Source organism: Ursus arctos, unplaced genomic scaffold (assembly GCF_023065955.2).
Source record: "Ursus arctos isolate Adak ecotype North America unplaced genomic scaffold, UrsArc2.0 scaffold_25, whole genome shotgun sequence".
NCBI lineage: Eukaryota > Metazoa > Chordata > Mammalia > Carnivora > Ursidae > Ursus > Ursus arctos.
In genome coordinates this window covers 34,424,881-34,567,258 of record NW_026622930.1, presented here as the reverse complement: position 1 = coordinate 34,567,258, position 142,378 = coordinate 34,424,881, and the positions used below count along the sequence as shown (strand labels likewise).

General features: G+C 46.0%; 4 protein-coding genes across 4 annotated transcripts; 2 read left to right on the top strand and 2 right to left on the bottom strand.

Moving 5' to 3' along the window:
- The first annotated feature begins 21,525 nt into the window (after window positions 1-21,525).
- CHURC1 (churchill domain containing 1) lies at window positions 21,526-37,001 on the top strand. Its single transcript, XM_026486901.4, has 4 exons — window positions 21,526-21,651; window positions 26,475-26,610; window positions 28,033-28,103; window positions 34,572-37,001. The coding sequence occupies exons 1-4, from the start codon at window positions 21,532-21,534 to the stop codon at window positions 34,662-34,664; spliced, it is 420 nt and encodes a 139-aa protein (XP_026342686.1). The 5' UTR covers window positions 21,526-21,531; the 3' UTR covers window positions 34,665-37,001.
- Window positions 37,002-40,362: 3,361 nt separating this feature from the next.
- GPX2 (glutathione peroxidase 2) lies at window positions 40,363-43,658 on the bottom strand. Its single transcript, XM_026486902.4, has 2 exons — window positions 43,267-43,658; window positions 40,363-41,050 (listed from the first exon to the last, which is right to left on the bottom strand). Exons 1-2 carry the CDS (start codon window positions 43,486-43,488, stop codon window positions 40,700-40,702), a joined length of 573 nt encoding a protein of 190 aa, XP_026342687.1. The 5' UTR covers window positions 43,489-43,658; the 3' UTR covers window positions 40,363-40,699.
- A 2,641-nt stretch (window positions 43,659-46,299) lies between these two features.
- Window positions 46,300-68,584, bottom strand: RAB15 (RAB15, member RAS oncogene family). The gene is made up of 7 exons (XM_026486835.4): window positions 68,411-68,584; window positions 52,625-52,685; window positions 51,757-51,817; window positions 51,219-51,296; window positions 50,433-50,522; window positions 49,190-49,255; window positions 46,300-49,027 (listed from the first exon to the last, which is right to left on the bottom strand). Exons 1-7 carry the CDS (start codon window positions 68,532-68,534, stop codon window positions 48,869-48,871), a joined length of 639 nt encoding a protein of 212 aa, XP_026342620.3. The 5' UTR covers window positions 68,535-68,584; the 3' UTR covers window positions 46,300-48,868.
- A 10,307-nt stretch (window positions 68,585-78,891) lies between these two features.
- Window positions 78,892-140,457, top strand: FNTB (farnesyltransferase, CAAX box, beta). Its single transcript, XM_026486833.4, has 12 exons — window positions 78,892-79,124; window positions 92,698-92,762; window positions 103,438-103,510; window positions 105,765-105,856; window positions 113,372-113,518; window positions 113,620-113,703; window positions 118,378-118,464; window positions 124,589-124,718; window positions 127,588-127,720; window positions 133,375-133,486; window positions 134,290-134,404; window positions 139,011-140,457. Exons 1-12 carry the CDS (start codon window positions 78,981-78,983, stop codon window positions 139,140-139,142), a joined length of 1,314 nt encoding a protein of 437 aa, XP_026342618.1. The 5' UTR covers window positions 78,892-78,980; the 3' UTR covers window positions 139,143-140,457.
- The last annotated feature ends 1,921 nt before the right edge of the window (window positions 140,458-142,378 follow it).

Below are 142,378 nucleotides of genomic sequence, written 5' to 3'. Positions count from 1 at the left end.
GTCCAATATCCATCTAATAGAAGTTATACAAGGAAAGAGAAGAGAGAGTAGAGAAGATAAAAATAATGAGAAAGTAGAATAAAATTTCTCAGAATTGAAGAAAATATGAATTTTCAATTATAAAATCCTAAATTTAGAAGATGAAGACTTTTAAATATAGTTTACAGTTTAATGACAGTTTAAAGTTTATGATTTTATCTATAAAAGCCAATAATTTAAACAAAATTAAATAAAAAACTAAAAACTATAATAAACTAACTTGCTGTGCCTTGAATTAAGACTATTTTTACTGAGGGGCAGCTGGGTGGCTCAGTTGGTTAAGCGTCTGCTTTTGGCTCAGGTCATAATCCCAGGACCCTGGGATCAAGCCCCACATTGGGCTCCCTGCTCAGCCTCTCCCTCTACCTCTGCTTGCTGCTCCCCCAGCTTGTGCTTGCTCTCTCCCTCTCTCTCTCTGTCAAATACATTAATAAAATCTTTTTTAAAAAAGACTTTTACTGAATCACAGAACTGAAGTTGTTTGAAATTTAAAACTACTTTGACTTAGAAATAAACATATATATATCAGAAAGCTACTTACAAAAGGAAAAGCCAAACCAAATACACCTGAACCTACCTGATGTTCCATTCATTCAAATCCCTGCTAGCAATGGAAGAATCAAGAGCAGATGGTAACATATAGAAAACTTCAAACTAGTGCCTAAAGCTCAAAAAAACATTAGTTCCCCCCTACCCTTTCACCAAGAGATGTAGTTCATGCAACTAAGCTAAAATTTCCATTCCATTTCTGGAAACATCTAGGGGAACCATGACCTCTACAACTCCCAAAGACAAAGCAGAGGCAGGACCAATTAGAAAAGCCTTCCATTTATAATATAGAGGATGAAGGATCAAACGTCTCCTTCAGATGCCTCAAACAAAATGGTCACTGTAAGGAACCGAGAGCCTGCAGCAGGTGTGCAAATACCAAACTAGTCCACGGAAGCACTAGCCAGACTTTGGAATAAATGAGCGTCTTTCCTTCCATAGCTGTTCCTGAGCTTTTCCTCCCTTTTCAGGATTAGATTGTCTGTTACCTAAGGGATGCCAGCTTGTACAGATATAATAGCAGACTTATCTTGGGGCGTGCCTGGAGGTGCTCAATGTTCTTCTACAGTTGCACTCTAGGGCTGTATGAGTTTTCTAGGGCTTCTGTAACACTTACCACAGACTGGGTGGTCTAGACAACCGAAATTTTTGTTATCAGAATTCTGGAGGCTAGAAATCTGGGATCAAGGTGTGGGCAGGATTGTTTCTTCTGAGGCTTCTCTGGCTTGTAGATGGCCATCTTCTCCCTGTCTTTACATGGTTTCTCTTCTGTGCCTATGTCCTAATCTCTTCTTTTTAAAAAAGATTTTATTTATTTATTTTTTTGAGAGAGAGAGTACGAGCAGGGGGAGGGACACAGAGAGTGGATGAAGCAGACTCCCCACTGAGTGTGGAGCCCAATGCGGGCTCGATCCCAGGACCCCAACATCACGACCTGAGCTGAAGGCAGATGCTTAACCGACTGAGCCACCCAGGCGTCCCCTAATCTCCTCTGATAAGAACAGTATCATACTGGATTAGGCCCACTCATATGACCTCAGTTTACCTTCATTACCTCTTTAAAGGCCCTATCTCCAAATATGCTTACTTTCTGATATACTGGGGTTTAGGATATCAACATATGAATTTGGGGGGCACATAATTGAGCCCGTAACACAAGCCCCATCTTTTCTCACGGGAACTGCTTCTGTAAGCCTCCTAACTGCTCTCCCATTCTCTAGTTTCATTCTCCTTCAATTCCTCTTCCACACAGTAGCCAAAGCACACTTTCTAAAAAGGAAATCTGATCATGTCACTCCACTACTTTAAATTATCCAGTGGCTCCCCATTGCTTTCAGGATATTGTTTTAAGTTTTGCAGCACCTAACACAATTTCTGACTACAAGATGTACTTCATAAAGGCCTGATTAGTAAATAAATAAACTAATGAGCAAACAAATCATGGAAACTAAAAGAGAGCTGCAATTGTGGAGATCAACCAAAGAAGTAGGTAATTCAAAGTCCTTTCTATTTGGCTTAAAAATATGCATTTGTGGGGCACCTGGGTGGCTCAGTAGTTAAGTGTCTGCCTTCATCTCAGGGCGTGATCCCGGATCCCTGGGATCGAGTCCCACATCAGGCTCCTCCGCTGGGAGCCTGCTTCTTCCTCTCCCACTCCCCCTGCTTGTGTTCCCTCGCTCTCTGGCTGTCTCTCTCTCTGTCAAATAAATAAAATCTTTAAAAATATATATATGTATTTGTGAATTCTTTTTCAGGAGAACCAATTTCCTATTTATGTTTGAGTAAGGTTATTTAAATGAATTCACATTCCCTGAGAAATAATTGGCAATATTTGTGCCTGAATTTCACCAGCTCCTCAGTCACCTTGGCACGTTCATACCTAACTTACTGTCTACGGGTGAGAAATGGAGCCAATTAAGTAGGTTTTATGTTCACACCTACCACCAAGTTCAGCTACAGGGGAAAAGGCCTGCTGTCTTCCAATGTCTCATTCATAATGAGGCACGGCAAATACAATGGTGATTGTTCAGCATGGAATTTTGTCTCTATTTGCCTTACCTCTCAGTGTCATTTTCAGACCTCATCCTTGGAGCAAGGCCACGCTCCATTATGCCAAAGGCTTGAGGGCACAGGATTAAAAACATTGGAAGGTGGATCAAAAAGCATTACAAACAGTGACTGATGTTGTTTTGACATTAACATTCTTATCTTGAGTACTCCACAAAGTGTATAATCTGTATGTGGATAATCGAGAGTGCCTACACCTGAAGCTTTGTTCTCTTCCTTGAGATATTTATCAAGTCAGGAACTCAAGTCAAGGGGAGAAAATATAAGTTAAAAATTGAGTTGGTTAATAAAGAATGACAGCAAGAGTTACAGTTCAACCAATTAAACAATTTTTTTGTGTATGTGACGATTATTGCCAGCATAAATGGTCTTAATTGCTTTTATTTGTTAGTGAGCAGCTTCCAAATTCAAAATATTTTTTTTCATAATATTAACCAAGACCTTTGGGAAAATTTCAATAAAGTTTGGAAAGCTATTGCAATAAAAGACTTCATTACCTCTGCAAATTCATCTCATTTTCTATTCTGTGGGATATTCCTGCAGCTGCTTAACGTTTGGATATTTCTTCGATGCTTTAAAGTCTACAAGAAACTATGATTCAACTCAAACATGATTTATTTTGTAGAATAACTACTTCTTATCAAAAACATCATTTTTCCCTCATTTTCCTTTGTGTAAGGCAAATTCTATTTTTAAAGGATTACTTATCATTTTCTTTTTACCAAATGCCATATAATCATTTTTATTCAATTTCATGAAGTAAATTGCTATCATTATCCTTATTGCTAGATAAAGAAACCAAGAAACTCAGAGTTCAAGTAATTTTCCAAAAAAATCACATAGAACTCCAAATCCTTTGCTCATTAAAGAGTTGTTTATCCAGGAAGCACCGTCTCATGGTTTTTGAATTAACACATTCTCACAATATTTAATGTAGATTATCCGTTGTATAGACTAATATATTTTTTAAAGATTTTATTTATTTACTTGAGAGAGAGAGAGAGAGCAAGAGAGAGAGAGCACGAGCCAGGGAGAGAGGCAGAGGAAGAGGAAGAAGCAGACTCCCTGCTCAGCAGGGAGCCTGACATAGGACTCGATCCCAGGGCCCCAGGACCATGACCTGAGCTGAAGGCGGCCACTTAACCAACTGAGCCACCCAGGTGCCCCTGGACTAACATTTTAAGTCAATAATTAAGTCAAGAATTTAGCCCCAAATTATGCTGAGCATGTGCAAGGAGCAACTCCATGTTGCTTATTCTATTCTATCATCATCTTAATCATCAAAATACACATAATGAAGTATATACTCTGGACCTTCCATAGCAGAAACCGAAAGAAGTGAAAGCTATAAGCCCTCTTTGGAAGGGTTTCAAAGCTGTGCCTGAACATCAGTATCCCATATCTGACCCCAACCCCTGCTAAACCTTTCTCAACTCCCAGTCCTTACCTCTACCAAATATTGCCAGAAATTGATAAGTAGGAGCTTGCCCATATGATTTCAGGTACTTGAAACCACGTGGAATGTCCTCATTCCAAAGATTATATAGGAATCGGCAAACTTATTTCATAACTAACAACAAATGTTAAAATGCACATGACCCTGGGAAGAGTTCGCTTTTAAGGTACAGCCTTTTGGCTACTGGAATAAGAAAAAGTCAGTGCCGCTTAATAACATTTTAATAGCTCAGCAATTTTTTGGAAAGAAGTTAGCAGGGTGAAACAGAAAAATCAGTAGACGTAGTCAAAAGACTTAGATTCTACTCCCCCTTATCTGCTCTATGCCTCAATTTTTCTTCTGTAAAACGATAGCACTGAACCAGCTAGTCTCAAGGACTCTTTCAGCTCTTGCTCTCGATATTTTACACCTACAGTAAGAACATTCTGGAAGTTCATTATAATAATGTTCATTAAAATGAAAAATCAGAAATCAACGTCCATCAAAATGAAATTGGTTAAACCAGGTATAGTGTAGATACACATGTGCGCACACACACACACACTCACACTCACACTACATATAAATTCTTTGTAGACAGTTAAGTGATGATGTGGTTTACATTTATTTATGGGGAAAGATGCCATGACATACTGCCAAATTTTTTTTAAAAGTAGGCATCAAATAATTTCTATTTGACTAAAGAAAGCATTTTATATCAAAAAGGATACTCCTAAAAATGTTATTTCTAGATGTTGGAATTAAGAGTAATTCTTACTTCCTTCTCTATTTTTGTATAATGTTTGGATATTTTATAAGCAGAGAATATTTTCATAATAAACAACAAAGTTATTTTCAATTTGGGAAAAATACAGTAAAATGTAAATAGCAAATATTACATCCTTTCCTGTGAGCAAGTTTTGATAGACAAGAGGGCCAAGGCAAGAACAAAATAGCAGTAACCTAAAGGAAAACAATGCCTAAATATTTTCATCGACACTCAGATAATGAAATAAATACGTGGCCTGTAAGTAAAGAATTGTTCTTGTTATACAGATTGGGCTCAGCCGATCTGTTTTTCTTAGTTATCTCAGTCATCACCAGTGTTGGGAGATGGATTTGCCTGACCTGTGCTTGCTCCCTCACCAGTTTATCCCACGCCCAATGAGAAGATTTGTCAAGCCATCAGACTGGCCACTGGATCCAACTCAAAGCTAACCATTTTAGGACACGATTAATCCTATAACTTTGTGTTCTTTCATCCTGTGTTTTATTTAAGTTTCCCAATGTTGCCTAGTCAATCTTGATAATTGTCACCACTCAAGTTTGGAAACATGCAGAATTAAGTATTTGAAGATAGTTAAATCAAACCAAATAAAGAATCATACATAATTCAGCAAAGGAGGAAGAATTAAGCTTTCTAAATACAGAATGGCGAAGGACAGCTTTGACCCAAGTTGAAAATTGGTAGGAAAATAAAATGTTGCAGGAGGCTGTAAATTAAATACAGACCAACATGGTAGCTATTGTCATTCAAAAAGTGTGGGGTGTGGCTGCAACAGCCTTCAGAGATCTCAGTGTAGGATCAGATACCTGTGAGTTCCAGCAAGCTAAGCCAGGGCTGTGCTTTTCCGGAGGGAGCCTTCTGTTGACAACAAGATTACTGGTTCTATATTATTTGCTTGTCACCAATTGTATCATGCCTTATATGCTAAAATTAGTTCCCTAATTCTCAATTTGGGGGGTCATTGGCTTTTTGGGTTAACTATCCAGGAGCTAGGCACCTGGGAGAGGAACTATGCTCACACAAAGAGAATTTCTAAAGTTCCAACCCAGGCAGCTCAGGAAGTCAACTGGTGTTTGCCTGCTGGAAGTGCTGGAGGTGTTTAAACACCACAACAGGAAACTGTAAGTGGAATCGCTTTAAGTTGAGGACAGCCTATATGTAATTAGGGATAGTATTTTTTACGAATTTACTTATCATTTATTTCATTTATCATATTCTGCTTCCTGAGAGGATTTTGAGGAGGTTCTTGCATTTTATTTACAGAGCAGCTTCATGTATTAATTAGCCTTCTCTTCCCAACTAGATTGCATAATGCCTGATACTTAAAAGCATGTCTTCAGTTTCCTTTCTGTTGCTCAAGTTGTCTGGTATAATGCTGAGCAATGACAGATGGGCATACATAAAAATAATACTGAAGAGTAATGAGCAGAGGTACATAGTTACTACTGGTTAATTAGTAAAGCCGTGTTACAGATTCTAGCTCTTCTCCTGGATCCCACAAAAGACATGGCAATCATAGGGTGACCGTATGTCCCAGTTTACCTCAGGCAATCCTGGCTTACACCTGTCGTTCCAACAGAATCATTAATTCCCTTGCCCTTTCAAAAGTGTGCAAATTACACAATGACCCTATTCATCAGGCATCACTAAGGGGCCTCCTAATAAATTCCAATATACAAAAGCAATTCAGCTTTAGCAGTAAATGAAAGCTTTGTGGCAAGACAACCACAAAGTACAAAGTTAAGATTACACTATTAACTACTTGCTATTTCCTAGACTGGTTATCTCTATATAAGTTTAAGTCAACTCTGCCCTCTACTGTCTTTTCACAGTATTATGACATCATGAAGCTAGCACTGTTTCAGCTTCATTAATTGAAGCTGATTGTGTTGGTCCTGTTGATTACTTTAGAGGGCTGGTCCTCAACCTTGAGCTGCTATATTAGTTTTTAAAAATCTCCACTGCCTATGCTGTACCCCTGATCAATTAAATCAGAATCTCTGAGGATGGGACCCAAATGTCAATTTTTTAAAAAGCTCCCCAGTTGCTACCAATGTACAGCAAAGGTTGAGAACCATTGCCTAGAATGTCAGATCAAATAGCCTGTTGTGGTTCACTTAGTTTTTTTTTTTTTTTTCCATAGCCTAGATTATACTATATGCCTAATCGTATCTGGAGAAGCATTGGAAATTAGAAGAAAATGATGAGTGCATCAGGACAAATCTACATCACTACTGAAAAAATTACATTAAAAAAAAAAGCCATTCTAAGGGATGGTGTCTTCCTTGGGTATAAAAATATATTTTTAATTAACTGATGACATGGACAGTACTTACTCAGAAATGAGTCTGTTAGGCCATCAGCTTTGATGCCACAACTCAGCCCTAATTCTCTGTTGATGGAATTATGTGCTGAAGAAGCTCTAAGATAGCCAAGAAAGTTGGACCAAAAGATGGGGGCAAATAAGGTAGAGCCCATTGCATTAAACGACTGCTTCCTTTTTTGTGATTGTTCAGAGACTTGTTAATGGAGTTTATCATATGGAAAAGCACTGATGTGAAAGCTCAGGAAATCTGCTGGAGTAGAAGTTGCACTAATTAGAACATTAACTAAATTAAGTCACTGGGGGGCAATGAATCCCAAAGGGAATAACAGAGAAAGGAGAAAAATACAGAAAAACCATTAATAATCAACAATTAGCCAAGAAGAAGGCTTTTTTAAAAAGTTTTATTTATTTATTTGAGAGGGAGAGAGAGCAGGGAAAATTTTGTAGAAAATTAGCCAAGAAGAAGGCTTTTTTAAAAAGTTTTATTTATTTATTTGAGAGGGAGAGAGAGCAGGGAGAGGGGCAGAGGGAGAGAATCTCAAGCAGACCCCCCCCCACTGAGTGGGGCGACTGCTGTGGGGCTCCATCCCAGGACCCTGAGATCAAAAGTTAGACACTTAACTGAGCAACCCAGGAGTCCCAGGCTTTTAATAAGTGAAAAGTTTACTTCCCACTCCTTTTTTCTAAAGTTCACTAGGAAAAGTGACCTCATGTTTGAGACTGGCCCTGTTAAAAGAGGTCTTATTCCTCCTAAACTCTTAAACAAAACTGTGGGATCAGCCAGAGTGTTGGCATGAGAAACAAGGGGTCACTTGGGAATTTTAATAGTGAGCATCAGGGCAAAAAGCCCCTGTGAGAACAGCAGAGGCCTCCTAATACTAAAAGGAGGGGAGAGGAAGATGCATGTGACAGATGGTGATGTCCTTATACACCACATCTGGGATTACATTATTCAGTTCTTCAATCCGGCCAAAGGCAATCTCTTAGCGTAAGTGGGGACAGAGTAGAGGTTTGGAAGCAGCATCAGGAATTACTCTAAATGACTCTATCTGTGCTGGTTCTATTGTTGTGGAACATCTACTGAGACTTTTAAAAATTCCTTTGCAAGAAAAGGATGGGGACAAAGTAAAAATGTTTCCATAAATATATTGTTTAATAAGAATGCTTCTTACTCTTTTCTGGACAACAGACCCCTGTGAATATCTGATGAAGGTTATAGGCCCTCTCCCCAGGGAAAAATGAACATTTAAAAAATTTGAACTAAATTAATTAACATATAGTATATTATTAGTTTCAGAGGTAGAGTTCAGTGATTCAGCAGTCATATATTACCCGGTGCTCATTACGTCACATGTCCTCCTTAACGGAAAAAGGGACATTTTAATACATAATTTTATGTACAGTTCCATCCTAGTTTAGGAACACTAGACACAGATGGGCTACAGTACATGAAAAGGTGCTCAACAACACTGATCATCAGGGAAATGCAAATTAAAACCACAATGAGATATTACTTCACACCTGTTAGAATGGCTAGTATCAAAAAGACAAGAAATGACAAGTGTTGGCAAGGATGTGGAGAAAAAGGAATCTTTGTGCACTCTTGGTGGGAACATTAACTGGTGCGGCCACTGTGGAAAATAGTATGGAGGTTCCTCAAAAAAATAAAAATAGAAATACCATATGATCCAGTAATTCCATGTCTGGCTATCTATCTAAAGAAAATGAAAACAATAATTCAAAAAGATATGCACCCCCATGTTCATCACAGCATTACTTATAATAGCCAATATATGGAAGCAACATAAATGAATAAAGAAAATGTGGTATATATACATAATGGAATATATTCAGTCGTTAAAAAAATTGAAATCTTGCCGTTTGCAACAGCATTGATGGACCTTGAAGGTATTATGCTAAGTGAAATAAGTCAGAGACAAATACAATATGATCTCACATGCAGAACCTAAAACAAACAAACAAACAAACAAAAACAAGCTCGAAGATACAGAGAACAGATTGGTGGTTGTGGGGGGGGGGCGGGAGTGGAGGAAGGGGGAGTGAAATGGGTAAAGAGAATTAAAAGATAAAACCTTCTAGTTATAAAATAAATAAGTCATAGGAATGTAATGTACAGCTTGGTGACTATAGCTAACAATACTGTATTGCATATTTGAAAGTTGCTAAGAGAGCAGATCTTAAAAATTCTCGAAAAGAAATTATGTAACTGTATGCGGTGATAGATGTTAACTAGACTTATGGGGTGATCATTTCACAATATACACAAATATTGAACCATGTTGTATACCTGAAAATAATATAAGGTTACATGTCAACTACACTGCAATTAAAAAAAAAAAACCCTTGATTTATAAACTCTCTACAAATGGATTTTATCATTAAAATTATTATAAAACATTTATTAAGAACTTATATACACAAAACTGTTAGCATTACATACACATTAGGTTAAACAATAAAAAGTTCTTGTGTTCTAGTTACTTATAATCCAATATATAATGTCATTATAGCTATGTAAAGGACATGCAGTTGTTACATTGAAAAATGAAATCATATGTATCCTCATAGGAGGGGTAAGGGCATGTTGAGAGGTGGTGGGCAAAAGCAGAGTTATTTAAGGGTCCACAACCTCTTTTCAATATAGTCAGGGATTTTTTTTTTTAATGTATTGAATGCTCCCAGTGCAAGGTATAGTACTAGACGCTGGAGGGGATCAAAGATGAGGACCATAAGGTCTTTGTTTTCAAGTTGCTTTCACTCCAATAGGATAGAGACAGGAGAAGCACACAAATGACTAATAGAATGCAGAATTTGGCAAATGCTATATAAAAATTACAAACAAAATATTTGGGGTAAAGGGTTCAGACAGCAAGATCATATTTAACAGGATGTGAAATATGACCCTCATACCTTCTTCTACCTTTCTTTCTGTGACAATCTCCCATTGTTTTCACAGGGAAATTTCACGTGGCCACTCCAGATAGAAGGACCAAGTGACACTCTCTTTTTCATGCCTGTAAGTCAGTTTGAATATAAGGAAACGTGGAATTTAAGACAGAAAAGATAAACCGAAAGTATACTGTGGCTGGCTTTGAAAAGCTAGGGTGGGGTGCCTGTACCTAATTCAATTCACAATACGAATTTGTTGAAAGCTTTTAAGCCAGGCACAGATCGGATCAGAACTGTGCTTTAGGAAAATTAATCTGGTAGCAGTGGCTAGGATAGCTGGAGTGGAGAGAGACAGGAGACAGGCTATTACAAGTAGCCAGGGTGAGAAGTAAGAAGTAACTGGGGCCTAAACTAGAATGGTGGTCAAGGAAGTGGAAAGCAGCATGGATGTCAGGCTGGAAAATTTACAGGCCACCAAAGGATTTTTTAACTGGGTCGGGGGGAATTGGGGGATTTAGAGAACCCTCACACACACACAAAAAAAAAAAAACAAAAAAAAAAACCAAAAAACCTCCTCAGTATTTTATCCTCTTGTATCCTGAATGTCTGTGCTAGCTATAAACGCATATAGTTTCTGCCTGAACAGAAAGGGACCCAGCTACATGGAAGAGGTTAGGTTCATTTTAATCACCTATTGATCACTAACTGTTGAATCTTTTATCAGTTCTTTTTCCTATCTGTATTTTCTTCCTCCCTTGTTCTACTAAGCTTCTTGCTTGGAACGCAGAGGAAAAAATGTACTATGAGCAATTTGAAAAATCAAGATTTATTCTAAGCAAATAAAGTGCTATCTATCTACAGTCTAACACAGAACATAAATTCTTTTTTTTTTTTTTATTTAAAGATTTTATTTATTTCTGTGACAGAGAGACAGCCAGCGAGAGAGGGAACACAGCAGGGGGAGTGGGAGAGGAAGAAGCAGGCTCATAGCAGAGGAGCCCGATGTGGCACTCGATCCCGGTACGCCGGGATCACGCCCTGAGCCGAAGGCAGACGCCTTAACGACTGCGCTACCCAGGCGCCCCCAGAACATAAATTCTTTATCATATCCTTTAAAAAAGGTCTTCCTTAATCCTGGCTATTCCTTGAGTTTTCATCATATTTTTTTCCTCCCTTACTGACAAATTTCTTACAAGATCAACCCTCGTTCACTATGTCCCTTGAATCACCATCTCTCATTCCTTAACTCCTGTAACATGGAGCCCACCTCTACCACTACAAAAAAAATCATACCTTCCAAAGAACTCATGTCACCATCCAAAAACTATGAATTTTCTCAGTTTTAGTCCTCCTTGACTGCTTTCCAACATTTGGCTCTGTAGATTAACTTCTCAAGCTTAAGACTTTCTATTCCTCGGCCTTCTTGATTATACAGTTTGCCCTCTTCCACCTCTGGAATCTCTCTTCTGCTATCTTTACAAGCTGTATTCCTTCCTACTCTACAAAATGTAATTGTAACCTCAGCCGTAATCTTGGGCTATCTACTATTTATGATCTTATGATATTTATGAACATTCAGTACTCCATACAATTCCTAAATCCACATCTCTAGCCATTACTACCTGTCTTGGCTCCAACTTAATATTTCCTTTTGGACATTTCCAAATGTCTCAAATTCATCATATCTGGGGGGGAGCTCATCTATTCCCCTCAAAAGCTAACTTCTCTCAACTTCCCCACATTCATCAAAGGTACCATCACTTTCTTGGTACTCAGTTTCTAAATCCTGAGTCATTTTTGGTAGTTCCCTCTCCTTACCAGTACCACACTCTATCAATTCTGCCTTTGCAAATTCTCTCAAGTCTGTCTCTTCATATCCCCTATTACTGCACTACCGTAGACTATTATCACCCCCCTGTTGGGCATTTTCCACACTTTTAGAACGAGTTCTTCCCCTTTCTTTCCTTTTAATACACTGAACACTTTAGTTGGAAATACTAATTTTCCAAAACCATTTTGTTGTATCATTCTCTGCTCAAAACTCTTCAGTCCAATCCACTACAGGATAAAATTTAAATGTCTTACTCTGGCATTTAATAGCCTCCAATAGCTGTTCTATGCTTGCTTCTATTCTCACACAAATCCTCTACACAAATTCTCTTCTCCAGCCAAAGTGATCTTCCAGTTGCTCCCCAGATATGACATACTTAGAGCCAAAAGTTACACAATCCAAGGGGCACCATTCATAGAGAACATAACGTGAACAGTGTCCCCTGGAGATGTGCCATGACTGTCTTTATTCCCACATCCGTTGTGGTCTTTCTGTTCTTGATATACTCCTGTAGAATGCTCTCCTCCTCCTCTGCCCTCTTCTTCCTTCAAGGCCCAACTCAAGTTCTATCACCTCCATGAACTCCCCACCAACTACCCCAGTCATTAATAAAAACCTCTCTCCCCTTAATTTCTAGACCACAGGTCTGTATGTAAGTCGAACATATAATTTATCATCCAAGCTGTGATGTTTGAGAGTTCCAGGGGGCATAATTATTCTGGAACAAGAGGCATGAACTGGGACTCTCTAGGACAAGCTGGAGCATCTAATCAGCTACCTATACATTACTCATTTGACATTCAGTATGTGGTATGTGGCAGTTTTTGTTTGTTAAAGGTATGTATTTAAATGTACATGCCCCATCCTCTTGAGACAGTAAATCCTCTGACTACGAATCACGCATTCTCCCTCTTCGTTCAGCTGGTGCCTGGCCACTGTCCTACTCATAACATACACTAAAAATTATTTGTTCATCATGAAGATGTTTTTTACTGTTGTTTAGGAATGAAACTTAGGCTAGGAGTAAACCTTCAAATTTTTTCTTACACCCAATTGTCATTCTTGTAGGAAGAAAAAATCTTCTATGTCCCTAGAAAGAGATATTGTCATCCAAAAATCTCCTCAGGTTTTTGGTGGGGGCTGGGTCATACCCTCTGGCACGTGGTTCTGCCTTGCTGCCTTGTTACTTATTAATGTCCTTGTTCTCTATCTTGACAGCGTACCCTTTCCATTGCTCTGCTATGACGCCACGCAGAAGAAAGCTGACAGCCCCAACCAGAGGGTTTATGTAACTCCCAACAAAATAAAATCACATCTAAAAAAATGCTGCTGTGACTAACCTGAAATCAAATATTTGGAAGTTTTGATTTGCTTGACTTATTTTGCTTAATTAACATTTGGCCCCAGCTTAGCATTATCCCTGCTAAACTACCAGTAACCAAAGGAGAAGGAAGAAAGCCTAAAAACAGAAAAAGACAGCAGGCAGTCATGATAGCTTAGGCTCCGAAAATAAACTAGAACACAAACTGAAAAATGAAAGACACGTGGGAAAGGAAGAATTAGGACAGAATCATCTCTTGGGAGTAAATACTTAACAGAGAGCCATGCTACCAAAGAGCATCAAGTCAAAATCAAATGGGGTATGAATGGTTGTTGGAAACCTCCAGGATGGAAAACCATTCTGTTCAAACTACTGATGGGTAGGTCTCCCTAAAATTCATCCTACTGAGCCTGTGACTAGAGTTAGACAGCGTTCATCTGTTTTTACACAGAATAATACAAGGAAGTTTGCCTTTGACTACTCCTCTAAAATTTGGTTCTCAGAGAGTTCATCTGTAAACCTTTGGCCTGACGTTTTTGCTTAGACCAAGTCTCTCAGCAGTTTCTGAGCCCCTCATGACATCAGCAGTCTTTTTTGTTTGTTTTGAGATTTATTTATTTATTTATTAGAGAGAGAGAGTGCACGCGCACAAGAGAGAGAAAGAGAGAGAGAGAGAGAGCACAAGAGAGAGAAAGAGAGAGAGAGAGAGAGCACGGGTGCGCACAGGAGCAGGGGGAGGGGCAGAGGGAGAGGGAGAGAGAATCTCCAGCCGACTCCCCACTGAGCAGACAGTCCTACTCAGGGCTCCATCCCACGACCCCTGAGACCTAGACCTGAGCCAAAATCAAGAGTCAGACACTTTAACTGACTGAGCCACCCATGCACCCCCATCAACAGTCTTAATAAACACAATAACCTATCTAGAGATTTTCTAATATTCTCCAGAGTTTGATAAAGAACTCCTTAGAAAAAAATCACTCCCACACATTCCCAGAGATGCCCTTCTTCCTTCCACTTGAGATCTTTTTATACCTAGCTCTCTCTGGGACAATTGAATATACGACCTCTGAGAGTTCCCAAACCTTCCATTTGGTTCTTTATATCTTAAATAAAGTCACCATCTGCTTTGAAAGATTTAAGCCACGAATAAGCAACTAATGGTGGATGTGCCACTGAAGTGTATTTCTTATCCTCTTTGTCCGATCATTCTGCTTCCTTCTCTCTTTATCTCTTGTTCCCCCTTTCTGCTTGTGATGTTGTTTTGTTCTCTCTCCCAACTCTATCTTTCCCCAGATATATTGAGGGCCCTTGGGGGCAGCCAGGGCCAAGTGCTATTGATTTAAGCACTGATCTTCTTAGATGCATTGGTGTATATTAGATAACTTATCGAGAGTTCTTCTACTTCCGAGATTCTCCGGGGCTGCAGTTATTTACCACACCTTGATTACCACCCACTTATATCTTTATTAGATTCTCTGGACTCAATTTCATCAACATAGCTAACATTTATGGAATATTTAATACGTATATCAGATCCTGTGCTAAGTGGATTATCTCCTTCAATTCTCACAACAACTCAGTGAGGTAGGCATATTCCCATTTTGCAAATGAGGGAAAAGGCACAGAGAAGTTAAATACCTTGCCCGATATGTCACAGCTAGTAAGTGACGGAGCTGGGATGTGATTCCATATTTGTATGTCTCCATACAACCACTGTGGTGGAAAATGTGATGCTGATACATAGTAGGAAGAAGATGGAGCAATTTTTAAGTTCATCACATGATAACTGCCACCAGGGCTGGGCATAATTATGAAGTCAGCCTCCCTGACATAAGGGTCAAAACTTTACCCTTCTCATGAAAATACTGGACATTTCTTGGATCTATGCTGCCTACTCTATGCACCAGGCTTCCAAACCTGTTTCCCTGTGCCTCATGTACTTTTGTACATGCTGTACCCCTGTCTAGGGAATACCCTTCCCAATGTTCTCTAATGTCCACCAACTCTTAAAGTCTGCTGAAGTATCAACTTCTTTGGAAAATCTTTGCTGACATTGTGTCCCTCCTTTCTCCAACCTTTCCTAGGCTGACATGCCTGCCCTTTCTCTGGGCCCCAGTAGCATTCCTAAGTGTAATTATTACATTCTATTGTGATCACCGGTTTTTCTTTCCCCCAGATTATAAACTATTTGAAAGCAAGCATGGGGCAAGTACTCTAAACATTGTATGAATCGAATCAAATTGAATTCCTGAGCTTTAATATTCTCATTTTACCTCTTCATTTACATTTTGGGCACTATTTTAAATTTTGTAATGAAAGACTGTCTGATATAGGCATCTCAAGTATTAACTGAGTTGGAGAGGACTAAGAAACCGTACTGGTAGAAGAGTCATCTACCCCAAACCACTATGGATTCAATTAATCTATGAAAGAAAAAGACAAAGTAGTATATAAAACCAATTGAAGTCAGAAAGTTGTTGCTAAACTTCCAGGAATAAGGTGACAAACTGAACTCTAAGTTTACAGATCGTTTCCTGGAGAGCAATGAGGTGTTAAATTGAATATTAGGGTACTTGTTTTTGCTGAATCATCCATGCCTTAGGCAGAATCTTCCTTTTGGTGGGCACAGCATGGAGACATGACTAAGGAATAGATTATTGGTGCATAAGAAGACTATATTGAGCTTAAGACAATATTTTTAACCAAAACTCCTTCTCCTAAAAGTTTTTTTGTTTGTTTTGCTTCTCAAATATTAAAATCCTTGAAAGCAATGGCCTAGAGTGAATAGGTCATGAAAGTGGGGGGTTGGGGTAAGCTGGAAGGATGAGTGAAACTGTGTGTTCAGCTTGTATAATCAATCAAAAAGCATTCCTGAGCGTCCACTATGTGCCAGGCATAATGTTAACAGCTGGGAAGCAAGCATTATGCTAAATGAGTTTGTAGTCAAGTGGTGACTGTATTCCATAATAGGGGAAAGAATAAAGTGTTTTTAATAGGATTTCAAATAGGAAATTAATATTTGGTCTTCATGGAAGCAGTGATGTTGGAACCATGTCTGAGAGACTGAATATGATCTCAACAGGCAAAGAAAGGGCCATTTTGGGCAGAGGGAACAGCACACAAAAAGCTAAAAAGAAGACTTAAAAGAACTTGGTGAGGTTAGGGCCATAGTAGTTTGGTGAGGCTACAAACAGGTAATGTGTGATGATAAGGAAAGGTAGCAGAAGGAGGGAGGGGGAGCAGCAGGACACAAGGTGAGAGAAGTAGACTGGGGCCACTTTAAAAGGCTTTGAATACTGTAGTAAGGAACTTGGTCTTTTTCCTGAAGGCAATACGGAATCATGGAGCTTTTAGGCAGTGACATAAGGTGATTTGTTATAACCATTGCATTCTTGGCACTGTCTTCTATAATGGCTTTATAATATGCCTCAGTTCCCTCAAACCTTGGTATGTACTTTCTCATTGGTTCTCAAAGAAGATTTTGTCAAGAGAAAAAAGTACAAGGAACTGGAAGGACTGGGAACTGGGGCACCTGGGTGGCTCAGTCAGTTAAGTGTCTGCCTTCACCCCAGGTCATGATCCAGGGTCCTGGGATCAATCCCCACATGTGGCTCCCTGCTCAAGCGGGAAGTCTGCTTCTCCCTCTCCCTCTGTCCTTCCCCCCAACTCGTTCTCTCTCTTTCTCTCTCTCAAATAATAAAACCTTTAAAAAAAAAAAAAAAGGACTGGGAACTTGTAATTCGGTAGGAACCCAAAGTAGGGCTCCCTGCCTCTTTGTGCCTTTGGGAAACTTTCCAAGTCAGCTTCCTAGAAGAGTCTGGTTTTTTGCTCTCTCTCTGTGTCACGGTTTCCCTAACACAACCCTTTCCCCATGGTGTTTTCACTACCACAGCAAGCTCACTCAGTCTTTCAAGTGCACAAAACCACCTTATACAAATTAAGGAACATAGTCTCAAAATATCCAGTTCAGCTAGACACAGATTCTCACCTTGGGCAGGTTATTCGCCATTATTACCAATCCCCTTTTCCTAATTTATTATCCACCCTTAGGTGGTAACCTCATGCTTACGGCCAGAATTATGTTTCTTAGCACACCTTGAGTCATATGTATATACTCATATATAAAACATTGGGTATTATTTCATAAAGCAACCCTGAGAGATAGGTATATTTATTATTGTCATTACAGATGAGAAAATCGAAGCCCAGCCAGTAAGTGGTTTATGCTCCTCCTCCTGTTATTAAGATACAATTAGGATGGCATTTTTAAAAAAAATTTTTAAAGATTTATTTATTAATTTGAGAGGGGGAGGAGGAGAGAGGGAGAGGTAGAGAGAACCTCAAGCAGACGCCCCACTGAGGGCGGAACCTGACGCCCGGGGCTCCATCCCATGACCCACGAGATCATGACCTGAGCTGAAACCAGGTGTTGGAGGCTTAATTAACTGAGTCACCCCGGCACCCATGAAATTTAAAATTTTAACTTTAAACCACCATACTATTTCCCAAATATTCCGTGCAGCTTCTGTGTTCCCTTTCTCCATTCCAAGTCATACTACTCTTTTCAGAATTACCCAACCTTCTTGATTCCTATGGATTTTGCGCCTGAATTTCCTTGAAGTAAACCCCCCTCTGTTAGCCAGGACAAAACAGGAGCTTCTTAACTTCCATTTCCTCACTCCATTGGCTTCTCTGAAAATTCCAAACTCCTTCACCTCTCAGAGTTGATATAGGTGGTAGAAAACAAAAGTCTGCTCTGAGTTTTACTATATTCTTAGGGCACACATTAGACATGGAATAAAATAAACGCATATCTAAGACCCAGTTATATTTTGATTATTAAATCTATCCCAATCCATGTAAAATTTGAAGGATAACATTTCCCCCGAAGAAAATCAGAGATTTTGACGTATGTTATGAAAATTGTATATGGAAATAATCATCTGTATATTTCAGCTGAAGGAAACAGAGTCAAAGGGGAACAGTAGCAATTCTCTTTTTGTTTAAATGTCACATATTTGGAAGCTGGAGTCTATAATCTGAATAGCCATGAGAACCCTGAATAAAAGAAAGTCCAACTTAGCCACTGAACTAAAAGAAAAAAATAAATAAAGCTGGCCCCGAGCTCTTGGGAGCTTTCTTGGACCTGCCCCCAGTCAGCCTCACCTGTGTTCACAGTAAAACACCAGAATTGCTGCTGATTCATCCTCCCCAGGCAGGTGAAACCAGGTAAAGACAACCACCCCTATTAACACTTCCCTTGAGATAATGGAAAGAATAACACATACCTTCACCAAGCAGATGAATCTTCCTTTTAGAAATGAGTTTCTCTCCATCTGTAAAATTACGCTGACAGTGGTACCATAAAGGCTCCAGGATGCTTCCTTATCCCTTTAAACAAAGGATGAAAATGATAGGTATGCTCTAGGCACTGCATCCTTCCAGCTTCTTGGCATCAGGCATCATAAAAGACAAAAGACAAAAGGTACTAGAAAGAGGGTGTTAAAAGAAGATTCAAACTGCACTCTTAAGGGAAAACTGTAATCCTGCCCCAGGGATGTAGTTTAGCATATGTAATTGAACCGGTTTAACATCTAGTTTTTTAAACGGATTGTTTTTACCAAGAAATAAACTCATGCATAAGCTGCAACACATGGGCATACTTAATATACACTATTGACATCATATGTTTACTAATGATTCCTATGGGTACTGTCCCAGAGAAAATTCTATTAGAAGTTAATCCTTGAATGATTCCTACAAACTTTATTTTAAATAAATACCTATAAGAGAAAAGAAAATAGATTTTTTTGGTAACTTTTTTTGCTTATTTTACACCACTACTTGGTCATTCCTTTCCAGGGCTAATCTCCTGTTTGGTAGCCTCTATTTTCTTTTCTTCTACCTGTCAACCTCAGAAAACTTCATATTCCTTTAAGGGATAATCACACTTCAAATTCTGGTGCTGCCCACCTCCTCCCATCTCATTTGCTGCCTCTCTGCCCTGGATATATTTAGATTTGAATGGAGAACTTCATTGGGTGGATAGCCATTAGCTCTTGAAAGTTCATACCTAAGAATAGATGAGGTTTTTATTCACGTGCTCATTTTAATAACAAGATACCATATCACTCTGGGAAGTTAAAAAAAAAAAAACAAAAAACCTGGTAAACATGTAGATTGTCTTTCATGCCAAAGAACCTACTCTTTGAGATCTTTGACTACAATGTATTTTTTATTTATTTAATTTTAAAAATCATAATTGTTCCCTGTTAGTGATGAGGCAGAAAGCTATACATCTCCCCCTTGTGGTTTCTGTTAGTGTTTGCCTTTCAATGTCCTATTTCTTCTAGTTCCTATCGTTCCCCATAAAATACTGTTAAAATGATCTTCATAAACCACAACTCTGATATCACCCTCCTGCTCAAACTTCCAGTGGCTCACTATCACCTGCAGGATAAAATCCAAACTCCTTGTCATGGTCCACCTGAAATTCCTATACTAAAATTCTCTGCTTTTTAAAATCCTATAAATCCTTCAAGTCTCAAATTTCTCTTTCCCAATCCCCAGCTAGAAGTAGTCTCTCCATTTTGTACTCTTAAACCACAATCTGCCTGTAATTATAGGTATTTATGCTCATCTTATCTCTCAAGCTCTATTGTGAGTCTCTGGAGAATAGGAAGGGACAATGTCTTTTTCATATTCCTATTGTCCACACAGTTCCTTGAGCAAACGCCTCCATAAATGTCTATAGAATTGAATAAAATAGATACAGTGGTTAGTAATATTAAAAGTCAGCATTAGGTTTTAAAAACAGAGGACATATTTAAAAATGGATCGAGAGAGAATTGTATAGACCAGCCTTGTCCAGCAGAAATACAATACAAGCTACTGTGTAATTCAAAATTTTCTAGTAGCCAGATTTAAAATAGATGAAATTAACTTTAATAATATATTTTTATTTTGCCCAATTATTTTAACATGCGATCAATATAAAAATTACTGATGAAATATTTTACATTTTTACAATTTTTTACTAAAATTGTCTTCTAAATCTAGTGTGTACTGACAATACATCTCAGTTCCAATTTGCCACATGTAAAAGTGCTTTATAGCCACATGTGGCTACTGGCTACTGTATTAAAAAGAAGTTGAGCCCAGGATAGGAACGAAGTCCTAGTCCTGGGTGACTGCTAGCAGTTTTGTGACCACAGATAAGACCTTTCACCATTTATTTCTTGGTTTCCTCATCTGAAAAGGGGAGACATTTTCCTTACCATTCTTATGGGGTTGTAAAGGCATAAAATTAGAAGCTGAAATGAGGACATTTTGGCAGGTTGAAAGTATCATACAAGTGGAAGGCATTGTAATTATTCCAAGAATAGAGTGAACTTTGAAATAGTTCTTAATCTTTTCTTTAAAGAATCTGGATCCCACAGTCTCATATGCTCCCTGATTCTTCACTGACTTGACTACAATAGGCAGGGTTGAGGGAGGATGCTGATGGTCTTATTGAATATCTCCATTGGAGTAGCTGGGTATGATGAAGACAGGTTGTTCAGAAACACAAAGACAGATTTTGGATATTCGTATTCAGGTTCATTATGTTACTGTGAAAAGTAAGATGCTTTCAATACGGAGGAAAAGGAAAAGGCAGAGTTCCAACCACAAGTATTTTCAGCCCCTGTAGGATCGACCTGGTCATTTTCTATTTGCATAGTGTGTGCCTGTCCCGGAGGTGCTTCTGTGACACAGAAACACGTTTCCCACCGCTAATGGGATAAATAATGGTCATTTATTATTAACATTTTAAGAGTTCTTTTTGGGAGTTTTAGGAGATTCTCTGCAGAGCTGTAAGTGCCTCTTCCCCGACACTTCGGTTATTGCTTATTCACCTGTCGAGAGCTGATTTATCACTATCACCGATATGATGTTGTATATAAATCATTATAATTTCAACTTTATGTACGGAGTAAGCCGAGGAAGAGAAACAATTCCCTTTCTTGTGTGTTGTGACTCGCCTTTCTGTCAGCCCAGACTCAGGAGGGCGCCTGTAGGAACTCTGCTCCGTGGGAGCTCCCTTTCGCTTTCCCGCCACAGGCTCCACGGTCCCGCCCTTCTTCCTCCTTAGATTTCCCAAGTCCCACTCCGGGGCCCGGCGTCGTTGCCTAGGAGACCAGGCGCTGCCCGAACAACAGTGGCTAACGGGCGGAGACTTCGCGTAAGTTCCGAGAGCAAATACTCCAGAGCCGAGTACTTCGGGCGCATGCGGCAACCTTCCCTTTGCTCTCGCGAGGTTTCGTCTTCCCGGAAGCGCTGGAGGACCGTCTTCGTGAACGGCGTCGGGATGTGTGGGGGCTGTGTGGAGAAGGAGTATCCCAACCGGGTGAGCGAGTGGGCGCTGAGAACTTCTCGCTCCCTTGGCCCGTGGCCAGCCCCTGGGACTTCTCGTGGCCCCGGCTGGCCTTCCCTGAGAGGCCGGGTGCAGGCCGACCCAGCCGCTCTGCCCATTCCAGTGACCCGGTAGCTGTATTTAGGCGCTTGGCGGGGGTGGCCTGTGGCCGTCCGTTCCGCCGGTCCCCGCCCTGGCGGCTGACATCAGCGGTCACCCCGCTTCTCTCGAGCTCCAGGGGACAACCAAGGAAACCCCATCACCACCAACAATCCAGTACGACGCCAGAGGGACACGCTTTCCACCCCTCCCACACACACACTCCTGGTTTCATTCTCAAGCTTGATTTGGTGAAATTCACTTTTCTTACTGAATTCTAGCTCTGGAAGGGACTTCTGAGGCCATATGTTATAACCCAGATTTGCAGATGAAACTATTGCCCAGAGAGGGGAAATCATCACTTGCCCAAGTTCACATTCTCTTAAGAGGAGAGCCAAGGCCAGAATTCACGTTTCCTGGCTGTTACTTTTTGAAAAATCTCATCTCCTCTCAAGCTCGGGAGGTTGCCGAAGCTTGTTTACTCTCATTCATTCCAGGTATACTTACTGAACATTTATGTGTGCAGCTAGATTACTTTGCTAGGCCAGAAAGGGATACCAAAGAAGAAATCGGCAGCTTTCATTGTATCTGAGGAGTATGTGATTAACAAAAAATGAGTAGTACAGTTCATAAATGCTGTTCAAGTTCAGAGAAAGGGGAGAGAAATAGCGCTGTTCTCCCAAAAGGAAGGTGGACTTCATTTGGGACTTGAAGGCTAGTTGTGACTAGGGTAGAAAAGAAGGAAAGGAGGAGCCAGAGGTTTGGGGAATATGACAAGAACAAGGATTCTTGTAATGGTTGGGAGGTAGGAAATCTATAGTTTCTGTCTCTTAATATCCTAATACGTAGTTTTTGGGGAAGGATATATAACGAGAACACTCATGGTACAACCTCCTTGGAAAAAGGTTTAGCATTATCAAATGAAAATATGCATATGAATGACCCAGCAGTTCCCATTCTAGAGAAATAAATGCATTACATATGTTCCTGGAGACTTGTATAAGAATGCTCACAACAGCATTATTTGTAGTGGTACACTGGAAAAGTGTGATGCAGTCATAGAATGGAATGAATGAATAATGAAAGTGAATTAATTAGAGCAGTGGTTCTCAACTAGGTGAGATTTTGCCTCCCCAGGGACACTTAGTACTATCTGTAGACATTTTTAGTTGTCACAGCTGGGGGTACTACTGACATCTTGTAGGTAGAGGCATTATACTGTATATTTATGTTTCATATACTTTATTGTGTTTTATTTCATGCTTTTTTAAAAGTGTAAAATTTTTTTATGAATCCAGTAATGAACACTGCACGTTTCAGAGACCACACGAGGGAGGTGTTTGTAGCAAAGAGTATTAAAGAGATTGGGTTGGATTCTTAAGAATTGACCTAACTAATCAAAAGACTTAAAAGTTGTATTAAGTTTAGATTCTACACTTTAGGCATTGGGCATCCATCAAGAAAATTGAATAGGTAAATAATTCTGAAATCTGTTATTTAGGAGAATGGAATCTTATGGCTGTATATTGAGGTTATGGTAGGGGGGGAAATAGAAAAGGGAGAGCCCTACAGAGTATTTGGGGAGCCATGGTAATAGTAGTGTAGGCATGAGATAACGAAGACCTCCTGTCAAGGAGAGAATTACTAGAACTCAGCCAATTTAATGGAGGGAGGAGCATAGATGATCTTAGGGTTTTCAATCTAGGCAGTTGGGAAATTGGAAATATCATTACAAAAATTGGAGGCATATGGGAGAAAGAACGAAAATTGGGGTGCACATGGTCAGATTGTTTTTATCATGTTTCATCTAAGATTGAGAATGTAACATCCAAGAAGTCAAGTGAAAATACAAGATTGCATGCAGTTTAGGTGTGAAATTCAACCAGATGAGTTAGTGGAATAAAAGTGTCCAAATAGAAAGGATTTGTTTTCTTGGGAAAAGAATATGGAGAATCAAGCAGGATCAAGGACTGAGCTTCAAGGAATAATTTGGAAACTGAAAATAAAGTATAAGAAGAAGAATAGAGAAAAGGATTGAGGTGATTGGGAAACCAGAAAAGTGCCTTTCATTGGCACTTTTTTCTGACTTAATTCTGTTCTAAAATAATTAAAGGGCTGTCATTCTGGAATTTCAGAAGGCAGATTTAGAAATCATTAGTGGGTGGATGTTATTGGTTGTAGGCTTTGAATCAGAACAAAACTTTCTAACAGATTTTCAAAAGTGGAATGGGCAACCCTTGGAGAAATTGAACTCTCTTTCTGTTGTTCAGGAGGGACGGACCATTTGAAATCTGAAAGGTCCTTCCAACTCTTGGAGTTTTCGAAGTCATGCGATATTTCTGAGGGCAGTAAGAACAGAAGCCACTTTGAGCTTAGCAAAGGAAAGGACAATAAGATGATAGTAGCAAGTATAGCGTACTCATCCAAAAAATTGTTGGAGAAAAATAATGGATTAGCATGTCAAGAAGTTCTAAGTGCGGAATGAGTAGGTAATAAATATTTATCTTTGGTTTCGTAAAATTTTCTAGAGATTTGTGGTAGATATTTTTCATAGACGAAATACTAGTCTTAGAAGACAAACACAAATAGTGAAAGAAAAAGTTTGATAAATTGGACTTCATAAGAATCAAAACTAACTGCTCTTCAAAAGACATTATTTAAAAAACGGCACGCCAGTAATAGGGAGAACATATTTGTAATACAAATCTGACAGGATTTGTATCTAAGATATATAAAGAACTCTTACAACTCAATAGTAGCTCTTACAACTAGATAAGATAACCTAACTTTCAAAAAATGGTCAAAAGACTTGACTAGACACTCCACAAAAGAAGGTACTGTGTAGGCACCATGAAAAGATGCTGAATGTTACTAGTCATGAGGGAAATACAAATTAAAAACTACTGTGAGATACCACATGATTAATATGGCTAGATAAGAAAAGACACAGTACCTCAAGTTGGTGAGGATGTGGAGCAACTGGAACTCACAGTGCTGGTGGGAAGAGAAAATGGAAAACTAATGGGCAGTTATGACGTTTATATGGACCGTATTTTTACCATCTGACTCAGCAACTCCACTTCAAGTGTTTACTGAAGAGAAAGATATATGTTTCCACAAGACTTACTGAATCTTTGTAGCTGCTTTATTCATAATAGCCCCAAACTGAAAAGGACCCAAAAGTCTCAACATGAATCCATGCTGTTTGGCAATGAAAAGCAATGAGCTACCAGTACAACAACATAGGTGACTAATACGGACAGAGCAGGAGAAACTGGATGCAGAAGAGTATACCTCATGGTCCTATTTGTATAAAATTTTATAACAGGCAAATCTAATATCTAGAGATAGTAATCAGATCAAGGGGTGCCTGAGGCGAGATAGGGGTTGGAGATAGTCTGCAAAGCCTGAAGACTGTCCTAGGAAGATAGAAATTTTTATATCTTGGTTGGGATAGTGATTACCTTGATACACATATCTGTTAAAAGTCATTCACCTATACGCTTACAGTGTGTGGATTTTATTGTATAGAAGCTGTACTTCAGTGATGTTTATTTTTAAGAAAATCAAAGCAAAGCACCTGTTCTTAATAGCTGGAAATTTATACTTTAACCCTAAGGCCGTTTTCCCCCTTTAATAGTTATGTTGATGTGCCTGTGATTTAGTATCTCCCAACTACATAGATGGATTTCCTCGCTTCCACCCACCCCTGCCTCCAGAGTTAATCTCTACCTTAATATATAGCATCAAGGAGCCACTCAAAAGGGAGAGGTTAACTGTGGTGCTGGGAATCCAGGAAGGCTTCACTGTGGCATCACTTAAAGCTGGTCTTCCTGATAGTTCATAAGCTCCTTGGAGGAAGAAAGAGGTGACTCATTCTCTGATCCTTCACTTGCTCTTGCACAGTATCAGACACATAGCTGCATCGGAGAAATGTTGCTTGGACTGGTTTTTAGTCACATGGACTGTTAAAAATACTCTCTGTATTGGTCAGAAATGAGGTTGAGTTAGATTCTTTATAAAATGACTTTCTGAACAGTTATTAGTAAGCCTTCAGCAAAGACCTCCCTTGAGCTAGGAGCATAAGGTGTTTAGAGTTTCTTCGTGAGGAAGCAAATCCCTTTCTCTTTTGAGTGCCATGGTGTCAGTCTGATGAATTGCAGAGCTTATCTTCTCTGCCTGAATCACACATACCCTAAAGGACTGGCATCTGTAGAGATGAGAGTTTATTCTTGTTTGCTTATCTCGTGTTATTTTTTAAGGCATCAGAAAATGCTATTTCAGTAATTAACTGAGCATCACACTGTATAAGATCGTTTTTATCATTAGTTCAGTATTTCCATTTTGATTGAATTTTCATTCTGGTTTTATGCTATGCCTCATTGAATATTGTTGGCTATTAGATTTTTCTCATTTTTCCTTTTCACATTTTATATTATTAAAGCTTCATTATGTTTCTAAATATCCATTTGCATTTAGTCCTCTCAAACACAGTTGCAGTCCTCAGAGACTTACAGCTTTAACACCGCTTCAGTTTTCTTTGCCGTAAATAGCACTTCTAAAGGAAAGCTAGTAATTTCCAAAATTACTTGGTGCAGACTTCAAGCAAGTAAATTCTAGCCATGTTTTTTTGCCTTTAGAAATTTTTAGTCTATTAATTATTTTCACTAAGGGTTTTAAAATAGGAGAAAATTAAATTCCTATTTTTAATATTTTAGGGTAACATCTGCCTGGAGAATGGATCTTTCTTGCTGAACTTTACAGGCTGTGCAGTGTGCAGTAAGCGGGATTTTATGCTGATCACAAACAAATCTTTGAAAGAGGAAGATGGAGAAGAAATAGTTACCTATGATCGTAAGTAGACTTTTTTTTTTCCCGCAAGTCTGGTAGCAGATACTGGCTTTTGAAAGCTGATAGTGTTGTACCTACTGATATGTTGTGTTTTATGAGGCCTGTTTCAATATTGTATTGCAACAGAGTTGCTAGTTTGGTTTTTAAGAGGAAAACAGAGATGATGCTAGCATCATCAGACTCTGCATAAGTGACTTTTGAGGATAACTGAAGCTTATGATTCAGGCACCATTTTTTGTTTATTTTTAAAGTCTTTATGCCTTCTGAAATGAGAGATTTTTTTTTTTTTAACCTTCGGGTCATTCATGTGAGTTTTCTTTTTTTATTATAGTCTAATACAGTGATGTTCTCCAACAGCTACTGAAGTGTTTAGGGCTCTTTGCTGCCATGCTAAATGACCCTGGGATGTTATGGTTTTTTTAGTCTTGTTTCTGCTCTCATAGCTTTTTTTGTCTTCTATCTCATCGTCCGTCTGTTGTTTCTTTTGCTGTGCTGCCTTCATCTGCTGCTCCTCATCCTCAGCACTGGGGAACCAAATAAATAAACTGAGGTTGGCATTCTAAGAATTTTTATGAGTAAATTAAGTATATGTACATTTTAGTTGCCAGGTATGGTGAAAAGAAATTAAACTGTTCACACCCCCTTTTGCATGTTTCCTGGTTCTTTGGTATGTTCTGAATATATGAGGAATAGATGTGCAAATAATGATATTTTTAAAAAGGAATATGAAGGACACTAAGCCTTTAGAATTGAGTCAGACTATTGAAAATATTCTAAAGTAGAACAATCTTTTTCTTTATTTTAGTCATAACCCTTTAAACTCTGTTTTAAAGAGGTAGTAGGATATAGTGGTTACGAGCAAGGGCTCTGGAGCCAGAATGAATGGGTTTGAATTCTGTTTCCAACACTTCCTACCTCAGTAGTCTTGCTAATTACTTAACGGTGGTGTGGCTTTGTTTCTTTATCCTTAAAAAGGTGATAACAATAGTATCTGCTTCTCTGGGTTTTGAGAAGATTAAGTAAACAGATAAAAACTATTTAAAACAGTAAGCACTCAGCACTCAATAAATCATAGTTATTATATGTTTTTACTAGAGTCTTTTGTTACTATTAAATTCACTTTAATGTCTAGCATTGGCTTTTTATTTATGATTGTTTTTAGTAGCACAGTGTCTCTAAGTCCTGAGAATGGGAATTAATATATGCCTGTTAAATGTCTGAGTTGAGGCCCTTCGTTATGTAGCATTGCTATGTGATGGATTTTGGATTTCTTATCAAGGCAGATATTATAATGGGTTTCCCGCTGCTGTGTTAAATATATCAGTTAAGAGTCTTTTAAAGCAATACCATGCTGAAAATAGAAATTTTTCTGTCTTAAGGTACATTCCAAGGCTTAATTATTTAAGTCTCCCTCTGTTTCGGCAGATCTGTGTAAGAATTGTCATCACGTAATAGCCCGGCACGAGTACACATTCAGTATCATGGATGAATTTCAGGTAAATGTATCAATGTGGTCTGTTATTGTGGGGAAGGGGGAATAATAAAAGTACTTTTGTAAATCTAGATATAGTTTTAATAAGTGAAGTACTAGTAAATATAAAAAAGGAGACCATCCTTCTCTTCTACTTGTGTATGTTAAGAGAGACACTTTAGACGTGAGTATATCTGTTCAAATCTGTCTCCATAAGAGTCACAAATCAAAATGCATGCCTTACAAGTAATATCGCAGGCCTGTCATGTTTGTTCATAAAGAACAGCACATTGTGGCTTCTTCTGAGGTTACAGCTGTGCCTGTTTTTTCTCTATCCAGTTATGTAATTGCACAGTTGTTGGTTTTATAAGTGTTGGCTTGCCCACTGCCCCCATGCTTGCTGAGCATGGAAATTTTGATAAGGAGGTTATCTTTGTCTTCCCCCACAGGCATGTAGAGTTGAGCAACTCTGTAGTCTCAGTTGTGGTAAGGCATTTTAATATAACTCACTAAGTAAAGTGACAGGGTGGGTGTATCAAGGTTGGAGGAAAGAAGCTGGACCGCCATAAGGGTAGAGAATAAGTACTTATAAGGACGAAGCCCTGTACAATCATGAGAGCACATGACGAATTGTACGGAAGGCTACCGTATGCCTGAGTTGTTGATGATTCACAGATCTGATGGTCAGGAAGAAAAGCTGGACAGTGGGGCGGAGCCAAGGGTAAACTGGAAACCATAAGGACACACTGGAACCTGTGACTGTCCCTTACTGCCTCCATTTTCAAGCTTTCAGATTGAGTTACTTGCTTAGAGTGAACTGTGTATTCATCTATAGGCTATAAATATCAGGTTGGAGCTTTTCACAGGCAGGGGAGTTTTTTTAAGTCCTTCAAATTTGGGTAGGATTTTAATGAGAAAAAAATAATAATCTTCCATAACAGAATCTGACAATGTAACCGCTCTCGTTCATTCGTATTTTAGTGTAGAAGAGAGTATTCACCTGTGAGAATCTGGTCTGATATGTTGTGGTTCATCTGTAAAACATCTTGACCACATCTTCTCAGCATCCAAAAATTATGCCTCAAAAAATGTTTAAATGTTATATGTAACTTAAGGCAAAATCCAGATCTCAGTGAATGAGTAGTGGCCAAATAGGGAAGGGAGCTTATCATGGGCTTAAAGGAGCAGCTCTGTCCTTTCATGAGAGGAAAGGAGGGCTTATAGCCATTTTGCAGAAGCTTCTGAAGCCCCTGGGAGTTTTTAGAGCCCTAAATGGATGTTAAGATTGCCCTAATTAAGCCATTGTCTATCACTGCCATGAAAGCAAAGTCTAGCTGATTTTCCTTTATGACTGAACATAGCCATCTTCAAAGCTGCCCCAGAAATGACTGTGGGGTAGGAAGAAGAAGATAAAGGAAGATGGCTGGTATTCACAATGCCTAGCCAGTAAAATTCTCTTGCAGAAAAACCCAACTCTTAAACCGGCCTCTCCACCTCCTCTTCTCTCTCAACATCTGCTTCCCCCCACCTGTATTCTGTATCCTACCATCAGATTCATTTCCTGAAAGTGATGCTTTAGACTACCGCTTTGGCCTTTCCATAGCTCATTTTAGCTACAGTGTAATATATCTGAGCTCCTCATTTCAGGGTTCTTACGGGGCTGGCCACCTTCCCTTTCTCTTCTTTCCCACTAGTCTCTTTGGCTCACCACGCATAGCATTGTCCAACCTCAGACTCTTCCCTCTGTCCCAGTAGAGAGGAAAATTTTTATTCCTTTCTAAGGCTACCCTTTCTGCATTTCCTCACCAGTCTGCTCTCTACCCAGCATATTCTTTGTCTCCCTGGGATTTAAAATATTTCTTACAGTAAATATACTTGATTCTTCTTTGGTTAAAAAATAAGTTAAAAATCCTTTCATTTCACTCACCTACCTCTGTGATTCATCTTCTGATCATCTCTGTCCTTCCTTTTGCGTCTTTACTTGAGTAGGTCTTTACTCTATTTTCCTTATTTCCCTGTGCTCCTCTTAACCACCTGCAAACTGGTTTTCATTTTCACTTTCTAAAACTATTCTCTCAGAGGTCTCCTATAACGTAGCCAAATGCTGTGACCTTGCCTCAGTTCTTAGCTCTTTTAGTGTCTCTCCTGGGTCTGGTTTTGTCAACCATTGTGGTTTTTGAAGGATTTCTTCCCGTGAGGTCCATAGGGCCAGACTTTTTTCTTTCTTTTGAAATCATTCTGAGTCCTCTTATGCTATTTCCCTGGTTTCCTTTCCTATTGTTCCCTAACTGATTTTTCCCCTGAGCTTTGGTCTCTGGTCTGGAACCTTCTCTTTACTTTCTCAAATAGTAAGCACGCATACACTCAGGCTCACCTGAAACCTATCAGCTGTCTCCCAAATGTCCTTCTTTGATGCTAAGACTCTGCCTGCCCTCCTTTCTTCCTTTGTTTCTCTTGCCTTTTTTGGCCCTTGCTGCCACATGTCATGTCAAGGACCATACCCACTCAAACCTAAATTACTACAGCAGCTCCCACACTCTAGTTCTACGCACTGCCGTCAAATTAATCTTGCTCAAATATATCATCCTGCTGATCTCGCTGCTCCATGTGGGAAATGTTTGCCCTTTCCCTCTCACTGTCCTTATTCCTGCTTTTTCCCTGACTTGACTAGTCCCTTTCTCTACCTTCAGGTCAACTAAATCTTACTTCTTTCAAGCAGAACTTAAATTCTGTCTCCTGCTTGCTCTTGATAGTCCAGCCCATACTGCTTTCCCCCTTTCCTTATACCGACAGCGGGCCCTGACTCATGTAAGTAGCCACTTGGGAACTTCCTTCTCAGCCCCACGGGCACAAGAACTCTTTGTTCTCAGCTTCAGCAGTCTACTTCCTCATTCCCACCCTGCCCCAGCACCTGTTTCACTCCAGCAATAGTTCAGGTTCAAGGTGGGATTCCCCACATTGGTAATGTTTCGTTTTAAATGTCTTATGGGTGAAAGTAGGCAGAATAGTGTTTTAATCTCCACCACCCAGCTTCAGTTTGCTTTACTTTGTATCTCACCATTCCCACATCGCCCTACAGGATTATTTTGAATCAAATCCCAAATATATCACTACTTCTGTAAATATTTCAGTACATATCTCTAAAAGATAAGAATTCTGTTTTTAAAATAACCATAATATCATTGTTAAAGTGAGATTTTCCGATGGCACAAGTAGGGGGGGAGACAGAAGTACAGAGTTTGAACAGAAAATGCATTATAAATGATTACTGGTGTCCTTTATTTTTTATATCACCCTAAAAGCCATTGAAAGGACTATGTGTTTGCCTCAGGAAACAAAAGGGGAACTGTGAGACTGCCTTCTCTTCCTCTGTGGACTAGGGAAGGAGAGGAGTTGGGGTCAGAATTAATAGGTAGTAATAGAAGAAGAGGGCCATGGGCCCCTCAGAATAAAGCAAAGGATCTGGCCTTCCCAAAGGTGATTCCACACACTCCTCCCTTCCTTCCAGATCTCTATCCCTGTGCTTTGCCCAGGTGGAGACTTTGAGGGTTTCCATGAATGACTTGAGGGGGGTTTTTTATCCTCCCAACTTGGCGAGTTTTGATAAGAGGTGTCCTGATCCTGGCAGCACGGGGGGATGTGTTCCTGGCATTCCAAGTTTTAGAATTCTAGATTTTCCCACAGAAGCACTGCTATGTATGGTTAGATTCTATGGTACTTACACAGTATGAGTTTGAAAGACTCCCTGGAATTTCCTGGCAACCTAACTGCTGTGTACAACATTGCTACTATGGGAAACTGCTTTTGAAATCCAAATAATTGACCTACATTGAAACTTGGATTCCAGACCAACTATAAATTAAAGATTTCAGGTGTAATTGGTCTTACTTATTTCATAACCTTTCCAGAATATACCATGTGTTAAGTTTTTTCTTGCTCTCAAGTTAGATTGTAAATTTTGAAAGGTCAGACCTTGTCCTTGCCTTCTCTTATGTCTGCCAGTGCACCTAGCTCATTGCAAAGCATTTAGGCACTTAATAAAAACTTGTCAATGGATAGATTGGGTGAAAACTCAGATGTTTGTCTCGCTTCACACATTTTTCTGTTTTGACTATTATTGTTGTCTTCTTCATTTCCAGTGAAAGGTTCACATCCTACTGGTAATGTCTGGCAGGTGAAAGCAGAAGTATTTGAGAGCAGTAAAAGACCTAGAGGGTGGATTTTTATTTCATTGTTTTAGAAAGATTTCTTTATTTTGGGGGGGAGGGGCAGAGGGAAAGAATCTTGAAGCCGACTCCCTGCTGAGTGCAGAGCCCTGGCCTGGGGCTCAATGTCATGACCCTGAGACCATAACCTGAGCCAAAACCAAAAGTCAGACACTCAACTGATTGAGTCACCCAGATGCCCCTATTTCATTTTTTAATTTATGAGACCTGTATTTGTTCTTTGAGCTTTAGCCCCTATTTATCCCTATTGTGTGTGTAGAATAGACCTTGAAATTAAGTGTGGTCTCTAAGAAACAATCTTTCTTTTGCCACAAGTAAGCTCCCCTGCTAAACTCACTCATACGAAACAGAAATGCACTTGCCTGGGTTCTGAGTCTCTGAACCATAGTCATTGTTTATCTCTGTGACCCTCTCTCTAGTGACTGTTCAGACCCATGAAACACAAACTGCCTTGACTGACCAATTCCCAGACAGCTAACAATCTCAGTTTGAAGTGTGGAAATACTAGTAGATTTGGCATTAGGTTTGTTTTCCTAAAGATAAGAAAGTTTTTAAGCAAAAGCTTGAAAGGAAATATGTGTGTATAGTTTATGATCTATATTAAATATTCTAGAAGGGGAGGACTATAAAAACAGGACTTTGTCCTGGGAGTTTTCCCTAAAACAAAGCTTCTTCTGTCACCAGCCTGGACATTTTTTAAAATTTTAATTCCAGTATCAGGAACATACAATGTTACAGTAGTTTCAGGTGTACAAGATAGTGACTTAACCCTTCTCTACAACACTTGGTGCTCATCACGGCAAGTGCCCTCCTTAATCCCCATCCCCTATTTCACCCATCCCCCTGCCCACCTCCCCTCTGGTAACCATCATTTTGTTCTCTATAGTTAAGAGTCTGTTTCTTGGTTTGTGTCTCTCTCTCTTCCTTTGCTCATTTGTTTCGTTTCTTAAATTCGACATGAGTGAAATCATATGGTGTTTGTCTTTCTCTGACTGACTGACTTCACTTAGCATGATATACTCTAGGTCCCTTCATGTCATTGCAGATGGCAAGATTTTGTTCTTTTTTTTCTTTAAATCAGCCTGGACATTTGTTAAGCCCAAGAAACATAAACTCCTGAAATAGATCAAATTCCAGACAGCTAGCTGTCTAAATATGAGGCATGATGAGTGGATTTAACTTAATTGTTTCTTTTCTTGGAGTAGATAAAATAGTTGTTTTAGTTTGGGATCTTTCTTTCTTTCATTTTAAAAAATCATTTCTGTTGCTTAGTAGTCTTAAATAATCTAGAAAGGAGCAACTTTAAGAATAGGAATTTGTCCTTAGGGATCCACACTCAATTTGCTTCACTCCTTTATTTTATTTTATTTTTTAAGATTTTATTTATTTATTTATTTGTGTGAGAGAGAGAGTGAGCATAAGCAGGGGGAGTGGCAGAGGGAGAGGGAAAAGGAGGCTTCCTGTTGAACAGGGAGCCCGATGCAGGACTTGATCCCAGGATCATGACCTGAAGGCAGATGCTTAACCGACTGAGCCACCCAGGTGCCCTGCCTCACTACTTTAAATAGCAGCACTAGGGCACCTGGGTGGCTGTCAGTTGAGCTCTTGGTTTCGACTCAGGTCATGATCTCAGGGTCGTGAGATTGAGCACCCCTACTCCCCCCACCCCATGGGGCTCCATGCTGAGTGTGGAGCCTACTTAAGATTTTCCCTCTCCCTCTCCCCCTCCTCCACCCCAGTCCCCCCCCGACTAACTCTCTCTCTCAGTTAATTAAATAGCAGTGCTAATTAAGCTCCAATATGTGTTTGGATTTTTTTTAAGAGAGGGAAGGTGGGAAGGGGCAGAGGGAGAGGGAGAGACTCCTAATCAGTCTCCACGCCCAGCATGGTACCCGATGTGGGGCTTCATCTCATGACCGCAAGATCGTGACCTGAGCCGAAATCAAGAGTCAGACACTTAACTGACCAAGCCACCCAAGCGCCCCTAGCCCAGTATGTGTTTTATGTCCAAGAAATAGCCATGCATTTCCAAGATGACATTCTTATATACACAGTAAATAGAGCATCAGCATGTGTTCAACTTACATAAACGAGACTCTAGGATACGCAGAATAAACCTAAGACATCCCTGATAGGTATTGAAGAAATCGATCTAATGTGCAGAAGAAATATCCATTTCCATTTATAGAGAATAGCTTTACCAGAGTAAGTTCTGAAGGTCTTTCTCCCTGTTCCTCAATGTAATTATGTACTTTATCTTGTTCTAGGAGTACACCATGCTGTGTCTGTTATGTGGCAAAGCTGAAGATACTATCAGTATTCTCCCTGATGACCCTCGACAAATGACTCTGTTATTCTAAGGATCCTTCTGCAGTCTGTAGTAACTATGTTGTGTTGGGTTACAATACAGCAAAGCAAGCCTCATGGTTTGTCTTCCTTCATTTATAATGGAAATTATTTTGCATATTTTTTTCTGCTTAGACTTAACTATCCTTTGAAAGAAAAAGTAATTTAGGGGATTAGGTTCTTCTGCTGAGCTCTTCTGCTAAAGTTCCCAGTTCACATCAGAATGAAGAATCTCTGTTAGAAGCTATGTGGCTGGAAAATAAAACTAGAATGGGAGCATACCTAATGCTCAGGTCTTGGTGCCAATAAAAGGAACCAGGGCTCCTTGGAGAAATGATTGATTCTAGGACTGGGGCAGTAAATATACAAGATGAGCTCGGAGCATTTTATGCCACAAGGAAAGTGCCCAAAAAACCCCCCAAAATCCCCATAAAACACAATGATTGGGAGTATGGCAAAAGGACAAAAGAGCCAGCTGAAGGAGCTCCCAGTGACTGAAGTTGGAATAGTTTCAGCAACAAAATAAAGGAGTATTGAATTATAACCCAAACATTAAATATCCATGAGCCCTTACTGATATAAATAAGTGATTGAATAAATAAAGACATAGATTGGAAGGATAGACATGCAGAAGAATTTCAAATAATACATGTAGATATTCCCCACTCCTTAAGGGTGGGTTATGCATAGCAACTTCCTTCCAAAGAGGAGAGGAGAGTACGCCAAGGGAGAAGAGTAACTTTAAGTGGAAAAACCTGACAAACACTAGCTCAACCAAGTGACCACGGTTAACATCCTCAATGATAATCCTATCGATAATAGCATGTACTCTTGATATGATGTGGTGAAAGGGTACTTTACCTTTATGCTCTTCCTTCCCTAGACCCATAACCCCACTCTAATCATGAGAAAAACATCAGAGGAATCCAAGTTGAGGGCCAGCCTGCAGAATAACTGACCAATACTCCACAAAATTGTCAAGGCCATAAAGACAAGTCTGGGAAACTCGCACAGCCAAAAAGAGTGTAAAGAAACGTGACAACTAAATGGAACAGAGTGTCCCGGGACAGAAAAAGGACGTTTGGTTAAAACTAGCAAAATCTGAGTCAAGTGGGGACTTTAATTAATATAAGTAAATAGAATGATTTCAACTGCTGTAAAGAGGTCTTAGAATATCTCACCTTGTATAGTTGAAAGAACACTGGCTTGGGTGTCGGAAACCCTGGCATTTAGGTCTCTCTGCCATTTGGTAGCAGGATAACCATTAAGCAAAGCATACCTCTTGTCTTTATTGTCCCATTTCTATTAGATTGGGCTAAAAAAAGTTGATATTTTACTTCCTTCACAGTATTGTTAGAAGATCCAAATAAGCATATAAAGTACTGTATACAATGAGATGGCTTTTGGTTAGTTCTTCTCATTCTAAGACCAAAATTTAAAGGATCAGACATAAGAAACAAAATTGTTTCCTCTTCATATCTAAGAAATTAGAAAATTCTAAACTAAAGCTTTGCTCATAAGGGAAAAAAGTGAGTCAAGTGTTCATTGTTGATCCCAGGGAAGTTTTGTTACATAACAGGAATAATAATAATAATAATAATAATAATAATAATATAATACTGAGGTTTATTGAGTCTTTACTGTGTGCCAAGGCCTTTTTAAACACTTACTTCGTCCTCATTAACAATGCCATGAAGTAGGTACTATTGTTATCCCAATTTTAGAGCCAAAGAAATTAAAGCACAAAGAGGTTAAGGAACTTAAGGTCACACAACTAGTATAGTGACTCCGTCTCAACACAACTGTTCATGACACATGAAGTATAAGGGTCTGGCAAGGTAAGGAAGAAGTTGAAAATGTCGGCGACAGCACTCTAAGGAATCTAGGCATGTCAGACTAAGACTTGTTATTCAGAAAAGTTAAGTCACCTGTTCCTTAGGGATCAGTTGCATTATTCCTGGAAAATGTTTCCCACTTTTCTGCGAATCTATATCTGACCTGCTGAGGAAATCGTTTGGTGAAATGAATCCAGAAAGCAGAGAAAATGCTTCATTACTTTAAATAGCAGCACTAAGCCCATTATAGCCTCTGAATTGTCCCTTCTTGGAGTTTGCTAATGCTTCCAACTTAGTCATTTGGAGCTTAGGAGTATGATTTTATAAGCCCCAACTGATATCCTCATCTATTACAGGCTGTATAATTATCTGTTTTGGACTATATATTACAAAACTTAAAACATAAGATCCTATCCATATTTGCCATTATTAAACTAACTTTGTGCTGTGTTTTGTGATACTTTATTTTCTAAAATTCTTCTATGGATCTAATCAAATAAAGACCTTTTGAACCCAGTTATACTGAATCCATATTTTTCTGTTCAGATAAAGGGGAGCCAGGCAAAAATATCAGTTTTCTTTACTTCCCTTCTGGAGATACAAGAAAGAAAAGGAATCATCTATAGATGTAATTGGGAAAGTAATTGGGCTTGTCCTAGCACCTCATTCTTTGTCTGCTTGCTCTATGATGTATAGATCTGGAGTCTGTATACTTAAGCTCTTGGAGTCAGAGCTCAGCGTGTTTGTTTTGTTATTTTAGCTGGCCCAGTCTTTCTCAAATGATCTTGGCTTCTAATACTAATTAATTGATATATGATATATTGTGGGCACAACCAGATATGGTTTGTTACTTAGCAGTAATTACTAAGAAGTATATGTTCCCTGTTCTTTATCAAGGTATCAAGAATTCTTTGTTTCATTCCTCTTTTTTTTTTTTTTTTTTGTGAGCAAGGTTAAGTTACTTCACTGAATTTGAGGCTCTCAGTTTCAGTTGTGTGTTTCTCGACCGTAGTACAGTCTCTATTGTGAGATACAGTATGGTTGAATAGAGAGGAAACCAACAGACTTAGGTCTAAAATTAGCTTTGCCACCTGCTTGTGTTGGGATATTAGGCAAGTAACTTATATGCACCTCGGTTCTTCAATGGAAAAATAGAAATAATCATGCCTCCTGCAGAGTTTTTAAATCAAATGATGTAAGTGAAAATGTTTTTAAGTTGTGCAGTGCCGTGTACAGGCAGCTAACAGTGGTCTTTCTGAAGGAACTCTGAGATAGAGGCACTATTGTGTTGTATTTAAGAGTGCAGGCTTTGGGGCATCTGCCTGGCTCAGTTAAGCATCTGACTCTTGCTTTCAGCTCAGATCATATCTCAGGGTTGTGGGATCAAGCCCCATGTTGGGCTCTGTGCTCTGCTGGAGATTCTCTCCCTCTCCCTCTGCCTTACCACACCCCCAAATAAATAAATAAATAAATCTTAAAAAAAAAAAAAAAAAAGAGTACAGGCTTTATAGTTGACTGACCTGAGTTTAACTTTCACCTCTGCTACTTGGAGCCCTTCGTCCTTGGCAGGTCTTCTTCACTTACCTTCTCTTTAAACAGAAAAATTTCTCATAGGGTCAGTATGAGAATTAAGTAACCTAATATATATAAAGTACTTATGCAGTGTGTGAGTGTAGTAAATATTTCATAAATGATAGTTTGGATGACAGTTGTAATGGTGATTATAAGAAATCAGATTTGAAATCACCGATTAGATTTTGGCTCAGTGTTTCTTAAACTAAGGAGATTTAGCTGTGGGAACATAGTCATGGAAATAATAAATTTCAGTCTGTGTACCTTGGTTCCCTAAAATCATTTACCCCAAGCTTTATTTTTTTGTTCGCGCCCTCAGAGAAGTGATTGTCTCTGTCCCTCCTCTAAATCCAGTGGCATTATCTCAGCTCTCGGGGAAAGCTTGTTTGTGAGACACCTTCCTACTTCCTGAGTGCCCCTGGGGAAATGTGATGAAAAGATTGAAAGTGGGTGATGATATTAAACTTTGCCATATCTTGTTTATGACCATATGCTGATACTTCTGAGGATGGAAAAGGAGACAAACGAGATGGAGAATAAAGGAAACAGTTTCTCACGTCTCTTCATCTTAACAACAGCACAACTAAAGATTCAGTAAGAACGAGATGTCCTTGTAAAAGAAGTTCCTCCAGTCCTGCCTTCCCTGTTCCCTCCTGAGCCAGACTGGTTAGGTCCCTTCTGAAGCATGTAGCATTCTCCCTGCCCAAGTGGGGAGCCCTTTTCCTAGCTTTATGGCCCTTACTGACTCTCTGCAAAATCACTTATACTGTTAATTCCTGATCCTTTGGGAATCTTTAAATAATTCCTTCAACTCGAGCCTCATGGGAAAGACCCAACATGTTGTACTGGCGTATCAGCCCTAAATTGCCTGTGGCATAATGCCAACATCAGGACAGCTGCTCTGTTATTAGACATAGCAACAGCCTTTAGCACTATGGAGATGTTGAACAAATCATGCTGGTAGCATCCAGTATGAAATCTTTATTTCATTTCTTCGGAGAAGCGATTTGACTTTGTAGTTATTACTCTAAAATCAGTGCTTGGTCCTGCCCTCCAAAACCCACACCCCAGCTGTTGGCTTTAAGAGCAGGCATCTTGAAAGGCTTGAGTTTTCGAGAGTCAGTTTAAGGGTAGCCTTCATTTAGCAGAAGGCCCTGCAAAAGGGTGCCAGGGGATTCCCACTATAATGCTCAGGTTACCCCTTTTGAAATAAAGCACCGCGGATGGCATAGTTTTAGTTGAAGGTCAGGGAGGATCCTTAACCTCTATTCCACATTGACTTCTCAGATGATGCAGGTGCTTGGAAGACAGTTATGGGAACACACAGGAAAGGGATCTCCCCTCAGCATTGGGGTTCGTAAGTTCATGTCCAGTTTGGAGAACTGTCTCTTGAGGGCTTCAATGAAGAAAGTAAAATATTCCAACTAGTGGTCAAAGAAGGAAAGGTGAAGTGAGCAGTTTCCAGGAAAAGGTTTGTGAGGCAAAGTGACAGGGCAGTGGCCTCTCAGCAGGTGTCTCCTCCAGAACATGATAGGATCTGGCCTTGGTGGTGTTGGTGCCTTTGGAGTATGCCTGTACTAGCTGAGGAATCTGGGTCACCGTCCTTACAAAGCCATTTGGCAGAACAGAGAAGAGCTGTCCTGTTGGCAGGTTATGAACAGTCAGACTGTCTAAAGGGAGGCCCTCTTCCATTCCCACCCTCATGGGAGAAAAAATGAAATCAGTCATTCATGCCTACAACTGGTTTGTCTTGTGCCTGGATCTGTGAACATGTGAGTCTGAGGAAGACAAGAGTAGCATGTGAACTGTGAAAAGGACGGAGTCAGTCTAGCAAAGGATCAAAAACAAATGTGACTCAGCAAGGTGATCAGGAAAATAAGTACTCTTCGTGTTCCCAGGAACTGCACCCTCCATACCCTTGCTGTCAGTTAAAGTTGACCAAATTTATGTCACAGCAACGTCTCAAAGTGTAGGTAATGCTTGGCTGGCCCAGTACTTACAGTGATAGTGACATCTTCCTGATTGAAGTCCTCTAACGAACCCCCCAGTACTCTCCACTGAAAGGCCCGCTGTCTTTTCCTCTCCTTTACCTCCCGTTACCACCCCCTCCCCCGCCACCTTCCGTTCTCGGATTTAATAATACAATTCACACTTCCGGCGACTGCACCTGCCACCACAGACCCTGGCCAGAGGCTGAACAGTCATTGGGGTGTCCCCCTGATCAGAGCCTCCCTCTATCAAGCCTTTGTGTGCTGCCAGCTCTCTGTCCCACCTGCGGTTTTGTACCATCCCTCTACGCTCCGTCAAGGAAGGAGACACAGAGAGCCTGGCCATTTGCATGCCTGCCCTTTATTGGATGCATCTAGCAGCGTGGCTCTAAGCCCTTCACACCTCTCAGACACCGCCCACACAGTTTAGGGAGGCGCCATCATTCTGCGAAGGCCCAGAGCCACCCAAGTCTTGGAGCTCCAAGTGGAATCACCAACCCGAAGGTGGGGGAGGGAAGGGAGACAGGCGGACTGGAAGGGCAAGGCTCTTCGAGGGGAAGCTTTGGTCCAGCAGGGTCTCCTGCGGGCACACTGGACCCTAAGGAAAGATAGCAGGGCTGGATGGAGTAGATCTGCGTGCTGAGCCGCTCGGGCCTATATGGCAACTTTGAGGAGGCGCTTGATGTCAGGCTCGATGTTGATGGTAGGGAAGGTGCGGCTGTAGCGGCGGAAGGGCTCCCCCTCCGGCCCAATAAGGAACTTCTCAAAGTTCCAGGCCACATCGGAGCGGCGCACCGGGCTCCAAATGACGAACTTGGGATCGGTCATGAGGGAAAACGGGTCATCATAAGGGTAGGGGAGCTTGTCTTTCAGGTAGGCGAAGACAGGATGCTCGTTCTGACCGTTCACCTCACACTTTTGGACAAGGGTAAAGGTAGGCTGGAATCCACCCCCGGGGCGGACATACTTGAGACTGTTCAGGATCTCCTCATTCTGACAGTTCTCCTGGGGGAGGAAAGAGACACAGAACATGGAAGAGGGAAGGCGGAAATGAAGGATCCACAAAAATCTTTCACCCTCCTGTACTCCCTTCCCAGGATCATTCTCTTCTACGTAGCGCCCCCCACCCCCACTCTATTCTTTCTCTTTCCTTCTTCACTAGCTTTGTCCTACTCTTGACTTGGAGATTCCTCACGCACAGCTATTGTTTGATGGTTTGCTAGGCCATTCCTGAAAATTCTTGCAGTTCCTAGCTAGGCTGTTCTTACAGTGAATGACTTAGCACTTTCGAACTGCTGAACGACCCTGAACAGTTCTTAGGGTATCTGTCTGAAACTTCAAGCAACCTTGAGCTCGGGGCAGTAGAAAGAAAGGAAAAGGAGGCTTAGGTGATGCCACCTAGAACTCTCCCTTCCATTGCTCCCCCCCACACTCACACTCACACTCACACTCCCACACACGTCCAGCCAAACCTTCCCTTTCCCTCTGCCCTGATTTTGCCTCTGTTGCTTCTAATTACATGTGAGTGTTGAGTATAGCCTCTGTCTCTATCCTGCTCATTTTCTCAAGCTAAGGGTGATAAGTTAGAGATAATAGTGGATGTACCCTAAGTGGAATTGCTCGGTGACCGACAGGGATGTATTCAACCGGGTAGGGTGTTCAGGGTTCTGGAATAGGCCAGGCCATAGGAAAGTTAAGTGCGTGCTTGAGGGTTAAAGTTTGTAAATGTGTAGTTATCATTCCTTTTACTTCCAGACTGCTCTTTCAAGACTTCTCACGCTCACTCGCTGGACTCAGCTTTGAAGGCTTTAGCTCTGAGCCTGTTACCTGTCCACCCCCCGCCCCATCCCTGTCCTGTCCCCACTCGGCATTACCCACCCCTGACAACCCCCAAAGGCCCATGGAAACCCTTATTTTCCACCCCTCCCCCTGGGTCTAAGAGTCCGATATCTCCCTGTGGGAGAAAGTTCTTGCCTCTGACCTACTAGAACCAATCAGTACAGTCAGTTCCAGGCCATCATGACACCTTGAGCCCAAAGGTGATCGCTATTAGACTCCTTATCTCTTAACGCAAATGGCCGGCCGGCTACCAGCAGGTTACGGATTCCCTCCAGCCACTAGCTAGCCTGAAGTGATGGTGTAAGGGTGGAGGCAACTCTGGGGCCAAAGAGACACCCCTAAAGATGTTTTGCCCTTTCCCTCTCCAGCCCTGGCCAAGCCTAGAAACAGACTGAGACAGGGAAAGAACGATGACAGCAGTGATGGTCTGGGCTCAGGTTTGTCACAGCCAATAACACTTCAGCCTTCCTGCTGTATGTCGGCTAATCAAGTCCTTGCCTTCACGCCACTGTGAATTGAACTGAGGGGGTAATAATTAGAGGGTTCACTTGAGGACATTCTGCCTGCTGGTGCTGTTAAAATGATAAGTGAAAATAGAGGAATCCCTAAAAGACAACTTGAGGTGTGTGGGCTGAAGATCTAAAACTTGACCCAGTAATCAGAGACAGAGATTTGATCCCCAAATGGGACACACACACACACACACCAAAAAAGAAAAAGAAAAAGAAAAAAATCAGAGGCAGAGAGGTGCACGTGACACCCACAGGAGACCCGTGCACATTGCACACCCTCAGCTTTCCACGAAAATCACTCTCCACTCGGCTGATTTAAAACAAAGTCCTTCAACCTAAATAATACAGTTGCTTTTGCTTTCACTTGCATATTACTTTATATTTTTAAAGTTATTTTTGTATCTCTTACCCTCTGAACCTCACAATCATCCTATAAGTGGCATTATCCCCTCCCCACCCATTTACTGATGAAGAAACTAAAACAGCAGAACCGCGTCTAGCTAGAACTCAGGTCTCCTGGGTCAGCTCAAACCTGGTTTGATTGTTGATCTTCTATTTCCTCCACTTATCCGCTCCGCGGGTATTTACCAAGTGCCTTCTCGACAGTGGAGGGAAAAGCAGACCCGGTACCAGCCCTCGTGGAGCATATGGGAAGACAATAAACAACAAACCCCCCCACCCTCCCGGCGCTGAAGCACAGACAGAACTTCGCATGCTTCCTCTGGGTAGCCACCTGTACCCAGAGACCGGGATTAACAAAATGTACCTACGATTCCAGACGCTGCGACACACGGTCCCTCTCCCCCTCCCCGTAGCCTACCAAAGCTTCAGCAACCCAGCTCCTCGGGTACGCGACAAGGCACCCCTCACCTGATGTCCAAATTGGTTGCAAGGGAAGCCAAGAACCACCAGGCGCCTGGGAAAACGGCATTGCAGCTCGTTGAGCTGGGTGAAGTCCCGGGTGGTCGTGCCTCAGAGCGAGGCCACGTTCTCAATCAGCACGGCCCTGCCTCGGAACGTATTGAAATCTACCTTCTCCCCGTCCAGGCTGATGGCACTGAGGTCGTAGAAGGACTTGGCTATGTAAGCCATGGTGAAGGGGCAGAGTGAGGCCTGCAGAATGGCGGAGCCGACTTCAGGGTCTGTTAAAGGGGTGGGGAGGAAGGAGGAGCCTGGAAGGACAGGCAGGGTTTCACAGTGGGGCTCTGAGCACCCCCAGGATGACTTAGCAAAAACAGTCACCCACCTGTAGGAGTTTCCACAAGGAGGTGCCTCCTCCTATTTACAGACTCTGAACAAAGCCGCCTGCCTGCCCCACCCCGCTGGCAACCTGGGAAGGGCCAATTTGATATCTATGTGCAAATATGAATAATTCACTACTTGCAGGAAACTGGAGCCCCAAAGGTCAAACGGGGAGGAAAAAAGGGAGGGAGGGATGCCGGATTGATTCTGACTTGCCGCAGCAAGTCGTTCTTGCTTGGCACAGACATTTCTTGTCGGCTGAAGGCCAAGCCCTGAACTGCGCGATTGAGAGGTCAGGGTCTGCCAAGATCTGAAAATGAGGAAGAGAAATGGGGTGCATGTCCCCTTAACTCAGACCGTAAACTAAATATACATAGGCCTGTGCACATCGCTTTCTTTGGCTGTTGTTTTCCACAAACACACAATCAAAGGATCCTTAGGAGGACAGTCCGATTTTCTAGAAATAATGACTTTTAGTGGTCAGCATGTGCCAGGCTGAAGAGCTAAAGTTTGTCATGAAGAGTCTTTCAGGGAGTGATGTTGCTTCTGCTGGAGAGCACCTTTGCTCTTGCCCCCTGCAGGGCACCGACTCCTACACTACGTCCCCCACTCTGCCTCCACAGGCTCGCGAGGAGGCCATCAGTGGTGGCCGGGACGATGGTGAGGAGTCACAGAGCAGGTGGGTAACTCCCAGGACATGAGCCACACCTGCCTCGTCTCAGACAAAGGCTCAGTCCCAAAGACTTCTCCCAGCAGGCTTGTGCTGCCCATTACCCTCCCCTCCCCGAAGGAAGGGTTCAGGGAGTCAAAGCTCTTATGGTTCTAAACCCAGCGGAGCCGCCCAGGTTTTCAGCACCAGCCACAGAACGTACTGCAGGACGTCTGAGGATGTAAGCGAAGGCCTAGGGCTTCACTTCATTATTCCAAGCACCCACCCGCTCAATAAATCCGATTTTTAAAAAAATGTCTAGACTTCACCATCAGAAAGACTGGCATTTAGGCTTGACCTGGCTTTGGGATTTTTGGAGTGTTACTTCAGTAACAATGCAAATGTTTACTCGAGAGTGTTTTCGCGGGTACACATCCATTGGGAACTCTCTTCTAGAACAAAGAATAAGCAAGGCTTGGGAGCAGCTGGTATTGAGAATCTGATTTGCTGAGAAGATGGAGGAACTACTCACCAGGGAGTGCCCAGCTTTTCTGTCTTTTGTAACCTGTTCTGTGGCTGTTCATAGCACGTCAGAACCCATGTCCCCACTGGCTGCTCCCTCAAAACAAGCCTCCATGACTCGAGTGGGAATGGAATCTTTGGCCATTAAAAGAGGTGGCAGGAAATGCAGTATGAAGTATGTTCCCTGATGAGACCGGGTAGAGTTCCTAGAAACAGCCAATAAATGTCCCTACCAGGCCACTGCATCAGAAGAACTTGGCCCTGCCAGTGGGCTGAACCTCAACGTGACCTTGCCAGACTTACCTGCATGCCCAGAGCTTCCCCAGGACTCCCAGGCATCTGGACACCTCATATTGGCTGCCCTTCTGGGCCTCTGTCCAGGAAGACCATGGAATTCCTGAGCTGGGGGCTCATGGGGGCTCCCTCTTCCTCAGGGATACACATCCCTTTTCTCCAAGAACAACTTAGGACCCTCTGTCATGCAGGCTCTCACCTTTCACGATTGAATAAAACTGATGGGCTCTCTTAAAGCACCTTTGTCTCCAACTTTACCTCAAACTGTCCCACTTTCCAGAAGCTTATTACTTCGGACATGCACTAACAGGTGTGTGATTCCCATGGCTTTCCACAGGGACAGTGGTTCTGGAAACTGCACTGGCTTAGTAGGCAACAAGTCTAGGTAGGTGGTTCTCCACTCTGGCTACAGATGACAATTGCTTATCGAGATTTTTCTAAAGAGAGATGCTAAAGCTTTTCGCTCCAGAGATTTCAGTTCTGATGTTTCTGGCCAGGACTCTGCCGCTGCTACTCGTGGCCCTTAGGCACCTCTCCGTAATCACCCTCCTTATCTCCCACAGAGATGATTGTTAGGATGGAAGAGATGAAGTATTGCAAGTTCTCCATAAACTGTAAAGTGCAGGTTAAGATCTTAGGCTACCATTGCCCGTCTTGTTTGACTCTTTCCTTCTTCATCTATCCTGACTCCCATTTTCTGCCTCTTCCGTCAACTCTGTGCCCCAAAGTATAGTATTTGGCACCCCCAGGCCCCCGAGATAACAGTTTTCCTTACTTCGCTGGAGTACCCAGTCGCAGGGCTAGGACAAACTTCTGAAAGATTTAATCCCTCCTGGTGCCTTCAGGGAGACCTGTTCCTGTTCCATCTCAGACGGATGAGAACCTTCTTGGCTTTAAAGACTCCCTCAGACACAGGTATCTGGCATCCTGCCGGTGACGCCGTCTTCTTTCTGTACTTGTAGGCCCGCTGCAGAGCGCCAGGGGCTTTGCTGGGGCTCCCCTGCAGGTGGCGTTGGGAAAGGTCCAGTAAGGAAGGTGACAGCCTTGCTGCTTCTGTTGTGATTCTCCTGCTGTTGCTTTCTAAGGTTCTGGACCCTCTTCTGCCAGCACTGCCTCTCCCCCTCCCCCTTAACTGCCAAGGTCTGAGCGAAAACTCCTCCTAGGGACTCATACAGGCAGGCACACCTGTGGTTTGAAATATTCTTTATTTTGTAAACATCTGTGTTTAAAATAGATGAACCCTGCTCACAATTCATATATTGGACCCAAGACACAGTACACGAAGTTCACCCGTCACAGGGAGATGGTGGGGGCTTGGGAGCAGGTGGAATGCCTGGGGGCTGGGCTGAGTCTCAAGACAGCAGGTGCAGAGGTGGTGAGGAGTAAACAGGCAGGAGCGCCTGCTCAACAGTCTGGGCCTAAGGCCAGATCCCAGGCCACCTCCCGGACTGGAGAAGTTTATGAGACGCCGACTCCGATACCCGGTGAGCGTAGCTGGCCCTAAAGCTCCAACCCTCCTGCTCCCACAGCTCTCCCCAGCTGTGGCCCTGGTGGATGGGGCTCATCGGTTCATAAAATCTCCACCCCGTGCTTTCCCTTCCAGAACCCCTAGGTACAGTAAAAATATAGTCCCTGTGTCCCGAGGGGGTGAGGAGGGAAAGGCAATAACGCTCTGCTGGATCTTCAGGGAACACTGCAACACTGATCCACAGGTTGGAGCCGACGCCCAGCACAACGTCTGCTTTCTGGAGCCCCTGGCGGCCGGCACCCCGCAGGCTGGCGTTACCGTCGCCCCACCCCTGGTGCGATGCTGTGTCCTGACACCCGAGGAGTCAGTCCTCAAGGAAGCATCCCAGCCATAGTCATGACTTCATCCTAAAGAGTCCGCTATCTAAGTTTCTCATGAGCTAACAATTTATAACTCTCCTGTCCTCCTTTTCCTCACACTATGTGAGCCAGTCCCTGGTCCTACACCCTGAGCTACCGTCTCCTGCTCTGGTAAGAGTCAGGAGGAAAGGTTTGGTGATTTCTTCCCCACCCTTTTTTTTTTTTTTTTTTTTTTTGAGGAACAAGGAAGTGGGGCTCTTAATCCTTCACATGTGTGCCCTGACTTTGGGCCTTAGTTGGTGAATGTTCAGTGCTCGAGTCTTTGTTTTGGCTCCAGCCCGAGCCATGTGACACAGCTAATACATAGCTTAAGAATGAGCCTCCGGCCCTGGGAAGTGGGGAGGAACCCCCCCAGGGCCTGTCACTGACCTGTCCCTTCTTTAAAGTGCCTCCTTCAAGCCCCCTTTGGGCCATGTGGGGTTAAAGAAACTTCTTCCTGAACAAAGAGCTCTGGAGGAAGGAGTCCGCTTCCCTCCTCCTATGGCCACAGTGCAGTTGGCTCCTCTTCAAGGAGCTAGAGGGGCAAGATGAGCACTTTGTCTAGAAGGCTGAAGAGAACAGCACCAAGCATTTCTACCCAGGGCCTTCTTTCTCTCTCTCCCCATGAAGCCCCTGCCCTTCTCCCACAGACTTTGAGTCTCAGGAAAACCTTGAGCGCTGAAGGCTGGGTTCAGTGGTTACATCACCTCTCACGTGCCAGGGGGTTGTGGGGAAACGCCCTTCTTACACGGAAAGGGAAGTTGCTGCCATATTCCCCTCTGGTCTGCAAAATGCTGTCTCTGGCCTCCTCTCCCTCGCTTTTACCTGATATGCAGGGGCTAGTCCTTCATTTCCAAACACTCCCCTTCCTGGGGTGTGTGGTTGGCCCGTCAACATCACTGGCTCCCTGGGCTTTCCTCACCCCTGCAGTGCCCTGAGGCCTTGGTACACATCTTTAAATTCAGGAGCCCAGGTGGGGAGAAACTGTGCACACGCTGCATGGGAGGTAGAGAATGGAGGTGACCTTTTACTCCTGCCTCCCCTCAACCTTTTATTTCTCTTCTCTGAAGCACCTGCTTCTGAGCTCACTTTCCCCAAGAGGCAGGTGGGCAGGCAGCCAAGCAAGGCCAAAGCTGGGGGGAGGGTAGGGGGCAGGCAGGGAAAGGGGGGACGGCCCCAGTCTTGAGGACCACCAGTTTGGTGTTTCCTTCCTACCTTGGTGTTCCACTTTCCCAAATCATTGGCGAGGCAGGCCCATGACACGGGAGGGGACGGTGGGGAGGGGAAGATAGGAAGAAGCACCCCGCAGGCCTTGGCCCCTTCACAAAGCAGGGTGGGGGCTTCTCCCAGAAGAAGAGTATGGAATATCCCCATAAGCCTGAGTCCATTCCCTTGGACAGGGTTAGGAAGAAAGGAAAGAAAGAAGCTGCACTGGCAGCCACACAGCGGGGCAGAGAGGGAAAGAGGTGCAAGGGGCTTTGATACAGAACACACTTGAGGGGGGAAGGGGACAAGAAAGAGAGGAGGGAGGAAGAGAGGAAAAGCAGAGAGGAGACAAGATGCACTGAGAAAGGAGGAGCCTCAGAGTGGCCTCACTCCAGACGGAGCCAGTGTCTGGGGAGCCTGGGGCGGCGAGACAGCGTGCCCGTAGCATATGGGGGCTCGTGGCAGGCCTGTGGCGGGGAAACAGGCAGAAGGGAGCCCCTCCAGGCTGGAGGGCAGGGGGCAGACGCTGCTCCGAGATGACAGCGGGGCTGCTCTCAGGGCCAGGCAGGGGAGTAGCAGCTACTGGTATTCCACAGGGCCACCCGAGAGGAGCAGCAGGGCAAAGCCCGGACTCCCTGTCTGCCACAGGCCTCCTGAGGGGAGGGGGATCGGTGGGTGCTCCACGCAGGACCCTCAGCACCAGCAGGTTTTCGAAGAGTTCGCTGGGCCCTCAGGTTTGCCCTCCTCCTCCTCCAGCTCAGCCAATGCCAACTCATTGCTGGCACATGTCCGGAGACCATCCAGCTCCTTCCTGTGGGCCTGCAGCACCAGCTCCGTCAGCCGCGTGAAAGACTGGGAAACCAAGGGTGGCGGGTGAGTGGGGCGCCCCTGTATGTGCCCCAGGGGAGGGGTTTCATCATCTGACCCCGGCTCCCCTCCGCCCCCGGCCTGCCTGCTCCACCCCACGGGACTGGGCCACAGAGGTAGGGCAGCGGGGGGCTGCGGGGCTCTCACCTCTTTAATGTTGAGGTTGGTGCAGGCACTTGTTTCATAGAAGTCCATGCCATACTCCTTAGCCAGCTGCAAGAAAAGAACATTCCTGAAAGGGAGTCAGTAAGGGAAGGGAGGTGCCCCTAGCACCTGGCACACACTTCTGCCACTGCCCTCACAGCCCATGCTGAGCTGTGACAGCTTCTCATAGCAGGTCACTTCTAAGACACGGGCTAGCCGAGAATGGAGAAGATGCTCCGCAAACCCCCGTCCGCACTCTGCACCCACACCCCGCGGACACACACCCCTGCCCCCAGCACACACCCATCATGCATCAGGAGACCAAGGTCCCCAAATCTTGTGCAAGATGTGGAATTAATGAAAAACACGGGCTTTGGGGTCAAATGGACCCAGCCTTAGACGCCAGTGCCGCCACTCAGCGCCGTACAACCTTGGACAAGTTACGGACTCTAAGCCCCACACTGCCGTCTGTTAAAGGGGGACGACGGTGTCTATCAACAGAAGTCATGGAATGACTAAAAGGGGTCATGCATCTCAAAGCACTTGCTTAGCACCAGCCATACGTACAGTGCTCGATACATACTATTCTAGGAGGGTTTATTCTAGTACGGTTTGCCTCTACTTTCAGATTTTTCAATGACCCTGTATTTGTATGCCAAAAATCCATTTTATTTTAAGGGCTTTGGGCAGAAAGAGGGAGAAAAAAGCTCTCGAGGTCCTCAGAGTGGGTGAATGACTCTCGTCTCCATGGTATCCGTCCTTCTGTCTTTTGGGAGGGCAGTGTCCCTCGGCACCACCTTCCTACCCTCTCTGCCCCACGGCTTCTCCGACCATGGGCCCTTTATTCCTTTATTTTCCTCCCTACCCCTTCCCAGTATAAGGACAGGGCTGGGATACCTGTAGACAGTAGCCGTGCCCGGATGCTGCTGGGGAAGCCAGTAGCTGGGAGCCCTTCCTCACCATGAACACTGGGATGACCTCGTTAGCAGAGGGTAATCCTGCTCTGGGGCCCTTAGAGCTGGGAGAGGGGCTGCCCGAGAGGTTTTTGTTTCAGGGTGGCTCCCAAATCACTGTCCCAAAGGACAGAAAGCAAACTCTCAAGGATGGCAACTCGCCCGGAGCCTTGGGGAACTGTGGGAGGTGCAGGGTGCCTGAGGACGTGGACAGAATCCTGGGTCCCAGCTCTCAGGACTGGCCCTGACGACAGGAGGCCCGAGGGACGGACTCAGCCAGTTGCTCCGCTTACCTGCTGCCCTTGCTCCCTTCCCACCTGCCGCTTCTGCTCTTCATCGGCCTTATTCCCTATAAGGATCTTCTGGACACCTTCCGGTGCATACTGGGGACCAGGACAGGCAGAACTCCCAGTGAGTGCTGTGTCCCCCCCCCCCCCCCAACTCCCCACCATACAGTCTACTGGCCTCCACACCAGCACCAAGCTCCAGAGCCCTAGGGACAGAGCAGGCTGGCTCAGCGGAGGTGCAAGCCCCTCCCAAGTACCACGGCTGACCCCCCGGGGCCCAGAGGCCTGTCATGGGGACAGCTCAGAGTAGAAGACACCCTGGCTACTACTGGTACTTCCTGGGGTCAGACAGCTGATATCTGACCTGGCAAGGACGTCGCACTTAAGCCCACCCCTTCATTCTACAGAGGAGAAACTGGGGACTCAGAGAGTTCAAATGGCTTGCCCAAGTCTCCAGAGCCAGGACTAGAACCCCAGACTCACGACTCCTCCTGCTCCTGAGATTTCAGGAAGGCAGATGGTCACAGGGTAGGCTCTGACTTAACTCACTGCCAAGAAGAGACAGCCATGGCGGCCTGGCTGGGTGCAGAGCATGGATGGAGTGGCAGCTTGGGCTTCTTCCCCATGTCTTACTCACCCAGAGGTCTTCATCCAGGGCTGGGAAAGGCAGGGTTTCCTGGGAGTGTTTGCTCACCAACTCCGAAAGCTTCAGCCCTTCCCATCTGGCCCTCACTTTGCCTTCCCCTCTGAGGCACCCTCCCCCACCCCCAGCGGTGAGGCAGCATGTCCTACCTCATCCACATCACTGACCCACTTCATGATGTGCTGGTAAGAGCGCTCGCTGCTGATGTCGTAGACTAAAAATATTCCCTGAGAGTGAGAGAAGGAGAGAGAGACGGGGGAGGTAGATCACAGAGACAGTGCACCGTCACGGGTCCAGAAGCAGCTGTGGTACCTTAATGCGGGCTCCCACTCTCCCTTCTCCCTGCTTAGCATGATGAGGCTCCCTCGGCACCCAGAAACTTCTCCTCCTCTCTCATACCCCCAACGCTATTGTGCCCTAGGCCTATCACAGAACTCCCTGAGGTAGGGAGGCGCCAGATCTTCTGACCGGGGTCTTTGGCCCAGGGTGGAGGGTGGGGAAGAGGTTGGGGGACCCGCCTGTGGTGTGTGCTCAGAGAATAATTGACGAGTGAGTGACGGTGGCCCTCCCCAGCAGGCAGTCCGAGGGCCCAATTCTGGGAGGCGGTGGCATAAATATCTCAAGCGCTCAGAGCCAGATGTGTGGACGGCAGCGTCCCACCTCCAAACCCTGAAAATGGCAGCTCACCTGGGCCCGTCGGTAGTACTGCTTCGTGATGGTCTGATATCTCTCCTGCCCCGCCGTGTCCCTGCAGGTAGAAAGCCAGGCCGTCAGAAGACCAGGGACTATGGAGCCAGAGGGGAAGGGATGAACGGAGCTGGGAGACCCTGTGTCCTTGCAGGAAAAACTGGGGAGCTACAGGGTGAAAAGTCAGGAGTTTTGATCCCCAAAGGGGTCTGAACATACCCAACTATGCAGGAGAGAGGCCTGATTATCTGGTGCTGACGGGGCTTATGGGGGCCTTGTCAACTCTATCTGTGCCAGGAGCCCCAAACCAAACCGAGCTTTGGACAACTCTCTTTAGAACTGGGCCGTTGTGTTCAGACAGGTTGGACTGCTCCACCTCGGGTCGCGGTGGGGCCTCTCAAGGCAACGTCCACAGCATTCTCCAAACTGGAAGCAGCGCCAAAGGCTCGTGAAGGCTGCTTTTGCAGAAACCTCAGGCCAGAGAGCCACAGCGGCCCCCTGTGGCCACTGGTGTGAACTGCACCATGCTGTCCTGGGGATCTCTCCCCAGGGTCCCATCCTCACTATGGGGTGTAACCCTCCCTCCTATGCACTGCGGCATGGCCCAGGGGCAAAGCCTCATCCTAAAACAACCCCCCACTCGTGAGTTTGCCAATTCCTTCTAATTCCTGCCTTTTGGTGACTTGTGGCCAATCCCATGAAGTTTCCTAAGAAAAAGAGATTAAGGCTCATAGGAGCAGGAGGTGGGCTTTGAGACATCTGGTTCTCTCCCTAGAAGGGGTGGCCAGTAATCCCAGACGCAGCTTCGGGATTCTCACACATGGCAGCGGCGGCCAGGGAACAGCCCCATGTCTCTTCCCCAACTCACCAAATCTGTATCCGCACTTTGATGCCATCTACTTCTATGGTCTTCATCTTAAAATCCACGCCTGGGGAAAGGAAGAGAGCAAGGAAGTTAGAAAGAGTACCATGGAGACTGAATAATAAAGGCCCAGGGCACTCGCACTGGATTACCTATGACTTAACATGGCAGAAAGATGGCATGAGGTAAAGGCCTTCTTGAGCCAAAGATTGACCCTAAGGAAGTATCTGGGGCTTCCCCTCCTCCTTGACCTGAGAGTTGTTGGCAGTAAAGGGCAGGGGTGGGGGGAGGGGGATGCAGGAGGAGGGCAGAGTGAGTAGGGGGGAATCCACTCCATCACTGCCTCACTCAGCCCCCAAATGTGTCTCCCTCTCCTCAGTGTGACGTCTTCCTATTTACACTGCTGGAGAGAACTTCAGGTATTTATATATCCCCCCTGGAACTCCAACCCTTAGGAACAGCAAACTACTTAGTTTGCCTGTTTGTTTGTTTTTCTTTCTCTGCCTTATTAAAAACTGAGAGGGGATGTGGTGCTGACTTGAATGTGGGGAAGGCACACGGACCCTGGAGAGGGTCCCTAGCGGGGACCCTAGCAGAGCCCCCCCCCAGAAGGCCTGGGGGCTCTGCTGTTGACTCCCCCGTTTATCGGAGGAGGCACTGTTGTGTACTCCTTTGTTTAGAAGGAGCATGGGCTTTGAAGCCAGGCCAGAGCTTGAATCCTGACTCTGGCCACTTCAGTCACAGCTATGACTTGGGACACTTGCTTCTCTGAGCCTCCATTTCCTCATCTGTAAAATGGGAACATCACCAATCATTTTAGAGGGTGGACGAGAAGACCAGATGAGATACAGGGCCCAGCACCTGGGAGATACTCAGTTGACAGCAGTTACCGCTATAACCTGTACAGTTCTGGTCCGTCGTGGATGCTTGTAAATGACGACCAGCGACCGGAGCACTGGGCAGTGGCGCAGCATGCTGCTGCAGGAGGGACGGGAGGACTGACAGGCTTCTTGGGCTCATCTGCCCGAGGGCTCGAGGAGCTCAGCTGCCACAAGACCCAGGAAACATAAGGCATTTGGCAAAGCAGCCCAAGGCAGAAACATATTTGGGGAAACTTGCAGGAGGAGTCAGCAGCACCCGCAGCACACAGGCTTGAATCTGAGTGATGACGGAGACGAGGGGAGACATTTTTATCACCACGCCTCTTCCCAGCCCCAACTGTGCCCGGGCACTGTGCCTGGTGATGCAAGAGCTCTAGCGAGTAGGTTAATTAAGCTTAAGTCTTCGTGTACTCCCTGGAGACAGGTCAGGAACGGGCATCATTAACCAGTTTTCAGGTGGAGAACACGGTCAAGGCAGAGTTCCAGACGGACGGAAGTCACCAGGCTGCACGGCACAGCCCCAAAGACCCCGAAGGTACCAGAGTCCCCAACACCACCGCTGTACCCCTCAACATTAGTTCTTTACCATTGGGAACATGTCTCCCCTTCTCCGGCCTGTCCCCAGGCTTCCACAAATACAGACAGATTAAATTCAGGCCCTTCCTTCTCCCCATCAAGACCAATCATCATTTAACTGGAGGGGGGAGAACGACTCAGAATGGACAACCCAAACTAGATCAAGTCGGTCAGATGTGAATCATTTTTCGCCTGCCCAAGCTGATTCATATCTATTGAGCTGTACTTTTCCAAATGGGGAATGTCTGGCAGCCATTCTTCCGAGTGTGTGGAGAAAGCAAGGGTGGGGGCACTGGGCCTTGGTCGGGGCAGGGGCGTGCTCACCCCCTCCTCAGACAGACAGTCATCAAGAATTTGCTTCTTGCCATCTCTGGCATCGAAGGGAATCAGGAAATTCTTGTTCTTTCATGGGCCAGCGCTGGCTTCCCAGGAGAACCAGCAATTTGGTTCATCTTATAATCAACCTAGCGCATCATACTAGTCCAGCAAGCCTGGTCCAGGACAGTGCCTTGTGCAGAGAGGTCACAAGGTGGCAGGGATGGAGACAGAAGGCTCTACCTTTCTTTATTCCATACACTTCTGTGGGAACTTACTATGTGCCCTGCACAGTACTAGGTGCAGACAGAATGGTAAAAAGCACATAGGATCCTTGACCTTACAGAGCTTAGTGGAAAGGAGACAAAGGCCCAGAGACATAAGATAACTAACCCAAGGTCCACACAGCAGGTGGCAGAGATTCAAACACAGGCCTGTTTGATGCCAGAGCTCGTGCTACCCCCAGCACTGCTTCTCCGGGGGAATGAGAGCTGTGTATGAACTAGACACAGAGGACTTAACTATGCTGATTTCCCTTAGGTCCTGGAGCAAGGCTTAGCCGGGAAGGAGCACCCAGCACTAGGGGACTCTGCCCGAGAATGTCAGCAGGTGTTAGAAGAGGCAGCTACCCTGGGAGTGAGCACCGGGCTTGGAGTCCCTCTCCCGCTTTCCTCACTTCTTAGCTGTGTGGCCAGGACTGGGGCTGAGGGACTTGGGGGGCCCACAGCACCCCTGCACCCATCCTCTTACAACTTAGGTCCTCCTGACCACCCAGTAAAATCTGTGGAGCTCGGAAAATGCTTTCGTTTTGTCTATTCATAGGCACTAAGCAAGAAACTCAGTAAGTCTAGGCCTTTTGAGGGATTTTCCTCCCCCACGCACCTTTTTTTTTTTTTTAAAAAGATTTTATTTATTTATTTGACAGAGAGAGCACACAAGCAGGGGGAGCAGCAGAGGGAGAGGGAGAAGCAGGCTCCCTGCTAAGCAAAAAGCCCAATGCAGGGCTCAATCCCAGGACCCTGAGATCATGCATGACCTGAGCAAAGGCAGACGTTCAACCAACTGAGCCACCCAGGCGCCCCCACTTTTTTTTTTAATAAAAAAAGATGAACAGCCCAGTGACCTTCTAGTGGACTCTATTCTTTCTATTCTCCCTGGTCCCATAGCCTAGACCTCCCACCGCGGCCACCTACCAACCCACAGCCCACCATGCCTGTGGCCCCTCCATCCCCCCATGTGGCTGTTAGTTTTCTCTGCTGCTGAGCACTGCAGGGCAGTCAAAACGCTGGCCTGGATGGTCACCCACAGACTCGTTTTCCCACCTCAGTGGGGCCCTCGTAGCTGCTGTCACCCCATTTATACGGAGGTGTGTCCCCCCATCCCCTTCCCCACAGCCACCGTCCCCTCCCTGAAGGCTTCAGCCCCCGTGCTCCCCCTCCTCAGTGCCACTCACTCAACAGAACTCCTTCTCCACTCTCCAGGGGTGAGCCGAATGCTGCCTGATGAAGCCGTTCCTGAGGCCCACCTCATTTCCTCAGAGTGGGCCTCTGTTCTCTTTGCCTTCCTTGGGGGAAGAGGCCTCTTTCCTTCCCAAGCCTCAGCTCTCAGCCCCTCATCAGCCCCCTCTGGGTGCTCGTCCTCTAACGGTCTGGCCCCTTTCTGCTGATCTCCAAACTCTATGGGGAGGAGAGATGCTCTCCCCCGACATCCATCCCCTGTGTGTCCTCTCTCTGGCTCCCCCAGGGCAGCCCTCCTCAAACGCCAAAGTGCACACAAACCACTTGGGGATTGTGTTAAGATGCAGACTCTGGTTCGGTAGCTGTGAGATGAGGCCCGAGATGCTGAGTTAAACTTCCAGCTGAGGCTGGTGCTACTGGCCCATAGACCCCACTTTCGACAGTCAGCTTCTAGACCGTGCTTCTCAAAGTGTGGTCCCCTGACCAGCAGCAGCATCATCATCAGCCAGGACTTATTAGAAATGCAAATTCTTGAGTCCCACCTCCGGCCTACGGAATCAGAAACTCTGGGGGTGGGGCCCAGGAATCTGTATTTTAACAAGCCCTCCAGGTGATTCTAGTCATGCTGCAGTTTGAGGTGTGGGCTGCAGCTTTGCACCTGGAGTGCCAACTGGGGCGGCCTGGGCGAGCTCCCATTCTCCGGGCGTGCTTGGCAGGAGCTCAGCTTTAGAACCCCTGGGCTGATTTTTTTTTTTTTTTTAATGCTGCTACCTTGACTGGCCTCGTCTGAATCCAAATCTGAGGGCAAGGGCCAGAGACCTGTACTTTTAACAGAGTGATGGGGGATTTTTAGAGGAAAGTTTGAGCTGTAATACAGGAAAAGAGCTATCCATCAATCAGCCTTGGAATCAGAAAGACCTGGGTCTGAATCTAGATTCTGGCACTTGCTGTGTGACTTTGGGCAACTTTCCACTTCTCCGAGCCTCAGTTTTCTACCTGTGGAATGAGAACAGCACTGGCCTCCTCAGGGCTGTTGCGGGATAGGAATCAGGCCGTGGATGTGACGCACTTGCCTACCCTCCCTCTGCTGAATAACCGCTTCCCAGCGGCGGCCGGGCAAACCAGCCCGGAGAACCCCTGATGTGGAAAGGGCTACCGGGTCTAGTCCCTTGCTACCTTACCGCCCTTGCGAGTCCGGGCACCGGCATCAATGTCATCAGGGAGCATGTTAGAAAGGCCATTCCCCAGGCCCACCCAGACTGAGGTTCGAGAACCACTGTCTAGCCCATCTCAAGGCAGAACCACACCCACTCCATTATCCTCACAATGATCCTTGCAGCACGCCCCTTAGCCAAGGAATCCAGAGGCCTCCGTTCTCCAGCCAGCCCTGCGAAGGGAAGCGGGGAAGAGTGGTGCTGACTAGTGGAGGCGCAGAGAGGCCAGGTGACTGCCTCCTGCTCCCACACCCAGCGGCTGAGCCAGAACTGGAGGACTGGCCTCCCGGCAGCCACCCGGGGCACGGCTCCCTTGACCAGGCTGCGGAATCTTACTGCCGGGCATAGCCCATACCTGTTCTGCTCCGATGAGGCATCTAGAAGCTAGGCCCTGGGCACTCGGGGAGCAAGCCTACCATCACCTAGCTTCGGGAACCCCTTGGTCCCTGAGACAGGTCAGGATGGCGCTCAGCCCAGACGCATCACCTTCACCGAGCCACATCACTGTCCCCAGGCACAGGGAACACCGTGGCGTGAAGAAACAGGCTCACCACCTCCACACCACTCCAGCAGACGTTCTTGAAGATGCGGGGAGCGCTGGGAGAGAAAGTCAGGAAGAGGGGGCCCTCTGCCAACCAAGTACGGAAAGCACAGTGAGCAGCGCACCATTTTTCTCAGCACCTGGGATGTGCCAGTCATGGTGTCTGCCACACCCAGCATCCTTTTCTGGCTGGAACTGCCCTGGCCAAAGCTTCTGCTCAGGGAAGCAGGGCTGGGTACAGTGTGTTCTCTGTGGCGAAGCAGCTCCTAACTGGACCAGAGGTGACTATCTGACCACAGGAGCACAGGACGCTGGTCCATCAGTGGGCTTGCTGGGGACCCCCAAGGTGACCTGGCCAACACAGGCAAGGGGATCTAGCTAAGCCGATCAAACCAGCTCCCTCCAGACGGTGCCGAGGGGATTGGTCAGCTGGTAACAAGAGGAACATGAGGCAGGTGTGCAGAGAAGCAGAGATGCCTAGCGGCAGAATGCACTGGCCAGAATGGGGGCTGGGGGTGCTGGATCTTGGCACAGACCCCACCTTCCAGCCCATGGGTACCTCAGAGCACACCTGCCTTCCCTAGTGAAGCCTGAGGGAGCCTGGGGATTCCCTGAGGATTTACATCCTGTGTCTGTCTGCTGCTGCCTAATGCCCCCACCATCCCCCCATCCAGGGCAGGCGGGCAAGATGTTTCAACTACGGGCCTGGGAGGGAAACTCCCCCCAAATTCCCTGCTTGTTGCCGCCTCCTAGTTTTTGTCTTCTAGCCCCAACTAGATGCAAAGTACCTAAGGGCCAGAGAGTATATTTTGTATTTGACAAGATTTTTTGTTTTTAAAATCTCTGCCTCCAATCCAGCAGAGCACTGGGCATAAAGCAGCAATTCCACTAGTGGCTCAGAGAGCGTGAGGAGGGTGGGCACCCGTGGCTCAAGAGCAGCGACATGTGTTCTGCCATGTGACTGCCTCACAGGCATCGGCAAGAGAAGCCCCTCAGCTAAGTGGCTCCTGCCGATGACTGTGGACAGTGCTGCCCTCGCTACACGGACGGCCTCTGGCCTTCCTGCTTGTTCTCAGTCCGTACGGACAGCCTCTGCTTCTCCAGCAGCAACCCTCGGAGACGGTGAGGCCACAGTGGAGTGTGGAGCGCCGTGACAGGGCCACTGTCAGAGAACAGGGGGAGGGACAAGGTTGGCCTTTGGGTCCTGGGGGCTGGAGCAGGACAGAGGTACAGGACAGGGGAGATGGCTCACCGGGGGTGGTAACACTGCAGCGCGCTGACTGCCCCCTCGGTCTAGCAGTGAGGGGCTGCGAAGATTGTGGGAAGAAGGGAACAGGGCACATTCAGGGGAAAGAACACCCCTTCTCATCACCAGCTGCCTCCAAAGAGAGCCCCAGAAAGCCTGGAGGAAGAGTGGCGCGGGCGGTAAGAACACAATCGCGTGGTCAGAGTTCGCTTCCCATCCCGCCTTCCCCACTCATTGCCTGTGCGGTCTTCTTACCCTCCCTTTGCTGTTTCCTCACCTGTAAAATGGGAATGACGATCCCGGATGTCAGAGACTTTCTGTGAGGGTTGTGAGAGCAGGTGTAAAGCCAATAACACAGGGCCCGACACACAGTTTCATGAAATGTTAGCTGAAGACGCTATTAGCTCCCTAGGGAATAAGGGGATCAGGCAGCCCAGGGTCACAGTGCGGGGAACAGACAGGGCTCTGGAAAGGAGGAGGGGCTCACACTGGGGAGAGGAAGGAGGGCAGGGAGGTGAGGCAAGGGCCAGCCCTAAGTCACAGTGTTCCAACAAAAAGAGAAAATGCCACCCACCACGGAGCCCATATGCCTTCCTCCCACCCCCACCGAGTCTGCCTACAACCTAATTCTGGCAAAGTTCAGGTGTGCATCTTGGCAGGCCAGCACCTAATGGGTTAACGTCAGGGGCCAGCTTGCCTGCCTGCCAAGGGCTACATGTTTCCAGTGGAAATAAGGTTCTTTCTGGGCGCCCACTGTTATCGCCCCGATCAACTGCAGCCCGAAGGACCAGCAGCGTGACTTGGGCCTCTTCATCAGCAGCGAGACGCCACGACAGGAACAACTTGATACAGCTGAAACCCAAGGCAGACACCCAATCCCGGGAGCCACACTGGCTCCGGTTACCGTGCCCAAGGCCAGGAAGGCCCCCAGCCCCTCCTCGGCAGGAAACCAGCATGTGTTGGACATGTGGGGCTCACGGGGCAGGAGGTCACCTCCAAAGAGGTCACCCTGAACAACCCCAAAACAAGCTTTAGGGAAAGGCAGGCCCAGCGAGGAGGTGGCCGCCTGACTGTGCCACCCCAAATAAGGCATCAGAGTGATCCCCATCTCAAAACCCTCTCCTCTCGGCAGGAGAGAAAACCCCTACCACCCAGAGAACAATGATGCCATCTTCCCCCAGCTGAGGGACAAATGAGGGGAAGAAGGGGGACAAGGACAATACAGAAGGTGAGCTAAGAGACAAAAGTCCCTCTTGCCAGGTAGGTGCAGGGAGAGGGGAGAGTGTCTCTGCCCCAAACCTGCGACCGGCTGCGTTCTTCTTCCTTCTGTCTGGGGACACTGCCTCACTGTCTGCTGGGCTGCACGCTGCCACCTGACTTCCTCCTCTTACCCACTCGCAGACTGACTGTCCCTCACGCTGGCCTCGCTCTGGGGAGAAGAGGCACCAGGTTCTCTCAGCAAATGCATTAGTCAGCATTCGCGCCCTTTCACTCTGGGAGGGATGGGAAGCAGAAATAAAAGAGGAGGCCCTGGTGTGTGGCAGACAGAATCCTGAGCCTTGAACTCAAGGCTGTGTTTTCACCCCTAGGACACTGAGTCAGTGGCTCTGATCAGATGCCACCCACAAGAAAGACTGCAGATTTCAGAATATTTTCTCTCTTTCTTTTTTAAGATGCAAACAACATGTGCGTGCACATACCACGCGCGTGTGCGCACGCACACACACACACACACACACACACACACTCCCTCAATGTGATCAGAGGTGATATGGGGACCAGGACAACTCTAGAGGTTACCACCTTCACATAAAATCTTGAAGGGCCAATCTTTGTTAACCCAGGGCCCAGAAACCCAAGGGCTGTTACCACGTAGAAGGATTTCCCAGTCAAACACGGAGTCCCATGAGGCTGGAAGGAATGCTTGTTCCCAGGGCCTGAGCTTAGGTGCTCCCCACTCTAGAGCCCCTGGCAGGGAGGACAGAAAATAAGCACACTTATCAATACTTTCAGAGTGATGTTAAGGGGCAAAAGCAGAATAATGGAGTAGACAGTGAGGAGATCCGTGTGAAAGCTGCTTTAGATTGGCTGGTCAGCGAAGACCTTTTAAAATAGGTGACATTTGAGCTGAGACCTAAGGGACAAGAAGGTACCATCACAAAGATCTGAGGGACCAGGGCCCCAGGCAGGAACACACTCCAGTCAAAATTGAAGTACCTCAGAAGAGGCAACGAAGAGGGATCCACATGGCTCTTTCCTTTGTGATAGAGGCTGGGGTGGGCGGGGTGTGTGTGTAGAAGCCCAGCAAGGCCCTCCCCTTCTCTGGGATCTCAGGGGGACCCAGCCTCATATGTGCACATACATATAAACTTGCTTGGAGGATCTAACCTGAAGAATGTACCAAGAAAATTCTCAAACTTGGGGCCAACTTGGGGACTCGTTGCCCCCCACTTTATGATGAGATCTCTGTACTGAATGGCTCATATGGGTAAAGCACAACTGTTCCCGTGCACACAGTAGGTACACTGAGTAGGTACTCAGGACACGCCAGTTCCCTTCCCCTTGCCTTTCCCACTGCCACGTGCAAAGACCTACATAGGGCCTCTGTGACATGTGCTGTGTGTTCCAGCGAACCCTATCCTGCTCCCCTCCGGCACACCCCTGACCTGGGCCTTGCCTCTCGGAACCTGCTACTGAATGGTCAGTGGGCACTGCTGAGGCAGCCAAGGCCTGCCAAGCTACTGACCACTCACCCTTCCATCCTCCTCCTGAGTCTCTTCCTAGGCAGGGCCACGCTGACAGGCAGCAGAAGGTTCCCAAAGACTGGGGCTGGGAGCCTCAGGAGCAAGCATCTTGTAGGGGGCAGGGCCTCCAGATGTGTCTGCCGTCACACAGGGCCAACAAAGCTATCTCCTAGCAAGGATCGATGACCGTGGCCCGCCACTACCAGCTGGCCCAGCCAGGCAGGAGAGTAAAACCCCAAATCATGAAGTGTTCTCTACAGCACCTCCTCCCCCACCCTTTGCCCCCTGAGGAACCTCACTCAGTCTTCCAGGAGCCACTCCAATGTCACGTCTTCTGTGAAGCCTTCTCCAACCAACCCAGGAGGAGTTCATCAGCGCTCTGTGACCCCCGAGCATGCTGACATTGCTTTGCATACCCTTCTGCTTGTCTGTTTGGATGCCTGACTTCCCAACTGTCTGCACTGTGAGCTCTCAGAGGGCAAAACAGCATCTCACTCATTTCACGTTCCCATTGCCTGGCAGAAGGCAGATATAATAATACATATTATTCAACAAAATTGAATAAAGGAAAGAAAAAATGAATGTGTGGGGGAGTGAGAGAATAAAAGAGTGAATGAATGAAGTCAGTACATCCTAGGAGAAAAGAGGAGTGAGAAAAAATTTTGAGAGCGATCTGGGGATGACCCACATTTTGAAGCCAACTGTCAGCCTTCTCTATAGATTACAGGGCCCCAGTCACTGAGTTCTCAGCAAATATGTTCTCCAAATAGTAATATGAGGGCAACACTCAGATCCTACCCTCAAGGGTCCCCCAGCCAGGCTCCTTAATCCTAGCCCCTGACAGTTCCCCAGCGGGTCATGTCAAGGAGGCCCACTTGGCCAACAGCAGAGGCACATGCGTCCCGCCATCCCAGAGCTCTCGGTGGGTGGGGGAGGTACACGTCTGGTTCACTGGAGAGAGGTGCTGCTTGGCAGCCTGTCGAAGGGTCTTCTGGGATGAGCAAGGGCATGCCCAAAGCCAGTCTGGAGAAACGGCAGAGGAGGTGGTTCAAAGTTGGGCCACCCGCATGCAAGCTGTGAGCCATCAGTTTTCTTGGGGCCTTAGTTTCCCCTGCCACAAAACCAGGCTGATGATGAATCCCGAGGAATTAAACGTCCAGGAAGCCCCGTGGCCCACGACAAAGCACGCTGCCCAGGCAGGAGAGCCAAGGACAGGTCACACGCCTGTGCAGAAAACTGGCAGTTTTACAGGGAAACAGCCACAAATATTAGATTACAGAAGAAGGAACTCTGAGAAAGAACTGGCAATCAGGGTAGAAGGGTAATGGCCAAATATCGACTTTCATGCTATAAAGCTCATCACCAAGATGTCTGGGGAGTGGGGGAGGATGGGAGGAGAACAGGAGGAGAATGGAAGGAGGGGGGAAGGGGCAGGAATCTGGGCCCTCAAGCCGGGGGTGGTTCTGCAGAGCGGGGAAGGTGGCACAGGTGTGCAGAGCAGCTGAAATGAAAGCCTCTGAGGGTTTCAGAGCTGTTCTCGGGGATCACATCCTTGCAGGAACAGAGTGTGCGGAATGGGGTGACACCAGGCAGAGCCCTCCCCCCTCGGTACTATGCTCTCAGGTCACCTGTCCCTCCTCTCCTTCCCACCTCCTCCCCAACTTACCCTTCCTTCCCAGAGCCTCGCACTGCTGGGGCAAGGGTGGGGGGGCTGGCAGCAAAGCTGACACAAAACCCAGAGCCTGCTCCTGCAACCCCCTGGAAGTGAGCTGGTGCCCCGGCTCCTGCCTGCTCCCTGCTGTATCCCCAGCTCCTCGCAGGTGCCTAGCTCAGGGGTGTTCGGTAAATAGAGCCCAAATCACCGAGTGCGTGAGTGATTGGCCTGGAAGAGCATCACTGACAGTTTATTAATCTCTACAACTTTCTTATGAGCTAGGAATAACAATAAGAATAAGAATGGTAATAGTCATATAATCACAGCAGCTACCATTTCATCTGAGGGCTCTGCCAAGTGCTTTGCAGCCATTAGCCTCCGTAATCTTCGCAATGACCTTTAAGGAAGAGTCTGTTACTCTCTTCAATTTACAGATGGGGAGACAAAGGAAAGCGCTGTTAGACAAGTATCTGAGGGGGGCGGAGCCGGGTGAGGCCATGGGACTCTCCTGCAAGTCAGTGCTCTTTCCATTCTCCCCTGCGGCTTCTCCCCTTCCCGGCCTTCCTGCAGCAAGACGCCCCTCGCCCAGAGCAGGCACAGCTCCCCCAAGCTGCAGGAGGCACCCCGTGCCGGAGCAGGTGTCCCTCCACCGCCGCTGCAGGATCCATGCCCCTGGCCGCCCCCCCAGCCCTCTCCCTCCCCCTCAGTACCCTCCACCCCAGCCCTAGCCCCAGGCAGCCCAAGCCAGTTCCGACAAACTTTCAGAGAAAGGGGATCCCGCAGCAGCAAAGCCAGCCCCAGGAAGCAGCCCTGAAGCCACAGCGCGGTTCAACCGGTCAGACCGGAAAATCACCGCAGCCTCCTTGGAACCCAGGTGGCCTTTAAAACAAGAAGGTCTGGAGACTATGTGACCCCGTTACTCCAGGAAGAGTGAGGATGGCCCTCCCATCAGCTTCAGGAGAGGCTCACATGGCTCCTGGCCACCCCGTAGAAAGGGAACAAAAGGCCCCCTGCACGTGGATGTCACATAGGCTGGGATTTGGTCTCCCTGCCCGGGCAGGCAGCGCAGGTCACATGAGGCCCTCTGAGAAGTTGCCAGCGGGGCTGGTTCAAACTCCCTCCACTTCCCAAGGGGGCGGAGACTCGGAGCCGGTGTGGAGTTTGGTGTGGTGGCCACAGGAGGGGTGTGTGGCAGAGAGAACAGAGCTGCCACCACAGCCCTTGACTGGTCTCCCTGCTGCAAGTTTTAACTCCCGCTCCCAGCCAGTACCCTAAGTGCCACTGTCACCATGTCATTGCCCAGCCCAGGAACCTTCTATTCCACGGCTGAGGCCCTAGGCCCACCTCCTTAGCCAGGCCCTCAATGTCCTCTGCCCTCATCCATCCATTACTTCAACCACATGTATGAAGCTCGAGCCTGGCCCTATATAAGGACGATGAAAACAGAGGTAGAAGACTTGGTTTCACCCTCACGCCCTTAAAGTAGAGTCTGGAAGAGATAAACAAGAATGTTCTCACTCTTCCCCTAAAACCTCCCTTCTGTTCTAGTCAGACTGCCCAGAATCCCATGAACGCCCACTGGATTCCCACCTCGGCCGTCTCTGCTCCTGGTGTTCCATCTGCTCCTTTCCCTCCAGGAACTGAAAAGCAGCCCACACCGCAAGGCCTCCCCTCAGCCTTCCTTCCTTCTAGAGCCTTCCCTGCCACTTCTAGTCAGCAGGGCCTCCTCTTGTCTGGCCTCCTCTAGCACTTAGTCACAGCACTAGCACTCTTTGTCCCCTCCCCGTCACTGGCTGCCTCTGGCACCCTGGGATCCTTCTTTAGCTGCTGGTAATGCCAGCAAGAGCTCCGTAACAGTAAAAATGATCCTAATTCATCCCCCACGTGTGAGGACTGCTTCACCAAGTGCTTCCGGATCTGTTGTGGCCTTCGCTCTTTTTGCCTGTGTGCAGGAAAAGGTGGACTGAATGTCTCTAAAATGCCTGGCACAGTGCTTTGTAGTGAATCCTTAATTAATTAGTTTGACGGGTGAGGAACCAGCCATTAAGGCTTGGGCTGCCCACCTGTACACGACCCCGTCCGGGTCGGCACAGCCACATGGGGAAGGCTGGCTCATGGCACTGACCCAGCCCACAGCCACCTGTCTACCTGCTGACTAAAAAGAAGAGGGGCAGTCAGTGCCTCAGCCGGCCTGGGAGGCCTCCTCACTGCTCCCTGGCAGGCCCTTCTCTGGAACACCACAGGCCCTTAGAGTAAATGGCATCAACAGTAAATCACAAAAGTGCCAGCCCAGGTCACATCAACGTGATCCAAGAATCTGAACTCTGTCTTGGCAATAACTAGTGAAATGCCTCGTTTTCCCCATTTCACCAAAGTCGCTCCGGGAGAGGTGCCTAGATCAATGTCCAGCATGGTAAAAGAATGTGGATGGAGCGGCTTGAGAGAGGTGGCCACGCGTAGTGTTCATCTTGGAATCTCCAGGCCTCAGCCCTGAGTCCAGCCACGGGACACGTGCACTTTCTCTGAATGGATAAATTAATATGACTTGGTAGTACCCATTTTCTTGGCTCCTTGATTTGCTTCCTGGCTGCCCTTTCTAACTCCATGGGAAACTTTCTGGGTCATTGCAGGGAAAGCTTTTCTTGACCATCCAGCTCTGTCCCTAAGTCATGGTTTTTGCTGAAAAACATGCCCAAGAGGAGGTAGAATCACAAGAGCCTCAGGGAGCTTCAAACAGAACGCATTCAAGAAGCCCAGGAGGCAGATCGGAAAAGGCTAGTGTGAAGACAGACAGGTTTCTTTCTTTCCCATGGAGACCAAGCTCCTAAGTCCTCTGCGTCCTGGGAAAAGGTGGACCCAACCATCAGAAGCAGAGGAAGCACCCGCTCAGGTTTTAGGTCAATACACCAAGGGCCTTGAGGGGATGGGATGGGGAATGTGCTATAGTGAGACCCCCACTCATCTCGCTGATTCACTGCCTCAAAAGTGGTCAGCCCCAGGGGGACTCTGAGGACGTCCCTGTGACCTGTGAAGGGAAACTGCACATTTGCCCCTCCTCTAGCAGGAGGAAGGTGTCCGAAAAGGGAGAAGACAAGGTGGGAGAGACCTTGGGGGCAAGGGACTTAAGGAAAACATAAGCCTCAGAAGGGCCAACTTGGGATTTCAGAAACATCGGTTTTCTCATTTGTCTGCGGGAGCTAGCTCCCCTAACAACGCCGAGCAGGAGCCCAAGAGCTTCTGAAATGAGGTGGATGAATAAAGTGCTCCAGGGGAAAAACCTCGGTCACTCCTTGGACTTGAAATGTGGCCAGAACACCAGGGCGCAAACTACTGCTCATCAGGCAAAGTCTGGGGGCCACACTCCCCCAGTCTCCAGAAGCCCACAGTCCTCTGTGATACCTCAGCAGCTCCTGGCATCAAGCCTGTCCATAAAATAGCCACTGAAAATTTCCTTACGCGCTACCCTGCTGCCCTTTGCCCTCCAGCCCGCAATCCGTCCCCATATCCCATCTGGTTCCTCAGCCCCTCCCTTGCTCACTCCCAGGCCTTTCCCCAGTGCCTCCTCTTTCTGAGGCTTCCCTAGAGGCATGCAGTCCTGCCTCGGGTCTAGTACCCGGCCCATCCCTCCAGACAGGTATCTCTCATCCAGGCAGTGGCCCAGCCTGAGCTCCAGAACTCCTAGTAGCTGGCCTCACAGCTCCCCTGAGAAAGATGGATGTATCTGTTCCCTCACCCTAAGTTCCTTGAAGATAGTGAAGCAAGGAGGGAACAAGACCCCGGGAGCTCAAGGACAATGACAACAGTAATAACTAGCATTTATCTAGTTATCTAGTGTCCAACTTTGTGTGAAGTGCTTTTACAAACATAAAATCATTTAATCCTTAGAGCACCTCAGGAGGCAAGTACTGTTATTATACCCATTCTACAGATGAGAAATGCAAGCTCAAAAGCTTAAGTGGTATTCAAGGTCACACTGTCCCAAAGTGAGGTCTCCAGGCCTTTGTGACAACACAGACTGCCTCTTAACCACGAGTCTCTGTCCCTCCTGGCTCTCCCTGCTCCCTCTTCTGTTTTGACAAGTAAGGTGTGTTGAGAGGGAGGGTGGAAGCCTGGAGTGGGAGCTGAGTGCAGGGGCTCTCACCCACTGGAGGGGGGACCCGGGCAGTGCTGAGGCTCCTCCAGGGCAACAGTGGGGGAAGCTGTTAGATGCGGGGGAATTCCCTCAGCTCAGACCCCCCCCCCCAGAGGAGGCGGTCCCTCAGGTCCCCCTGGGGGGGCGGGGGAGAAACCCCCTCAGACGGGATCTACCCACCCCCTCCCATAACAAAGGATGCCATCACAGTCCAGTCTGGGAAGCCACCAGATCTCGTCCCTCTGAGCACAGGCTCCAGCACTGCCATATCAAAGCCATGTTCTGGAAGGTAGGTTCTATCAGCCATCTGACTCCGAGGTGTGGACAGTAGTCCTGGCATTCCTCGTCCTCCTCAGCCTCCTTCAAAACAAATCTTTTGCCAACTGTTTTTCTGGAGCTGGCTGATAAGTACCCCTTTCAAACGCAAACACGCTCACCGAACCTGAACCTGTGCCCTCCTCCAGGTGTCCCACCTTGCGGCTTACCTTCACCAGCTGTGCTCTGGAAACTCGATCCCTTCGGCCCCTCCCTTCCTCCTGTCTTCCCCCTCCTGGCTCCACATTGGGTCACCCCTGAACTGAGGGTACCCAGTGACTCAGTGACGCGGCTCTCCACCCTGAACCCCTCTTCCGGAGCACAGGCTTTACTTCCCCTCCCCCTCTCCACCTGGGGGTGTGGGGAAGTCATTTCAGTGGCTATGATTCTCGCTGCCCCAGCTCGGGGTACCCAGGCCTACACGCACCCCGGTTGTCTAGGCTCCAATGGGCAGGCTCCCCAGTGCGAGGCCGGAGAACCTATCCCTAATCACGGACAACAGCAGGGACGCCCTCACCGCCCGGACCCGCGGCTCCAGTCCCCAGGCGGTGGCCGCTCACCGGGATTTCTTCCCTGGTCCTGGCCTCCCGCGTCAACGCCTCCAGCCGGACAGGCGGACGGTTCCCCCGGGCTGGGGCAGGGGCAGGGGTGGGAGGCCGCCCGGGCCAGCCGTGGCGGTGGGGAGGGTGGGGCGCCCCTCCGGCCACCGCCCCTTACCGATGGTGGAGATGTGCGAGGAGTGGAACTCGTTGTCGGTGAAGCGGCACAGCAGGCAGGTCTTGCCCACGCCGGAGTCCCCGATCAGCAGCAGCCGGAACAGCACATCGTACTGCTTCGCCATGGCTGGGGCCGGCGCGGGCCGGGGGGCTGCGGGCGGGCGGCGGGCTCAGCCCCGCTCGGCCGCTGCCATCGCGGCGCGCGCCCGCCGGGGGACGCCGCGGGCTGCGAGGAGGAAGCCGGGCCGGCCACCGCGCCGGCCTCGCCCGCTCGCTCGGGGCCGGGGAGCGCGGCGCGGCGGGAGCGCGGGTGGGAGGAGAGAGCGAGGGCGGCCCCCGCCCGCCCCTTCCCCTGCGCCGCCGCCGCCGGCGTCCCGGGAGAGGGGGCGGGGAGCGCGCGCCGGAGCGCGGCGACCCCACGGCGGGGGCCGGGCGGGGGCCGGGCGGGGGCGAGGCGGGCGCGCTTCCCGGCGGGAGCTGGAACCCAGCCCCCTCCAACCCCCGTGTGACGGACCCGCGACCCCGGGGAAAAGGTGCGGACGTTCCGAATGCGGGAGTTGAGGTGAGCTCCCACCCGGCCCACCTCTACCAAACTCGGCTTACGGGTCTGCTCACTTCTCCCCAGATCCCATCCCGATCCTGGCCCTGCTAACCCCGCCCCGGCACCCCGCCCCTGCGGGAGCCGGGTCGGGCCTCCCAGAGTTGGTCCTCACCTGGGCTCACCCCAGGTCGGAAGGCCTTGATCAGGGTCTGCATTCAAACACCCATCTATTCTTGAAGTCGCTGTCTCCAGGGACGCTCGAGAGTGTTGCTAGAATTCTCTCTCTCTACCATCTGGCTTGCCGGTAACCCTGTGTGATGGTGTCTGCCCTCCTCCAACCCCTCATCCCAATTTTAATTTAAACGGGTAAAATTTCTGCTGACCTCTTCCACTAGGATGAGAAAGAACACAGATGATCATAAAAACACTTCTGAATGCACAATCCTTCAGACAGGCAAAAGTATCTGTTTTGGGTCTAAGATGCTTAGGGTAGGTGCTCAGGATGCCAATACCTTATTTCAGACCACGGAGTATTTCAGCTGGTGTACACCCATAACACCAAAGAACGCATGGGCCTCCTTCAAGACCTAATTTACTACCACTGAATGTGTTAACACCAGAGAGAGGCAAATTCATGTTTTCTGGAGTCTAGAAAATTGTGTATTCCTAAGAAACAGTATTAGGGGTGAACAAGCCCAGCTCATTAGATCTTTAAAAAGTGATGAAAAGTGTGTATCTGAGTATTGGATAAGAGAATATATTCTTCAGTAGTAGGTTAAGGAACACAGTAAGTCCATCTTCTTGACTTGAAGAGTTGTATTTCAGGCAATGTGTCTAAATTTATAATAAAGAGGAAAAACTCCTGAACCTAATAGCTACTTTGATGACATAAAAAGTTAAGAAAATGGACCCCCGTGAATTCCATTAAGAGTTTTTAGATTTCCAGGCGTATTTTTCTTCACCGGATTTACACTGGGTTTCAGGTGCGTGCTGGGGTCTCTGGAGTTGGGCACACTCCACAGCTCCTCCACTCACTAGCTGTGCAACCTTGAGCATGTTACCATACACCTCCATGCCTCAGTTTCCTCATCTGTAAAATAGGGATGTCCTCACAGGATTGTGGGAAAGATGAAATAATGTATGGCGAGGACTTAGCGCAGCACTTGACGGTACTCAGTAAGTGCTGGGGGACAGAAACCACCTGCAATGTTTTCCCTATGCATACATGCGTGCTGAGTGTATCCCACAGATGGTCAGGGATGTTTTCCAGGAACTCGGGCCATCCTGCCGGCATTCTCATCCACACGACCACACACAGTGTGGAGTGCAGGTTCAACTCAGCCTGACCCCCTTTGGGCACTGCAATGGGAGTTGATTGGCATCGTAGTGGTAAGTACTCTCTGCAGCGTGCTTAGTGGGACCATTAGTGGCTCTCTGTGTGCTTCTGTCCAAGAAACAGGAAAGAAGATGCTACCTGAGGTAAGTTCCTAGTCCAAGAAGAAACTTCACTTTGAAGGAAATGGCTTTCCCTAGGCAAGACAGGAAAGGAAGTGAGGTTTCCTGAATGAATCTGGGGAAAAAAAATACTCATTATCCTGGGCGGATGTCAAATTCAGTAGCTTACATTGTTTTAAAAACAGAAAAGAGAAGAAAAAAGGAATCATCTAGAAGTCCAAGCTGCTAGGCACCTGGATGTGTCCATTCACATCCTAGCTCAGCTACTTTCAGAAATACGTGTATGTGTGTGTGTGTGTGTGTGTGTGTTTCACACACTGAGATGGAAGAGCTATGATTTTGGGACAGTGTTAGCAAAAGAACTATATACACTAGTGAGGACAGCACAGTTTGCTTTAACCGGGGACTTTATAAATGAAATACCTAATTACACCTCCTTATGTCAGCGCTCAGTGGGACGTTCTGGCATCCTCCCCAGTTGAGGTCAACTTGGGCTGGGACAGGTTTCAGTAGAGCTGGGAGACGTCTGAGAATGGTTGCTGGATGTCTCTCCCACAAGAAGCCTCCAAGAATCAGTTTCTCAATTATGTTATGCTCATTTTTTACCAGGGAGACAAGTGCCTGTTCCTGCTTCCTGCCACCCCCAGCCCAGCCACACTGAGCATGCTCCCTGTTTAAACAGCCAGCAGGGGGCACGATTGTGGGATCTGCCATCAGAGAGGAGCGCGCTGATAGGCAGCCTACGGCTGAGACCAACACAGCTGGGCCATGGGGCTCCTCATTAGCAAAACTCTATGCGTCTTCCAGACTCACACCTGTGTTTCCAACTTTGGCTGACATAAATGATGTGCTCACCTTGTAGAAGGATTTCCGCCTTATCTCAGGATTAGAGGAAACAAGACAGAACCCCACTTCCCCATCATCTCAGTGTTGTCCTCCATTCATATCCTCTTTCCCTTCTTTTTTTAAAGATTTTATTTTTAAGTAATCTCCATATCCAACGTGGGGCTCGAACTTAACAACCCTGAGATCAAGAGTTGTGTGTTCTACCTACTGAGCCAGCCAGTTGCCCCCATCCTTCTCCCTTTCTATCTCTAATAAATGGAGAAAGGGGGGAAGAGAGTCTGAAATGACAAGGGAAGAGGGGAGAGAAGGCAAGGTCTCAGAGACATGCGCATTTTGGGGTTGGGGACTAAAGGAAACAATCCTGATGGTAAGTCAAGCTAACACAAAAGGACCCACAGTACCACCTCAGGTTGTCCTTGGTGTCCTGGCCACCACCATCAGGACTGTATTAGCTCAGGCTGCCGTCACATAGTACCACATACTGGGTGGCTTAAACAATAGAAGTTTATCTTCTCACTGTTCTTGAGGCTAGAGGTCCAAGGTCAAGGTGTTGACAGGGTTGGTTTCTTCTGAAGCCTCTCTCCTTCCACCTGGCCATCTTCCTATTCATGTTCTGTGCCTTTCTGTGTCCTACTCTCCTCTTCTTACAAAGACATCAGTCACATTGGATTAGGGCCAAAACATAGGACCTCATTTTACCTTAATGGCCTCTTTAAAGCCCCTATCTCCCCAAATAGTGACATTCTGAGGCTTTAGAGGTTAGGACTACACCATATGAACTGGAGGTGGGGGAGACACAATTCAACCCATGATAAAGAACAAATCCGGGAGCCTCATCAGACATTTCCTGGGCGCACATAGTTTTTAGGAATGATTTCATCATCGTGGAATAGAAAGTGAAAGTTAAGCTTTCCCTGTGGCTTCCTAATAGGTGGTCTAGACTGTCGATGGGAGGATTTCATGATGGGAAAACCTCAGAGGATTCTTCCCTTTATGATTTATGAGACTAGAGTTGAGAAGACATAACTAGTAACCACCAACCAAGCAATGTATGTCATATCAGACTTTTACTGTCAAAGTTATGATGGGGTGGGGACAAGATATAACCTGCAGTTAGGAATCTATGTAGGAACGAAGTCATAATGGTAGATACCATAACAGATAAACCCTTCACTCTCAGGCGCTCATATATAAAGACTTCCCTCTCATGTAAAGTGTGTTTGGCAGCAAGGAGGTGGGAATGGGGGTGGCTCTGTGCTACAAAGTTGTTTAGGCCCCCAGGGTGGCAGAGGCTCTGATGTCTTCAAAGAGGACTCCCACTGTGGGATTCAATTTAAAAGCAAGACATGCTCTTTTTAGTATCTGCCTTGCAGGAAGGATGGAAGAAAGTGCCCGCCAAACAAGGATTGGGAAATACCACCCTCCAGTCCCTCACACTTCAAGCTTACAGGCTTTCTTTTTCTAACTAATACCCCTAAGACCCCCTCTAAGACTGCCTTGTACACAGCAGGGGAGGAGGGGGCCCGTGATACTTCGTAGGGAAGATGAAACTTTGGGACACTCAACAGGGGAGGGGAGAGTTGACCCTGTAGTCTTGAGTTTGCAAACATCAGGGTAAACATCAGGATAAACATCTGCCTTCGGCTCAGGTCAGGACCCAGGGTCCTGGGATTGAGCCCCACATTAAGCTCCCTGCTCAGCGGAGAGCCTGTTTCTGTCTCTTCCTCTGCTGCTCCCCTGGCTTGTGCATGCTCTTTGCCACGTAAATAAACAAAATCTTAAAAAAAAAAAAAAAAAAAGTCAGCAAACTTCAAAAAGCCTATTTGAAAGGAGTAGTGATAATATACATTTGAAAGAGGTCACAATATTTGTCCAGAAAATCACTTGGAATCTCTAAAGGGATTATGGCCATTTGTCCAGTGGAAGAAAACACTTAAGATCTCTTCGTTACTTGAGATTTTGAACTTTTAGAACATGGGGCATGAAGTTCTTTTGAATATGGAGGGCTGCCCTGGGCACTGACATCCTGCTGGGGGAGAGGGGAAGAGAGGAAATTGAAGGGCTGGACCTGGATGTAATGGATATCACTTTTGCCAGTGGTCCACTGGTCAGAACTCAGTCACCAGGCCCTGCCTAAATGCAAGGGGGACCACTGGGCAACCAGTGCCCATCTGTGACTCCCTGCTCTGGAGGGGGAACCGGACTCCGGTGGACAGCCAGCATCTCTGCTGCATAGACAGCTCCCAACCCTGCCTGTGTATCCGCGTCACGTGTGGTGCTTTAAACAATGCATGTGCCGGGTCTCCAGCCCCAGGGATTCTGACTCGGCGGGCCTGGGCTGGTGCCTGGGAGAATCTGTATTTTCAAAGGCACAGCCTGGGTTGAGAGTCACTGGAATGCTCTGGAGTGGGTACCCCTGACACTGTCTCTCAACAGTTTTAAAAATCATTTCTCAGCCTCCTCACAGTGCTCTTTAATTGGCTTCAGTTTTGTATCTGTTGGTAAAATACTTTTTGCCATGATCGAAGGGGACTAAGAGTCAATACTTTGGACAGGTTTTCAGTAATAGAGTATGTATAATGATTAATAATATATAATTTGATGAATTTTATATCAATATATAACAATAAAATAATGCAGGTATGTGTAATTGATGACTTATTGATTTCTGAGAAGTGCAGTTGTTCCCTGTGCCATAAAATCATTGTATTCAGAAAACTATTCTTTTTTGAGCGATTTGAAACTTTTTATATTTCCTTTTGTGTGCTATAGGAAATAAGAATAAAAAATAAAATGTCACAATTTCCAAATTCTAATGTAGTCATTTAAAAATGATTACCAGAGAATATTTATTCTGTTGTAAGTATTACTAAACAGGGGCACCTGGGTGGTGCTGTTGGTTGAGCATCTGACTCTTGGTTTTGGCTCAGGCCATGATCTCAGGGTCCTGGGAACAAGCCCTGTGTCTGCTTGAGATTCTCCCCCTCTCTCTTTGGGCATCCCCCACACTCTCGCTCTGTGAAATAAATAAATAAATCTTAAAAAAAAAATGTATTGCTAAACACAAATATTACATATTAAGGTGCTATCTTCATTAAACAGATTAAAATTAACTACTCCTTTCCCATTCTCCCACTGCATTTTGTATATGTGTCTTATTTTGTTCATATGTATTTAAATATTTTATTTTATATTTACTTAAATAGATTGATTTATTTTGTATGTATACAGTGTCTGTTTTTATTAGCTAGGGAGCTCCTGACAGGTAAGGCCAGTATTATGTTCATTGCCTTTATCTTCTACAGTGTGTTATAGAAATGAGTTACGCAAAATGTATATTACTATGACTGGAGATCACTCACATCATTTAACCTACTCAATGCCTGATATTGCCAGAGAATAAGCAATGAACAGTACAAAAATCTCTGTCCTGAGAGCTTACATTTTGGTAAATAAAATAAATACATTAAATGTAGGGTCTGTTTGCTGGTGATAAGTGCTATGGAGAAAAGTGAAGACAGCGTTATTGGTACAAGATGGCAGCATTTCAGCTTTGCATGGGGAGCCCAGGAAAGGCCTGAAGGGAAAGGAATTTGAGTTAAGCTAAAGACTTGAGTAAAGACTGCAAGAAAGGAGTAGACAAGCCTTGTCTAAACCTGGGGGCAGAGCATGGCAGGGAGGGGATAGGGAGCATAAGCACTCTGAGGCCGGCCTGAGGCCAGTGCGGGGGACAGAGTGAGCAAGCGGGACAGTACAAGGAGTAAAGGCTATGTCATTGGGGCCTTCTAGGCCATGGTTAAGAACCTTGATTTTGACCTTGAGTGACATGAGAAGAAGGCTTTGAGCAAAAGGGTAACTTTGCTTATACTGAAAAGGTTCAGTCTGGCTTTTGAGTTTGTATTTGGCTGCAGAGGGGCAAGAGCAGAAACACGGAAAACGGGGAGTTAAGAGATGAGGGTAACAACCCAATAACATGGTGGCGGCTTGGACCAGGACCCTAGTGGTGGAATCGATAAGCAGTGGTCTGATTCTGGATATGCCTTCCACAAGATTTATGGGGAGTGAGAGAAAGAGAGGCACCAAGGATGGACTCGAAGTGGAGGGATTATGTTGGCGCAACTGAGATGGGGAGACTGAGTGCAGAGGTTTGGAAGGGGTGGACACACTGTTGGAGACGCCTGTTAGACATGTAAGTGGAAATTCAAACAGGATATTAGATATGAATTCGGGAGTTCAGGACAGAGATCCAGGCTGGAGATATAAATGAGGGAGTTTTCAACCTAACAGTGGTATTTAAAACATCGAGACTAATTGAGCTCACAGGTGATGAGTGTAGACAGAGCCCTGGGGTGCTCCAAAGTTAAGATGTCAGGAAGATGAAGAAGCAGCAAAGGCTAGTGCTGGACCCTACAAGAAAATAGTTCTATGAGAGGGGAACTGCTAATAACAAATATTGCTAGGAAGTCAAGCAGGAAGACAGATGAGGACTGAGAACTGGCCCTTGGATTTAGCCACATGGAGTTTAACAGGGACTTGACAAGAGCTGATGGGGAAGCCAGAAGGGAATGGGTTCAGGAGGGACTTGGAGGAGAGGAATTGGAGACACTGATAGGGAGGAAATGAGTGGTGGGAAAGTGGCTAAAGGAGGGTGGAACCAAAAGGTTTAAAAATGTCTTTTCCCCCCAAGAATGGAGAAGTAGCCTATTTAAGGGTGATGGGCATAATCAAGTACAGGGATAATGTACTTGACATTCTAAGAAAGACAAGGGAGAATTGCTGGAGTAACATCCTCCAGTAGGGCATGAGGGGAGAGGGTGGGGCTGACCCTCAGTAAGAGCTGGGCAGTCATCTGTCCAGAGAAAGAGGGGAACAGGAAGGACAGAATAGGATGTCACAGATGTTCGTAGAGGAGTAAATGTGGGGAGGAAATTAATTACCTAGCAGGATAATAGATGAGTTCTTTCCATTTTCTAATCTTTACAAGATGTGTATTATTATATACTTTCAGAAGATATTAAAGGAAACAATTCATGCCGACATACGGGCTTCTGTGAGTAATGCAGTGAGCGCAGTTTTAAAGCCTACTCGATAAGCTTACTCTAGGGTCAGGAGCGACCTCTAGTGGTTCCTTTGGGTCATTAATTTTTTTCTTGTTTTCTTGCTCTTGAATGTACAAAATAGTACTATCCACATTTTAATTATTTTTAAGAAACAATTACGATACGCAGCTTAATTTCGAAAAATACCAGGCATCTGAGTAAAATAAACCCAAACCATCTGCAGTCCAAGCTGTAGTTGCTATTAATTATCATTATTTTCTCCTGTAAGTATATCATTCTTTGCCATACTGCCAATATTTACGTTCATTCTGCTTCTTGAACCAGTGGTTTTATCAAACCCAGAGGAAGGACAACTGGTGGGCCATTGCTGATCCAAGACTGAGCAATCCTCTCAGTGCTACACAGAGTACAAACTCCTCATATGTTTCATTCCTTGTTTCCCTTAATCTTTGGTTGTCACTGGGTTTCCTCTGCCTGGGATATCCCCTCATCCTGCATTAATTAACTCATTTCCTTATGTGAGTCTTTCCTGATCTTCCAGACTACCGTAAATTTTCCCTGTTATATAATCTCACAATGGCCCACGGGTCTGCCATTTCCCCCAACTGTAATGAAATAGTCAATTTTGTAATGATTTTTTAATGTCTGTTTCTTCTGGTAAATCATGAGCCCTGTAAGGGTTGAGACTCTGTCTGGCTTTTTCACCACTGTCTCCTCAGCACTTAGCCCAGTGCTCAGCACATAATGGGGACTCAATAAATACCTATTGAATGAATAGACGGTATCCTGCAGGAGATTCTTGCCATGCCCCTTTCAGGTCCCATTGCAGAAGAGATTGCATTTCAGAAATGGATTTCTATTTCTTGAATACAATTCGCAATTGCCTTAGGTGCACCTGTAACAGATATAACAATTTGTGACAAAACTGTTCCAGCTACTCTTTCAGTAGCTCGATTTATATTTCTAGCCAGCAAAGCAACTCTTTACAAAGAAGGCTGAATCCTTAGATGTGACTCAGACCTTTATCAGACCATTTCCCCCCAGAATAGAACCAATGGAAAGACAATAAAATTCAAATATAGAGGGAAGTACAGTGCAGCCATATCCATGACCCCAACCCACACAGTGTTACTTATCCTCAGATTTAGAAACATTCTGCCACCTATAGGACTTAACTCAGCAACAGGACCACTAAAATGGACATGATGATAGTGTTTACCTGCTTTTAGGTCACCCCAGCCTCATCTTTAGAATCTTTCTGAGAGCTTCTATTTAACACCAGAGATGGGTAAGAGGGGAATGGTTGGTTGTGACATACCACACCACAGTTCCTTGTGTTCAAGACTTGTGACTTGGAATTGAGTGGGAACAGAGTAAATACTCTAAGCAGGAAGTTGTCAGACTCTATTTGGAAATCCTGTCATTATGGTATCCTCTGTCCCTCTTCCCCAATTCTTGGCATTATAATTTTGATGTAGTCCTTTCAGGGCCCTGAAAGAGGGTTTCTTCTAATCCTTGTCCAAAGACAGGATTTTCCTAAAATCACAACTTTAACATTTTTATGTAGGCACATATGATGATTAACCCTACTCAATAAGAATTTTGTTTATTCTGAACATCTTCAGATTAAATCATCAGATTTAATATACATACATATATCTGTGGCAATGTTCTCTCAAACTTGTTCCTTCCTCTCCTGGATTTCTTCCTCATCTGGTTCATGTGGATGGCTCCTTGTCGTCCTTTGGGTCTCAGAGAGGCCTCAGAGAGGGTTGGCCTGACACACAATCTAATTAGTCCCCTCTTCCTTTCCTCTCTCTCTCATAGACCCTGTTATTTTCTTCCATACCGTTTATCGCAAGTCTTCATATATTTACTGTGTTCATTAATTCTGTCTATTCCACTAGACTGTAAGGTTCCCAAGGGCAGGGATCTTGTTTGTTTTGTTCACTTTTGTATTCCTAGGTCCTCGCACAGTGTTTGACGTATTGTTGGTGCTTCCTAAACAACTGAATAAACGAATATTTCCTTTGTCGTTTCACTTATGCTTGTTCCTTCTACTGCACTTTAGTTCCTGCTACTGCATTGTAACTCTCTGGCGGATAGGAGACAACTCCATTGCCCCTTCCCTCCATCACGGAGTACAGAGAAGGCAATTCCCTTGTTGAGGAGCCCAAGGCTTCTCCTGGGCGGCTGTCACGCACCCCAAAGGTGCGCAGTGATTCTATTCGTGTTTGAGTCAGGAGAGCTCTCAAAAATGTTTTTACAGTTCCACTCACGGTTCTTGGGGACCCAAAACTGAGAACTACTGCCATTACAATTAGGTGACAATTAGCACAATGTTAAAGTGTGCGTGCGTGTGTTAATTTGCATAACGAACCGAGGCGTCCTACACCATCTCTCTGAAATGAAATCCAGATGGATAGACACATCCTTCCTTCCTTGCGCGCCAGGAAGCTGAGCCTCCTGCAGCAGCTCCTCTGCCCAATGGGGGGCGGCAGCATCCTAGTAGCTCGCTCCCTGAAAATGTGTAGGTGGGTGGAGAGAGATTCGCGTTCAAAGTCTTTTTGACTCTACCGCTCTCCGTAGCTTCTTAGCCCGCTTGAGTTTCAATGCGCGTTGTTGTTTGACGAAGGGAGTCCTATACACCGCCTGCTGCTCTCCTGATCATGGCTTCTCCGAGTTCCTTCACCTACTATTGTCCTCCATCTTCCTCCCCCGTCTGGTCAGAGCCGCTCTACAGTCTGAGGCCCGAGCACGCGCGGGAGCGGTTGCAGGACGACTCGGTAGAAACAGTCACGTCCATAGAACAGGTGAGGTGGCCGGACTGAGCGAGGCGCCCACGCGGGGGCTTCTGGGAGCGGGAGTCCCGTCCGCAGGGCCGTAGGCGTGCGGAACTCACCGGGGAACTACTACTCCCACAGTGCACCGCGGCGCCTCCCCTCTGGGAAGCTCTGGGAGCCCAGGCTTGGTTGGGTTGGGGAATGAAGCGTTTGTGGGGCCAGGTTGGGGAGGGGTCGTTTTCAGGGTTGGATTTGGAGGGAAGGACAGTACCTGGGTCCTCTCTGCCTAAGGAAGCGGAGAGAATCGTGTTCTGTGCCTGGAGGACTGAAGCAGCCCGGGCGGGTCAGACAGCCAGTTTCATTCCGCCGGGACATTGGGAGGTTTTCAGATGGGTAGTGCTCTTTCCTCACCCTGCTCGTAGTTTTGGGACTTAGAGGGGAGAAGTGGCCAGACTGCGGTCATGCCATTCCAGGATCTGTTTAATTGCTGACCTGCAGTGCTAGGCGTAGGGCCTGCCTCGTGGGTGGGCATTTTAGTAGTCATTCAATCATTTGAGCGCCAGCAAAGTATTGGACACAATGTGAAGCGCTAGAAATACAAAGAAAAGAACAGTTTCTGACCAAGAGCGTGGCACAGCCTGGTTGAGGAAAGCAATACTGTCTGGAAAGCGCTATAATAAAATTATACATTTTTAGACGACTTATCTTTCATTCACTAAGGCCTCGAACCTATAATTTTGAACAGTGCCTGAGGAATGAGTAATGAACTCTAGTTTTGTTTTTCTTTTCATTCTCCATTTGGAATTGTACCCAAGTTATTGTGGAAATGTTTGCCCATCCATCACTAAAAGTGGTTGAGGTGATTCTTTTTAGTACTAACAAGCATCAGGCGTTAGTACTAACAAATAAAATACATCTCTTAGCAAGGTCAGTACCCAGGCTTATGCTCGGAGGGACTTGCTTTGACTTTCATACCTGAACTTGGAAGCCTGCATTTTGGCAAAATTAGTAGTGATGGTTATCATACTTTATATTTACGACTATGAACATAATTATAACTTTATAACAAAAAAATAAGGACTTGAATTATACGCATAATAGCTGAAAGAATATTATAACTGGAGATTTATGCTACATGGGTTTTAACCCTTACCTTTTGAATCTAGCTCCCCAGCTTAAAGTTAGCCCACCAGTGTGTCCTTCTACAGAACTCTTTTGCGAAAGATTGCAAAGAAATCTCCCATCAATGAAAAACCTACAGAATCTTTGCAGTATTCCTAAGCGACGGGCTGTAGAGTTTATTCAGGTCAAGCTTTTTCCTTTATATGTGAGGTAAGACTATTGGGTCACTTTTTATGTATTTAACTGACCCAGCAGATAAGGATATGGACAGAATACTAGTGGAGAAAAGGAAATCAGAAGCGGGTCTGTTAATTTAGAGACCAGGACAGAGACTTACATGGTTAAAGGGGCAAGTCAAAAACAGGAACAGTATCAGGAGTTTTACTGATCTGCTCTCTTTTTCCCATACTACTTTATTTTTCAGTTGAGTGTCCCTGCTTAGTTCCTGCCAGGAAATACTAGCACTTATATTTTAAATGTCTAGGCATAATAAGTGATGCAAAAATGGATGCAACAAGATTCTGGGCTGCCAAGGGTCAGCCAAGGCCAAGGCTAGGCGCCAATATGGAACATTGTTATTATAGGGTGTCTTTCAAATCTAGGCCCAACTATGTGATAGATAGTAGAGCCTCTTGTTTGTCTTTTCCATCATTCTTCCAGTTCATATTCTAAAAGTCTGGGATAAACAGTTCCAGAGAGTAGGAAGATGATGCAGTATCTCATACAAATGGTTACCTCAGGGTCGGCACTACTAAGAATCATAGTAGTATCCATTTACTGAGTCCTAGTTCTGTGCTAAATGTGCTAAATGCTCTCTATACATTGTATCACTCAATCATTTTCCATTTCACAGACAAGAAAACTGAGGCTTAGGTACTAGGTGGGTAGGTTAATGATGTTATATATTCATAAGAAATACCAACCTTGTTAGGGGGAGTTGTCTACAGAAGATACTAGTTATTCTTTTGGTTCTGTCCATTTATTCATAGGGATTTACTGACGTGGTTTAATTTTGTGCCATTGCCAATAAGAACAAATGCTTATCTCCTGTTTCCTGTCTGATTATCAGGAGACTTTATTTTTTTGTTAAGCAACAATTTGATAATAGGAATTAAACCTGTAAACAGTGTAAGGAGCCCTTAGCTATGGATTCTTCTGTTCTATTCATTCACATTTTTATTTGTTCAACAAATACTTGAGTGTCTTCTCTGGGCCAGGCTCTGTTCAAGGCAGTGGACAATAAGGCAATAAACAGAAGAGGCCAAGTTGGTACCTTTATGAAACTTTTCTTCTAGGCCAGGGAGACAGTCAACAAAAAAGGGAAAAATATCTATCTATCTATCTATCTATCTATCTATCTATCTATCCATCCATCCACCCATCCATCCGTCTGTCTATCTAAATATCCATCTATCTGTCTATATGACTTTAAAAGAAGTGCTGTGGAGAAAAAGACAGAGGATAGGAGAGATGAAGTATGCCAGGAATGGGTGGGGTAGGAGCAGGAACGGTTTTTATATCAGATGGTAAGGGAAAGCATCTGATGATGTGCCTGCCACTTGAGCTGAGACCTGAAGTAAGTGAGGGAACAAGGCATGTGTGTGTCAGCAAGAAGCATTCTGGGCAGAGAGAGCAGCAAGTATAAAGGACCTGAGGTCTTCCTAGTGACTGGTGAGTGAAGAGTCACTGTGAGGAGAGAGGTTAGTAACCAGGAGAATAGGAGATGAGATCTGATCGTGTGGGGCCTCACAGACCATTTTAAGTATACTTTCAGTTCCCCTGAGTGAGGTGGGGAGCCCTTTGGCTGGATAGCTTCTTTTAACCTCCCCAGATCCACTCTATCCTTTTCCACCCGGCTCTGCAGATGTGCCCCAAGAGGTGGACCTGCGTGGACAGGCTCCCTCGCCTTATGGCTTCTGGGTGTATTTGGCCATGGGGCATACTGATAGGGAATGAGAGAGAGGCAGAATGAGACCAGCGCATTTACTCCTTTCCTGAGAGATGCGTGGTCTGGAGGGTTTCTAGACTTGAGGTCACAACTCTTTTCAGGTGCCTTCCATTGGAGCTCTCTGGCACCCTCTCCACGCCTTCTCTTCACACTTTTCAGGCCTAGGGGGGGATTGAGTACCCCTGTGTTGCCTATCCTGGAGTACTGCACCCTCTCTTGTGGTTTCCCTACACCTGCCCACATCTTTGTAACTAGTTCCTTTATAAACTCCCCTCAAATCACCCACTTCGAACATGCCATCTGTTTCCTGCCAGGAGTCAGACTGATCCAGGATCTGAGAGCTTTGACCAATCTGACTAGCATTTTAACAGGCCCATGTAGGTCACTGTTGGGATTGTGAGGAGGTGAAGAGGGGTGCAGGGGGACCAGTTGGGAGGCTGTGGCAGTAATCCAGGTGATGTATGATGGCAGCTTAGCTCAGGGCTGTGGTGGTGGAGGTAATGAACAGTGGTCAGGTTGTGGGTATTTTTAAAGATTTCTGCCTTGACAAGCTGTTTCCCTGACGGGTTGGTACATGGAGAACGTTTTACAACTCTAGAAAACAAGCTGTGGTTGTCTTCCTTTTTTGTGCTATCTGCAGTTACCCCTTTGCAAATGCTCTGTGATTCAGTCTAGTAGGTTGATACCGGCATAGTCTCAGAGGTAGCAGGCCTGCCAAAAACAGCTGTTTACAGAAGGTACTACTGCTGTTTTTCTTTTAGTTTGTCCTTAGAAACAGGGGCAAGAGCATCCTCCACTTGAAATGGCATGAGGTCATTAGACAGCATTCAGTCAAGTGACAGTCAACTATGAGGAGTATCTGGAAGGATTATCAGTCCTAGTTCCTGCCCTCAAAATTCTTTTCTCTTAGAGAGAAAAAAGAATATGCCTGAAGCAACCACAGAATAATTTACAGAAGCACGTAAGTAAGTGCTAAATGATGACTGCATTGCGCAAGGGTTTGGGGGAGCGGAAGCCATATGTTGTGGGCTGAGGTGGTCAGGACAACTTCATGGAGGATGTCGGATGGTAAAGGATGGAGTTGGGGGGTAGCCATTCCAGTGAGAGAAGCTGGTAGGAGGGAAGACTCCACCCTACCGGGCATGGAGGGGGCAGGTCGGCTGTGTAGGAAATTAGGTCAGCTGGGTGGGTGAAGCCACTGGGATTGGGGGTGGGTGTTGGGAGTGGGATGGAGACAGGCTGAGGAGCTGGTTTCAAGTGTCGACTTGTTTCAAGTTATAATCTCTGAAAGATCATTAAATGGAGGTGAAACAAGTCACTGAATATGATCAAACTTACTAGTTTTTTGTGCTTCTGATAAAAGAGATCAGAGCTCTGCTTGGTTACATGGTCAACAGGCTAGCTATGGTGAATTGGTTTTGCTGTATCGAAATTCAGCATGTATCATGTTGCTCAACTCTAAGACAATTCCAAATATCAAATTTCCCCCAATTTCCCTATTAAAAAATCCAAAAAAAGTTTTTTTTTGCCAACTTGAAAATACATGTACTTTTAAGTATGTAAGTGAACAAATCAAAATTTACATTTTATTTATTTATTTTTAAATGTTTTTTAATTATATTATGTTAGTCACCATACAGTACATCCCTGGTTTCTGATGCAAAGTTCGATGATTCATTAGTTGCGTATAACACCCAGTGCACCATGCAATACGTGCCCTCCTTACTACCCATCACCAGCCTATCCCATTCCCCCACCACCCTCCCCTCTGAGGCCCTCAGTTTGTTTCTCATAGTCCATAGTCTCTCATGCTTCATTCCCCCTTAAAATTTACATTTTAAATTTAGGTACATGTACCTGTTTAGAATCACACACTGTAAAATCACACTAATTTAGAAATATTGTTTTTCCTCTTTATTTATAAAAAAATTTTCTCCAAAATCTCCACGTACATCTTTGACTTTAGTATTTTTATCTTGCTGGAGCCACATTTTGGGTAAACCAATGTGTTTTTCCGGACCACAGTTTCAGTGTTTTGAGATAAATCCCTTTTAAATACGGGTAGGAATATTTTATCCCAAGTTACAGGTACCCACCTGTGTAACATTAGGATCCTTTTACAACGTGTCCAGTTGGTGTATATCTGTGATCACCACAACTTAACTCCTATTCATTTTTTAAGATAATCTTTAGAAGGGTTTACAATGGCAACTTAACATGTAGAAGTGTGAGTTCATATCCTCAGGAATAATTGCTAAATCTGTGCTTAATTTGTCATCTTTCTTTGGTACCATCAGCTTACCTCTATAAGCAGCCAAAACAAACCTTGGCTGAGGTTGTTTTAGGCTGAGTATGTCAACCCCAACTGGTACTTTGTATTCAAAACAAAGGATTGAAAGAACTCCTTATAGGAAGAGGTGCCTTGTAAGGATTGCTTATGAAGTGACTTGTTTTTCCTGAAGGTTTTTTATTTTGTTTTGTTTTGTTTTAGGGAAATCCTTGCCTTACATTTAACCTACTAATGATTCTTTTACTGGATCTTCAACATTAGCGTGAGTATCAGGCAGCAAGTCCACTTTCTGGAAGGGTCGTCCTTTGGAGAGAGGGGGAGATGTAGGAAGGAGTGACAGTTCATGGTATGAAAGTTGGTGCCTCATTAGATCGGCTTTAGATAGATGCTGTGGAAGAGATGGTTTTCACCACTCATCTGTGAATAGAAATTATTCTGTGCTTCTGAGTGGCCTCATTCCATCCGGCATTATTTTGGGGCTCCTGACAGTTACCAAGCTAAGTTCTTTAGGACACAAAACAGGCTCGTAGACATTTATAGCTTCTGGGGCCATAGTTCTTAGGTATAAAATAAGCAGACATGCCAGAGGGTGAGCACTTCATTCTTTAGATTTTAAGGATCCCATTCTATCATTATTAATTTATTATTTTTCTTTTAGTTAAGCTTTACCTCATGTGCACATTAACAGAAACCAACAGTACTGAGGAAATGGAAGTGTGGACACCAGCAGGAACCAAAGGACGAGGGACTGGGGAAAAGATTGAACCAGCAGACCTCAAAGAAGGGGGACTATGGACTGATTCCAAACCAATGGAGTATTGCAGCCGCCACCACTAGTTCCCAGCGTGGAATCTGAAGATAGAACCGAGGGCTGGGGCTTAGAAGTTACTGCAGCTTGGCTAATAGAACGCCCCGTGTGCACCACCAGCAATTTCCAGTCTGGATTAAACCGGCAGACTCCATTAATGGGGACTGTGGACTGGAACTGGGGAAGGGAGTCCAACGCGGAATTGCAGATTCAACCAAGGGCTGAGGACTGGGGCTAGGCCGACCAGTAACCCTAGACTGGGGAGCTCCACTGAGCGAGCTTGCTGGCGGTCCTCAGCAATGGCGAGAAAGACCATGAACTCAGAAGGGTTTGCAGGGCACCACACCTGTTTCTTGTTGTCTCCAGATGCCACCACAAATTTGCTTTGGATCCCAATGCTGCCACCTAATCTGTTAAAGACCAAAATTCAGCTGAATAAATTTGAAGATCTAATTGGCTTTAGTAAACAATTCATTAATCGGGCAGCATCCCATTTAGCAAGTAGAAAGGAACTCCAAAGGGCTACAGAAAGGGAAAGGTTTTAAAGGCACACAGAAGAAAAGGTTTATTTTGGGTGAGGTCCCCCTTCCATGGTCATGTCCACAGAGAGGGCCCATGTGACAGGTTAACATTCTTGACTGGTTAAGATTACATTTCTGGGGGAGGTTGGAAGTGCAGTTAGGTTAGGTATTAAGCCCCAGTTTGGTGACCTAGCATAAGTGACTTTATTTTGGGCCTGTGGCTTTCTTTTTAACACTGTTGTTGATTTTTTTTAATCCCTTCTCCTCTTGATGGACAACTGAGCTATTTCTAGATTTTGGATATTAATGGCTATAAATGCTACATTCTCATAGAAGTCTTTTTTGTGAGCATATGTTTTCATTTCTGTTGAGCGAAGACCTAAAAGCGGAATTGTTGGATCATAGGGTGGGTGTATGCTGAGTTTTATAAGAGACTGCTCTCCTCTTTCAGAGTGGTTGTACGTTTTATGCCCTCACTTGCCTTGTATAATAAGAGTTCCGGTTGCTCTACGTCCTCGCCAACATTTGGTGTTGTTGGTTTTTTCAACTTGAGTCATTCTGCCGGTGGTTGTGGGTGGTACTGTTAAGGAGAAAGTTATTTGGGACACTTGTTAAAGGAAGTCTCTGCTCAAGACTTTATTACTACAGCGACGTTTGCAGTAGGGGAGAAAGATTGGGCTCAACTCTGAATACGACAAGGGAAACTGGGAATTTATAGCCAAGGAGCAAGGTGGAGGGATTCCTGGATGGATGCGAACTTACTAAGAGGAATGGTCAGGGGAAAGGAGGAATTCGGGGTAAGCCAATTTAACAGGCTTCCTCCTAAAGGGAGGCCAGGGTGAGCCGACATCACTGGGGGATGATGGAGGATGAGGAACCCAGTCAGATACTGAGGATGATCAGATATTATGGGGAATTCTATCTAAACCAATTTGGTAGGATTCTTGCTAAAATTGGGTGATGAAACCATGGCCACAGAAGTACAAAAGTCAAGGCTTAGTTGGGATATGGATGCATCGTATGTGTGTCTGCAAATGTATTTGACTTTTCAGAAATTTTATGCCTAGATACAGTAGTCATGGTGAAATTTGGGTATTAAGTGTTTTGTTTTGATATGACTTGATTCTTAATAATTCCCTCCAACATTTTATTATAAAAAATTTCAAATATACCAAACAATTGACAGCATCTGTTTACCCTCCACCTCATCTTTGTCCTTCATATAAACTGTTAAAGGATACATTTTAAAAGAGGATAAAATCAAGACTCATACAAATATAAAATGAACACACCAAAGATTTTATTTAACTCATGGAACTGATAAGATAGGATAGCAGGTTCAGAAGAGAACTCGAAGTGCCACGCATTCACAGACAGGTAAGGTGCTGAGATGCTCAGATGCAGGTTAAGAATGCTGAGGTGAATTTACAAATGCATGCAAAACTCATCAGTATACATACAGTGATCACTAATTGCATTTTACCAGATACCATATTCATGTCTATGGGTAGAAATTATTTGCATAACTATCAGTTTTCTACACATCAACTTCTACACATACAGAGTGTGAAACAGCCTAGTTAAGGACAAAAGAGGAGGTAAGCCAATGGATCATGTAGCCAGGACACAATTTCTTCTGTGTGTATGTGTGTGTACACACATGTGTATATATGTATATGACTAATTTTTTCTGAATCTTTGACAATAAGATAATAATAAAGCATGCATCTCCAAAGAATAACATTCTTCTACATAAGGACAATAACATCTCACCTAAGAAAATAAAATAATTCTATAATATCATCTAATATCCCATTTAAAATTTTTAAATTTCCCCAATTGTCCCAAGAATCTTTCTATCTCTTTGTGTGTATGTGTGTTTTGAACTAGTCAAAGTTACTTTTTTTTTTTTCCAGGCTATTTAAGAATTTTGAAGAGCTAATAATCCCTTGGGACTAAATCTTCTGGTGACTAATCCCGGTGGCCTTTCTTATAACATTTCATATAGCAGTGTTTCTGAAACAGATCAGATGCTTTAGCCTGTCACCTCCTCCCAAAAGAGTCATATCATTTTCGTTAACATGGTCATGAGCTGTGTGCCCTGTGCCCAAGGGAAATGAACCTATGGACCGTTTGCTATTTATACAAAAGAAAATTATCTGTTGTTATGGGGCTGTTAATCAGCCTTTGTATTGTACCTGGTTGCTGACTGCCTTGCCTGTTGGGGTTCTCATGCTGAAAGGAGAGATTGACTAGAATATAATAGTCTGTTCCTTTGGGATGGAATGGAAGCATGAAAATCCAAGATAAAATGAGAGCTCAGGGAAAGTGGGCGTGGTTTAACATCCGTATGTAGTATTGAGGCTGATTTTTTTTTAAAAATTCTGATTTGAGAGCTATATAATGTTCAGAGTTTTCATGGCTAGGGTGACTTTGTTTTTTTAATACTTAATGTCAGTTCTCTTATATTTAAAGTGAGGATTTTGATATATTCTTAAAAAGGAATTTAGCTGTAGGGGTGCCTGGGTGACTCAGTCGTTAAGCACCTGCCTTCGGCTCAGGTCATGATCCCAGCGTTCTGGGATCGATCCCCGCATTGGTCTCCCTGCTCAGCGGGAAGCCTGCTTCTCCCTCTCCCACCCCCCTGCTTGTGTTCCCTCTCTCTGTATCAAATAAATAAATAAATAAATAAATCTTAAAAAAAAAAAAAAGGAATTTAGCTACAGATCTTGCCTGTAGATATTAAGCAGTTGTTATGACTACTTTCCTTAATTCTATCCCAAACGTTAAATTTCTAAATCTACTAATGTATTAGAGGTCCCCAAGACCAACTCTAGTTGATTCACCACAGGGATTCAGAGAACTCAGCATATAGTTGTACTTATAGTTATGATTTATTACAGCAAGAGGCTACAAAGGAAAATCAGCAAGTGAAAGGCTCTTAGTATAGTCTGGAGGAAATCAGACACAAGCTTCCAAGAGTCTTCTCCCAGTGGAGTCACATAGGACGTACTTAATTTCTCAGGCATCAAATTGTGACAACACATGCAAAGTGTTGTCTACCAGACAAACTTCTTAGAGACTTGTTGCTCATGGTTTTTACTGGGGGTTGGTCACATATGCACCTTCTGCCTAGCACGTCTCAAAATTTCAGACTCCCAGAAAAAGGTAGCTGCTCAGCATAAACCAGGTTGTTCATGCAGGTTCAGCACAGTGAGCCACTCATCAGTTCTTGGAATGACGGGGACCCTCCCCAAGTTCAGGTTTCTTTTCTTTCTTTTTTTTTTTTTTTTAAAGATTTTACTTATTTATTCGACAGAGATAGAGACAGCCAGCGAGAGAGGGAACACAAGCAGGGGGAGTGGGAGAGGAAGAAGCAGGCTCCCAGCAGAGGAGCCTGATGTGGGGCTCGATCCCAGAACGCCGGGATCACGCCCTGAGCCGAAGGCAGACGCTTAACCACTGTGCCACCCAGGCGCCCCAAGTTCAGGTTTCTAGACACCAGCTAGGGGTCAACCATTCAAGCTGGTCTTTCTAAGGATAGCAGTCTCACACCTGCTATGGTAACTCCTTTGTATATGACTAGCTTTTTTCCTTTGCTTCTGCTATACAAAGCGGAGCAAAGAATGCTTGCGTCTTCTCAGTAACAAATTTGCTCAGATTTTATATAACACTTGGCAGGCCATATGGGGAGAAGGGAAGGCAAAAAAGGATGTTGCATGTTTTGGAGACGACTTTGATTTTCTGTTCGCCAGATGAGTTCTTTTTAATTTCTATATTAATCCATTACTATTTGTCAAAAAAAATTGCAGGCGTATTGCTAAGTATTATTTTTAAAGTTGTACTCTAGAAACCGTACTGTGTGGTCTAAGGTGATCTTTTTCTAAAATATACCTGTTCCTAAAGACAACACGTAGAATGGGAGTAAATTTTGTTTTTTTAAGGTTCTCAGGTTTAAAGGTTCTCATCTATTTTGAAAGAAAGAATGAGAGCAGGGGGAGGGGCAGAGGGAAAGAATCTCAAGCAGATTCCCGGCTGAGTGGGGAGCCTGATGTGGGCCGGATCCCGTGACCCCAAGATCATGACCTGAGCTGAAACCAAGAGTCAGTAGCTCAACCTACTGAGCCACCCAGGTGCCCCATAGAATGGGAGTAAATTTTTGTAAATCATGTATCTGACAAGGGACTTGTATCTAGAAACATAAGAAGTTATTACAATTCAGTAATAAAAAGACAACCCAATTTAAAAAAAAAGAAGTATCTGAATAGACGTTCTCTAAAGAAGATATACAAATGGCCAATAAGCCCATAGAAAGCTGCTCAACATCATTAGCCATCAGGGAATTGCAATCAAAACTACAATGAAATATTGCTTCTCTCCCACTAGTATGGATATAATCAAAACCATGGAGAGTAACATGTGTTGGTGAGGATGTGAAGAAATTAGAATGCTCGTACATTTCTGTTGATAATGTAAAATGCTATGACTGCTTTGGAAAACAGTCTGATAGTCCCTTAAAGAGTTAAACACAGAGTTACCATATGGTCCAGCAATTCCACTCCTAGGTGTATACCCATACCTAAGTAGAAATGAAAACATATGGCCATCCGAAAACTTCTACACGAATGTTCATAGCGACTTTATTCATAATAGCCCCCAAATGGGAATAACCCAAGTGCCCATCAAGTGATGAATAATAGATTTAAAAAATGTGAGATATCCATAAAATAGAATATTACTTGGCAATAAAAAGAAATGAAGTAGTGATTCATGCCAAAACACGGATGAAGCTTGAAAACATTATGCGGAGTGAAAGAAGATAGTCATGAAGGACTGTATGTTGTGTGATTACATTCATATGAAACATCCAGAATAAGCGAATCTGTAAAGATAATTGAGGAGTAGTTGACAGGGGCTGGGAGGATGGAGGGTTGGGAGTGACTGCTAAGGGGTGCAGGATTTCTTTTGGGGGTAGTTAAAATGTTCTAAAATTGATTGTGGTAATGGATGCACAACTCTGTGAATGTACTGAAAGCCGTTGAATGATACACTTTAAATGGATGAATTGAATGGTGTGTGAATGATATCTCAACGAAGCTAACAGAAAAATATACTAGTTCTTAAAGAGAAGATAAAGGGAATTGTTATTTGTCTATTTTTATGAACAGCTGACCTCTAACACTCAGGTATTTGTTAGAATTCATAACTTAGATTTTCAGACATGAGTCCGTTACTAACTGCATTGGAATATCGCTTCTTCATTTGCAGAAGAGTGATTAGGAAATCTGAAGAGAAATGACACGGTGTTGGAAATATTTTAAGCACTTTCTGCCTTCTGTCTGTCAGGTATCCTAATTTAGCAGTAAAACTCCATTTTCCTCATCTAGTACTTGGCTGCTTATGTTATCTGAGGGGGAGCTGAAGGTGGGTTTCCTCATGAAGGAGTTCTTGGCTGGACCCTTTTCTCTCTAGGGGTCTCAGTGTCAGAATGCGAAGGAGGCGATGGGCATATCCATCAGCCTTGGGATATTATTAAGTCGTGTGGATTTGAATCAGCTTGTATTTGGGTAAAGGAAGTGAGTTTTCCTCCCATTTTGTTTTTGTTTCATTCAGAATTCATCAATTCACTTAGTTGAAACAGAATATTGTAGGCAAATCTTTATTGCATGATCTTACTGACGTATGTTTCTTGTATATATTTCTGTCCCTTTCAGCTTACAGCTAAGGAAGGCACATGACTGAGAAGTGCAACCTGTCTTCCATTTAGGCTGGTGCTTTATGCTAGTCTTGTGTGAGAGTCTGGAAAGGAAAAGAATTCTGAGGAATCGGGACAATTTCCTTATTCCTCCTGAGTCAGATTCTGACAGTGGCTTCAGTCTGTTTTTTGAAGTATTATGAATTCCTAGCCATATTATCCCTCGAACTCATGTTCAGAGGCAAATATCAGAGTATATCCTGAAACCAAGTATACACGAATTTTAGATTGGCTGCCATTTTAGATGATTCGCATCATTGCTCCCCTCATCATCACAAATACTTGCACATACGTCAAGGGCCCTAGACGCTCTAACTCAGTGGGTGATTCGGAAATAAGGAATACATTTTGAAATTCCCAGAGAGGATATTATTACGTATCTTGAAATCTCAATGAGGACATGCCTCACTACAAGAACAGGGATGCCAGTGAAAGGAGAAACCCTGTCTCCTGTTAACCAACCCGCTTCCGCATTGCTGTATCCTTTCCTTATAGAAGCTGAACCGTGTGGCCATATTGTGGTAGATCTTGAGAGGAAACAGGTGATCTGGATTTTTTTGTGACCTGACCTTCTGGAATCCTTCGTATTATGGGACTGTAGAGTCCTGTGTGTGACATAGGACCAAGGACCAGATGTGCTGTTTCATTGGTGTTTCAATGATCGATGTTCTTGTAAATCCCTTAGGGAGTTTTAATACTGTTCAGTCTGTATTTAAGCGGTTCAGTCTGACAATAAGAAGTGTGACCCTTAGCAGAAATTAATTTTGTATTTGTGAACGGCCAGTTAAGTGAACACCTAAACGGCTTCCTAGAGCAGACAGGAGTCAGTGTCTCAAGCAGAATGCCTTGTCTGCTCCCTAAGTAAGTGGTGCCAGTGTGCCAGAGTGCCAGACTCTACAACTGCCATTAGTTTGGATACGTGGCTCGTTTACTGTAGAAGTGATTATAGTGCCAGCATGGTATAGGACATTCTCTCTGTTTCGTCTGTCTTGAGCCTGCCATCCCGCAGAGCCCCTGAATCGAGTCTTAAAGTCCCATGAAGTACAAAACCACACCAAGCAACTGTATCCAATGGACATTTGTGGCAACTGGAAGAAAAAGTTGACAAGAGGATTCATTTGTATTTCTTTCTCTCTCCCATCTCCTGCATTCTTACCAGGCAAAAGTAGAAGAAAAGATCCAAGACGTCTTCAGTTCTTACAAGTTCAACCACCTTGTACCAAGGTAAGCTGTGGTTAGGAGTTTGGGGGGATCTGGGAGACACCACCTCCTGTGCAAGCCTTTCTTCATTCCTCCTCGAGCCTATTCAAACTCAAGGGATAGTCTGTTGGGAGAAGGGTTTCTTGACCTTGTGGCCACCTGGTAAGCTTATGACCCCAACTCCTTTCTCTATTAGAAAGCTGTTTAGAGGAGACGCTCTCCTCGACCTGAACCATCAGATGTTACATGGGAGACCCCCCAAGGCCTGGACTCCGAGGTCTGAAGATGGGGAGGGGAAGTTCATGTTTCTGTTGCTTAGTCGTGACCTGCTGCTCCAGTGTTCAGATCAGAATTCTCAAGATTTTCTTTTTCATATGACACTTTGAAACAGATGGAGAGTCCAGGGGGTGGCAAAGGATAGATTCTTTTGACGTATATTGTGATTTGACTGGGAAGAGGTGATGAGTTTGAGCTTCCCCCAGCCCGACCCTTATTGGTAACTGTGGAGCTGCTACCAAGGATGAAGTTTCCAGGGAGAAAATACAGTGCCTTTTGTTTTCCTTGGCACTTAGCAAGTTGAAGTTTTCAAAGCCATTTGATGTCAGAAATTCCAAAGGGCACTATAAGCAGAAACTTATTTAAGTTGAACCCTTATTTTCTCTTGTTTGTGGTTTATAATGTATCACACTAGGATTTCATGAGGATATTTCATCCCGCTATTAGCATGTCTCTCCCAGTCCCAAGTTGTTTCTCCAGAACCATCCGGTGTCATAGTTCCAGCCGTCAGAACGGATCAGGAGTCCGAAACTGTGTGTGGTCATGGTTTTATCTTAGTGATACAGCACCCTGCCTTGACCCCCTCGGGACAAAGGGCAGTTGGGCTGCTGGCTGATTCGCTCTGGCTGGGAAACGGGGAGCTAAGGTCTTGCCTGAGCCCTGAGCCCCCTGCTTCAGAGACCGAACAGAAAACTCCAGGCCAGTCAGGCTCTGGGTGCTCTGACTTACTGGACCACCACGCATGGTTCCAGCCTGAGTTCACTTTGTGTCTTTTTTACCACCATTATATTTTGCCATTATTTCCTTGAAAAAGAAATTTTCTTCTGGAAATTCTGATTAGCCAAAGCAGAAAACAACTGGAAAAGGCAAATTGGAAAAAGGAAAAGGGAGGTGGGAAGGTCATCTTCATTTTTCTTCCCTGGGGAAGGAAAGAGGGAAAACAGCAACTAAGTAGAGGAGTCTTTCCCCACACTGCTGAACTGAATCTGTGTATGTTAACTTAAAGCTCAATCCCCAATAAATGAATTGTTGCTCGTCAGGAGCCGCAGCTGGAGATTAGAAAATGAAGCCGTTCGTTTAAACGGCTCGGGGGCTGGAGCTAATATAACAGCGTATGTCAAATCTACTTAAATAACATTTTTACAAAATAGCTTTTTAAACGTATTTTATTTTCTTCCAAGTTTTTATTTAAACATGGTTTATATCTTAGAATAATCTCCAAGATATATTAAATGGAAAAAGAAAAATACAGAAAAATATGTGTCATAATCTGCCATTTGTGCTAAAGAGAAAGCAGAGTGTTTTTACAAATCAGTCAACAAACAGCTGAGGGGGGCGGGTGAGCACCAGCTCTGCCCAGTACAGGCGAGGCTTCTTCAGAGGTGGTGGGACTTGGTGGTGGTGAGGGGTGTGATTGCTTTAGGGGGGCCTTTGTGCCTAGCGGCTGCATCCCAGTGACTCACCTGATTGGGCTCTGAGTCACTGTCTGCTGACTGGGGCTCTGTGGACACATGTTCCCTGTGTTTCCAAGGGGACTTTTGATCATTTAACATTCCTTTTCACCCACCGTCAGAATAGACCCTTGGACTTTTCTTTTATTCTTACTGAGATGTGAGGGAGAATGGGAGGTTACGTAGTCTGGGAGGAAGAAGTGGTGTTTTGGGAATGGTGCTAGAGGACGATACAAAAATTAAGTCCCCTGAATTCGCAGGTCTCAGGTCAGGTGTGGGTAGAAGACAAAGATGTTCCTCTTGGGTTTGGATCCTTCTGGAAGCAGAATATGTCAGGGCTCTGGGTTTATTTCAGGAACCTGACATTTTCCATTTTATCATTGTTGCCTATGAAAAGTGAGTGTTTTAAAAGATGCTAATAAGCTTCTCATTATGTCACAGCATGCTAATTAATACTAGAGATATTACACATTTTAGCAGAATAGTTGAGTGAATGGCTGAAATAAAGCAACATATCAGCATAAAGCTGAAGCCAAACATCACCATCGTAGAACAAATTTCTAGGATAGAAGAATAAACCTGAAAATTTAGCAGAATTTTAAATTATTATCACAATTTCAATATTTAACATTTTAGAAGTCCAATTTTAAAAGTCTGACATAATGGAGGAACAAACCTTCGTTTTTAGCTAAAGTGAATATTCAGATACTAGCAATAAATCTAAATGACACGGCATGTTTGTTTTTGAGGTTATGATGCTGATCAGTGTGATAGTATCACACACACGCCCAGGACCACTGACCGCACACAGCTCCAGGGATGCCAGGAATGATGCTGAGGGAGGCATTTGCCCATTGAACCTTCCAGTGCCACAGTCAAATACCAGATTTGGCTGAAATTCAAGGCTGAAGCTGAATGTCAGTACTTTCTACAATTATTTCCCATTCCAGAATGATTTCCCTCTCTCTTTAAGACAGTGAAACCTGCATCCTATCCTGGAGGGAAGTAGTCCCTCCCAGGGAGCTTTTTTTTTTTTTTTTAAAGATTTATTTATTTATTTATTTATTTATTTATTTATTTATTAGACAGAGAGAGACAGCCAGCGAGAGAGGGAACACAAGCAGGGGGAGTGGGAGAGGAAGAAGCAGGCTCATAGCAGAGGAGCCTGATGTGGGGCTCGATCCCAGAATACCAGGATCACGCCCTGAGCCGAAGGCAGACGCCTAACGACTGTGCCACCCGGGCGCCCCACCTCCCAGGGAGCTTTTTGACCGTGCTTTTAAATTTTGTTTGTCGGTAGCCTGCTTTCCCATGAAAGTTAATTTTTTCCTTCCCTGTGGTTATTCTCACTGTTCCACACACTTAGGAATTTACCCCTTTCCATTTATTACATTAGCTTTAGTAAGAAATCCAAGATGCATACACTAAACTCTCTCTCTCACATACTCCCATGTCAGTTTCCTCTTGGGAAACAGGGTGATCAAGGCCGACCCAGGTCCTACCCCCCACTGGGCTCTTAGTCTCATGGGGGAGGTAGCCATTAAAGAAACAAATGCAAATACATAGTTACCAATGGGATGAGTGTGAAGGAAGGGAAGGGGATGCTCTGAGAAAAACAGGGAGGATGTAATTTAGGTTTGGAAGTTAGGGGTGTGCCTTAGTCTGTTCTGGCTGCTATAACAACTTATCGACGGAGTGGTTTAAACAAGAAACATTTATTCTCACAGTTTTGAGGGCTGGGAAGTCCAAGGTCAAGGCACCAGCAGATTCGGTGTTTGATGAAGGCCCACTCCCTGGTTCATAAATGGTCACCTTCCCACTTTGTCCTCATGTGGTGGAAGGGGTGAGGGAGCCTCTTTTATAAGGTCACTAATCCCTTCATGACCTAATCACCTCCCAAAGGCCCTACTTCCTAATACCATCACACTGGGGATTAGGATCTCAACATGAATTTTGAAGGGACATTAACATTCAGTCTGTAGCAGAAGGCCTCTCAGAGAAAGTGGCTCTCAAGCTGAGACCTAGGGGGTGAGTAAGAGTTGGTCAGAGTTTAGGAGTCTAGGAGGTGGTCACAGTGTTCCAGACAGAGGGAACAGCATGAGCTAAAGTCTTGAGACTGAGAAGAACAGAGCACAAAGAAGGCAATGTGACTGGGGTTTAGTGAGGGCGTGAGGTGAGGTTGGAGAGAAGTAGGTGGAGGCACGTTATGCAGGGTCTTGAAACCCAAAGGGATTCACATCATAGTGAGAAATTACATTGTATTTACAATTTACATTGCTGCCCAGTACACATATATCTCTAAGCTCCTTTTCAGATAGTGGAACTGGACTTGCAGTATCCTTAACATATTTACTTACTTGATCCTTTCTCCTGTGTGTCCCCATCTCCCATCCCCCTCTGCACAGCCACATAGATGTCCTTCTCATCCACGCGAGCACTGACATCCTGCATTCCCCGCCCACTGCCCCACTCCTGCACAGAGCCTATGTTCTTCTGCTTCTCCTAATGGCATGGCTGTAGGGCCGAATTGTTCAGGAAGGAAAGGCAAAGAGCTCTAGCTTTTCTATTTTAACTGCTTACACAGAAAAGATTTTTGGACAGAGGTGAATTGAGAATTAAGGAATAGTAAGGGCTGCTGTAACGAAATACCACAGACTAGGCGGCTGAAACAACGAAAATTTATTTTCTCGTGATCTTGGAGGTTGGAAGTCTAAGATCAAGGTGCTAGCAGGGTTGGTTTCTCCTGAGATCTCTCTCCTTGGCTTATCGGTGGCGTCCTCCTCATTGTGTCCTCAGATGGCCTCTCCTGTATATGCTTCTCCCTGGTGGCTCTTCCTCTTCTTATAAGGTCACCAGACCTCATTTAACCTTAAATAACTCTTTAAAGACTCTCTCTCCAAATACAGTCACACTGGGGGGTTAGGGATTGAACGTATGAATTTGGGGGGACACGGTTCGGTTCGTATCAATAAGGCTCTTAGTACAGTTTCTGTTGACCAAAAGAAACTGGATATATGTCCCTTCAATTTAAAAGAATCATAAGCCTCAGAGGCAAAAATTCAGTCAGCATTGTGGCCCTTGAAGCTCTACATAAACACAGAAACCTTTTGCAAGTTTTTAGAATAACCTGTGCGTCTCAGCATTTGCGTGTGTGCGCGTTTATGATTAAGTGGGCAAAAATGAAAGAGAATAGTTTCCCTCGTGGAAATGCTCTCTGCATAGAATTCCTCTTTTCCTGCCTGGGGCTGGCCTTCAGATGAAACCAGCTAGAGGAACTTACTAGTTCCCTCCCGGCAGGGCTGCTAGGGCCTGGCTGAGTGAGGTTCAGCTGGGAGGGCGCTCTGGGGGAGCCTGCCCATAGGGACCAACCCGGAGCTGCCTCAAAGGTGACTGAGGCCCCCTTCAGTTAGGTATTTCCGGGCAGGTGAGGCTCCAGGTATCCGAGGCAGGATCTCTTACCTCTGGAGGCAGAAAAGCATTTGCCCCTGAGGTCTTTCACTTTGTAGTGACTAAAAAGCCCCTTGCCTGTCAAGTGAAGAGAAGGCAAGGGAAAAGCTTTTTTCTCCAGGTTTCTCGTTTCTGTTTTCCCAGTAGGAGGAAGGGTTTGCTTAGGTGCGTAATTGGGCTCTCTCAGAATTCTCAGTCCCATAGGGCAGGGCGGCCTGTGGCGGGCGGGTCTCCTCAGCGTGGAGGGCGTGAGCACACTCAAGAGTCAGAGGAGCAGACCCCTGAGCCAGTCCAGTCACCTCTCTCCGTGCCCTCAGACTGAACTGAACTCCCCCGGAGGTTTGTCATTCATTTAAACTGAAGGGACATATATCCAGGGAGAACACTCTCGTTAGGTCGGTCGGAAACTGGCCTTGCTGTGTACCCCTTTATTCTTTCCTCTGTTCGTTCGACAAATACACGTCGAGAGCCTGCTCTGTGCAGGATACAGATGTGGAAGCCAGGCAGGAGCTCTCGTCAGAGTGACAAGGCAGTGGAGCAGGGACGCAGACTGACCAGGTGGTTGCAATAAGTGCACCCCCTTCTCACCTGGTCCCTTTCCCTAGCATTGTACTTAGGATCCCCAAATCCTATTTGCAGGACCCCTTCACCGTTGTCTTGCCTCACAGTTCCCAGTGAGGTGGCTAGTGTTCTCATCTGTTTTTCTCTTCTCTGCTCTGTGGCTTAGCCTCTCCAGGTTGGTGTATTCAAATTCTTCAATAGAAAAGAATTGACCTATAGAAAACCCACACCGTGAATGGGTCCTTTCAGATTTAGAAGTCAGGCCATCTGCCTCCAGATTCTGTACTTGCCCTCACCTGACTTGGGTTCCTCAGCCTGCCCTCACTGATGGTCTCGCGGACCCTCCCGGTTCTCCTTGTCTGCACTGCCATCCTGGCCCTTCTCAGCCTGCGCCAGCATGCTTCACAGCTATTTGTCACCAGTTCCCTGGTCTCATTCAGGTCCCTCCTGCCTCTGCTTTTCTGCTCTTCCCCTCCTCCCAGGCCTTACCATGGCACCCCGATCCCTGCGTCTGCTGAAGGGGCCCAGCAAGCTTTCCAAGGAGAAAAGTCATGTGACGTTGCCTGCTGAGCGGCCTCACCGGAAGTTTTGCTGCAAGCCACTACTGCTGTGTGCTCGCCTTACTCGTCTCTCGCAGATTCCCTGACACACTCACCGCCGTGACCAGTCTTGCCCCCTACCTCCTGAGAAACTCCAGGCTGTCCCACATGAGTTTCCTTCTTTCCCACTTCCAAGTCCTGTGTGTGACTAACTTCACACTTTCTCTCACTGTTTGCATCTCTGAGAATGGAGCATCCGTCCTTGTTGCCAGACTCCTCTCTCCTACTGAACTCTGCCCCAGCCCTCCTTCATCCCTTTTCTTAGGGACCGTCCTTGGTGGATTTTCTCTGGGCTCTTGCATTTTCAGCATCTTTGCTCTCAAGCAGTTTTTACCTCTCCTCTGGCTGAACCACCTGCCTTCCCCCCAGGGCCCCCTCAGGCTGCCAGTCTGTTGTCTGTCTTCCTTCACACGCGTCACAGCACGCGTGGATTGTGCATTTGGTTTTCCTGCCATTAGGCTTACCCCCACCCCAATCTATTCAGCATGCTGCAGCTCCTGGGATCTAGAAAATGCACATCTGACCATGTCTTTCCCATGCCTAGAATACTTCAGCGGCTGCTTTAAACATTTTTTTTTACTTGCTTTTTTTTTTTTTTTCTGGTAACAGCTTTGAGCTATAATTCAGATATCATACAATTCACCCATTTACAGTGTACAATTTAGTGGGTTTTAGTATATGGACAGAGTTATGCAGCCATCACCACAGTTAACTTTAGAGCGTTTTCGTCACCGCACAGAGAAACCCTGTCCCCTTTAGCTGTCACCCTCCCATTCCTTGGTTCCCACCCAGCCCCTGGCACCCGCTTCAGCTACTTTCTGTCTCTGGATTTGCCTCTTCCGGACATTTCATATAAATGGAGTCGTACAATATGTGGTCTTTCTGTGACAGCTCCTTTTACTTAGTGTAGTTCCGAGGGTCATCTGGTGTTGATAGCACAGTGACTCCCGATGCATTTGGAAGTCCTGCGTGATCTGGTGGCTCTGTAGCTCTCCAGGCTGATTTCTCACGGCTCACTGCCTTGTACTTCTGCTCCGGCTGAACTAAACCTACACAAATGTGCCGTGTTGTTCCCTTCCTGAAACACCCACCCCATCCCCTTCTTTTTGGCCGGCTAACTCGTGTCCTTCCGGTCTCCTTCATTCCTTGACGCAGTGCTGTGTCCTTTGGGAAGTTTGTTCTGATCGCGCGCATGCCTTCCCGTGCGCTGCCAGAGCCCACCACGCTTCTCTCTCGGCCAGGGCTGTCACTGCCATGGACTTGTCTGCGTCCGCCTCTGGGCATAGCTCTAGGGAGCAGAGTCAGTGTCCACCCCACTGCGGGACACTCAGCCTACACACGGTGGGCTCTCAGAGTCCCGGCTCTTGGACCTCCTTGAAAGAGACATCAAGTCTGGCCTTCTCTTCTCCTTTATGCTCTGGAATCTGCCCTCACTGCTCCCTGAGCTCTCTCGAAGGTCACCAGACACTTTGTCATTTGTTCTCTTTTTCCTCAGTCTTGCTACAGCATTTGCGACGGTTAAATACCTCCGTGGAGTTCTCTCCTCCTACACGACATTCTTTAATTCTCTCCTCTGGCTCCTTGTCCTCTAAGCCCTTAAGGATGGGTCTTCCCCAGTTCAGCATTCAGGCCCTTCTCTTGGCTTTGTCCTCTACTCCTGCAGCTTCATCTGTCACCTGCGTGCAGATAAATGACTCCCAGTCTGTCTGTGTCACTTGGAGCGCTCTCCTGAGTCTTCTGTGTGTTTCCAACAGTGCAACCGACGTCGTCACCCAAATACACTTCCCGTGCCATACAGCCCACCTGCCCGTGGGTCATTGTGCTAATTTGAGCCCTAAGTACTCTAAGTACTTCCTCCCTGGTTGACACTGAGCACCGCCTTACCCCGTCTTCCCACCTCGCCTCTCTCCACACTTCGTGGTCTCACTTGGCCCAGTTTGTAAACACATACTGAGTACCCGCTGCTGCAGATAATCTTTCTCAAGCATAGTTTTGGTCATTGCTTTTCTCAGCTCAGAACCTTCAGAATTTCACCTTCCACCCATCAGAATGGCTAGAGTCAAAAAGACAAGAAATAACAAGTGTCGGTGAGGATGTGGGGGAAAAGGAACCCTTGTGCACTGTTGGGAATGCAAACTGTCGTAGCCGCTGTGGAAAACAGTATGGAGGTGCCTCAGAAGATTACAAATAGAAGTACCGTATGATTCAGTAATTCCACTACTGGATATCTCCCCAAAGAAAACAAAAACACAAATTCAAAAAGATATGTGCACCCCTGTGTTTACTGCGGCATTATTTATATGGAAGATATGGAAGCCGGCTAAGTGTCCATCAATAGATAAATGGATAAAGAAGATGTGGTGTATATATACAATGGAATATTACCTAGCCATAAAAAAGAATGAGCTCTTGCCATTTGCAGCCACGTGGATGGACCTAGAGAGTATTATGCTAAGTGAAATAACAGAGAAAGACAAATACTATATGATTTCAGTTATATGTGGAATCTAAAAAACAAATGAACAAACAAAAAGCAGAAACAGATCCATAAATACACAGAACAAACTGGTGGTTGCAGAGGGGAGGGGTGGAGGGAAGGCAGAATGGGTGAAGGGAAGTGGAAGATTCAGGCTTCTCGTTCTGGAATGAGTAAGTCACAGCATAGGAAATATCGTCAGTGGTATTGTATGGTGATAGATGGTAGCTACACTTGTAGTGAGCATAGCTTAATGCATACCCTTGTTGAATCACTAGGTTGAAACTAATGTTAACATCGTGTGTCAACTTTACTTCAATAAAAAAAAAATTTAAAAACACAGTTTAAGTGGAAAAAAACCCAAACCTTCAGGGTCTGTAGCCCTGGCCTTGGCCTTGCCCGTGCAAAAATTCCTCAGCTGGCATCCCAAACCTCTGTAAAAGGGCTTCAGTTGCCTTTTTGAGGACTCTTCTTTCATTCCTAGTATTCAGGCCAGGTCCCCCACCCCTCTTGCACGCTCTGTGCCTGCACTGCACAAGACAGTAGCCGTGTGTCTCCTGCAGCTACTTAAACTGAAATCAATTCAAATTAAATAAAATTTGAAATTCAGTTCCTCGGTCACACGGGCACATTTCAAATGCCCACTAACCACACGTGGCTGGTGTCTGCCTACTGGACAGCACAGATCCACTTGCATCATCGCGGAAAGTTCTTTTGGATAGCAGCTAGTCTGAACCTTTTTGTTTCTGCTCCTTCTGGCTACCGTCTCCTCCCCTCCTCACCATCCCTACTTGTGAACATCTCTCCCTCTACCGGGGCTTCCCACCTCGGATTCCACCTCTTCCACACAGCCTTTCCTGATCCTTCCTTTCTTTATGAGATGCCCTCACCCCTTCCCTTTAGAGCCTTGATAGTATTTTATCTGTGTTTCCTTTATGAAACCTACCCTTTTTTTTTCTCTGGTTGTAGCCACTTGTGTCTTTAACTCATTTCCAGTAGTGAACTGGGAGACTCTTTGAGGTCAAGACACATGAATGCTCTTACTCTGGGCACGATACAGAGAAATCGTTTTTGAACTGATCACCCAGAAGAGAATGGTTCTTTTTTAATTTGTGGAATTAGTAAGCACAGGGACTGTCTGGCCATTCTGTTCTTTTTTCCTTCCTCCCACAATCACACAGGCCTCTGCTGTGAGATGGAGCAAGAAGTGTAGCCCTGGCCTTGGCCTTGCCCGTGCAGGTGGCCATGGGCATGGGCGGCACATTCCATCTTCCAGCCAGAATTGCTGACATCAGCGCCAAGGAGACCAGCTGGCTCAGAATACAAATAGGGTCCTCCGGCCAGCGCAGTGGGTCAGCACGGAGGAGGTGGAATTTCAGGGAGGGAGTCGTAGACACACAACTGAGGAGCAGGCAGGGTACAAACGACCCGCCTGGGAGAAGTGAGCCCAGAAGAAATGACTGGAATGACAGACGCTGACCAAGTCAGGGAAGTGGTAAGGCTCAGGTTGGAATTGCTCACAGGACGGGGAGCTGCAAGGTGTCTGTTCACAGTTAGACCCCGGAGAAGCTTTCTGGATGGTTTGTCATTGCCTGGCCACATGTGTTCATTGTGGCTTTTTGCTGAGCCAAAGTTACCTACCACAAAGGAGAGGAACTCACCCAAAGCGTCAGCCAGCACATTTTCAGACACTTTAGGGACATTCAGGTGCTGGCCTCTTCTGTCTGGTTTAGCTGCCCTTGGGAGCTAAAGAAGATGCTGGTTATCCACTTGTTGACCATGGGGGGGGATGTCCGGCAGCTGAGAGTGTGTGCACGTGCACACGTGTGTTCTCTAGTGGGGTGGAAGAGAAGCATAAGACTAGGTTTTCAAGCTCTTTGTCTTTCCAGGCTGATTTTGCAGAGGGAGAAGCACTTCCATTATCTGAAAAGAGGGCTTCGACAGCTGACAGACGCCTATGAGGTAAGCACACTGCCCAGGGGCTCAAATGGATGGTCAGGCAGACGTCTAGTCCTTTTTTCTGTTGGAATGTGAAACACTTGTGGGCCTGACCTGCTGCCCAGTCACTCCGTGAACCCGTGGGTGTGGCAGGAGCCAGGTACGCAGGAGCCTGGACCCCCAGAGCCGGGACTCCCCGTTCTGAAAGGGCAGAACCAGGTCTCTTGTGGTGTCCTCCTCTCGGAGGGACAGAGCACCCTAGATGGAGTGGGACTTTCTTGCACCATTAGATAGTGGTGAGGGGTTCACGTGCTTTCTTCTGGCCACCGCTTGTCAGCTGGGGAAAAGGCAGTTACTGTCCATCCCTAATCCTTTGCCCTGTAAGCGGATGGATCTAATTCCTATGCCGGCCAAAGGATCAGTATATAAATCCCAGTGAGGACTTCCACAGTTGAATATGTAAAAATGCCCACACTTAAGGTGCATTTTAAATCACATTCCTCAGAGTCCTGGGGTTCCACAGAGGGGCCTCAGGGGAGGGCAGTGGTGGTAGAGGAGGGGGAAGGGTGTTGGGAAGGTGGCAGGCAGGGGATGAATGTGAACAGGAGGGCTCCAGTCTTCCTGCTTCACCTTATTCAAAGCAGCTGTGCTTTGAATTTGCTTTTTATTTGGGAGTCTACATTTGATTATTTACAGCAGGGATTGGCCAGCTGAAACGCCTGTAGACCCAAGCAGGTAGCATATATAAGAGAAGTGGGCAGGTGGGAGGGAGACTGAGGCACACCCAAGGCCCCGTGCTTTCCCTCTGTTCCTGCCAGGTGCTGATTTCCAGGAATGCAGACCCAGGCTGGCCAGATCTCTCGCTCTCTCTCTCTCTCTCTCTCTCTCCCCCCCCACCCCAAGTTAAGCCAGAAATTCAGATTTCTGTGTGAATCTCCCAATGCCTAAATGTTGCAACTAATTCTAATTAAAAAACAAAACACTACAGGGAACAAGCAAAACATGCCTGTGGACTAGACTTGGCCTTGGGTTCAGAGTTTCCAATCCTTGACACAGGTCCTCACTGGTTAGGGTGCAGCGAGCCCCGGTACAGTTAATACCGTACCAGCTAACAGTTGAATGAGTGCCGAACGCTTACCATGCCTTATCTCACCTGCTTATCTCACCCGGTACAGGACGTAGGTCAGTATTGTTTACAGGTAAGGAAGCCGCTGTCGCAGGATTAAATCATTTTCTCAGAAGCACAGAGCTATAAGAGGAGGAGCTGGACTCCATCCCAGGCAGGTGGGATCCAAACCCCTTCTCTCCAGGTGGCGGCCTAGCCACAGCTGGGGACGGTCAGTGCATTTATGAAGAGGGTTGCTGGGGCCAATGGAAAGAGCACTGGAGTGGGAGTCTAAAATCCTGGCTTCTTGTCTCAGCTCTGACATTTGATGGTCTTTGTCATCTGGAAAAAGTTAATCCCTGTGGACCTCAGTTATATACTTTTAATCTGGAAAACTGGAGCAGTAAGGCTACCTGCCTGCCTGCCTTGAGCGCTCTATCCATGTTGATGGGTTGAATTGGGATCCCAGGCGGCTCACACTTCACCTTGGGAAGCCTATCCCAGCCCCTGAGGCAGAATCAGGCTCTGCATGCACTCCCTCTGGACTCAGCTCCTGCCCATTGCAGCGCACGTGGTCATTCAGGTACGTGCACGCGTGTCATGTGCGATCTTGTTCCAGAAAGCCGTAAGGTAACTCGTGCTTACATGCATCTGTCTAGAGGCCTCTTCCTCTACCGAGAAACACACGTTCTATATCCCAAGCATCTCAAGAGTAGGAACTAAGTTTTATTCATTATTGTGCCCCCGCCCCGTATCTAATACAGTGCTTGGCACACACAGGAAGTACTAAATATTCGTTGAATCAAGGAATGAGTTAATCCGGGAAATCGCTGTCTGAGAGCCTAGAGCTCCTTGGGTCTACGCGGAGGAAACAGCATCACTTAGCTTCCTAGCATGTGGCTGCTGCTCTGCTGAGCCTTCCTTAGGCGCCTCTCCGGGGAGGACCTGGTGGGCTCAAGGTAAACTTCTTTGTCCCAGTGTCCTTTCTGCATATACGGTCACTTCAGCTGCTGACTGGGGCCACAAAGCAAGCGTCCTTCGTTCACTAATTGTTCAGAGGGTGCCTTCCTCCTCCTTTCCAGGCTGCCGGGGTGAGACAGATGGTGCCTTGTCAGCGGCCTGGTGGAATGATTCTGAATAAGGGGTGTGTTTTCTCCCCTGTGCCTTTCACAGTGTCTGGACGCCAGCCGCCCGTGGCTCTGCTATTGGATCCTGCACAGCTTGGAACTACTAGACGAACCCATCCCCCAGATGGTGGCCACAGAGTGAGTCTGGCTTCAGGGAATCTGGGCTGTTCTTGGAAAGTCCGTTTTGAGTTGGGGGTTCTTTTTGTTTTGTTTCTATTTTATTGATTTTGAATGAAAAGCACATCGTGCTACAAAGATACCCTTGCCCTCCCCTTGACCCCAGGAACTTCCTGAAACTCCTCCGCTTTAGAAGCCTGTTGTGAGCTCGTGGGTAGAACAAGACTTTGAACTCCCAAGAGAAGGATTCTGGTTTTTTCTGTGGCCTTTTCTTTTGGCTCTTGCTCTGGTCTTTGAGAAAATTCTTCATCATCAATTCTGATTTTGCCAGAAAGTACAGTGTGAATTCGAATAGCGTCTGTGGGGAAGCATGTGCCAACCCAACGAACAAAAATGCCTTTGCCTTCCCTAAACACCTCCATAGACATGTCCCCTCACCAGTGCCTGGGGGGCGGTGTAGCTCTTGATGGTACTAGATGTCTTACAGCCTCGGTGTGCAAGTGCCTCGACCCACAGTTCTCTTAAGCTTCGGATTTATGAGTAGAGATCTAAGCAACTAAGATTCTCCCCAAACTGCCGGTGCAGATGTGTTCTGGGAACGACTGTGGCACGTCATCCTTAGAAGCGCATCACGATTTATATTTTAAAGCAGAAACTTATCATCACTGCAGTCTTAGGGATACCTGGGGTAGGAAAGGGCAGCCAGGGATTGGATCCGATGCCCCTGTTCTCAGGGAGAGAGAGAGCACATTCCCTTGGCAGCACCTGGAGTTCCTCTGCTCCCCTGGCGCTTCTGAGGTTGAGGAGTCCAGGAGGGAAGGCCCAAGAGCTGGGTTCACGTTCTCGCAGCACGCAGCGCTGGCTGTGTGAGGATGCGTGCAGGCTAGCCTGGCCCCGCCCTGGTCCCAGTGCCCCTGCCTGGGTCACACTGTCAGGTCAGAAGAACAGAACCACACATTGTCTCATTCATTCTGTCTTAACAATAACCCCTCATTCTTGCCTTCCTGGGCAGGGTGTCTTGTGATGACTGTGGATGGGGAAGATAATAAAGAATTAGGCAATTAACCCTTGTGATGTGTTCGCTGCTCTCTGAGGGAGAGGAAAGATACGCATTGTCCTCATCATGGTGCTGCCGAAAGCCTAGTTGCTTCTAGCTGTGGAAGTAGAATTGGACCCAGTTTCTGCAATAACAGGAATTTAATTGTCAAAGGCCCATGTGTTTTTGAAATACCAGTTGGGGGTTGTGGAGTGTTTGGGAAGTTTCTCCCCCACACATACACAATCAGGATGTACAGCAGGACAACGGGACAGTCGCACATGAGAGAAGAGAAAGAGAAATAGAGGATTCAGGGGCAGAGAAGAACAGGTGTGCCCGGGAGGAAGACGTGGTTCCTGAAGAGGAAGACCTTGGGTCACACTTGGGTCAGCATTGATTTTGGGTTTGCTCTAGGTCGTAGACTTGGTGTTGTATAGGTAAGGCTTTGCTCAGGAAGTGTCAGAGCGGCGTTCGTGGTAACGTCAGATAGGAGGAGAGGACCCCTTTAAAGGGCTTTTCACAGTGAACAACTGGACACAACCCCAAAATCCACAGTAGGGATGTGTTAAAGTGTATTTGAAGCTTAAGTAAAATACGGTGCAGTGCAGACAGTGAAATACTGGGCAGCCATTTAAAACCTGAAGGTAACAGATGTTATCTAGACTTGCTGTGATCATTTTGCAATATATACAAATACCGAATCACTGTGTTGTACACCTGAAACTAAATGGAACACATCAGTTATACTTTAATAAGAATGTATACATATGAAGTGCATATGTGTTTATACAGATGCATGCGGACTCCCTGCTCCGGGGGCTGTCTGCTTCTCCCTCTCCCTCTGCCGCTCCCCCTGCTCATGCTCTCTCTCTCTCGAATAACTAAATAAAATCTTTAAAAAATGCATACATTTATGTAGAAAGATGTTCATGATTTAAGTGAAAAAAGGTGGTTAAAAAGATTCAACTTCTGAAGGTGAAAAATATAGCTGGTTACATGCCTAGAGAAAACCAAAACGTGTACACACCTGGTAGTAGTTATTTCTGGATGGGGGGTTATTTGCATGTTTTAAAATGTTATTTACTTTATTGTTTTGTAGTTAAAAGAATGCTTTAAATCTAAAAAGCTGGTTTGTTCTAATTTCAAACACCACGCGATAGTGATGAGACTTTCTGCTTCCCAGCTGCCTTCAAGTCTTTACTTGTGGTTCTTCTGGATATTGATTTAACAAACTTTTAAAGAATTCCTTGAACTTCCCAATAGTGAATTTTGTTTTGTGCCTAGCAGACAGTTAATTCTAGGTGCAAATAATATCTGTTATCAACAAGCTTAGCAGCTTTGACAAATAAGGGAATAAACTATTTTTAGTAAGATACGGAGAAATCTTACTGACTTAAAATATGGGGGTTTTTTAAAAGACAATCTGATATCGGATATTGCCTTTTTGTTTATTTTGCACAGAGAAAAGAAACGCTTTGAAAACATGGTCATGTTTCTATTCCCCTCTTCATACAGGTATTGAGGTGCAGAGGTTAGGTCTGGAGTATTATTATTTTCCTGCCCTTTTCCTTCCCCACTCCACCACCTAGTATAGGTGTCTCTCTCTCTCTCTCTCTCTCTCCACCACCTAGTATAGGTCTCTGTCTCTCTGTCTCTGTCTCTGTCTCTGTCTCTCTCTCTCTCTCTCTCACACACACACACACACACACACACACACACACACACACACGTTTCTCTTTCCTGTTTTATTCAGTGTTGTGCTTCTGTTTGTTTAGGGAACAGTATGGTAGGCTGAGTTCCCTCTAGTGGACAAAATCACTTTTTCAGCTACTGTGACTGCCAGCTGAGGCCAGCAAGGCCAGGTTTTTACTGCTGGTCTCAGACCTTTCAAGAACAGTATATTCATAGGTAGTTTAGCTTGCCACTCTGGAGAGACTGTCTACACATTTGCACATGTTTACCTGAAATACATGAATATCTTGGAACCGGACTAAGTACATTTGTTGGTGATATTGCAGCCCGGAAGGAAGCACCCTTTAATGAGAATCCCATGCTTTGTTATTGAAAACTACTTGAATGTAACACACAAAGTGAAACCACAGGGAGACCACTGTACTGTTAAAGTTAGGTTGTTAGCTCCTGTAAGAGCTAAAAATTGTCTCTAACCTAATTGTTTTAGGACTTCTCCACTTATAAAGTTTTTTCCAAATACTAAATTTAAATTTTCATGTGTCAGTGTTCTACTGTTTCCCTTTCAAAAGGTTATTAGTAGCTGATCCTCTTAATAGCTCTTTAAATATTTTTCCTTTTAATTTTTAAATACAATTTGTCTGTTTCCTTACCTTTCTATGAAGATACCTCATCTCGTCCTTTGTGTTCTGGGCATTTTTGGGCCAGGCGCCTCTGGGGGCTAGTGGGTCAAGGTCAGGGGTGCTGCCACATATCCTCCATAGGACAGTTCCCACAGCGAACAGCTACGCAGTCCAAAATGTCAGTAGTGCCAAGGTGGAGAAGCCCTGCTCTAAAATGACCGACTTCAGCCTTGACCATAGTTCCAGAAGAGCAGCGTCCAGAGGATGGCCGCTCTTGGTGGAGTCAAACAACGTGTCAGACTCTGCAGGCCACACTGGGCTCCTGGGATCGGTGCAGAGCCCACCTGCCTTTCACCCGTTCACTGCTGGCCTCTGCCGGGAAGGGCTTTTCCTCTCCCTCGCACTCAGCTCAAGTTGTATGGTACCTTGGAGTTGAAAACCTCCTTTGAGTTGAAAAATGGAGGCTTGAGCCAGATACAGTTGTGACCACTGTGTTTAATTAATTAATTAATTAAGATTTTATTTATTTATTTGAGAGAGAGCACGAGCAGGGTGGAGGGGGGGGAGGTGAGAGAGAAGTAGGCTCCCTACTGAGCAAGGAGCCTGACGCTGGGCTCCATCCCAGGACCCTGAGATCAGGACCTGAGCCAAAGGCAGATGCTTAATGGACGGAGCCACCCAGGTGCCCCCAGCACTGTGTTTATGATGCTCCTAACAAGTGTTCTCATTTGTGTTCACAACTCACGGGCCCTGACCTCTGGTCCTTTTTCTCCTATGTTCCCAGTCCTTTCCCATCGTATATTACTATGCTTTAACTCACCCCCACTCCTGGCGTCCCTAAGTATATTAGCTGTTAACTTGTCCGTGCTTTCATTTGTTTTATTCTTATGTGCTTCTGATTTGTTTTATATTCTTCTGGACTTTAATTCTCTGCTCCTTTGGAATTGTTCACTGTACATGCTTTAGAGCCCTTCTTCCAAGTTGGTGACAGTGGTGCCCAGAATCAGCCACTTTAGGTCAGTCTTCAACTATCTCACCTCAAAGTCGGAGTAAACCCCTTACGAGGTTGATACTCTTGCTTTGAACTTGATCTCCTTACAGGTCTCACATACTTTTTAATAGTTGAATGATAGAGCGTGGATGTTCGATATTCACAGTAATGGAAATGTTCTCTATTTTGTGGGAGCCACTGGGGACATGTAGCTATTGAACAGGTGCAGTGTGGCTTGTGTGACCGAGGAGTTAAAGTTTAAATTAATTTAACTTAATTTAAATAATTCAGTGTAAAATTTAAATAGCCTCATGTGGCTAGTCGCTGCCTATTGGACAGCACAGATCTCCCACACTGCTACCCAAAATGTGGCTCCCCAGACCAGTGGCATTGCTGTCACCTGGAGTTTGCTGAAAGGGCAGACTCAAACCCATCTCGCTCTTCTGAGTCAGAGCTGCATTCCAGCGAGCTTCTCAGGGGATTTCCGTGTGCACTCAAGTTTGAGAGACACTGATACTTGGCTGTACATTGGAGCCACATGGGAATGTTAAAAAGTATGGCCACTTGGGTCCCATCCTCAGTGATTCTGATTTCATTGTTATAGGTGTGGCCTGGGCATTGGGTCTTTAAAAATCATCCCCCACGGGATTCTAATTGCTCAGCTAAGACTTGTCGTTCTCAAACTTTGTATTAACGTCATCTGGGAAGTTGGTAAAAATATGGAGGCCCAGTCTTGTTTCTCCTTCAACAAGCCTGCATCTCTGTTTTCTCTACTCGCTCTCCAATGATTGTGATACACACATTTTGGGTTTGAAAGTCCCTAATCTTAAAGATAGTTTCCCACTTTGTTGGTCATTGTCACGTTAGCTAGAATGAAACACCTTGCTGACTTGAAGGAAAACAGGTCTCCTAGCCCTTTTAGTCATATGACTAAATGAGTGATGCATGCAAACTTGCTCTTTCACAAAGTCTGCCACTCTTGGTATTTGCACCGTGTTTCCTGCTTGTGATTTTTTTTTTTTTTAACTAGTTGATGAATTTCTGGTCTCTAAGATAAGTTTTTCCTCCCCCTTACTATAGATAGAAGTCTCATTCACATTTTGGTTTTCAGAGTTGCTAAGAACTCTGCTAGTTGACGGCTGGTAGCTTCATGGTCAGTTTGCCAGTTCCTTAAGGTGTGAGTCGGAAGGCCTCTGGAGCAGAATGTTCTGTAATATGGAAGCGTCTCAGAGTCCAGCAAAGCCCAGCCCTGCCCCCCAGCATAGCCCCATGGCCAGTCAGATGCTGTATGTCAGCTGAGGGAGGTTGGCATGGAGGGATGGTTTCAAGGTGTCTGGTACATTCAGATCCCAGCTCACCAGACACTAGGCTACAGGGTCAGGGGTGTTGGATTTGGCACGATTCTATCTTGGGAGCTGGGAAGGAGAATGGATAACTAGGTGACTCTTTTTCTTTTCATTTTTTTTTAATGTGCTGTTAAGTTTTATATCAACTAAAACCTTTTGTTTTTGTGATACAGAAAACTCTTTGTATGCCAGTGCAGCCAGACTTTGTCAGGACATGAATTTATTAGGTATTTGTCTCCCGGAAATAGGATATGAATTGATGAAGGTTTGGAAAATATGTTAGGAACAAGCTCATTTTCTCAGTGAAAATCAATTGATATTACGGATACGCCACAGTACTGTCTTCCTTCTCTGATGATCAACTTCCACTTCAATCCTCGTGGTTCCCGCAGTAAAATCAGAGGTGCAGGTAGAAGTAATTTTTTTTTTTTTTTTAACCTGTGAAGACTTCAGAGCTCCAGCAGCGAGTCAGCAGCGTTTTCTATTGCTGCGCCTGTGAGATAATGGAAGGTCTGAAATCAAAAGTCATCAGATAGGATGTGGAAAAGCCATAATAAGCTTGTGCCCTAGAGGAGACGAGCCAGACTCTATGTGGTCTCTCTGGCAGCGGTAGATAAGAAAGAGGGAGATCAAAGAGTCCAGGGGAAGAAGGCTCTTAGCACTAGGGCAGAGATTTGCAGCTTGTTCTCTTCAATGGAAGCTTGTCCGAATAGGAAGCCTGTGATCCCGGCTGAGTTGTGGGGAAAGAGCTCAATAACCAGGACTTTCCTGGGGCACCTCTTCCTGGTGAACTTCAGAGGACCTTGGACACATGGGGCTCCCTTGGTTTGACCTTAGACAAGAATGTAATTTCTGGGCCACCTGATGCCATGCTTGGAGGCAAACCCTCAGTAAACAGTTCTCTCAGTTGCGGAGCTGTAGCCTCTGTGGATGAGTGTGTAAAATTCTCCAAAAGCCTACAGGCCCAGGTGAATCTGTGTGATGTGAGTCAGCAGTGCTGACGTTCGCCACAATTGAGGGGAGCGCGATAGAAGTCCACTTCTCTTTTGTTCTAACCATGGAGGCAGACTCCATTAGAAGCTTCTTTCTTGGTGGTGGTAGGAATAAAAGTCAGAAGCCCTGCGGCTTAGGTGGCAATGGGAATAAGAAGGTATCTCTTTAAATATCCTGGGTGGGCCTAGGTGGCGGCTCCAGACCAGGGTGGTCAGTGTGGACAGAGGTTGGGCACCATCAAAATTTAGGCAAAATTCAGTTTAGGGACCTCAGAGGCAAGAAGGGGCTGGGTCCACAGATGCGGCGTGATGAACCGAGGGGAAAATATGGGAAAAATTTGGTCAAGAGGCATGAGACTTACTCCCAATTCTGTGAAAAGCTGTTGGTCTCTGCCTGGCCTTCTGCTCCTTGCTTCACAGCTAGGCGGGTCCTTAAATGCAAAACTCGGAAAGAAGGGCATTCAAATTAGCAGGGTAGAGAGTTAGGCCCTTTTCAGAGGTTAATTTTTTTTTTTTTTAAACGATTTTATTTATTTATTTGACAGAGATAGAGACAGCCAGCGAGAGAGGGAACACAAGCAGGGGGAGTGGGAGAGGAAGAAGCAGGCTCATAGCGGAGGAGCCTGATGTGGGGCTCGATCCCAGATCGCCGGGATCACGCCCTGAGCCGAAGGCAGACGCTTAACCGCCGTGCCACCCAGGCGCCCCTCAGAGGTTAATTATATTCAATATATGTTCAGTAGTTGGGAGGAGAGGGTTTTTTTTCCCCTTTTGAGGGAAAGTCATGGACGCCGGTGGAATTTGATGTTTTGAAATGAATGCTGGCTGACTTTGGTTTTTCCTTTGGCTGTGTACCTAGCGTGTGTCGGTTCCTGGAGCTGTGTCAAAGTCCAGAAGGTGGCTTTGGAGGGGGCCCTGGCCAGTACCCGCATCTCGCACCCACGTATGCAGCAGTCAACGCGCTCTGCATCATTGGCACGGAGGAGGCCTATGGCGTCATTAACAGGTACAGCCAAAGCCAGCAGTGCGGGACCCCCAGCGGGCGGCCGCCTGCTGACACTGCACTGACCATTGCTGTCTCCCGCCTCTCGCCTGTTTGTTTCCCAGAGAGAAGCTTCTTCGGTATTTGTACTCGTTGAAGCAACCCGATGGCTCTTTTCTCATGCACGTTGGAGGCGAGGTGGATGTGAGGTGAGTGGGGCTTTTCTCAGGCTGCTGCATCAGTAGATTCTAGAGCTTATCTGCCAAACCCAAGGAACAACATGGAAAATCTGCTGCTTTGTCTCACAGAATGACACGTAGAATGATGTGTCAGGGACACAGTTCATAATCATGGCAAACACGAGACAGATGTCCTCAGGTGTCACTGTCACTTGCCTTCTTCTATGTAAATGTCCAAATATAAGTAAGACAGGAACAAAATCAAATGCTTTTAAGAGTCAAAAACTTATTTGGTTGATAGAAAATGACATACCATCACATATAATAACAGTAGAGTGTAATATAATCTTTCATCTCTCTGGGATAGGAACGGGGAAGGAAGCCCAGTAGGGACCTAGTAAATATTTTCTGAATGAATTTGATGAAATGGTGAGAATGTCTATCACCTGTATGAGGATTGCTTTGAGAGGTGCAAAAACCCTTGGGGGCCCGTAGAGTGCAGGGAAATAGAGTTTGAATAACTGATTAGAACCAGTTGGCTCAAAATTATTATTTCACTCTAGAATGATCGAATGTACCTAGCAAGCAGCTCACACATCTGGCAGGAGATTACTGAGGCATATGGGGAATTCACTAAGTCATTTCTCAAAGGTTGTGGATCATTGAGATTTTATACCAAATTCGTATTATTTAGTCAGAGAAATATGGTTTGTCGAGCTTTCTATAGCAAAGTCATCTTACTGCCTTACCTGTAAATATGTTTAGCTTCTCTACAAGTTGATTAATTTTCTGGCTTAACCATTGGTTTGAAAGTAAAGGGGGAGGAAAAAAAAAGTGTAACATGTCCATTCAAACCAAAAATCCGTTCTCCACTGGAAAAAAGGTTTCTTACAACACTTCCCACACCAAACACCAAACGTGTGGTTTTTTTTCCTCATGTTAAACAATTCTGACACCAGCTAACCAGATTTAGCTTAGATTCCACAGGTTAAGGGCTCAGTCCCACAAGATCACCCCCACTCAGATGCCAGTCACAAGTGTGTGTCCCCGTGTTACCCACACTTCCGTCTGACTTGGCTACAAATCAGAGGTTCCCATGACCTCTCTTTGGGTTCAGTAGTTTGCTACGACGGCTCGCAGAACTCAGGGAGACGCTTTAGTTACTGGTCGATTACAAAGGATATTATAAAGGATACAAATGAACAGCTGGATGAAGAGGTCTATAGGGCGAGGTCTGGAAGGGTCCAGAGTGCAGAAACTTCTGTCCGCGTGAAGTTGGGGTATGCCACCCTCCCGCCAGGCACATGGATGCATTCACCAACCCGGAAGCTCCCCACATCCCTTCTTTTAGGGTTTTTATGGACGTTCTCTTGTGTAGGCATGATTGATGAAATCGTTGGCCTTTGGTGGTTAACTCAACCTGTAGCCCCTCTCCTCAGGGGAGCGGGGCTGAAAGTTCCAACCCTCTGATCATGCGGTCAGTTCCTTTGGCAAGCAGCCCACCCTCCAGGAGTCACCTCATTAGCATAACGCAGGTGTGCTTGACCAGGGCTTGTTCCGAATAACTAGAGACTCTCCAGGCTCTCCTGTCACCCCTGTCACTCAGGAAATTCCAAGAGTTTTAAGAGCGCTGTACCAGGAATCTGGGAGAAGACCAAATATATATTTTTATTATATCATACTAGCCCAGTGTCTGTTGTTAAAACATAAACTGAGGCATATTTAAAAAATGTAAGCGTTTGAGCAAAAATCTATTCGAAATGGCTGCATCTAACCCAGGAGATAGAAAGATGCCCCAAGGAGCTACACAAAATGAGAGACTTTTATGGGCAGAAGGAACCGGGAACAAGGAAGTTAGACTAGGCAAAAAGTGGGTCAGTTATTGCGAGGTTACTTTCCTTTAGGGGACAGCAGGGTTCTATCAGGCAGATGACCCAACCAGTGCTTCCTGATGAACTGGTTTAAGATTTCGTTTCTGGAGCGCTGAAACTATGATTAAGTTTCAGTTTGGTGATACGGGGCTTTAGCATAAGTGACTCCATTTGGAGCCTGTTGTCTTGTGTTTAACCTCGTAAATGCCAACAAAGCCAGTATAACTACTGAGGAAAAGCAGTATTGTGTTGACTCTTCTTAAGGTAAAGGTTAAAAGTTTTTTCCTCCCTCACAGACACTACATTTTCCTTTCTGTTCTACAGATAGTCCAGCTGAATATGCACCATCTCAAAATTTAGTTTTTTAAAACTCCTGACCTTAGGAGGCAAAGCCAGATTGCTTTGCCACTGTATCACATGCCTTGTTCAGATATGATTATTCTCTAGCTTATTAGTTCCAGCGTGAGTTTTTTCTGGGTTCTTATTTATATCTGCTAGACAAGTGCTAGAAGACTTCTCCAGGAAAATTGATCTGTTCCACCCAAGAGCCTGCAGCCGTATCTCACCTGTACCTAAGCTCCTCCAGTGACGGGCTCGGTCCATAGGATCAGAGATGCAAATGCTTCCTTGCTTTGCCTGGTTTCTAGTACCCCCGTTCCATCATTTCTTGCTTGGTATTTAATTGTCCTTTGCCTGAAAGCGTCAGCCAGGACTCCAGAGTGCTTGTTGAGTGGGTTTGACTGGGAGAGAAGCCGAAGTTGGCGGGGGAGGGGGGGCAGTGCATTTGGGCATCTGGAAGCTAGTAGGTCTCATTCTGGGTCAGAGTGGCCTCTTGATCTTTCCCGTCTGTCCTGATTCCTAATAGTTTCCGGGATGAGCTCATTCAGGGCTTCATGGCACAGGTGTGCTGCCGGTGATCAGACCGCAGTGAACTCCTAGCAAGCGCCGTTCTTTCTCAGTCTCAAGAAAGGAGCAGTTACTGACCGCCTAATCTGGGTTCTAGAACCTGGAGCATTCCGTGAGGGGAGGGGGGAGACGGAGACCCAGCATTTGCCGAAGTGGAGGTGACAGGGCATAGGGTGTGTTCAAGAAAGCAGGTTCGTGTTGCTGATTTATAGAAGGCCTCGTGGGCAGAGGTGAAGGTGGAAGTGCAGGCTGGGACCAGACTGAGGGGTCCTGAAACCTTAAGAAGTGGGAGGTGAAGAGCAGTGGGAAGCCACTGGCCAGTTTTAAGTAGGGAGTGAGGTGATCCGATCTGTGTTTTATTAGAACTTCTCCAGTTGCAGCGAATAGGTTGCAGTGTTTTAGTACAAGTCGTCTGGTTTCAGGGCTGGAGGGAGGAAGACCAGGCAGGAGCTTGATCGGGGTGCCTTGGATCTGGGGGACAGCAGAGAGGATGGAGAGTAGTGAACAAATTTGAGAGATGTGATGAGCGGCTAGAAGGAGAGAGGAAGAAACGGCACGAAGAAGGTGTGTTTTGTTCCCTCCCCGCTTCAGTGTGGGATCTAGGACTCGTGGCTTCTGGCATCACGTCTCCATTCTGCCTTTTGTGAGAGGCAAACTGCATTGTCGGCCATCTCTCCACCTGAGAGGTTACGTTAGGGTTCAAGAGCAAATACTGTGGAACCCCTCTGAGAGGCTCAAAACCTCCAAGAAATGAGATCAGCCCTCTGAAGTTAGCTGATGGTCGATGATAATGTTTGGCACGTAGGACTCTTGCACGCTTCTGATGCCCGCTGGGCTCACTCAGCCTCTGCCGAGCCGTGGCCGGCGTGAGCAGCTGATCAAAAGGCAGGGGGAGCGTAATAACGCTTGCGGCTTCCGCGGAGAGTTCTTCGGAACACCTCCTAAGTTTGGCTTAGTAATTAGGTCCGTATTGAACGGTATGGAAACGAGACCCTTCTCTTTCCTCCCTTTTATATTCCTTAGGAGCCCTTAGAAAAAGGATCTGTTAGCAGAATTAGAACCAACAGTTTTTGTCTTCATCGTAAAATGGAGCTGAGATGCTGGATATTTGAAAAGGGCGTAGAAGGAAAGAAAACACGGTTTGTAGATACATTCCGTAAAAAAGGGAGAAGCTGAAATAAAATGCGTCCTGAGAAGAATTAGGGCTGGCAGGATGGAATGGCAAGAATTATTCCAAATCAAGTAGGATAACATTAAGAAAAAAAAAAAAGATGTTCTCTTTGTTTTTCATTTAAAAGTGTGTGTGTGTGTGTGTGTGTGTGTGCACGCGCATGTGTGTACACGTCCTGGTGGGGTGTGTGAAATCAAAGCTCTTTTCTCCCTCTGAAGGCCTACGGAAAGTATCTGAGTGGACTCTGTATTCCTGTGCCTCTCGTCTGGCCTAAGCAGCCATTAGGGTCTAGTGCCCTGCTCTGGAGTGGCTGTTGCAGACACTTGAATGTGTCCATGCTATAAACAGAAATCCTGGGTCTAAAACATGACTGACGTCGAATGAACGAGCGTATCAGAAATAGCCGAATGACACCGTGGAAGTTTGGGAACCACGATAGGTCTTTGAAAGAAGAGCTAAATTCCCTTTGGACATGAATTGATATGGCTCTTATTTCCTCTGATGTAGATTTGACCATGTGGAGGTAGGGAGACTAGAATGTCATGTTCTTTCTGAAGCCATGCTGTGAGCAACCCTATCCAAACAGAATGTCAAGCCTCTCCGTCGGAGACCCAGGAGGACTGACCGAGTGCCAAGAGTGAGGACAGGAGGTGGTTGCAGCTTACCAGGCAGGGAGCAATCCGCCTGAGTTCAATGAACCTTAGTTCAGCTCTTCCTTAAAGCTTAACGCTATCCCCTCTGTTTCTGTCCTTCCAGAAGCGCGTACTGTGCTGCCTCCGTAGCTTCTCTGACCAACATCATCACTCCAGACCTCTTTGAGGGCACTGCCGAATGGATAGCAAGGTGAGAGATGCCGGGATTTGTCCCAGCCTCTTAGGAAGCAGGTGGTCAAGATTCTGAAAATAAAGGAAATGAAAAAGGAATGGAAGGGAATATAAAATTACAAGAGATGGATTGGGCTGGTAGCAGTGTGCATTTCAAAATACTTTACAGGCTTATTCCCCAAACTTTCTTCAATGTTGTATTATTGTGTAGATTGGCAAGGATCAACCCCCGGCACAAACAGTGCTTGTGGGCATCTAAATGGATTTAACCAGCTTGGAGAGTAATTTGGTAATACCTTAAAGATGCCCTCGCTAATGTCCCAATAACCGCACACCTCCCGAAACTCACACACATGCACGGAAGAGACACACGTAGGACTTGTCTGTGATAGCAAAACCCAGAAACGGGTTAAACGTGCATAAGCACAAAGTGGAGAGAGTCGTGGTATCGTCACGCTGCAATATAAATGAATGAACCAGAGCCACGTGTACCCAGATGGAGAGATCTCAGAAACAACACTGAGCTAAAACAAAGGACGTTGAAACATGCAGATTAGCACGTTTATTTAAAATTTGAAAACATGCACAATAATTCTGTATTGTTTATGGGAAGAATCACATGTGGTGATTTCAAAACATGCATGGGAAGGATAAGCACCAAATTCAGGGATGGTGGTTACTTCTCAGGGAGAGCAGAGGAAATGAAATCAGAAGATGCCTGCCCATGTCCAGGGAGACTTCCACTGTACCTGTAAGGGTTCATTCCTCCAAAATGAAAGAAAGAAGTGTATTGGACTCAATTAAACCTAGGTGTTGCATACATGCACATTCTATGTATTATGTGCTGTACTTTCCTAGACACTTCAAGCATCTCGTGATTTAAAAAAAAGAAAAGGAAAGGTATAGTAGATACCTATGTACTATTATGGGATAATATCCAAGCTGTATTATTTTGTTTTTTACATCTTTATTCTTACCAAAGTGGTACCTATTACTATGAAAATATAATTTACAGGTAAATCAGATGGTAAACTGTGATCATATTTACTTTCCTATGTAATTTTTATTTTCCTCAAATTAATCATTACCTCTTTTTAAAAATGTATACATCATGAATTTATTCCTAGATTTTCTGCCAGAGCTATAAAATCACTCTCAATGCAAACACTTTAGGTAATGTATCAGTTCTCGTGTGTGTGTGTGTGTGTGTGTGTGTGTGTGTGTGTGTTTTGAGTTCTCCTTCCTGGAGCCCTCTGTCCTCCTGCCTCAGTCTGGACAGATTGCTCTCAGCTTGCTGCACAGCAGGCATCCAGAAGCTTCCTTTCAGCGTGAAATTCACTTCACTTCTCTCCTTTGTTGAAGCCCCTGCCCTCCTTTTTCTTGGCTTTCTTACACATTTTCATGAAGCACATACTCCAGTAGATCCCACCCAAGAGCACTTAGGAGATGAATTTTTAAGATTGTGCAGTATAGTTATTCTAGTCTCACACTTGATGGAGATTTTATTTGGTTAGAGATTTCTAAATTGGAAACTGCATCAATTGTATCCCTTCAGATTTTTTTTAGCATTCCTCCATTATCTTCTGGCTTCCAGTGTCATTGTGGAAAGGCTAACAGTATTAATAACGAACATTTACTGAAGACCTGGTGTGTAATACTCACTGGGAAGGTAGGTCTAGTTTAGAGATTGAGACTAGAGGCTTTTGAGCTAACTGCCTGGGTTTGGTTCTTTATTACACTTTCTCTTTCTCAGTTAAGCGTCGCCATCTTTTTATTCATTACAAGTGTATTTTTTTCCATTTCCCTGAGGTAAAAATATAGTTACAATATCTGCTTTAAAATTCTTGTGTGGTAATTTCAACATCTGGCTATCTTGGAGTTGGCATGTCACATACTCCCGATTCTGCATACGCCGTGTAATTTTTGGATTGTATTGTAGACATGGTGATAGTATATCGTGGGGACAGGATTCTGTTAGATTGCTCTAACAAGTGTTGATGGCTTGGTTTTAGCAGCAGTCATCTTGGTTAGACCCGAAGCGCGGATTGTCGCACGTGCACTGGGCAGTGGCTCCGCTGTTTGGTCAGTTCTCGGGTCAGAAGCTGATTTCAGTTTGCCCGATGCATGTGTGATCCAGAGTCAGGCAGAAACGTCAGTGACGTGTAAACACGGAATTTGGAGTTTTCCTTCTCTGGCTCTCCTCTTTTTGGTATTTCTTCTCAGTTTCTGTCAGCCTGGTTCTTGTTACCAGAAAAATGGTGGGCCTTCTATTTGTTTCGGCTGCCTTCCACCGACCCCTCTGACCTGCCGCTGCCCCCACTGGGTGACCGCAACCAACCGTCCTCAGGGCAAACAGGGAAGAAAAAAATAGGGTGGCGGAGGGAAGAGACGGCCTGCCTGCTGTCGTCTGCTCCAGCTTTTAAATTCCCACCAAAATCTGCCTGCCTTTTTTCAGTCTACTGAGTCCTCGAAAAAAATGTTTCTGTGTATTTTGTCCAGAGTGTGTGGCTAGTGTTTGCAGGAGGGTCGGTTTGTTAGGCACTTACTAGACGTGGGACTCTGACTACCTGGGTTTGGATCCCAGTTTTGTCATTTAGTAGCTTTGGACAAGTTATGGCACATCTCCATGTTATGATTTCCTTGTATGTCAAATGGTGGGTATTGAATTGGATATTGAGCTGAAATACAAGGAGTGTTAAGTGGTCAAAGCCTGTTACGCTAACCACTGCCTCCCAGTGCTGTTGAATTCCCAATCCATCGTGTGTGTGTGTGTGTGTGTGTGTGTGTGTGTATTTAAGATTTTATTTATTTGATGGAGAGAGAGAGAGAACATAAGCAGGGGGAGCGGCAGGCAGAGGGAGAGGGAGAAGCAGACTCCCCCCGAGCAGGGAGCCTGATGGGGGCTCGATCCCGGGGCCCAGGGATCATGACCTGAGCTGAAGGCAGACACTTGTATTTTGTTTCTCTTTTTCTCTGTCCCGCCATATCCCCCTCCCTAGAAGTGTTTTTGGAATCTTTATTCTTGCTGTTTGGAAACTTCATGCTGATGAACCTGATATGGATTTTTTTTTAATCTCTTTTGGCGCTCAGCCGGTATATTCAGCCCGCAATTACATATACTTTAGTTCCAAGAATCTTTGTTATATTATTTCTTTGATAATTTCTTTCCCTTTGTTTTCTGTGTTTGCTCCTTTTACAACCTCCCTAAGTAGGGTTGGTCTTCTAATTTTTCAAATAATTTTGCCTGTTTTTTTTCACCCTTAATTTTTCTTATTGTACTTTCTGAGAGATTCCCTTACCTTTATTTTCTAATCCTTCTGTTGAGTTTTTATTTCTGCAATTCTGTTTTAAATTTTCCGGAGCTTATTTTATTCTCATTTATAAAATAAATACTTTTTAAATATACTCTCCTGTTCTTGTTTCAGGCATATTTTCTTCTTGCAGTATTTTTATCTCATATAATATTTTATCTAAAAAGTTTCCTTCAGGGGCGCCTGGGTGGCACAGCGGTTAAGCGTCTGCCTTCGGCTCAGGGCGTGATCCTGGCATTATGGGATCGAGCCCCACATCAGGCTCCTCCGCTGGGAGCCTGCTTCTTCCTCTCCCACTCCCCCTGCTTGTGTTCCCTCTCTCGCTGGCTGTCTCTATCTCTGTCAAATAAATGAATAAAATCTTTAAAAAAAAAAAAAGTTTCCGTCTGCTCCCTGTGTTATTTCTCCAAGTTATTTTTGCGTGTCTGCTCCAGTTTCTCCTTCATGTGAGATAACTGCCGAAATGTCCCGTGTTCGGAGTTAGGAGCCAAGTGCTGGAAAGCTGGTGGAGAGCTAGCGTGCCAGCATTCAGCCTTTCACCCCACTGGGGTTTTCCCTTGGGCGTATCTGCTTCCACGGAGGAGGATCTTCCAGAGTCCTGGTTGGGGTATGAAGTTGGCAGCCCGCTTTGTGAAATACTAGGAGGAAATGGGGTAGGGGGTGTTTGCGTCCAGATTATAGGTTCTCACGCAATTCCCTGCTCAGTGTGGCGCGTCCCTCCTGCTCTCAGCTGTGCTGGATATCCTGGCGTTAGATGGTCTCGATTAAACCCCTGAAGCCCCCGTGTTCTGCTGGGTACCTGGGAGTCTCATTGATTCTTACCTACATTTGCAGCCAGTTAACTTGTGTCCACCCTATGCGACTTCTCGAGGTATCCCGTGCCTCTGGTTCCTGGTCCTTCCCCCGGAGCGCATCTCCCTGCTTTCTGTTGCCTCCTGCCCCCGGGCTCGTGTAGGTTTCTCTAATCTGTTAGGCCCGTTACTTCTTATCTCTCTCCTTTCCTGGCTTTCGAAATTTTGTTATCTCCTGTCTGTGTTCATGTCTTCTCCTATGCTCTTTACCCTTGTGGGTTTATCCCTTTTGAAGTTCTTTTCCTTTCCTTTTACTGGGCTCTTGTGCTCGATCTGTTAGGTTGAGCTAGAAGACACTCCCGAAGAATTTTACTAAATGTACTAATTTACAATGATTAAAATTGCTCCCATGCGTAAAAAAGGGATGAAAAGTGGAATGTAAATCATGTGCGTTCACACTTTGTGTGTGTGTGTGTGTGGAGAGAAAGAGAGAGGCGGAGGCACAGAAATTGAGAGGGCACTGCTGTTGAGAGGGTGGGGGGCTAGGGTGGGCAGAGATTTACTTCTCATTCTTTATTCTTTAACCCTGTCTGGTTTTTTTAATTCAAAAATATTTTTGAAAGTTAAGAAAAAGAAAAATGCTACGAGGGCCCCGGCATATGCCTCACTCGCCAGACCCTTCACACTTGAGCTATTCCTCTGCTCCATGCGGCCAAACGTGAGGGAAGGAGCCCTCGCCGCTTGGGGGGTGGCAGGGTCCTGAGACGGAGGTGCTGAGGAGAGGAGTCTGGGCAGGGAACAGTAGCCCGTTTTTGACTTGGCAGTCTGCACTTGATGTCCCTGGGCCCGGGGGCTGCTCTGAAAAAGGCCTGTGAGTTCCCAAGATGCCAGGCCTCTGGGGAGAGGTGCCTGGAAGACGGGCAGTATTACTGCTGCTTTCCTCTTCCATCCGGAAGTTCTGCCAAGTTTTGGAGTAAGCGCTTCTCCACCTGTGCACCTGTTCTCCAGCTGGGACTGGAGGCGGACACACCTGCAGCGTGCGGGCCGTGTGCATACTCGGAGAGCACTGGAAGGACAGTCCCACACTGCAAAGGAAAATACACTAAAAAGAAAACTTCTTTATTTCACAGAAAAGACATTTATTATAGGCAAGCAAAAAGGGGAACATCCAAACCGCTTGTAATCTACCACCAACCACACATTTGGTGTTTATCTGTCTAGAATTCCAGAAGAATTATACAGTACATTGTCACTTTATAACTTTTTTCATGTAATGTATTTGGAACATCTTTATACTTCACGGCATCATTTTAAATGAGTGGTTTTCTGTTGTACAAAATGCCATAATTTATAAAACCAGTCCCTTACTGTTGAGCTCCTGAGCTGTTTCTAATATTTCACTGTTACAAATGGGAGTATGGTAAACATTCTTGTAATCTCCTATTTGAATCATTTTTACTTATTTTGTAGGATTAATTCCTAGAAATGACCCTATATTGCTGGTCCAAAGATTAGGCGTGTTTTTATGACTAGAGAATACACTATTAACATATAGTAACCCCAAATAATAACAATTATGATAATAATAAATTACTAATTTGAATGTATAGGAAGTTATCATTTAAAAATAAGTCTATTTTGATGGTAATAGAGGTATTTATGTTCATTATAGAAACTTTTTGAAAATACAGAAAAGAGGAAAAATACTAGCAATAGATACAACATTTAAATACCAGTTGTCATACTGTACATGTGATTTTATAACTTTTTCCCTAAAAGCAAAGATTTGAGATACTATGTTTGTTACATAAGTAGACCATTTCTGAGTCCCCTCCCCCCCCCTTTTTGGAGGGAAAGGCATTTGCATAAGTTAATTAGCTGACATCTTTCCATTCATAGCTGAGATGGTTCATGTGGTGACCTGAGCAAGCTCATTCTTTGCCATCCAGGACAGTTGCACACTTGTGCCCCGTCCCCACTCCCCCGGCCGCTCGTTGGTTGACACCGACCATTCAGCCTGCTCTTCTCAATCTCCTCCTAGGTGTCAGAATTGGGAAGGTGGAATTGGTGGGGTGCCGGGGATGGAAGCCCATGGCGGCTACACGTTCTGTGGCCTGGCCGCACTGGTCATCCTCAAGAAGGAACGTTCCTTGAACTTGAAGAGCTTATTGGTAAGTGTCTGTTGACCCCTCTTCGTCTCGGGCCCCAGGCCCCCGGTGATGTGACTGCTCAGACTCACAGGCTTTGGGACTGTTTGGCTGTGGGAAGGGCCGACAGAGTTCCTGCCCTGAGCCCGTGAACTAAATGTCCTGTAATGAAGCTTTTCAGTGCAGTTGTTGGGGCGCTCAGCACTGTTCCAAGAAAGTGGGAGGGGTGAACGTCTGCTCTCGGTCTTGGCTCCTTCCTTCCTGCCTTTCCATCTTCCTGTTCTGACCCTTTCTGTGGTGTGTTAGACCAACTCCACAGTCTTCTTGAGTCCCTCACACAGTTGGCATGAGCCAGAGTGCCTTCCTCATACTTCCAAGGCTGTAGCTTCAGTCTCTTAAATTTAGAAGTCGTCATGTGTCTTAGAAAGAATCTTCTCAGAGGAAACATCATACGAAGGCTCACAGGCCTTTTGAAGCCGAGCTTTTATTACTGACCACAGTGCGTGAACATTTCGTAACCACATTTAAATGAGCTGCGCAGAGCACGGTGGTTGCGTTGAGCAGGTAGCCCAGGCATGTATGTCTGGACTCTAAGTTCCTGACAAGTATTGAGAGTGAACTCAGAAAGCAGTCAGCTTCAGGGGTCACTAGATTGTACTGAAATTATCAGAGGCCTCGTGTACAAACATACACACACCCCCTGCCACCGTCTTCTGGGAAGCATTTGCTCCCAACCATGACCTCAAAGTAACCAGCTGCTACTGACATTCATCTCCTCTCCCCAAGTTCAGATGTCAGCCTCTCATCATAGGAACTGTCATGAGACCCATCATGAGCTTGCAAGAAAGTTTCTGTTAACTCTGTAGATACACGACCAGCAGTATTTTGTCCTCACCCTTAGGAAGCCTCCTATAGTATACTTTCCTGGAAGGTTCATGCTGAAATGGCCAGCCTTGTGCACTAGACTTAGAGTTTGTTAGACATTTAAAAATCTGCTCACCAATAAGGCATGAAATATGAAAGTCCCATTTCCCAGGCAGAAATAAGGAATATAATTAGCAGAAGCTTCAGTTACAATGGCAATAGTCTAGATTTGAGCCCTGTCTCTACCACTTCCTAACCATGTGACTGTAGGAAATTTGTCTGTTTTAGCTTCAGTTTTTTTCTCCTCTATAAGGTAGAGATAACAATTTTTTGAAGGTTAAAAAGGAGAGGTTAGCACTCTGGACTGAGAAGGTTAAAGGAGAAAAAAAATCCATAAACCAGCCTGGCATATAGTAGGTGCTCAATAAATGTCAGTGTCCTTCTTACCCAAACCACTCTCTCCCCTCCATTTACTTTGGGAGAACTAGGACCCATGTCTGAAGGATTTTATGAATTCATATAGCCAAGGGAAAGAGAATTAACCCTTGGGCTTAAGCACTGGAAAAAATTATTTAGTCTGACTTAAAAACCATTAGTCTGGGGGAAAAAAACAACCCTTAGTCTGTAGGGTGAGTAAAAATGAAGAATGAGGGGCGCCTGGGTGGCTCAGTCATTAAGCATCTGCCTTTGGCTCCGGGCGTGATCTCAGGGTCCTGGAACTGAGCCCCACGTGGGGCTCCCTGCTCAGTGGGAAGCCTGCTCCTCCCTCTCCCTCTGCCTGCCGCTCCCCCTGCTTGTGTTCCCTCTCTCGCTGTCTCTCTCTCTGTCAAATAAATAAAATCTTTAAAAAACAAAACCCAAAGAACAAAAACAAAAATGAAGAACGGACTCCCCACTGTAGCGCCTGTTTTCTCTTTCCTTGAGCGATGCTTTGTCTACTATCATTAAATGGCATCATCCCTAGAGCACTGGCTCATTGAAGACTCACTGGGGACACACTTGCGCCTGCCCCTGCAGTCTAGTTTTTATGTCTTTCTTCTGAGAACTTGGGACTTGACTTGTCGGTGAGTGTTGCCTTGAACAGGGATATAATCTAAACTCCACAACTGCTAACTAAAAGGCGGGCTGGACCCCCCATTCCAGAAAAGGTCCTTGGTGGCTCCTTTCTGGAACTCAGTCTAGTAGGGGGCTGGGGACGAGGAGGTGCCCTGCTCTGCACCCTGGTTCTGCAGGTCGGTGGCTGGTGGCTGGAACTGCCTGGGAGGGAAATGGAGATGTCATTATCTGCTCAGCCAGTTGGTTCTGCTCATTCCCGGAGGCCAAGCCCAGGGCTGTCTTGATCTTGGTAGCAGCGTGTGTTCAGGAGACTTGGAGATAAGTGGGGAAGGGCAACATCATGGGTGACAGCTGAGTGACATCAGGAGCCATTTTACAGGGTCGGAGTGAAAGATTTTCTTCTGTTAGCCAGCCAGGTTCCCCCGGAGAAGCAGAGGGGCTGGACCGCACAGAGCCGCCATTGGTGGTTGGGATAATGGCTTCTGCTTCCAGCCCTGCAAGTGACTTGCTAAGAAACCTGGGATGGATTTCTTCAGGTGCCAAGTCAAAAGAACAGTTTGAGATCATCTGATGCGATGTAGCGCAGAATTCCAGTTGAGTGCTTTTAATAAACTTCCCTGAGCAGGGAAAGTGGTTCGAAACAAGCCCCTGCTGGTCTTGCCTTACATTTCCTAGGTAAGCCTTGTTTATGGGAAGACATTTGCAGGCCTCCTTACAGGCCAACTTGGCCTCTTCATCCGGTCAGCACCAGAACCCACCTGAAACCCGGGAAGAGGTGGTCTGTTGTCTGTTAGGCACGGAGCCGAGATCAGTACTGGTTGCCCTGAAGGGTCCAGCTTAAGCGCTCCACTCCGCGTCTGCGGCAGTGAGGGCGAGGAGGTAACGGCCAGCGCGCTGGGACTGCCGGTGCCAAGAGGCCAAGAGATGGGACCTCCGCCTACAACTGCCTCTCCCTCGTCTGTGTCATTCTCAGCAATGGGTGACCAGCCGGCAGATGCGCTTCGAAGGTGGATTTCAGGGCCGCTGCAACAAGCTGGTGGACGGCTGCTACTCCTTCTGGCAGGCGGGGCTCCTGCCCCTGCTGCACCGCGCGCTGCACGCTCAAGGTGAGCCCAGGGGGCCGTTGGCGGGGGGGGCTGTTGGCGGGGGCCCGGCGATTTCCCCGGCTGCTCACCGAGTCCGGAAGCCAGAGTGCTTTTCTAGAGGGGTGGAAGTGAGCTCTGTCTGTCCTGGATTTCGAGTGCCCGGTGTGGAACCTCCTGCCTTAGGCACGCGTGCGCCGACAGGATTTAATTCTGGTTCAGTCGTGTTACGGTTGCTGCTTCAAACTGGCTGTGGCTAGGAGCAGGCCGGGTGCGTGTCCCGGCCCGGGGTGACTGCCACCTCAGCTGCGTGTGAGACCACAGTTTCCAGTGCAGAGTTCCAGATCAGTCATATCGGAACTGGAAACCCACGCTGCGCACGTCATGGCCACAACAGTGACCAAACAGGCACTTCCAGAAAGGGGCAGAGAAACAGAACCTGTGGGGAAAAGATCCACCATGTCTGACCGGCTTTGTAGTTGCCGCCATCAGAAATAGCATAAATTCGTTGAAGAATCCTAAATGCAAGTTTGTTCCCCGCCCCCCCCCACGCCTGGAGCGGAGAGACCTGTGTTCATATCTGGGGAGTCTCAAATGGAAATGCAAAACCAAAGCACTTAGAGACCAAGCAAAACTTCTGGGAGCCTTCCTTTATTACCTCTTAAAACCTCAGGTTGCCTGCAGACTCCCGAATCATCTTTTTTATTTATTTTATGTGAGAGCAGGGTGTCCCTGAGGAAAACAGTGGAAGAGGGGAAGTCATGGCTGCCCCGCTGGGTCCTGATCTGTTCTTGGAGTGAGATCCCTAGGCCCGGAGGGAAGGCTTTCTTGGGGCTTAGTAGTTAGGTAGTTCATTGCTCAAATGTGGAAGATGAGATTCTTCCCCCCTGCCTTGCCATCCCCCCCATGCTTTTCTTTCTTCTTTGGCTGTTCTTCCTGAGCCCCTTTTCTTTAGTTTCTTCATTTCATTTGAGTTGTGGCCACTTTGGATGCAGCCTTAAAGTAAACAGAACCTCTGCCCCGTCTTCCCATTCTCCCAGTCTCCGTCTGTCCTGAGATTCCTTGCTTGAGGCCCCTGGGCTTTTGGTCTCAGGGCATTAAGGTACATCATTCCCCTGACTCTGGAGCCTGCACTGTCTCTGGCTTGACCACTCTCAGAGAGAAGTCAAGAAATCCCTGAGAGTCCAACGTTTTCAAAGCAAACCTAGCTTGGGGTTTTAGCGATTTCTTGATCTGGAACTGGCGAGGGGACGCCCCTGGTAAAGTGGTCAGCCCCTCCCGGACCTGCCCTGGCGGGGATGCGATGCAGTCCTGGTGCAGTTGCCGGGGCACCAGGCGAGCTGGTGCAGGGGCGCCACCCGCCAGCGTCTTCAGGGGCCCGCTGACATTTTGTTCATTGTAGCACACGCTCTGGAGGCCTAATCGCATTCAAAGCTTTGCCTGTGGGAAAGGTTGCCTGTGAATCTTGGGCCTTGCAGCTTTTTTCACTGCCTGGAAGAAGGTTGGGCTGGAAGCTCACCCACTTCTCAGCACCAGTGAGAAAGGAAGAAGGGAAGTGTCTCCAGCAATGGGGATAACACTGACATTGGGAGTCAAAAGGAGATGACGTGTAGAAAGATATTCATAATATACTACGGTCAAAGGTTCCAGAGCAGTGTGTATATAATACCATGTTTTTTAAGAGAGAGAGAGTGCAAGCGGTCGGGGGGGGGGGGGAGGAGAGGGGCAGAGGGGGGGAGAGAGAGAGAGAGAGAGAGAGAGAGAGAGAATCTTAAGCAGGTTCCACACACAACGAGGAGCCTGACTCTGTGCTCAATCCCATGACCCTGAGATGGTGACCTGTGCTGAAATCAAGAGTCGGACACTTAACTAACTGAGGCACCCAGGTGCCCCTATAATTCCATTTTTAGTGAAGAGTTGACTCCAAAAAATTACTAGAAGGTATCTGGGTTGTGAAATGACAGATGGTACTTGTTTTCTTTCTTATTTGTATCTTCTGATTTTCTACAATTAATTTGTATTTCTTGCATAAGGAAAAACAAGTTATCTTATAAAAAAAGAGAAATTCTATAAACAAAACAAGGAGGAAGGTGGGAATAATTGCGACAAATGAGAAAGGGCTAATTTCTTTAATTTGAGAGACTCCTACAAATCACTAAGAAATAGCTGAGCAACCCCCCTGAAACGCAGGCAGAGGCTCTGAACAGGGAGATTCAGAACAGGCGGGGAAAGAGCTCCTGGTGTTGTTTCTTCTGCCACCACTGCCCCTCCTTCTGGCGGCCGAGACTTGCCAGGCACTCAGCCTCGGCCTGGGACTTGATGGAGTCCTTCACATGTATTTTCTCATCTGAGCCTCAGAACAATGTCATGAAGTACGTACTCTTGTCACCCCCATTTTACAGATGAGGAAACAAAGAACAGCAAGGCTAAGTGACTTGCTCTGTGATGCCCGATTGCCACCTACGCCGGTGTAGACCTTGCTTGTAACCGCCACAGGTGGCAGAAATGGAACAAAAGGATGATAGTGAAAGACATGCAAATAAAGTCAGTGGGACACTTACTGTCAGGTTGCCACAGATGAGAACACATGGTGCCCAGCGTTGGGGAGAGTGTGGGAAAACAGGCACTTTTGTACTGTCAGTGTGGGTGTAATAGCTGAATCAGTTTTCGGAGGGTAGTTTGGAGACTTGTTTAAACTACTTAAACTGGGCTAGTGCCTGGTCAAGAATTTACCTGCAGCGACATTAGCAAAGGATGTATATTGAGGCGGAGTGTTATGGCAAACAGCCCAACCGCTTATGGAAAGGTTAGTAGGGGTTAAGCAGTTAAGCGTCTGCCTTCAGCTCAGGTCATGATCTTGGGTCCTGGGATTGAGCCCCGCATCGGGCTCCCCGCTCGGGGGGTGTGCTTCCCCCCGCCCCGCCCCTCCGTGCAGCTTGTGCTCTCTCTCTCTCAAATAAATAAAATCTAAAAAATAAAAAGAAAAAAGGTTCATAGTTAACTATATCATGATTTCTCCATTCCATGGTTACGTGCAATGGGCTACCATGGAAAACTCTCTGGAACCCAACATGAAGTGTAGTAAGTGTGGTCTGTGTGCACACGGCTAACAGCCCCACAGCTTTTCCTGGAAGCGAGCTTTACCGCCCTTACAGTGGGCACCTTTGGGAGAAGGATGGGAGTTGAAGGGAGGGAGACATATGTATTGAATTTTTTTTTTCCTTCTGGACCACACTCTGCTTTTTTAACCATGTGCATTCCTACTTTTATCTCAGTAAGCGACCTAATACACTTTTTGAAAGGCAGTGATCCTATTGCTAGCTAAAGAGATAACAAGGGGCCAACCCCGGCACCCCCAGCAGCGCACACACCCAGTCCGACCTCAGCCGGCCCACGGCTGTCGGCGGTTCCACGCGGCTCGCTGCCCTGTGGGTGTAGGACACCGTGGTTGACTAGAAGAACAAATCATTCAGATTTTTTAAAATATAAAATGCTGACTAAATTAGAGAGTTCTCTGGTTTCTGTGGAGCCATAGGAAAGCAGTAGGACTGTGAGCGTGTGTTTGGATCGGCGGTTACCGGGGGCTCGTATGTTCTCGGAGGCGCACTGCAGGCCTGTTTTTGTCCACCTGCTGGGCTGAGCTCCATGTCGCGGTACCTGTCAGTTACTGTGGGGGACCCCTTTTGAAAAGGAATCTTTGAGATGCAAAATGACATGATGGTGGGGATTCTTAATTTAAGGGAGAGGTACGAAGGATTTAGAAGGCTGATTCCAGTGCCGTCAGCGCCCTGTAATCACGTCTGCCTTCGTCTGTGATTATGTGTGATGCTGTGCGAATTCCAGGATCCCTGGAAGCTCCTTGTCTGGTCTGTGAACTTGGAGCTTGCAGACTTCAGTAACAGAGCACGAAATTGACCCACTCTGTAATCTATCCAATAGTAAACAGAGCGGTTTCTTTTCAGGTTCCAATTTTAGTGACAGGTTAGCCCTTACCTTAAAATAATAGTCTGATTTCTTGTAGGATATACAATAAAGGTATATTTTGTACAGGTGTTTAATGCAGTTTAATATACTTGCTTTTTAAAAAAACTACAGCTTCCTTGAGATATAATTCACATAACCATACAATTCACTTATTTAAAATACACAATTCAGTGGTATTTAGTGTAGTCATGGAGTTGTGCAACCGTGACCGTAATCAATTTTAGAATTTTCATCACCTCCGCAAAGTCCTATTAAATATACTTCTTTAAAGAAGAACTCAGAAGGGAAAAATCAACAGTATGATTACAGCATAGAAAAACGTATGCTTATAGTGTTAAATGGAAAACACAAAATACAAAATTATAATAACTCTATAGAAAAATGCATAGAAACAAAAAAAAAGACAGGAAAAAGAAAAATTAGCTTTTAATTGCTATTTACAGATTGTTTGCTATCTTTGTAGTAGCCCAGGTCTCAAAGTATAAAGTTGACCGAAGACTGAATGCATGTGTGTATTTTGTAAAAACCAGTTCCCATGTAAGTGCTTCTGCAAACATCCATCCGTTGGCAGTCTTTCTGTCATCCCCACTTGATAACTGTACGGCCCACAGAATTCTCTGACCATATGGATTCAGCCGCAGAGTGGAGAAGCCCAGTTGCTTGTCCCTGCTTTAGTATTATTACCAGAATTGCCAGTTTCTGCTCCTGCTACCATATTAGACGACACACGAATCCTGGCAGTTAAGTACTGCTTCTTAGGAAAAGTTCTTGAGCCAAGAGAAAAGTGGGAGAACGCCCTTTGGAGATAGATTAAGTTCAGGCTTAGAAAAGAGAAGGAGGGGCGCCTGGGTAGCACAGTGGTTAAGCATCTGCCTTCGGCTCAGGGCGTGATCCCGGCATTATGGGATCGAGCCCCACATCAGGCTCCTCCGCTGGGAGCCTGCTTCTTCCTCTCCCACTCCCCCTGCTTGTGTTCCCTCTCTCGCTGGCTCTCTCTATCTCTGTCGAATAAATAAATAAAACCTTTAAAAAAAAAAAAAGAAAAAAAGAAAAGAGAAGGAGCGGACATCAGCCCTGTTGAGAGTTCTCTTAGCCGGTTAGAGTCGGAGATGTGCTAGAGGATGTGTCTTAAGGAGCCCGAAGCAGCATAGGGCGCCGGGCTGGCGCAGCTGGCGAAGTGTCCGACTCTTGGTTTTGGCTCAGGTTGTGATCTCAGGGTTGTGGGATCAGGCCCCGTGTTGGGCTCCATGCTCAGCGCAGAGTCTGCTTGGGAATTTCTCTCCCTCTCCCTGACCCCTGCCCCTCAAATAAAGAAAATTAGGAAAAAAAAAAAAAAAAAAGGAAGAGTAGGGACTTGTGGACTGAGTCAGGAGCGGTAACAGGGTGGACCTGGAAGGCGGAGCTAGCCAGCTGCTCACGCCTTCAGGGATGCGGTCTCGGATGGGCGCCCCACGGCCAGGGAGTACACCTCACGCCCGGCGCCCTCTGCCCTGCTGCTCTGACTCGGGTCAAAGGTCAGGAGGGACTTGGGTGACGGTGTTAAGTGTCCTGAGAATGTAATTGTCAAAATTCGTCCAGGAAGAATAGGGAAACCTTAACGGTCCCCAGCGGGTAATTAAATACAAAGACGTCACTGACCCTGCGCTGGCTGTCTCCCAGGCCTGGGCCCGCCCTGACCCTCTGCCTTCCTGCAGGCGACCCTGCCCTCAGCATGAGCCACTGGATGTTCCATCAGCAGGCCCTGCAGGAGTACATCCTTATGTGCTGCCAGTGCCCCGCCGGGGGCCTTCTGGACAAACCTGGCAAGTGAGTGCCTTCTCTCGGGGGGGGGGGGCGGTGTGTGCCACTCAGGGGTGCCAGAGCCAGAGGGCAGCAGCTGCTGACCTTTAAAAGCCGGGGGGAGTGGGGGGAGTCCCTTTCCATCCAGCTGCTTAGTATTAGGGTGAAGCACCCCTGTGGGGCACCCCCAGTGCCCATCCTTTCCCCGAGCTTACATGCCCCCCCTCTCCGGGTAGGTATACAGATTGCCAGTGGGTAGCTTTGCTTTCCTCCTCCATTTTTTTTTTTTAAACTAAACTGAACTAAATAGAACAGGATACAGGATTTCAAAACCCTTGAGTGTCGTAAACAGAAATTATGATCACCACAACTATTGCCACGTAGATTAAGTGTCTTTAGCCGCCACTGTCAAAGAAAGGGGAAATCAGATAAATCCTGTCCCCCTGGCTGCTGGGCGTGCACCCACCCTGCCCCTGTCGACATCCAGGGGAGGGCGCAGCTCAAGGCTGGTCCCCAGGAGTTGATCAGGAAGAATTTGGCCCATTTCTAGGGATTTTGGTAGTCTTTTGGAGAAGTGTATTAATTTAGCACCAGCACCACCCTGGAGAGCCCTTTCCAGAAGACGGCTGCAGGGACCCTGGGGGGGGGCGACTCCACAATGACAGTGCCCGCTGTGGGGCAGGGCGGAAAGACGGGGCTCTGAGAAATGCCGCCCACTGGCAGTGGGACGTGGGGGAGCATCCTGGGCCCGGATCTCTTGTTGGAGGCTGCACCTGTGGGGATTTGTGGGAGCAGAGGAGCCCGTGCTCAGAGCCACCTTGTCCTTGCAGGTCTCGGGACTTCTACCACACCTGCTACTGCCTCAGCGGCCTGTCCATAGCCCAGCACTTCGGCAGTGGAGCCATGTTGCACGACGTGGTCCTGGGGGTGCCGGAAAATGCTCTGGTAAGACGGGGTGGGGGGGCTTGACACCCCTTCTCCCCAGGGCCCCCAGGACGGGGCTTACCCGGAGAGCAGAGCGGCCACTCTGGCTCTGCAGAACTGTCCACGCGTCTCCTGTGCGCAGGCCTGTGAGCCGTGCGCCCCTTCCTGGATTCGCAGCCTTCTGGGAGGAGCTTGTGACTGAGAGGGAACCACCTCAAGGCAAACTCAGGGTTCCAGGTGGGGGGCTCCAGTCTGCGGCAGAGGTTCTGCCTCGGGACCCGGGCCTGTTAGCGTTAGTTCCTCCGAGGAAGCGTACGCAGAGGCAGCCACGCGGCACTCACCGCCCGGCCTGCTGCCTTCCAGAGCCCTCGGCTGGCATAGCGTCTCTCCAGAGACGCTTCCTAGACTCCCTCGGTAGACCGGGTCTCCCCAGAGTGCGCCGCCATGGCACCTTCTTTGCGCCCTCCCTAGCACTCAGCACAATTTGTAGCGCGTGTGTTTAACTTGCTTTTGTCTGCTGCCCCCCAAAGCTCTCAGCCCCCCGGGGGCAAGATGTTCAGCGCCGCCCCCAGCCCTAGCTCGAGCAGCGCGGCCGCAGGAAACACCCCCGAACCCAGACGCGAGCCTGGGACATGAATCCAACTAGGACTGTCCACAGCCGCCAAATAATGGGGCGCGTGCAGGCTGTCCGAAATAGTTCCAACAGAAGGAACGCACGTGGCCAGGAGATGGCTGAAGAGATGCCCAGCCTCACCGACAAGCAGAGAAAATCCGAGGAACCACCACTCAGCTTTTTCAAGTCTTGACATTTTTCCATATTCGCCTCCACGCAAGCCTTCTCCATTTGCCTCCCTCCCCTGTCCCAGCCTCCCCTTTTCCTACGTTTGACACTGGTCATGGCTGCAGGGTCTTTGTGCCGTCGCGCTGTGTCCGTCAACAACACAGAGAGGGTGTGCGTTCGTGCCTTTCATAGCAGGTGCGGAGCGTGCGGTGCTTTTCTTGCTGGCCGTGTACTTCTGGCGTTTATCCGCGTTCGTGTGTGGCTCTGGTTTATCCATTTTAACCGTATGGTGTTCCTGTGCACAAACGTACCCCAGTTTCTTTTCCTTCTCCTGTTGGCTAACACTGAGATGGTTTCGGTCCGTGCTGTTGCGGACGGACTCGAGTGTACCTTCTTGTGTTAGTTCGTCTGGGGGAGACTTGCCGGGTTGAGGAGAACACACACCTTCGTCTTCACTAGACGGCGCTGACCCGGCCTCGACAGTGGTGGTGGTATTTGACGCTCACGCGGTACCCAGGGGCGTCGCTCCGTAGCCCGACCTTGCCTTTCTGCCATTTGATTCATGGGAAATGGTACCTCGGTTTTCCTTTTGCATTTCCCCGATCACTAGTAAGCTGGAGCATCTGTTCGGATGTCCGTGGCCCATTTGCGCCACGTCTTGCATGAATCGGCTGCCAGCTTGCTTTCTTGCAGCTGTGTCATTTTACTGGATTGCCCTTTTCTTATCCACTTGCTGGCGTTCTCGGTGTGTTCTTGTCAGTGATCCTGTGTCGGTGGTGTGTGTGTAGTGAATCTCTTCCAGCTCGTGACTTGTCTTTTCACTTTTTGTAGTAGTTGTTGTTGTTGAATAGGAGATTTTTAATTTTATATTGAACAATTTTATTGCCTTTCTGGCTTTTGAGGGTGTGGAAGGGTACTTAAGAAATCTTTCCCTACCCTGAGGTCATACATATATTTTCTTCCAAACAGTTTAAAGTTTTGCTCTTCCCATCTGGATTTTTAATTCTCCTGGAATTGATTTTTGTTTGTGGTGAGGGTTGGATATAATTTTCTCTTTTTTTCCATGTGGATGACCAGTTGACCAGCAGCACCGCTAATGGAAGTTTGCAACTTTCCTACTGATATGTGTCCCATGTAGGTCACGTATTCGAGTTTCTACGTCTGAGGTGACTGTTCTGTTCCTTTGGTCTGTTCGCCAGTCTGCACTATATTAAGCAAATCTTAAATGCAGGACTTAAATGCAAGTCCCATTCACCTTGTTCTTTTTATTCAGAATTGCCTTGCTAGTCTCTGCTTTCTGCTTTTTCCTGTGGATTTTAGGGTCAGCTTATCAAGTTCCACAAAAACTAGAATGGAATTTTTATGGGAATTTGCATTGGATTTAAGATTAATGGGAGAGAACTGACTTCTGAGGCTTTTCCATTTGTGAACACGATTTTTCAGATTATTTTACACACCTTCAATGGTCTTTTATCATTTTCTTCATAAAAGACTAGCACATCTTTTGTTAGACTTATACCTAGGAAATTTATAGTTTTTGTGTCTGTTGTGATTAGAATATTTTTTCCATTACATTTTGTAACTGGTTGTCACTAAGGTACAGAAATGACATTTATATTTTAATTTTGTATCCAGCCACCTTGCTGAACTTGCTTCATAGTTTAATAGTTTGTCTGTAGAATCTCTTCGATTTTCTATTTAGAATGTGACGTTATTTTAAAACGAGGACAGTTTTGCCTTTTTCTTTTTGATTTTTTTTAAAGATATTTATTTAGAGAGAGTGCAAGTGGGAGGAGGGGCGGGAGGAGAGGAAGAGAGAATATCCTCAAGCAGACTCTGCCATGGGGCTCAATCTCATGACCGAGATCGCGACCTGAAGCCGAAACCAAGAGTTGGACACTCAAGCAACCAAGCCAGCCAGGCGCCCCTTTCTTTCTGATTCTTAAGAGTTTTATTTCTTTCTCCTGCCTTGGGATATTGGCTAAGACCCCCATAGAGTGCTGACTGGAGACAGGGGAAGCGCCTGTCTTGCTTCTGGTTGTAATGGGAAGGCGTCTATAATTTCACCATTACGTAGGATCCTTACTGGGTTTTTTTTTTTTTTTAAGATTTTATTTATTTATTTGAGAGAGAGAGAGAACACAAGCAGAGAGAGGGGCAGAGGGAGAGGGAGAAGCAGGCTTCCCACTGAGCAAGCAGCCTGATGTGGGACTCCATCCCAGGAGCCTGGGATCATGACCTGAGTCCAAGGCAGACCTCACCTGGGTGGTTTTGATAAATACTTCCGATCATGTTAAGGATGTTACTAGCCCTCTCTTTCTGGTTTGCTAGGTTGTTGTTCTGTTTGTTTCAGTCATAATCTATATTAAATTTATTGAGTGCTTTTTCTGCACCTGATTTTTCTCCTTTAATCGAGTACGCTATTATTTTGTTGTTAACCTTACATTCCCAGGATCAGCCCTTCTTGGTCATAGGACACTGTGTGTGTGTTTATTTAATACATTGCTGGATTCAGTTTGCTGGTGTTTCTTGGCTAGTATTATTTAGGATTTTTTGCCTGATATTCATAAGAAAAACTGATCTAAAATTTTTGTTTTATTATATTGCTCTTTCCAGTTTATATTTCAGGATAATACCATAGCCTCATAAAATTAGATGGGTATCTTCTCTCCCTTCCAACTCCCGCCTTTTTTTTTTTTTTTTTTTATTCTTTGAGAACATTTGTATAGGTTAGAGATTATCTATTTCTTGTGGGTTTGATAGCACTTGCTTGAGAAGCCGTCTAGGCCTGGTATCCCGGGGCAGGAATGATGGTAGCAGAATAAGCAATTGTATTATTGATTTAATTTATTCATATACATTCTAAAGAACTTCTTGAGTAAATTTTGAAAATTTATGTTGCTCTATAGAGTTATTCAGTTTATCTGTACTTTTATATGTTTTGGCATAAACTCTCTCATAGTACTCTCTTAAAAGTTTTAAAACCTCGGGGCACTTGGGTGGCTCAGTCAGTTGAGCGTCCAACGCTTGGTTTGGGCTCAGGTCATGATTTCAGAGTCATGAGATCGAGCCCCCAAAGTGGAGTCTGCTTGGGATTCTTTCCCTCTCCTTCCCTCTCTCTCCCCCCACTCACTCACTCTCTCCAAAATAAATAAATAAAATGTTAAAAAAAAAGTTTAACAACCTCTCTTGCAATTCTGTCCCCTTCTTCATTCTCCCCAGATGGAAGAGTCCTGAGCACTTGCCCCCAGTTGTGCTCTGTCTTAGACCTAAAGTTTCTTTCTGGTTTCTGTGATGTAGTGGAATACTAGAAAAGAATTTAAATATGGCCTGACACCTTTACTGCATCATAGGGTTGTGGTCCTTTTTCCTGATTACAAATGTAAATACATGGTGATTGTTTTAATAATTGGAATATATGCAAAAGTATAATTAAGAAAATTTAAAACAATCATACCACTGTTCCTATTTAGGTGTATGTCCAATTTCTGCCTATAAATCACATCTGTAAACACATTTTCAAAAAGTAAGTTTGGGATAACATTGTGCATACCTTTTTCCTCACTTAAAACGTTATAAGGATTTGCCCATATCATTAACTATTTTGAAAGCATGTTTTTAAGTGACTACATAATATTCCTTTGTGTTCCACGTACTATAAAATGTTTTTACTAATACCTTGTCATTGGACATCAGGGCCTTGGGGGACAGATCTCCGTGAGTATCTGTGATGAGTCCTTCTTCTGATAAATTCTTACAAGTCCATTTACTTTAACGGCTTCAAGGCTGTGCACATTCCCGAGGACCAGCAGGGCGATTAACTGGCATCTGTCCTTCTCTTTGCAGCAGCCCACTCACCCTGTGTACAATATTGGACCAGATAAGGTGATCCAGGCCACCATGCACTTTCTGCAGAAGCCAGTCCCAGGCTTTGAGGAGCACGAGGACGAGGCACCCGCAGAGACCGCCACCGCCTAGACGACAAGGGTCCCGTAGCTCTGTGCTCACCCACCTCCCCGGTCAGACCAAGGTGTATACATTTCGATACATACTGCATTCTGTGCTACACAAGCCTTGGCCACTATGGAGCTGTGGTCCTTTGTCCTTTCTTGTCAAACAAAACAAAACTGATGGCTCTGGGTTTGGAGAACATAGTGGCGTGGTTTTTTAAAAATCCTTTCCACTTCTGGCAAACCAAAAATATGTCAGCCCGCGCGGCCCCTGAACCTGGCTCTGGCCCAGCCCCGGTTGTTGGGGAACAGTGCATGCGGGGCAGAAGCAGCCCCTCGCCACCAGCTCTCCAGCCCGGACAGTCGTATTGAAATGAATGGTGTCTATGAGTCACTGCTGCGACCCCCGCCCCCGCCCTTGCACGCCACAGTTAAGTCGCCAGGAAGGTGCCCTCCCACGGGTGGAAATAAGTCTGCTCTGTGCCAAGGGGGAGGGGGAGCTTTGGTCCCATCGAAATGAATTCTCTAGAAAAAATCATGGTGGGACCTCACCACGAGATGCCCAAGGCTATCACCTCCCACCGTGGTCATTTGCAAGGGAAAGGAGCTGGGGGTGGGGGAGAAAGTTCTCCTTGGGTTGTGAGCTCCTCCCCTCTGCACCTGAGAACCAAGCCACGTCTCTCCCCAGGGCCCGTTGGGTGCGCGGGCGGGACTTGCTTCAGCCGCCAGTGTGGTGACTTCGACCCAGGAAGCCAATTATGAGTGGAAAATGAACCTCTGGTTCAATTCTGCGCCCGAGGAAGCAGCCCCAGTGCCCACCCCCCATCCACCCCATCATGTACCTTGAGAAACCCCTCTCGTGTCCGCAAGGCAGCACCGGCAGCCTGTGGCCATTCTGCGTGTTTCCATCTCCCATCAGACTCCCAGCCCGGCCCCCTCAAAGATAGTGTTGTCTGCTCTCATCCCCAGTATTAACGCTACTAAGTCTTTCACCGTAATTTGACTCAGGATTTAGTCACGTCCTGCCCACTCTAGGCTCACAGAAATAAAATCAAGTGCCAGAGAGGCTGGCTGCTGCTGAGGCAGGCTGCTCGCAGGGAGCCCTTTCTCGGGCAGTGGGGTGTCGAGCTGGGCCGTCTGGCCAGTGCTACGGGCACGGCGGACTCCGCGTGGCTGAGCTGGCCTTCGCGTAAGCCGCCACAGACGGCGGGCCCGCAGGAGCTCAGAGATGCAGCCTGAGGCTCTTCTCAAAAACTCTGCCCTTCGCTGCCTCTAATTCCCCATTGCTTTGGCGGATCGGGCTATGTATTACCTCCTTGAAATAATAAAAGAATAACATTTTCTATGATGTCTCTCATTTGTAATTGGTACCAAGAGAACTCCCTCAGAACGTCCAGTGTTAGGAGTTGCTGAAGATTGTTGGCCCATCGCCAGTCTCCGGCGTGCAAGGTTCCAGAGCCTGTGTGTTAGCCGTTAACGGGGGTCTGGCTGGGGCTCCACCTTCAGACACTGCCTCCAGGCGAGGCCACGGTGGGCCTCACAGTGGGAGAAGCTGTGTTTTCCCCAGCTCCCCAGAGCAATTCGGTTTACTCCCCAGCACTCTGTACACCACGTCTCACAGTCTGTGCGTCTGTCTCCTCCATCTGTCACTGTAACAAAAGGTCAAACCCTCGCACGCCAGGAGCCTCACACCGGATTAGGGGACGGGTTGCAGTACTGGGTGTGGTTAAGAGACAAGGGATTGCTTGGGTCTGAGCTGGCTTTATCACGCCCAGGCGGGAGGGTGTGAGCTGGCCCCAGGGGTAGGTGAAGTGTGCCTCGGTAGAGAAGAGAGGGTCATTTGCCGGCATTCTTATCTCAGGGCTTTATCGGGCATAATCCTGAGACTCCCTTCCTGCTCCCAGTTGGGTCTGGAGGATTTTCTGACTTTTACAGCATTCAAGTGAGTGCTGGAGATAAATTCTCAGATTTATCATGTGGACCCTTAAGTAGAAGCCCGTAGGTAGCATTCAAGGTGGGTTACCCCAAAATTCCCCCGTCAATAAAGAGATACAGAACTACCACAGGTCTCTATATCCAGATGGGCCCCAGCTTCCCCCTTGGATCCATTTCAGACCCACCCCGAGCCCCAGGTAAGTTGGGCAGCCTGCTAGATGCTCTGTGAGCAGAGGGGAGCCTCCTGGATAAGCTGACTCCCCTGGGAGAACCGTACCAGCCAACAATATTCCTAAACAGCCTTCTTTCCCCGAGTTAGAAACCACTGGTCAGACTCTGGCCCCTGCGTCGGGGGCAATGCAGTACTGTCCTTGACGAAGCCACTTCTCGTGAAGACCTCACACAGAAGCATATGTCATAATATTAAATAACAGCCCCACGACGGCCTTGCCTTGAGAACTAGTCTGAGAACTAGTCTTGATACGTTGCTTCCTGGTGACTGAACTTAGCAGAGATGGAGGCTGGGAACCCCTGGCAAGTGGCTGCTCATGTGACCTTGGCTATTTCATTAATGTTAACCCTCTATGCTGGGCTTGTGGCAGGAGCTTGCTAGAATGACGAGTGGAGCTCCGAGTGCCCTGGGTGGTTGGTGGAAGTGGAATCCACTGGCTTCAGATGTCCGAGGGACAGGTAACAGTGCTGACATTCCGTTATGAAAACCGAGGGACTTGCCGCACCTTCCGACCAGGTTGACACTGAGCCCACCTCCTTACTGAAGGAGGCCGCTGGGCTACCTACAGGAATGCTCCAGTAGCTTCAGCATCCCAACTCTTGAGGGCAGGGTCATGGTCTGGGACAGGAAAATGAATGTTCTTTTTATCTGCAGGCTTTCTTTCCTAGGCCCTCTGTGGACAGGACGCTACAGAGACCAAATATTAACAAAGATGGCAGATATCTCTCATTTTCTGGGCTAGGTTCAGTTCGATGGAAGTCTGCCTTTCTAATGCTGATAATCGGACTGAGGTTAATGATACAGAGGTCTGTCATGGAGGGCTACTCGTTGTTTCCATGTGGGGACACAGGTATTCATTCAGTTGAGGGGGAAGTGTTTGCTAATATTTTATCAGTCTACCATCTACACCAGGGGGCAGCACATTTTCTCTGTAAAGGGCCAAATACTAAATATTTTAAGCTTTGCAAACAACTACTCAACTTCAGTCTTCCATTGTAGTACAAAACAGCCATAGACGAAGTGTGGCTGTGTTCCAGTAAAACTTTATGAAAACAGGTGGTAGGCTAGATTTGTCCCCGTGGGCTGTAGTTTGCCTA

Coding starts and splice junctions, on each gene's coding strand:
- RAB15 (XM_026486835.4), bottom strand. CDS start 68,534: ATGGCGAAGCAGTACGATGTGCTGTTCCGGCTGCTGCTGATCGGGGAC. Junction 50,523..51,218: donor GGGTCAGTGATGTGGATGAG/GTAGGACATGCT, acceptor CCTGGTCCCCAG/TATGCACCGGAAGGTGTCCA. Junction 49,256..50,432: donor GAAGGGAGCAAGGGCAGCAG/GTAAGCGGAGCA, acceptor CTTTTCTTGCAG/CTGGCTAAGGAGTATGGCAT.
- FNTB (XM_026486833.4), top strand. CDS start 78,981: ATGGCTTCTCCGAGTTCCTTCACCTACTATTGTCCTCCATCTTCCTCC. Junction 92,763..103,437: donor TTCAACCACCTTGTACCAAG/GTAAGCTGTGGT, acceptor TTGTCTTTCCAG/GCTGATTTTGCAGAGGGAGA. Junction 103,511..105,764: donor AGCTGACAGACGCCTATGAG/GTAAGCACACTG, acceptor TGCCTTTCACAG/TGTCTGGACGCCAGCCGCCC.
- CHURC1 (XM_026486901.4), top strand. CDS start 21,532: ATGCGGCAACCTTCCCTTTGCTCTCGCGAGGTTTCGTCTTCCCGGAAG. Junction 26,611..28,032: donor AGAAATAGTTACCTATGATC/GTAAGTAGACTT, acceptor CTGTTTCGGCAG/ATCTGTGTAAGAATTGTCAT. Junction 28,104..34,571: donor GTATCATGGATGAATTTCAG/GTAAATGTATCA, acceptor ATCTTGTTCTAG/GAGTACACCATGCTGTGTCT.